The 121896-nt window shown below is 47.7% G+C and overlaps 1 protein-coding gene across 1 annotated transcript; it reads left to right on the top strand.

Annotated features, from left to right (window-relative positions):
- The first annotated feature begins 5474 nt into the window (after positions 1–5474).
- Positions 5475–73009, top strand: LOC147747813 (uncharacterized). The gene is made up of 2 exons (XM_086926240.1): positions 5475–5670; positions 72192–73009. Exons 1-2 carry the CDS (start codon positions 5475–5477, stop codon positions 73007–73009), a joined length of 1014 nt encoding a protein of 337 aa, XP_086782366.1.
- Positions 73010–121896: the final 48887 nt, after the last annotated feature.

The following is a 121896-nucleotide window of genomic DNA, read 5'->3' as shown; positions in this document are numbered from 1 at the left end:
TCTGATTGCTCTGGGCGTGTCGGGTTGAGGTTCTCCTTTACGAACTGGGAATAAGCAAGTTTTCGACCAGTTTACCCTGAGGCCCGATATTTCACCAAAGGAAGTGAGTACGGCGTCGGCACCAGCTAAGGCCCCCTCAGCATCCTCCAGGAAAAGCAGAAGGTCATCAGCATAAAGGGAAATAAACTGTTGCCCTGATAAGGTCCTCAGTCCTCCATAGTGGGCCCCGGTGCGGATCGACAACACCAGGGGCTCCACCGCCAGCGCAAAGAGCAGCGGGGATAGTGAGCAGCCCTGCCTCGTACCTCGTTCCACCGCATATTGCTGGGAGATCAACGGTCCTGATCTTACCCTCGCCATCGCAGAGGCATAGAGCACTGTTGTCCACTGCAAGAATCCCTCTCCTACCCCATAACAACTAAGCACTCTACGGAGGTACTCCCACTCTAGACTATCGAAAGCCTTCTCCAGGTCAATCGAAAGTATCATGGGTTGGGGAGTCCCTTCGTGGCCCTCTTCCAACAGGCGGAGCAGGCGGCGTATGTTCATTGTTGTGTTTCGCTTGGGAATGAACCCCGCTTGGTCCTTGTGCACCAGAGAGCTCATGTGTCCCAGTAGTCTCGACGCTAGGATGCTGCTTAATATTTTGTAATCTACCGTGAGCATCAATAGCGGCCTATAAGACGCCGGGTCGCCACTCTCCCTGTCGAGCTTAAGTAGGGGGACTACCAGGGCCTCCCGCATCGAGCCCGGGAGGCGCCCTAGGCGTTTTGCCTCTTATATACTACCAACAGCCGCGGGGCCAGCAGGTCGACATAGGTGGCATAGAACTCTACTGGAAGCCCGTCTAATCCCGGAGTTTTGTTGCGTGCCATACGTTTTATGGCACTGCGGATCTCCCCTAGTTCTATGTCTTTACCCAAGTCCTTTGCCTGTTCGGGTTCTAGAGTAGGGATGGGCAAATCCCGTAAGAAGTTATCAATGGGGGCAGTGTCTGCTATTATCCTACTTTGATACAGGTCTTCGTAGTAGTTCATAAACAACTGAGGATTTCGGGCTGGGTATAGACCTCCACTCCCTCAGTGTCCCGCATAGAAACCGTGGGAGAGGTACGCCTCGTGGGATTAGCAAGCCAAGCCAGGAGTGCCCCCGATTTGTCATCCTCCACTAGCGATCTGGTCAGGTAAGTTTTATAATCAAAACTGCGTAGTCTTTCAACTTCAACAGCTACAGCTTCTTTCGCCACTGCGGTCTGCTGTTGAAGCTCCTGGCGGCCGGGTCGCAAGAGCTCCAACTCACGAAGTTTCCGATCTGCCTTTCCGAGGTCCTCTAAAAGGACTAGTCGCATCCCCACTTTCTTAGTTATGCAATAGCCTCTCACTACTACCTTAAATGCGTCCCACTCTGTGGCCCTCGCCCCAGTCGTGCTCTCATTCTCCGCAAAGTAGGTGGTGATCATGTCTTCCAGTTCGCTCCGGAACAGTAAATCCTCTAACATTTCGGGGCGCAACCTCCAAGTTGGAACTCAGGGGGTACCCGGGAACCACCTGAAGTCGGCCAGAAGAGGGTTGTGGTTGGAAATAGTCCTCGCTAAGTACTCGGATCTCACAGCCGAGGATACCAATCCCGCCGATCCCAAGAACCCATCCAGTCTCACATGTAGTTCATGCATACCAGAGAAATGAGAGTAGTCCCGGGTATACGGGTGTTGGGCTCGCCAGATGTCCGTCAGTCCCCATTTAGTCTGCCATTCCTGTCTACTCTTGGCTACCCGGCATGTTGGTGAATCCGCCAGGGGAGGGTGTGATCTATCAAGGTCTATGTCCACCACCGAGTTGAAGTCCCCTGCCAGATAGTGGGCCAAGGAACCCGATAGCGCCGCGAAGAAGGCTAGTTGGTCCACGTTAGATGCATAAATGCTGCAAATATTTATGTCTTTCCCCCCAATTTGCCCGCTATGGCCACAAACCTCCCTTCCGGATCTACTGTATGTTTCGTCACCTGTAGGGGGACCCCAGCTCTTATCCAAATCAGCGCGCCTCTAGCATAGGCCGAGTATGTGGTGTTGTATACCTGTCCCCTCCAACTGCGCTGTAAGGCCAGTCCCTCTGCTTTCGTGAGGTGCGTTTCCTGCAATAGCGCAATCTGTACTCCCCTACGCACTATTTTTGTTTATGCTTTTGTACTTGTATAGCGCACAGCTACCCGCAGTGGGTTTCCCGGCGATTGTACGAATACCGCAAGGGAACCCTTCCTGGCTTTCCCTGTGAAGTGTCCACTCCTGGGCACCCCCATGGTGCAGACCAGGCATCCCTCGCATTGTGGGGGCCGTTGTGGAGAATAAGCAAGCTATTGCCTAGAGTTGCAGCGTAGGACCAATGATCAGAATAGGCACTGAGTCGAGAATATCCGGTCAGGGGAATTATTGAGCCCAAGACCTGCCGGGGCAGGAATCGAACCCTGGTCCCTGGCCAGAGCTCTGCATCGAGGTCTGCCTGCTCTAACCATTGAGCCACACTTTTCCACTAGATAAGCATGTATCTTGTGGCGCCTGGACATGGTATGTAGCCCGCGCGCTTTCCAGGTAATGCATTTCAAAGTGGAAAATTCAGCCATTGTCCCATTGCGTCCTGCCACTTCTCCCCCATTCGTGCTCCAGAAAGGTCACACACAGTAGTTGCTTTGCACCAATGGCGTACCCACCCCCAACAATAACAGTTCACCCCCAAACCATACCTCCCCCCCACCCTCCCTAGAACAGGTCCCAAAGATGGCAATCTAGTTCCCATCCAAACTGTCCCCAGAAAAACGAAGACTATCCTGACGGTAGCCACCGCAGGCATGCCTTAAGGGCAATATGGGGGCCGAGCGCCGACAGGGGGCCTCCCCACGTCCGAGCTACCTAATTGCGATCGAGCCATTATTATCTAGGGCAAGCATAGGTCTTATCCCCAACCCATCCATCATCAAATTACCTAACATTCCCCGCGAGGGCTCGCCCCCCTTCCCACCACCCACACCTTTGTTGGAATCGGCTCACCCGAAATCACCCTTGTCCATCAAGTAGCCCTTCTGCTGTCTCTGGGGTGATCACAGGAAGGGGCACACTGTCAGTTTCGGAGTCCTCCATGTCTGTGCGGTCTTCTCCACTGCCAGGTTCCGTTTTGATTATGGGCCCACCTTGAGATCCCGACATACTGGACACCATCTCCAACACACCTCGCCGTTCCGCCGTTGTCTCCATAGTCGAGGGTCGACCAAGCCTGCCCCGCCCATTCCGGAACCTTTTATACCTCCGCCGTAGTCCGACCTCCGAGGTAGCCGAGAAAGAAGACCCAGGGCCATCCTTGCCAGCTCTATACAGTTCCAGCCAGCTGCACACGTCATCCGGGGTATCAAAAAATTTAGTTGTGCCATCCAGTATGATTCGGAGCCTCGCTGGAAATAACAAAAAGAGTACTCAATACTCTCACTTCTCAGTTCACGCTTAATTGCTAAGAAGGAAGCTCTCTTGCGCTGGGTCTCATAGATGTAGTCCGGGAAGATATTTACTTTACTGTTCTCCACCTGGAAGGGTCCATTCACCCTGGCATTATTAAGGAGCAGGTCCCTGTCTCGGAAGTGCAGCAGCCGCGCCACCACAGGACGCGGAGGCCGGCCTTGTTGCGGTGGTCTGGATGGAACCCTGTGCGCCCGTTCCAGGGTGTAAAACGAGGAGAGCCCCTCGGTCGCCACCACCGCCCTGAGCCAGTCCTCCAGATAGGCCACCATGTCCCCACCTTCATTTTTTTCCGGTAGTCCCACTATGCGGATGTTGTTCCTTCTATTGCGTCCTTCCGCGTCCTCTGCCCTTCTCTCCAGTGCGTCGATCCGAATCAGGGCGTCTTTCATGGTGGTGGCCAACGTTTTTTGCGCCGGCTCCAGGGTACTAACCGAGCTCTCCACCTCCTTGACTCTGTCCGAGAGCTTGCCATGGTCAGCCCTGAGCAATCCCAGGCTCGTCGCGACCTGGGCAATGTCTTGTTGGAGTGCCGATCTCGTATCGGTTATCGCCGTCAGGATCTTGTCCAGTTGGTGCTGGAGGTGCGGGTCCCTCGTCGTCTCCGGGTCCAGCTGGTCTCCCTTGTCCGGCGCCTCTGCGTCCGAGGTGGCCTGCGCACCACCTTTAGTGCCCTTCAGCTTCCCCATGGTGGCCGTGGTCCCCGGCGTTGAACCGGGCGATCGCCCAGATGAGGAACGTCAACCAAGCCGCAGCCAGCTCCCGTCACAGCTCGTGTTTCGGTGTGGCCCAACATCCAGCTCGCGGTGTGGCGACGGAGAGAGTCTCGACCGCTCGCGGTCCAGGAGCGTGGAGCCAGGAGCTCGCCCACTCAAGTCGCTCTGCTCGTAGTGAATACCAGAGTCCACTGATACTTGTTGGTAGGCCTGTAGTAGATTCGCCGAGGTTGCTCGGATCAGGCAGCAATGGCGCCCGCTGCAGTCACCACGTGGCGCGGGACCTCTCGAGTCGTCTTTTTGTCGGGGTGCGGTATCAGGGGGCCAAGCGAGGGATGGTAGCCCACTCCCTCGGAGAAAAAGGCGGGGAGGGGGGAGAAGGGCCACCACCAGTTTGTAGTTTACGGCCGGAGGCAGCGATCCTCTCGAGCCACCTCCACCACTGTCCCAAACTGCAGGCCTCCACCATCACCGTCGGTGGACCGCGTAGGCCCCAAGGCTAGGTCGATCACCCTCCATCCACCTTCGGCCTCTAACTCTCTGCACTGGGCTCGGTTTCCCCTCAGCGTGGTCCGGATGGGCACGCGAGTCAGCGTGCTCGAGATCCGAAGCGGCGGAGGCCGATGGCGGCCCGAGTCCGATGGGGTTCTGGTCAGCTCCCCCCTCTCTCCTCAGCTCCGCGCCACGCAGCGTTCCAAGGGTCCAACCGAGCAGCGTTCTCGACGGGCACCACTCGAAGAGTTCACGAGCGCCGTCGTCCGCTCAGGCAGCTGGCACCGGCATCGCTCCACCATTAAGGGGAAAGAGAAAGAAGACTTCGCCGGTTTCTCAAGCTTCCCAGGTCTGCGGGCCGCCTCAGGATCACCAAGACGGAGCAGGCGCCATTTTGAGCTTGGTTCATAGGCACTCAATCGGTCCTCGTTCTCCTCGACCGTGCCTCGCCGCTGCTCTCCGATGTCGACCCCCGGCTCAGCGTCCCACCTCACTCAACAATCGGGGGGGCTGGGGAGCCCTTGACGCCTGGAAAACAGGATTAATGGCGGCTCGATCGCGGAGCCGAGCGCTGAGGCGACCTCCACCATCGGCGCCCTAGCCATGCCCCCTGGCAGCCAACAAAGTACAGACTTCCATGGTGGAAAAAATGGACGCATTGGACAATAAGTTGGACGCAGTGAAATTGGAGTTTAACTTATTACGAGCTGACCATGCCAAGATGAGCGAAAAAGTCAAATCGCTAGACGTCCAGTCTAGTGGACGACATGGCGGAGGTGCAGCGAGAGGTCCGAGCCATGCAAGCGGCCCAAGAGGAAACACGTCGGAAACTTTATGAATATGAAGGGCGTAATAGGGGGAAAAATACCCGAATTCTTGGAATACCGGAGAAATCGGAAGGGCAGGCCTCGGATCTCTTTGTAGAGAACATTGTGCTGAATCACTTACAGCCAAAGGGCCTCAGTAACTTTTTCTCCATTGAGCGGGCTCATAGAGTGCCGAGTGGCCAGCCGAGACCCGGGGCGCCTCCTTGCCCTATGATAGCGAGAGTGCTGAACTACAGGGACAGAGATGTAATTCTCCAGGCAGCGCGTTCAGCAGACCCGCTTCGTTTTGAAAACACGACTTTGTCCTTCTTTCCGGACTTCACCCAGGCGGTACAACGGCAAAGACAGAGCTTTATTCCTGTTAAAAGAAGACTGAGAGAAAAGGGACTACGCTATTCAATGCTTTTTCCTGCTAAGCTTCGGGTGGAGGTGGATGGGAGGGCATGGTTTTTTGATCATCCGGAGGCAGCGTCGGACTGGTTGGACAGCACCACATGGCCGCCAACTGATGAGGGACCGGATGAGACAGCAGAGTAACAGTGAGATGTGATTTAATTGGTTCGCTAACGTTGCGGAGGGAGAAGGGTTTTCAAATGGAACTTAATTATGACTGTGCATAGGGTGGATTATCTGGAGGGGTGGGGTAGTGGCTGGGGTCTGAGTTCCTCCTCGTACTATCTTTAGTTAACTTGTTGGTTATGCTTAGAACGCAATGGTGTGCTGATGGTCTTGAGATGGATGATGAGGACTGGGCGGAGGCACTATCCTCCCCCAAGGTAGGTACTGTTCAGATGAGGCTTTGCCTGGTCCAACTGAAAGTGCTCCACAGAGTCTATATTACCGGGCCACGACTCGTGCGAATGGGTAGAGCGTCTAACGCAGAATGCAGGAGAGAATGTGGGGAAGTGGGCACATTGATGCATATTATTTGGCAATTCACCTTTGTACAAACCTATTGGGAGAAAGTTCACGAGGAGATGAGAGCGCTGCTGGGGTTAGAAGTGCGTATGGAAGTCAGCAGGTGCCTTTTGAATGTATGAGAACCAACAGATCTTAATGATTACCAGAAACAGTGGGTGACACTGGCATATATGGTGGCCAAGCGTAATATTGCACAGTTGTGGGGCGCCCACCAGCTGCCCAGGTCCATAAATGGGAGGAGGACCTCGATTGGTGCATGATGAGAGAGCGTGCTGTCTATGTTGCCAGGGGTTGCCCCCGGAAGTGGAGGGAGGTATGGGGGGCTTGGAACCAATATCGTGGAGGCCTCTGTGAAGCCCCAGGAGGAGATCCGGATATTGAAACGCAGGAATCCCCATGATCCCGAAGCTTATTTATTAACTATTTGATCCTGTACAGTGCCGAATGAACCGAATTGTTGTAAATTGATTGCATTCACCTGAGACTTTAAATGTTCTTTTCTTTTGTTCTGTTCATTTTATAATAAAAAGAGTTAAAAAAAATTAAAAATTACGGGGGAACAATCTAGTAAATGGACAGAATATCAAGTGTCCTAGATATTCGGGAAATTCTCGTCGGAAGTGAAGCGCGCTATCATTCAGCTCGTGGCTGTCGGATCTGGCATAGTTAAGAATGGGGCGGAACATGGATGAATAGCGTTGTTCCTCCTCGTGACAGCAATCAGGCACGACTGGGGTGCCTCCCTGCATGCACCCCCATGCACAGAGCAGACAGGGGGCCCTCTAAGGGCCATCTTAGTTTCCTCACCACCACCGTTTTCATGGCGGGCTCACCGCCATGAAAAGGAGGGCAGTGAGAAAACTCATAATATGCTTGGAGGTGCCACTGCAGCACAGCCAGCATATTACTTCGTCATGCCGCTGCGCCACCACCAACGGGATCAAGAATCCCTGCGGTAGCAGTGGTTCAGTGGTGGTCCAACCACTGTACTTGTAATATGGCGGGTGGACCACCACCACAGGTTTGGCGGTCCCATGGGCTGCCGAACTAGTAATCAGAATATTTACAACAAGGGGTGGTGAGGGACAGAGTCTCTGAATTAAGCAGAAAGCTCTCACCCAGTCAAGAGATCAGGACTCTGTTCATCACCACCCCCTTTTGTAAATCGATTTTGGCCACTTTAGGTGTGGCAGGGTATACTCAGACATGAGTCCCTTTCTCACTGCTCCATCAGGATTCAAGCAAGCCGGGCCGAAGAGGCTGAAATGCCAGAAACCGGTCCCCGGTAGCTTGTCTCCTTTCTGGTAAAGAATTGGCTTGGTAGTCTAGTCTGCCCTGTTCCCATGATGCACTGGGCCAGGGACAGACTGATTTGCATATAGCCAGATTCTGAGCTGGGATGGGGCAGTGAGATAAATAACGGTGATGGATCAAGCCCTGATCTTTGGACTGGGTAAGAGTGGTCTGCTCAATTCAGACACTCTGTTCATCACCACCCCCTTTTGTAAATCGATTTTGGCCACTATAGGTGTGGCAGGGTATACTCAGACATGAGTCCCTTTCTCACTGCTCCATCAGGATTCAAGCAAGCCGGGCCGAAGAGGCTGAAATGCCAGAAACCGGTCCCCGGTAGCTTGTCTCCTTTCTGGTAAAGAATTGGCTTGGTAGTTTAGTCTGCCCTGTTCCCATGATGCACTGGGCCAGGGACAGACTGATTTGCATATAGCCAGATTCTGAGCTGGGATGGGGCAGTGAGATAAATAACGGTGATGGATCAAGCCCTGATCTTTGGACTGGGTAAGAGTGGTCTGCTCAATTCAGACACTCTGTTCATCACCACCCCCTTTTGTAAATCGAACTAGTAATCGGGCCATAAGACTGGATTTACAAGTATAAAGTTAGTAACTATTCACACTGCTGGATGTCTAGTATAGAGAAAATTAATAAAGGTTCTTATTCTTAAAAATGCTGAAAAAATATTTTACTTTAAAATATGAATGTAAAATATGTTAGCCTGTTAAGTAGTTAAATTATATATATGTATATTGAATTTATAAATTATATTTCTTAAAAGTGATTTAAAACGATTCCTACCAACAGTAAGGGGCCGATTCCGATTCGGGAAAAAGCGCTCCGAATAGCCGTTCGGAACGTTTTTCCCGTACGAATCGTACCCTGCAACGTCCCCCGTATGTACGACGAAGTACGTTTCGTACCAGGAGCCGTACTCCGTAAGAGTCGTACAGAGACCGTACGACTCTAATCTCCGTACGATTCTCCCTTTGAACCCGCTGTACGCGACATCTGTACGGTTCGTGGCTGGTTTTTACGACCCAGCAAGTACGATACGGTACGGAACGCCCCCCCGGGTACGGTGCGTACACCCCATGATCGCAGGGTTATGCACGGTACCCCTGCGATCATGGGGTGTACGAGCCATACCCCATGTACGATGGGTAAACCCCTCGTAGATGGGGTATGGCTCGTACACCCATCGTACATGGGGTACGGCTCGTACACCCATCGTACATGGGGTAAGGCTCGTACAGCCCATGATCGCAGGGGTACGGTGCGTACCCCTGCGATCATGGGGTGTACAGACTGTACGGTGTATGTGTTTGTGTACTTTTCCGTACGACTCGCCCTTACCTGACGTGGACCGTACAAATCGCGTCCTCATACCCCGGTCCGGATCGTACTCATCGGGTCATACGACATGTGTACGAGTCGTGCGGCATGTGTACGAGTCATACGGTTCACGGTTTCAGCCTTGCAATACGTATGGATCGTGACGATTTGGATGGATTCACTGAATACGGATCGTACTACGCGACTCGGACGGACGGGTACGATTTGCACGGAGAGGGCTCCGGATACAAATCGTACAGACTTTTTTTTCTCGAATCGTAATCGACCCCTAAATGTTTTTTTAATGTGTATAATATCTAAATATTTCACATTATTGCTTAGAGAGTGCTAATTTAAGTTCTTACCTCGATTATTTTCTATAGGTGTATTTTGCAGTAACTGTGAGTGGACATGTGTGGTGAATTACTTTCTCCAAGTATAGGCTCCAGTACATTTACTACTGTGTTGTCACCCTTAGAACTGTAGTCAATTTAGAATTGCAGTTTGTTAATAATTGTGGGTGCTTGTAGTGCCTCTCCCATCCTAAACCCATCCTTACTTTTCCCTAAACCCCTCACATTTTGTTGTAGATAGTCCTAATTTTCCTACCACAGCCTGGGTTTCTCCCTTATTTACCACTAATTAGTAAACATACATGTGCAGACATCTTCCCATAGAGGAGATAGGAGATGTGGTGGTGGACATCACACCTGAGGGTTTGTGAATTGTTTTTGTAGTAAGTAGGTAATACTACTGTAGTACTACTTTACATACTACAAAATGCAGTTTGTGAATTAGGCTCCATGTTTCAAGTAGGCCCAAAAAATGCCACTTTAAAGAAATTTAGAATTAAATCTAATTCCATAATTCAGTGTGGGAAAACCTATTACCACAGCATCTTGAATACTGACCGAGAAGACATGGTAGAATCCAGGAGAGGAAGATAATAATAATAATAATAAATAAATAATAAAAAATAAATTAAACATATACATATAATACATGATAATTAGTTGTGGTGTTGTGAAGGGAAAAATACGACCTAAGAAATTTCCATGGATCCAGTCCTTCCATTAATTCCTACTACAGATACCAGCCATTTGGGATGTGGAGAGATGATAGATCTCTAATCATGCCAGTTCAAGTGGTCCACAGAATTAATATTGGCAGAAGCTACCTTCTGTTTGTAGGGAGCTCCTCAATCTTTCAGTATCTGATTTATCAGAAGATAATTTTTGTCGGAACAGAACACAGTGGCTACATCAATCATCAGGGGAGCACCCAGGCCAGTTGAGCAGGAACGTTTCTGTCATCTCAGGATCTTGCTCTGTCCAGAATAACTTTTTGGAAGATTTGCAAAAGGTTCGGAACTCCTTGGATTTGCTTGCCTCAAATCAATGCTCATCTGAAAAGATTTTGGACCATTTCCCAGAGGGAGGAATTTGGGGAACAGACATTCTTGTGGTAAAGTGGCCTAAGAGGTTGCCTTATGCTTTCTTATTGTTTCCTCTAAAGCAGAGACTCCTATTCAAGATTTAGGACGAGCGGGCGAAGGTGATGTTAGTTTTTCATTACTGGCCACAGATTTCTTGGTTTAATCTGCTGTGGGCTGTAGCATTTCGCCTCTTTGGGTTTTTTCTCTGTGGACATCTGCTCTCAATTCTCTGGTTCTGCCACGACAAATCAAGTAAGCTCTCTCCTTCTGGGTGTTGAGAGATTGAATATTCTAAATAAAGGTCTTCCTGTGCACATTGTTGAGACAATTCAAAAGTCCTGGAGGCTTTCTAATTTAAAGGCTTAATCAAAACAGTGTGTCCTTAGACAAGTGGTGTTCAAATCATGATCAGTGTCTTCCTACTCTTTGGCTTCTGTGCTACTATATTTCCTAGACTGCTTCTATCTGAATCTGGCTATCTCTACTTTTAAATTTCAGTGGTTTGCCATTAAGGCCTTTAGAAAAATTACAGAAACATCAGAGGGCATGAAATCTCTGTTCTCTAGTTATTTAATTTCCTATAGCCTTATACTCATTCTGTTTCTCCAATTTGGGCCTTTACAGTACTTTAAATAACTTTGCAGTTTCACCACTTGGAAGATCTAGAGTGTGTGGATGTGAACATGTGTTTCCCCATGGATTTATTTTCTTGTAGCAGTTATTTCTGCTCACAGAATTTGAGAGCTAACAGCTTTGTTTTGTCATCTTCCTTTTCTGAGTTGCTACATGGATGAGGCAAACTTAAAATGTAATCCGTCCTGAGCCGAGCGAGCGTCCGATTCAAGATGGCCGCCGCATGAGAGTCTCCGCACGTTTTCGGCCCGTTTTTAATCATTTAACAACGATTTCTTGTCAAAATATATTGCTCAAGGAGGTCGCTGCAGTTCTACACCAATATCCTCAGCTGTGGACCGTTTTCTAAACTTTCTGCGCAGTGGAAGTGGGTTTTTTCGTCCTTTGGTTCCTGCTTCCAGCACAGCTCTCAGGTACAGCCAGGCATTCAGTCAAGGGGACTTGTTAGGAAAGGGCCTGCCTTGGGCCAAGCCACTCCCCCAGCCCATTTAGGCTGCTGCACCAGTCATTTTTTGGCTCTTTCCACAGTTTTTGCTTGTTTTTCTACAATACTTTACAGCTGCAATTATAATCTTGCCTCCTTTCACTTCAAAATGGAAAATAAAAGTCCTATTAATAATAAAAGAAGACAACAAGTTTCTCCTCCTCCTGCTAAATCTAAAGTAGTGGAGTCATCTGAACCCTTATTATATTTAACATTGGAGGAAATTCAGGCTCTTCGAGTCAGTACAGATACTATTGCTTCTTAAATTAAAAATATGCGTAAAGAAATGGCTAGCCTGTCAATGAAAATGTCGGATAACTCCATTAAAATACAGGATAATAAGGTCAAACTTGTCACTTTTTCCCCACTTGTGGCAAAAATTTCACCATTATTGGACTTGGAAAATTGAAACAGACATTATAATTTACGCATATTTAATTTGCCAGAGGATGTTGAGGGAAATAACTGCAGATTATATTTGGAGAACTTATTGCCTAGTCTTTAACAAATTAAATTTTCAGAAAAATTTGAGATTGATAAGGCTCACAGGATTCCATCTCACAGGAACCCTATGCACACCAAACCACGACAAATAATTTTAAAAGTTCTTTGACACCACCATTTAGTTCTAATCAGAAAATCAGCTAGAGAAATACATTCATTGATGGTAAATGGAAACAAAAAATTCATTTATCAAGACTTTGCCAAGGAAACTGTTTCCATTCGCAAAGAATTCCCTGCTATTCGTCCTCAATTGCAGAGTCTAGGCTACAAATATAGGTGTCGATTAGGATGGCGGCCGTCCGCCACCCCCGAGGTGGAGGGACCGTCCGCAGGGGCAGCGGCGTTCCCTCCATAGGAATTAGGATGTGACCGCCACCCTGGCGGTCACCTCCTGTATATTTAACATTGCGGCGGGTGCTGCTTAAAGCAGCACCCGCCGCAAAGTTAAAAATGCATGCTTTGCATGTGCATTCTTTGTGCATGCAGGAGGGTACCATAGGTACCCCCCAAGTGCACCCCCTACCACCCAACATCCTGGGGGCCCGCAAGGGGCCCCCAGAAGCAAAGGTCCACATGCTTTTTCACGGCGGAATATCCACCACGGAAAAGCATGTCTCCGCACCCATCATAATATGGCTGGCGGTGTCTTGCAAACACCGCCATCATATTGTGGTCCACACCCCGTGGATCAGCGGTGGACGGACCTGCCGTCCGCCGCTGATCCCACCGCCATCATAATCTGGCGGTGGGTGTTTTCAAGGACTGTGGCGGTGAATCCACTTCCTCCGGGCCGGCGGTGGCTTCCACCGGCCTGGAGGATGCGATTCACCGCCATCATAATCGACCCCATAGTCTTTTTGATCCGCCGACAATGCGCATTTGGAAGAATAACTTCTCTAAATCTTTTTATCGTCCAGAAGATTTGAGAATTTTTTTTTTGGATCAGCAGTTGCAGCACTCAATGGATACCAATGACTCTGCTACGTGACTTTTACCAGTTATGTATTTTCTGACTCAATTCTGAATTTTATTTAGAAAGGGCTCCAGCGGTTCCGGTCATGCGTTTAAAGCGTGTGCGTGTTTCACATTTCACATTTATGTGTTCTGTTTGTCGTTTTTTCCTTGTTTTTTTCATTTATCCTTTCCTTTTTTCTTCTTTGGAGCTGCCTTTTTCTCATTCTCTTGATCTACCTTTACTTTCCTCTTCTTGATTTCTTTTCTCCTTTCCTCTGTTATGGTTAATTTACATAATATTAAAGTTGTTTCATTAAATGTTAAAGGTTTGCGCCATACAGTTAAACGTACCAGAATTCTTGATTATCTCAATAGTTGCAAAGCGGATGTTTGTTTTATACAAGAGACTCATATAGATGATAACATTTTAGATTATATGAAGAAGAAATGGGTAGATGCTATTGTCTCTCGCGACCGCACATCACCAGTGTAATTGTCAGATGTGCCGCACCCACGTCATCGATTTCTGGGTGCGGTACGCGACTGCACATCACCAGTGTAATTGTCAGACGTGTCGCACCCACGTCATCGATTTCGGGGTGCGGTATGCGACCGCACATCACCAGTGTAATTGTCAGACGTGCCGCACCAACATCATCGATCCCGGGGTACAGTACGCTACCGCATTTCACCAGTGTAATAGTCAGACGTGTGGTACATATGTCTGCAGTCTTAGTGCAAGTGTAAGTTATGTGTACAAAACATACCCAGTAGTGTCCATCATCAGAGTGTGTGTGTGGCTAAGACCCCCACCAGTGCCCAGCAGTGCCCACCATAACAGTGTGTGGCTAAGACCCACACCAGTGCCCAGCAGTGCCCAGCACAACAGTGTGTGTGTGACTAAGACCCCCACCAGTGCCCACCAGTGCCCAGCATAACAGTGTGTGTGTAGCTAAGTCCCCCACCAGTGCCCAGCAGTGCCCAGCACAACAGTGTGTGTGTGGTGTGGCTAAGACCCCCACCAGTGCCCACTAGTGCCCAGCATAACAGTGTGTATGTGGCAAAGAGCCCCACCAGTGCCCAGCATAACAGAGTGTGTGTGGCTAAGACCCCCACCAGTGCCAAGCAGTGCCCAGCATAACAGTGTGTGGCAAAGAGCCCCACCAGTGCCCAGCAGTGCCCAGCACACCAGTGTGTGTGTGGCTAAGACCCCCACCAGTGCCCACCAGTGCCCAGCATAACAGTGTGTGTGTGGCTAAGACCCCCACCAGTGCCCAGCATAACAGTGTGTGTGTGGCAAAGAGCCCCACCAGTGCCCAGCAGTGCCCAGCATAACAGTGTGTGTGTGGCAAAGAGTCCCACCAGTGCCCAGCAGTGCCCAGCATAACAGTGTGTGTGTGGCAAAGAGCCCCACCAGTGCCCAGCAATGCCCAGCATAACAGTGTGTGTGTGTGTGGCTAAGACCCCCATCAGTAAAAGCTGGAACATACCATTGGTAACCTCATTACCATCTGGAAATAGACACATGTTACTATACCCAAATTTGAACATCACACCAGCTCCCAGGCACACAGCAGTCAAAGACATTAACAGACAAACTAAAGTACAGAAACAGAAATAAATAGCTTTATTCAGCTGGATCCAAAAATAAAATGCAAATAAGAGTCCTTGCTCTTTGAAGACCAACGGCCAGTCCAAACAAGTGATCAAAACACATTGTGCCACAATGGATGTTGACACACCCAAACTTGCCTGCACATGGAGTTCAGTGGAAACAGTGGGGGCTTCATCTGTGGAATCCCCCTGCACCGCAGGGACAGGGGAGGGAAGGACAGGTATAGTGGGTGCAGGTGGTGTGGATTCATCCACACTGTCCGGTGCATTGCAGAAAGTAGCAATATAAACTTGGCTGCACACTTCAGCCAGTTCTGTAAAACTTCCACCTGAACCAGAGGACATATTAGGGGTGGAGGTAGAGGGTTGTGAGTCTGTGGTTGTGGTTCTGTGGATGCGTGTGGTATGTCTGTCTCCTCTCCCTGTGGGTGTGCCTACATCCCCTTGAGATTGGGTGCGTGGTGATTTGAGTTTCTTCTGCCGTGTGGGTGTGCTGGGTGTGTCTGTTGTTGTGTCTGACCTGTGGCGTCTGCGTGTACTTTTGGAAGGTATGGGAGAGGCTGAGGTGGATGGGTCAGAAGGAGGCGGGGGGCAGATACTGCAGGGTGGACATAGCTGCCGTCAGTGTTTACTCTATGGCAGCCACACTCCGACGTAGATCAGACATGCCAGATGACATGCCCTCCATGAACGACAACAACTGTGTAATGAGTTGTGTCTGTCCATGGAGGACAGTCAACATGGATGTCTGACCTACTACAAGCTGCCGGAGTAGGTCCACAGACTCAGCACTGAGGGCAGCAGGGGACACAGGGGCAGGTGCTGCGGTGCCGGGACCAAAGGAGACACGGGGGCTAGCACGGACCCTAGGGACCCTTACAACTGGGAGGGTGGAGATGGAAATGGAGGAGGAGAGGCCAGCCAAAGGTGAAGAAGAGGCCATTTCTGCATATTCCCCCTCCTCCTGAGAGTCTGATTCCGAGCCGTCTGCATGGTAGGATGTGTCGGTCACATGGGGTTAGGCTCGCAGTCTCTCCTAAAGCGTGTGCGTGTTTCACATTTCACATTTATGTGTTCTGTTTGTCGTTTTTTCCTTGTTTTTTTCATTTATCCTTTCCTTTTTTCTTCTTTGGAGCTGCCTTTTTCTCATTCTCTTGATCTACCTTTACTTTCCTCTTCTTGATTTCTTTTCTCCTTTCCTCTGTTATGGTTAATTTACATAATATTAAAGTTGTTTCATTAAATGTTAAAGGTTTGCGCCATACAGTTAAACGTACCAGAATTCTTGATTATCTCAATAGTTGCAAAGCGGATGTTTGTTTTATACAAGAGACTCATATAGATGATAACATTTTAGATTATATGAAGAAGAAATGGGTAGATGCTATTGTCTCTCGCGACCGCACATCACCAGTGTAATTGTCAGATGTGCCGCACCCACGTCATCGATTTCTGGGTGCGGTACGCGACTGCACATCACCAGTGTAATTGTCAGACGTGTCGCACCCACGTCATCGATTTCGGGGTGCGGTATGCGACCGCACATCACCAGTGTAATTGTCAGACGTGCCGCACCAACATCATCGATCCCGGGGTACAGTACGCTACCGCATTTCACCAGTGTAATAGTCAGACGTGTGGTACATATGTCTGCAGTCTTAGTGCAAGTGTAAGTTATGTGTACAAAACATACCCAGTAGTGTCCATCATCAGAGTGTGTGTGTGGCTAAGACCCCCACCAGTGCCCAGCAGTGCCCACCATAACAGTGTGTGGCTAAGACCCACACCAGTGCCCAGCAGTGCCCAGCACAACAGTGTGTGTGTGACTAAGACCCCCACCAGTGCCCACCAGTGCCCAGCATAACAGTGTGTGTGTAGCTAAGTCCCCCACCAGTGCCCAGCAGTGCCCAGCACAACAGTGTGTGTGTGGTGTGGCTAAGACCCCCACCAGTGCCCACTAGTGCCCAGCATAACAGTGTGTATGTGGCAAAGAGCCCCACCAGTGCCCAGCATAACAGTGTGTGTGTGGCTAAGACCCCCACCAGTGCCCACCAGTGCCCAGCATAACAGTGTGTGTGTGGCTAAGACCCCCACCAGTGCCCAGCATAACAGTGTGTGTGTGGCAAAGAGCCCCACCAGTGCCCAGCAGTGCCCAGCATAACAGTGTGTGTGTGGCAAAGAGTCCCACCAGTGCCCAGCAGTGCCCAGCATAACAGTGTGTGTGTGGCAAAGAGCCCCACCAGTGCCCAGCAATGCCCAGCATAACAGTGTGTGTGTGTGTGGCTAAGACCCCCATCAGTAAAAGCTGGAACATACCATTGGTAACCTCATTACCATCTGGAAATAGACACATGTTACTATACCCAAATTTGAACATCACACCAGCTCCCAGGCACACAGCAGTCAAAGACATTAACAGACAAACTAAAGTACAGAAACAGAAATAAATAGCTTTATTCAGCTGGATCCAAAAATAAAATGCAAATAAGAGTCCTTGCTCTTTGAAGACCAACGGCCAGTCCAAACAAGTGATCAAAACACATTGTGCCACAATGGATGTTGACACACCCAAACTTGCCTGCACATGGAGTTCAGTGGAAACAGTGGGGGCTTCATCTGTGGAATCCCCCTGCACCGCAGGGACAGGGGAGGGAAGGACAGGTATAGTGGGTGCAGGTGGTGTGGATTCATCCACACTGTCCGGTGCATTGCAGAAAGTAGCAATATAAACTTGGCTGCACACTTCAGCCAGTTCTGTAAAACTTCCACCTGAACCAGAGGACATATTAGGGGTGGAGGTAGAGGGTTGTGAGTCTGTGGTTGTGGTTCTGTGGATGCGTGTGGTATGTCTGTCTCCTCTCCCTGTGGGTGTGCCTACATCCCCTTGAGATTGGGTGCGTGGTGATTTGAGTTTCTTCTGCCGTGTGGGTGTGCTGGGTGTGTCTGTTGTTGTGTCTGACCTGTGGCGTCTGCGTGTACTTTTGGAAGGTATGGGAGAGGCTGAGGTGGATGGGTCAGAAGGAGGCGGGGGGCAGATACTGCAGGGTGGACATAGCTGCCGTCAGTGTTTACTCTATGGCAGCCACACTCCGACGTAGATCAGACATGCCAGATGACATGCCCTCCATGAACGACAACAACTGTGTAATGAGTTGTGTCTGTCCATGGAGGACAGTCAACATGGATGTCTGACCTACTACAAGCTGCCGGAGTAGGTCCACAGACTCAGCACTGAGGGCAGCAGGGGACACAGGGGCAGGTGCTGCGGTGCCGGGACCAAAGGAGACACGGGGGCTAGCACGGACCCTAGGGACCCTTACAACTGGGAGGGTGGAGATGGAAATGGAGGAGGAGAGGCCAGCCAAAGGTGAAGAAGAGGCCATTTCTGCATATTCCCCCTCCTCCTGAGAGTCTGATTCCGAGCCGTCTGCATGGTAGGATGTGTCGGTCACATGGGGTTAGGCTCGCAGTCTCTCCTCAGCCTCCGTGCCACTGGCTCCCTCCGACTCCTCATAGCTGGTGGCTCTGTCTCTGGGTCCCTCTGTGTGGTCCGTGTCTGTGTCTCCTCCAGATTGTGGTGATGATGCTGTTGGCAAGGAGAATAAGAAATACATATCAGTCACCTGTACACATCTGACAAATCAGCTTTAAAAAAATAGCACACATTTCGAAACATGGCCTGCATCATGAGTCCAAATCCACTGAACTATGCACAATGCCAAGCATAGTCTTGGGCATTATGAAGAGAAACTAAGTTCAATGTATGCTAGGGTAGAAATAATAGGCAAGGCAACAACTTGTATGAGAGAGACACATTGATGACCGACTGCCTGACAACCGGATAGATGATGATCAGTCACTGTTCATTTTCCCACCCTGACACACAAAACCAGACCTGGTGTTGGTGGAATTGCTGCGCCCCTGTGCCACATGCTAAAAGTCCTTCATGAACTGCCATGTGAAGCCATCCTGGGAACTGGAGCCAAGTGTACCTTCACCTCACACTGGCATGACAGACGTCTACACACAAAGTCACATTGTCTGGCTGACCATCTATAGGATTTCAAAACAACATGCAAAACATTTTGAGTATATGCACACACACACTGCACAGTGTGAGTATGCACAAGCCAAAATTATTATACATGTACAGTGTGGTCCTGTAGCCAAGACATCACAAATAGAAAGTACACCATGGACCAAGGCCCCTGAGGCTGACTCTTGCAGAAAATACATGTTGATACTCAAGATCAGTGCGAAAATATGTAGAAGGGCAGACCCAGTGCACATGTGGTGCTACATGTAAGGTAACAATAGGTGTCACAGACCTCACTCCAACATGATGATGTGCTAAGGAATTTGCATACTAACACATAGCACCTTAGGAGTACCTGTGAAAGAAAAAGTGTTGGCACAGAGCTGGGCAAATGTGGAGTAGGGCAAGGCATGTAAAAAGCATCTCCTGAAACTTGGCCATTCTTATGCCAATGCATGAAGTGACTGTCTGACAACACCACTCCAACTGCGGGAGTATTAGCATGCCTGGGAGCACTGCAGGTAGCATGTGACACACATGACAACAAACAGACATGTACCTACCTCCTTCTTGCTGGCCTACACACGCACGTACAATTGGGATACGCTCTGCTCGCGTATGTCTACAATGCATTGGGAAACGAGGCCTACACACGCACGTACGATTGGGGTACGCTCTGCTCGCGTATGTCTACAATGCATTGGGAAACGAGGCCTACACACGCACGTACGATTGGGGTACACACTGCTCGCGCATGTCTACAATGCATTGTGGACACGAGGCCTACACACGCACGTACGATTGGGGTACGCTCTGCTCGCGTATGTGTACAATGTATTGGGAAACGAGGCATACCCACGCACGTACGATTGGGGTACGCTCTGCTCGCGTATGTCTACAATGCATTGGGAAACGAGGCCTACACACGCACGTACGATTGGGGTACGCACTGCTCGGGTATGTCTAAAATGCATTGTGGAAACGAGGCCTACACACGCATGTACGATTGGGGTACAGTGCGTCAGACATGCTCAATTGAATGGTTGTGTAGGCTGCGTCCATGACTTCATACATGTCAACATTGGGAGAGTGAACCTAGCAAATCACATGGCAGGGATGTAGTGTACACTCATGCTGACCATGTGGATGTATACATCTGCATGGCATCCTTCCATCAGCGGCCCTAGGTGTGGCAGATAATGATGAAGCACAGGAAATGTCATCTTGTGGGTCAGTTGATGTGTGAAGAGCTTTTGAGACATGTCAATTATCATGTACCACATGTGGTTCACATACATACAACACGTATCACCTGAGTAACGTCTGCAACATATTGTGATGCACATCAACATTGGAAGTGCACACCATTGACTACATGGAACTGTCACATCATGACATTGACATGCCCACTGTCACAGATGTGAAATTGAAGCACAGCACGACCCTGTGTGACCACGTCATGTGTGTGCCACATGCGACATTGTCCATGCTGACAGCATATGAAATGAACAGGTTAATATAATTTTCCTCCCCTTACAATATCCACAAGCGTCAGACTGGATCTGCAAATTTGTGCTTAGCAGTACCCTTGTGCGTCGGTAGGCGACGTCTGTGGCTTAGCATGTGTCGTTGGCGTTGTGTGCGCCATTATGACGATGTCTGAGTACTCAGACCCCGCCTACGTGTGCTGGCGTCAGCTCCGATTTTTTCGCACCAGGAGCGCAGTGCTGGTATAAGTGTCACCTAAGTTATTCAAAATCAAAACCTTGTACAATCACTTTTGATGACTTTAGTTGAATTTTCGACTCTGGACGGTGTCAATGGGGATGTCCGGTGTCAAGCCTGTGAGGATAGCGACCGACTGATGTCGGTGACTGACCCTCACCGTCGGTGTCTCCACTGTCCCCACGTCAACCACGACAACAAGAGCTGCCCCGACTGCCGGGCCCTGACTTTGGAGGCTAGGCGGGAGTGGTCCCGCAAGCGGCTCCGACTCCAGCAGTTGGCCTGCACTGCAAGAGGTCAGGGTCTGGACGGAGGTCGAGGGACCGGGCATGGGGTTTGAGCCATCAGAGCTCCGGGAGTCAACATCACTCCTCTGTGGCTAAGTCGTCAGCAAAACACAAGAAGTCAGAGAGGTCATCGCTATTCCAAATCCCCACGATGCACGTGCAATGTGGCAGGGGGTATGTGTGACACCGCCCACACGGCTCTGTCAGAGTGGCGTGCATCATAGCCTGCCCCACAACCTCCGGTTCCTGGGCAGCATGGAAAACAGGATGAGTTTGGGCGCTTCCTCATGGCCATGATGTCCCTCACTCCTCCGACGGGAAATGCGGCGGCTTTGGGCCCAGCGGACACGTCTGGGGTCCCTAGTGGGTCTGGTGCTTCTGGCCCGATGCCAACAGGTGCTTTGGCTCAGACGGCGCTATTTGGCCCTGCACCGCTGGCCCACACTGGATCCAAAACTTGTTTCTTGTCCTGGCTGGTTGACCTCACGCAGTCACCGTCTACAGTCCCCCAGGTTTCACCCTCGGCGCTGTCCTCGGGTGGTGCCGTCCCCAATACCACACTGTAAACGGCTCTGGCGTGGGAACGGCGCAGTCAAATGCCGTATTTGATGTTGCATGGGGAGTATAAATTAGAGTAGCCGGCCACATCTGTTCACAACCCTGATAAGCATGGAATGGGTGATAAGGAGTATTGGGATTGGTCTGAAGACCCACTGACACGTGAGTGTCAGTCCCAAGACGAATGGACAGGTGGACTGGGGGATATGAGTGGTCTGCACACCTCGTCTGACACTGGTTTTGTCACAAATCCAACCGTGGCTTTTGAGGAGGGGCCAACCTACAGTGTGGTGTTGACATGGGCGGACAAAGCCTTGCCCCTTCGTCTCACTGTCGCAGCCCTGAGGACCGACCTCCTCACTGAGGTCCTTAAAGTGCAATCACGCTCGGCTGAGCCTCTGCAGCCGTGTCATGAGGCATTGACTGACGCTATTTTGTGCACTAGGTCCAGGCCCGATGCAGGTTCGGCTGTAGATATGCACGTGGGCAGATGCCAACACCCGCCACCGGACGACCCATGTGTCCTGTCCTCCCACCCCACCCCAGAGAGCCTGGGCATCCAAGCCTCCAAATCACAGACCGTATTCCCATCTGCTCAGCCGGACAGGGTATTCAAGAGGTATGAGCAGTACGGCAAGATGGTATCATCCTCCCTGAGTCTGGGACTGCAGTCTCCCAATGTCACATGTCTCTTTGTCCGCTACACCCACTCTTTATGGGACACGGTTGCCGAACTGCTTCCCGTTGTCAGTACAGGCAAAACTTGCACAAGCCCTTGTGGAAGGGCAAGCTGCGGCATGGCATTTGATGCGGTGTGGGCTGGATCACATCAACTCACTGGGCAGGGCGATGGCAACCTCGGAGCCAATTTGTAGCAAAGCCTGGTTGGAGTCCAAACCAATTTGTACCCGATGTCCAGAGTACACTCATGGACATGCCGTTTGATGTTAGTTGCCTTTTTTGCATCAAGGCAGACCATGCGCTGTAGCACATTAAGGACTCCAGGGCTATGGGCAGGTCCATGGGCCTGTTGCCCCTGCACCAGCAAACTGGTACCTTTTGCTCTTTTTGTGGCCAAGGAAGTGGCATACACACATGTGCTGGCAGCCACGCAATGCTGACTAACATCCAACGCGGTGGGGCCAGAGGTAACCGCTGTGGCGGCTGTCGGGGACAACGGGGAGGTCAGTCCACACCTCCCCTGCAACATCTGCCTATACACACCCCTACTCTGCACTTTCAGGGCCATGTGACACCAGTGGGGGGCATGGTTCGGCAACACCTCCACCACTGGCGCACTGTCACTTTTGACAGGTGGGTGCACAAAATCATCCCAAGCGGCTATTCCCTCACCCTTGATGCAACCACTTAAGCCATGCCACCGCAATACAAAAGCGTATGTGGAGATCATTGGCAACTGCAGCATGCAGGAGTTACAGCCCTCTTGGCCAAGGGGGCCATCATCCCCGTTCCTGGGCCCAAAATAGGGTGTGTCTGCTACTCCGACTACTTACTGCTACCCAAGAATGCCAATGGGGGCCTACCCACTATCTTGGACACATGTAACAACAATGGCTTCCTCCGGAAGTAGACGCTCAAAATGCTGATAGTGGCTCAGGACCTACCTGCCCTGGACCAAGGAGACCGGATGGTAGCCGTGGACTTGCAGGATGTATATTACTGCATCCCCATCCTGCCGGCCCACCGGCCCTACCTGCGGTTCACGTTAGGCCACAAGCACTTACAGTTTCCCAGCTGCACTTTGGCCTTAGCTGCGCAACACGGATGTACATGTCGGTACTGGTATCCCGAGTTCTCAGTATGTCCGTTGACCAGCCGGTTCACCTGCCTCTCCTGGAGGCCCCTATGTTGCAGCAGCAGAGGACGGTCCACCACCTGTACAGTCTCCACCTCCATGCTTGTAGATTGAGCGGCGACAGTAGAGGCCATTTGACTTTCATCCGCAAGTCTGTAATATCATCCATGCTGCCAGGCTTCACTCCACAAAGTTGGAATACACCTGCAGGTGGACCAGATTTGTGGCATGGTGCACACCAAAGGCTGTGGACTCTCTTTCTGCACCTCTTCATGAATTTCATCTCTTCCTTCTTCCTCATGCCCAGCAGGGCTCTGCTCTGGCCACTGTCAAGGGCTACGTTCCTGGCCTTTCACCCATACTAAGGCTGACTGATCAACCTTCTTTGTACTAGTCCCCTATTGTGACTTGTTTTCTGTAAGGCATCAGACACACGTTTCATCATGTTCCGTATGTGATGACTCAGTGGGACTTCAACATGGTTCTTACATTTCTGATGTGTGCTCCCTTTGAGCAACTGCACAATTTTCTTCTCCACCTTCTTACTCCGAAGACTGCTTTTCTCTTTGCCATCAACTCTGCCAGGAGAGTGAGTGAGCTTCAGGCTCTTTCTACATAACCTCCTAACCTTTCAGTCCATCCGGACAAGTTTGCGTTTCAGAAAACACCCTATTTCCAGCACTAGTTTGACACGGACTTCCACATCAGGCACTCTTTCATCTTCTACACCTTATTCCCGCCTACGCATCCCCCAAAGAAGATGGAGCAGCTACACCGTCTGGACCCAAAATATGTGCTCACATACTATCTGGATCGCACACAACAGTTCCTGGTGGATGAACACCTTTTAGTCTGTCACGTGTTTGCTGAAAAGTGAAGGCCGGTACACGAGCAGACCATCTCTCTGTGTGTTGTCTGGTGTATGAAGGCTTGGTACCCCTTCCCAAATACGTAGACTCATGTTGGGCTGAGGGCCCATTGCACTCGGGACACGGTGGCTACTACTGCCCTGGGTCGGGAAGTCCCTTTGCAGAACATTTGTCAGGCAACTACGTGGGCCTCAATGCACAAGTTTGGAAAACACTACTGCCTGGACAGCCAAGTCCGGAGGGATGTCTTATTTGGCCGCTCCGTCCTCCTGGATTTTCTTGTGTGATTATTTCTTTCAAGACTCACCACAGGCATTGGTCTTGCTGGGGTATGTTTTCCAAGGTAGGAATCTGATGCAGACTACTGTTACTTACAGATGATTCATTACAAAAGGTAAGTAACTTGTTCATACTGTTAAGTATATCTGCTGTAGGAGCATAGATGATGTGTCCTTGCTGTGATGAGAGGGTTTCCCATGTACGCACACCATGCCACTGTGCCAATGATCCGTCCATATGTGTGATGGCATCATACACAAATAGTCAATAAGATAAATTTATGCTGTCTGATGATGCCTATGTTTGACTATTGGAAATGTCACACCGCAAAGAGAATATGTCTGATCAGTGCAAATGATGGAACATGTGTTGTGGGTGTGTGCATTGCTGTCAGCTGTCTGGAGGTGCAGACAACCTCCTAATGCAAATCACGTGACGTGTGTGACTGACCAGATACATTGTCCTGCTCACTCAGACCTTCCCATCAGATCATTTGTATACATGTCATATCTATTCCACAAACCACAGGTCTTGTACTTTACATGCAGGAGTGGCTGGCAGCTGTCATATGTTTCCTGTGTGTGTAGCCCACGCCCCACTCACAATTGTATTGATGTGTTGAGCAGTGTTGCTTGTGCCATGTACATTGTAATTTTCTTTGTCTGACAGTTGTACACAATTTTTCACCGGAAAATGTTTTGCAGGGCACCCGCTCTTGAAAGGCCGTTGCCAGACTTGGATGCTATGAGGGAACGTGATTGCATACGGCGTTACCGCTTCCCAGCACAGTTGATTCAGGACCTGACGGACAGACTGGAAGCACACCTGCAACCACGACACAGGTATCCGACTGTGCTGACACCCAAGGTAAAGGTGATGGCGGCACTACATTTCTTTGCCACAGGTACGTTCCAATTTACCATAGCTGATGTGGGAGGGATGTCACAGACAATGTTCAGCCGGGTATTAAGTGCTGTATTGGATGCAATGTTGCTGCACATTGATGAATTCATCACATTCCCTACTCCTGAACAGTTGACAGATGTCAAGGGGGAATTCTATGCCCTAGGATGCATGCCACATTTAAATGGTGCAATTGATGGTACACATGTTACTCTGGTGCCACCGCAGGCTCAGGAGCAAGCGTACCGCAACAGGAAACACTACCACTCGATAAATGCCCTGGTGGTCTGTCTTGCCAACATGCTTATCTCACATGTTTGTGCTCGCTTTCCAGGATCGTGCCACGATGCTTTCATCATGAGGCGTAGCAGGATACTACAGATGATGCTGCAGCTGCACAACCATCGGGCATGTCTAGTTGGTGGGTGTACCCTGTTAGCCATGTATGTCAGTATGTCATTACTTCATGAACGGCATCATATTACACACTCATTTCCATGATGTCAATTTGCAGAAGACGCAGGATATCCAAATATGCCGTGGCTAATGACTCCCCTACGCAATCCCAGGACAGCTGCAGACCAGCGGTACAACAATGCTCATGGGAAGACCAGGCGGGTTATCGAGCGTACATTTGGACTCCTGAATAGCAGGTTCAGGTGCCTGGACAAGACAGGCGGAGCACTCCAATACACCCCACTCAAGGTGTGTAACATCTTCATTGTGTGCTGCATGCTGCACAACATGGCAGTGGAGAAGGCTGTGCCACTCATCCTAGATCCTGATGAGCTGGAACATCTGCCTGTTGAGGACGAAGGCCTTGGCCAGGATGCGAATGACGAGGAGGTTGAAGATGATATCCGGAGTCACCTCATCCGCAACTTCTTTTCATGATGGTGAGTCATAGGTGAATTTTGTCCAAACCTCAACTTTAGAGTTGCATGGGTAGCATGCTGTGTATGCAGCTGACTGTATGCAATGTCACTTTGATGTTTGATGTGCAGTGTCACACAGGTGCAGATGTAATGCAACACACATATGTGCTATGGTGTACTTGGAATGTACAAGTGTACTACAACATCAGGCTACTTAACATGAGTATGTCAGAATGACATCCTATGGGACTTGAACCCTTGTGTGCCTCTCATCCCCAGCTCGCCCTGCCTGTTGTCCGCTGGCGCCATCTTGGTCATCCTGCTTTTGCTCATTATGATTGCAACGTCAGCCGAATCAAGGGAGCATGCATGGACATGTGGAAAAGTCTATTTGGGTAAGGACTCATATAAGGCTGTTTAGCGTTGATATGTTTTCAATAGTGTGGTACATGTTCTTGCACATGTTCTGTGACCATGCATACATGTAACCACATCATGTTTCCTATTACATGTAGGCCCACTCCCATGACAGGATAGTCACCCCACCTGACAGTCATCTGTAGTTGTTTTAGACTCTGATGGCAGCATCAATGTGTGTTGACATTGACACTGAGACATTGCATATATCATGGTTTGACATTGTGTTGGAGGTCACAACCACAGACTCTGTGGGGGATTGCAGCCTCACTGTGTGCATTACAATGTATCAAGATCATCACCTCCACCTTGTGGACCAGTCCAGTTTGGTACATAACAACCATGTTGTGTAGGTGTGGCCCAGTGAATGTTCCACATGTTAAGACAACTGTCCTGTGATTCTGTTCGCATGGATGCATTACCCCTTGTTGCAGTATGTCATGTCGCTGTTGTGTCGTTACCTCACTGCAGGTTGTGAGTACCGCTACACCAGCCTTCACTGTGAGTATGAGTTCGGTTTACATTGACCTGATGCCATGTCTGTTGGGCTGATGACATCACAATGGTGTGCTGATGCACATGTTAAATATTCTGTGCCAACAGTGGGGTGCGGTCATTCCCATGATTCTCTTGTCCCGTGCAGCATTTCTGTGCGACGGTCGGGTTCTTTATGTGGCTTGGCTCCTCATTGATTGGTGTTGACTATTATTCCACCAGCTTGTCATGTTTATCATGGTGAGGCACAGTTACTATAGCAAAATACTTGCTATAGAGTGCCTGTATTGCAATTTGGTAATTATCTTCCTCATCATATGTGATGCTGACAGCTGTTGTGGGTGATGTACAGTCTGCCCTCATGGCCCTTACGGGTACACATGAACATATACAGATGTTACACTTTGCGTAAGTACCACTTCCATATGTTTACATGTGTTTGCAGGGGACACATCATCATACATTGTGAATGATTATTTTTTAACACAAATATCATTGCATCGTAGCAGACTTGTGACCTTTACACAAGACTGAAATAGGTGACAGGCTGTCCTAGGTTTCATGTGTCCGTGTTACGGCATCTGCTCTTATGTGATAGCATGATGACTGATCTCTAATTGGCTACAGTTGGTACACTTCACAGGTGTGACTGGTACAGTGAATATCATGTGGTATTTGTAGTGTCTGTGACATGAGATTGTACTCCTAATGCTTGTTTGCCTCTGTTTCAGGTCTCCCTCCCTGCAGTTCCCATCCTCTCCTTCCCTCGCCTGATCACCCTTTTGTGTCTGTCATTTGTACTCAGACCAAGGGGCTATTTGGAGGTGGAACCCTTTGAGCATCACACCACTCTGATGGAGTAAGGTACGGCCAGTCCCTGGCAGTCTAGGGGCGAATGTTTCAGCTGCATTCCAGGTGAGATCATTCAATGACTTATTTTGTCTACGGGTCAATGGCACTGACCATGTATGTTGGATTTTGCTCCATGGCCTCACAAGGTAAATCATCATGTTGTGCATGACGTGTCATTCCAAATGAATATTGTGCATCCTTGATGTCAATGCACATGTTCTTCTAATGTGCATGTATAATATATGAACTATTGTAGGATCATTGATGATAGGTGTTTACGTGTACTGTGACAACATGGATGGTGTAGGTTGAGGCTTAAGTAAAGTATTGTGTGTGAGGTAGATGGGTGTGTAGCTCCTGTGTTGCTTTGGACACAGTACATGTAGACTACACTTGCTGATGGTGTGTGTCCTGTGCCCCACTTGTCCCTAAGGGGCCAGATCCTGTGACTGTCATCTTTGCTGATTACTGTGTCATTTAATTTGCAGTGACCCTGAGTGACGCAGACACTCCTGCTTCCACATACACATGTAATTTAGTGGCTTGACAATACCCTTGTGGTATGTGCTTGTTTTGCAAGTTGTCGCACACCTTCAGCCGTAATGTCTTCACTCATTACTGCTGCTGCATAAACAGCCACTATGTTGCGCACACTACCCAGATCCAGGACCACACACGCCTACAGATTACCCCTCCTTCAAGCCATTAGTAGAGCATGCTCCAGCCATCCTACACACAGGGAACCATCCACCTGGTATCGGAAGACCTCAAACTCACCCATGACGGATCATCTGCCTGTGTGTGCAACACATACTGGCAAGACTATGCAGAGACACATGACAGTGTGTCGACGTACAACCAGGTAATGTCCCTCGTAGGGCACACACACACCTTCCTTCCACCAAAATATGGACAGTGTTACCTTGTCAGTACCACAGCAGCACACCTCGCCTTCCTTACAGTAACGTGGCAGAACACTACCTTGGCAGACCTATTCTACATTTCCCTCACAGCCAGTGGATTAGCCACCGGGTACACACACCATAACCACGTCTCTTGGGTGTGGTGTGATGTGGCCGTTCTGGTGAAGATAATTGTCACACTTGGCTAGGTGTTCTGTAGGCATTGCACACATCACATCAGTTGTGTACTTGTAACTCCATAGGGGGAGGTCACATGATCAGGTGAGCTTGTGTAGACTGATACAGCCCATAGGCCACAGTCTGTGCTGCCACCCTTTGCCTGTGCACCATTCATCACATCCACAGTACAGCAGCATCCTGATGATAGTTGCCATACCTGAGGACACAGTTGTAGGTACTCCCAACGTGGCCACCTAGCTTTATAGCCCTGATCTATACACCTCCAAGTGACTCTCCTGTGCCTGTCATTAATAGCAGTTTTGTGAGGCAAACCACCCTCCACCATTTACTAACCATCACAGGTGTGTGTTTCTATCCATGTATCTAGTTGTTGGAATATTGTTACCTATGTGTGTTCTCATCCAGACTCATATCCAAGTGTGTGGATGGCTACAGTTTATTGCGTACTCTTGCATTTCATACATTTGCACACACATATTCTTCATATTGTGGTTACAGGATGACTACACAAATGCGTGTGATGAAATTTGAATTTATTAGGTGATCTTGTGCAGGAAACGTGAGTAGGTGCTGTACAGAAAGGTGGGGAATCCAAAGTTCACTGCTGGAGATGAGATGCCTTGCAGTTAAAGCCAACAGAGTCCAGCACACAGTGCTTGGCATCATTGGGCAGATTGTGCCAAGCAAGTCCATGTGGGAGAGTCTGATGGGTGATGCTGTTGCACCCAAGGGCAATATGCCAGGTCAGGTGTCCTGGGAGTTGTGCATGACCCACTGCCTCTCAATGTCTTAGCTGTGGACGACACTTCTTCCTTGGGGGACCCTCAGGTGCAGACCTGGGCGATGCATGGGACGCTACGTCAGACAGTTCCTCCTCCTCCTCCTCCCTCTCTGTGGCTGGTGTTGCACTTTGCCTTGATGTTTGTGGCCTGGTGACACAGGGAGGGTGCTGCATGTTGCCAGCAATCTGACGTAGTGATTGGCTCATGTCCCGATGCACCGTCAAGAGCGCAGCCAGTGTTGCCTCCACCCGTCCATAATGTTGTTCTTGCCTGGCATGTTGCTCAGCCTGCTGTTGTTTGAGTTCAGTGAGGGCCTCCGCTACCTGGCTAACCTCCCTGGTGTCCCGCCGGTATGCCTCCAGGATGGTAGTCAGTTCAGTCAGACCGGTACCTGCAGCTGACTGGCCAGAATCTAGCCTCCGCCTTGCGCCACTCCCACCACCCTGACCCAAACGAGCACGGCCTGCGCTTGTGGGCACATCCGATCGACGGGACCCCCGAGTGCTGGCAGGGTGGATGTTGTCTGCCACCTCAAGGGTGCCCGTCAACGAATGTCCGTCATTTTCAGACTGGCTGTCTGTTGGATCATGGGCAGGGCTCTGACCTGTCTGCTGGGATGTGGTGGGAATGGGTCCGGTGGTTGGCACAGATGTAGCTGGGACAGTTGCTGCAGGGGTTTGGGATCCAGAGGGGCCAGGTTGGTTGGGGTCACCCACAGTGCGTTGAGTGGCGTTGCTGTCGGTGGGGTCAGGGTCCGGATGAGCCTGGGACTGGGATCCTTCTCCCCCCTGGTTGGGGGTGGTTTCCACACATTGCCCTGTGTGTGTGAGAGACAGACACAGTTAATGCACTATCAGGAAACATATATATCTTTTATCCATTATCAGTATCACAGTTCCACAAGCTTGACATTGTTGTCATTGTTCAGTTGTGTATGTTGTGGTAGCAAATAGACATGTAGTCAAGTATTTTTTCCTTCTTCCATTCTCTTGACAATGAGTGACACAGCCATTGCTGTGTCTTGTCTTGCCAGCACAACACATATGCAGCAATGCACTGTTTCACGCTACATTCAGGATACAGTGTCAATCCTTATGGCTGCGTCAGGCATGCACAGAGTTTAGATGCAGCAGGTTCTTGTAAGAGACAGAGTTTATTTTTTACTGATACATTCCAGTACTTTGGATAGTTGTTGCTGTTCCGTGATGCCAAGCAATGCCAACCCCCCAGGACCTGTACACCCACTTCTGCATCATGGCTTTAGGACGTGGCACTTGTCCTAGAAGCATCACCTTGGCAATACCCATGTCCATGATGGGACTTAAGTGCATGCACAACATTCATATGATGGGCCAAGTGCATTGTTCGAGAGGCACAATGGACTTGAGCATCTGCACTGTGCATGTTATTGTTGTATGTGTATTCATATGTGAAACTGTTTAGTTGTGGTACTTGACCATTGTGACAGTGTAGCACTCCATTGCCTGTCCCCATGGGATTACTTTCTGTACGGGGTGTGTGTGACGGGCCATGCTAGTAGTTGGTATGTGATTTGCAATCTTCCATCTTTTTTGTGGTTTGGCTGTGCCCTCAGGAGACATGCTACCTTGATTGTCGTTGAGGGTTCCTTCACAAGATGTCTGACCTTGTCCTGGAGTTTTTGTTTGCAATGTTTACAGGAGTGCCTTGTTCTGCCTACACCAGGGCCCATTGTCTACTACAGAGCTTTACAGACTGTGTGTCCTGAAACAGTACTGTGTCACCTGCAAATGCTGGGTGTGTCACAGGCAGTTGGCACATTACTGCTGGTAATTGAGTAACATCCCTCGACACTCTGGTGTATGGTCTTTATTGGATCTATGAAGTGCTGGGGTGTGACTGTGTGTGCCCAGGTCACTGGGGTGAGTTGACCGTGGGAGGAAATCTGAAGGCGTAATACAGAGGGAGGAGGGTGACAGGGTGTGTAAGCCAGACCTAGCTAGGGAGACAGACAGAGGGAGAGTGAGTGGGACGGAGTTAGAGGGGGACGGAGACAGAGGGACAGAGACAGAGGTTGCCAGACACAGGGAAACTGTCAGAGGGAGGGAGACAGACAGATGGAAGAGGGCAACAGAGGGATGGAGACAGGTGGTTTGGCCTCACTCGCTTGCTACACTGCCTTACTGTGTCACCAAATGATGCATCTACAAAACATGTCTCAAGAACATGGAAAAAATAGATTTGTGTGGTGTACTGTCTTGTCTGTACTTTCACACTCCCTGTGTGTTCAGCATGGTGCTTGTGTGTGTACCTGGGACATATGGGATGAGAGCAGCCTCCTACCCTATGCCTTCCACCCTTTCTGCCTCTACCTTGCAACTACCCCCATACAGTTTTGCACAGCTGTGACTCATGGCCACCCACCCCCATACTTCTGTGCACTTTGGTAAGTTCCACCATATTACATGTGTTTGTTGTGTACTCACCAGGCTCAATGACTCCTTCTATTCCGTGTACTCCCACCGGTGGCAGCAGGGTCATGACTTTCTCCTCCCAGGGATGGTATACTGGAGGTCTACGGGGACCACCACCGCCAGTGTGGTGTACAGCGGCGTAGTCCAGGTCCATCTTCTTGACCATCCTTCGCAGATCATACCACCTGGACTTGCATTCCACATTGGTGCACCTTATGGGTGCAACAGCATTGACCTTGTCAACGATCCTCTCCCACATGCGAGTTTTGTCAGCTATGCTGGTCTGTCTGACCAATGCACCAAACAGCTGGGGCTCGACTCGGATGACTTCATCTACAAGGATCTCATTTTCCGGGTTGGTGAACTTTGGATTCTTTTGTGTGGTCATGGTGTGGGGTGTGTGTCATTGAGAGGGTGATGGTGTGTGGATGTAAGAGGGTGTGTGTGTCTGATTGTGAAGGGGGTGGTGTGGGTGTATATGTAATAGGTTGTATGTGTGAAGGTTAATGAGTGCAGTTGGTGATGTGCTGGCAGGCTCTTCTTTTTGCAAGTAGGTATGTTGCAAGGGATGTTGGGTTGTATGCGTGTCCATTTTTATTGGTCCATTTTTGGGTGTGGCTTAGTTTGAATTGGTGGTGTGTGTGTTATATGGGGGGGGGGGTGACTTATGCCCTCTATTTGGCTGTGGCCAGAACTTTGTTTGTCAATGGTGTGTACACAGGAGATATGTTTAGTGTTGTTGTACGACTAGTTTGAATAGTCCTTGTGTTGGTTTAGGGGTTTGCGTTGTGTGTGCGTGTGGTGTTTGTGCGTGCGGGTGACTTGTACGGGCTGTTGGGGGTGTTGGGGGTCGCGTTTGCTTGAGGGGGGGTGTGCGTCTGGTGCGCGTGCGTGCGGGTGACTTGTATGGGCTGTTGGGGGTGTTGGGGGTTGCGATCGCTTGAGGGGGGTATGCGTGTGGTGTGCGTGCGTGCGGGTGACTTGTACGGGCCCATTGGGGGGGCTGGGGTTCGCGTTCGCTTGAGGGGGGGTGTTTGTGCATGCGGGTGACTTGTACGGGCCATTGGGGGTGTTGGGGGTCGCGTTCGCTTGAGGGGGGTGTGCGTGTGGTGTGCGTGTGTGCAGGTGACTTGTACGGGCCGTTGGGGGTGTTGGGGTTCGCGTTTGCTTGAGGGGGGGTGTGCATGCGTGCGGGTGACTTGTACTGGCCGTTTGGGGTCTTGGGGGTCGCGTTCGCTTGAGGGGGGTATGCGTGTGGTGGGCGTGCGGTGACTTGTACGGGCCGTTGGGGGTGCTGAGGTTCGCTTCGATTGAGGGGGGGTGTTTGTGCGTGCAGGTGACTTGTTCGGGCCGTTGGGGGTGTTGGGGGTCGCGTTCGCTTGAGGGGGGTGTTTGTGCGTGCGGGTGACTTGTACGGGCCGTTGGGGGTATTGGGGGTCGCGTTCGCTTGAGGGGGGGTGTTTGTGCATGCGGGTGACTTGTACAGGCCGTTGGGGGTGTTGGGGGTCGCGTTCGCTTGAGGGGGGGTGTTTGTGCATGCGGGTGACTTGTACGGGCCGTTGGGGGTGTTAGGGTTCGCGTTCGCTTGAGGTGGGGTGTTTGTGTGTGCGGGTGACTTGTACGGGCTGTTGGGGGTGTTGGGGGTCACGTTCACTTGAGGGGTGTGTGCGTGTGGTGTTCGTGTGTGCGGGTGACTTGTACGGGCCGTTGGGGGTGTTGGGGTTTCCGTTCGCTTGAGGGGGGGTGTACGTGTGGTGTGCGTGCATGCGGGTGACTTGTAAGGGTTGCTGGGGGTGTTGGGGTTCGCGTTCGCTTGAGGGGGGTGTGCGTGTGGTGTGCGTGCGTGCGGGTGGCTTGTACGGGCCGTTGGGGGTGTTGGGGGTCATGTTCGCTTGAGGGGGTATGCGTGTGGTTTGCGTGCGTGCGGGTGACTTGTACGGGCAGTTGGGGGTGGTGGGGTTCGTGTTAGCTTGAGGGGGGTGTGCGTGTGGTGTGCGTGCATGCGGGTGACTTGTACGGGCCGTTGGGTTCGCGTTCGCTTGAGGGGGGTGTTTGTGAGTGCGAGTGACTTGTACGGGCCGTTGGGGGTGTTGGGTGTCGCGTTCGCTTGAGGGGGGGGTGTGCGTGTGGTGTGTGTGCGTGCGGGTAACTTGTACAGGCCATTGGGGGTGTTGGGGTTCGCATTAGCTTGAGGGGGGGTGTGCGTGTGGTGTGCGTGCATGCGGGTGACTTGTACGGGCCATTGGGGGTGTTGGGGTTCGCGTTCTCTTGAGGGGGGTGTTTGTGCGTGCCGGTGACTTGTACGGGACGTTAGGGGTGTTGGGGTTCGCGTTCGCTTGAGGGGGTGTGCGTGTGGTGTGCGTGCGTGTGGGTGGCTTGTACGGGCCATTGGGCTGTTGGGGTTTGCGTTTGCTTGAGGGGGGTGTGCATGTGGTGTGCGTGCGTGTGGGTGACTTGTATGGGCCGTTGGGGGTATTGGGGTTCGTGTTCGCTTGAGGGGGGGTGTTTGTGCGTGCGGGTGACTTGTACGGGCCGTTGGGGGTGTTGGGGGTCGCGTTCGCTTGAGGGGGGGTTTGCGTGTGGTATGCGTGCGTGCGGGTGACTTGTACGGGCCCTTGGGGGTGTTGGGGGTCGCGTTCGCTTGATGGGGGGTGTGCGTGTGGTGTTTGTGCATGCGGGTGACTTGTACGGGCTGTTGGGAGTGTTGGGGGTCGTGTTCGCTTGAGGGGGGTGTGCGTGTGGTGTTTGTGCGTGCGGGTGACTTGTACGGGCCGTTGGGGGTGTTGGGGTTCGCGTTCACTTGAGGAGGGGGTGTTTGTGCGTGCGGGTGACTTGTACAGGCCGTTGGGGGTGTTGGGGGTTGCGTTCACTTGAGGGTGTGTGCGTGTGGTGTGTGTGCGTGCGGGTGACTTGTACGGGCCGTTGGGGGTGTTTGGGTTCGCGTTCGCTTGAAGGGGGTGTGCGTGTGGTGTGCGTGCGTGCGAGTGACTTGTACGGGCCGTTGGGGGTGTTGGGGTTTGCGTTCGCTTGAGGGGGGTGTGCGTGTGGTGTGCGTGCGTGTGACTTGTATGGGCCATTGGGGGTGTTGGGGGTCGCGTTCGCTTGAGGGGGATGTGCGTGTGGTGTGCGTGCATGCAGGTGACTTGTACAGGCAGTTGGGGGTGTTGGGGTTCTCGTTCGCTTCATCGAGTTTTACACGGTTGGTATGTTTCGCTGCCGCTTGCTATTAGGAGATGTTTCTGTACGAATCAGTCTTCATGCGCGACTACTTCGGCCCGTACAAATCGTGTACAGGCTTTCCGCACCGGATCGTACTAGTGTTGTTGTACGGCATGTTTAGTAATCGTACGGAAGGATTTCTGAATCTAATTCGTACGGGTCACCGACTTTGATTCGTACGGTGTGATGATTTTTGTACGGTAATTGACGAAAATTAATCGTACTACGCAGGTCGTACGGTACTTTCCCATTCGTACGGATTCGGCTACGAATACGAATCGTACGGCGGATTTTTTTTCCGGATCGGAATCGACCCCTATATAATAAGCACGATTTTCAGGATGATTCTTTAATTGATTCCTTCTTAACTTAATGTAAGTTGCCCAAGATTTCACAAACAGATAACATTGGTTTGGATGTTCCTATTACAAAACATGAAATACTATCAGCTATAATGTCCCTTAAAAAGAATACATCTCCTGGTCCTGATGGTATTCCAGCAGAATTTTACAAAGAATTTCAGTCACACCGATTACCTTTTTTATACGAACTATTTACGTGTTTTGGTTCCACAGGTACTACCTCTGGATCATTTACAGATTCTTTAAATGATAGTACTTCCAAAACCAGATAAAGATCCACTCTTGTGTCTAATTATCGTCCTATATCTTTAATTAATCAAGATTGCAAGTGTTATGCTAAAATACTTGCTTCTAGACTAGCCCCTATTTTAGATTCCATTATACATCCTGATCAATCTGGGTTTATGAAGAATAGATATTCTGCTAATAATACTAGGACTCTATTGCATATTATTGAACAAAGTTCTACCCTTTCCTTGTACTCTGGAATTTTAGCTTTAGATGCTGAGAAGGCATTTGATAAAATTCATTGGCAATTTTTATTATCTACAATATCATCATTTAATTTTGGAGATACTTTTTTTTTTTTTTTTATTAATTTTTGAAAACCTTTATTGTCAAAAAAGGCAAAACAAATACGGGCCCACAACCATCCGGCCGGCCTCGAAAACACTTGAAGCAAAGTTGCAAATAGACGGATCCCAGCAGTATCACATTACAAGGTAGCAAACAGTTCAAGTTACACTGGACCCAAGGGGACTGCCGGGAAACAGGAGGTATGAAGGTTTATTTTAAAAAGTTTTTTCTATAAAGAATAGTACCCAAGAAGGATCAGGGACCAGATGACCATGCCGAAACAGGCAATTGCAAAAACAACAAGTGATTGACTGAATGTGGATCAATGTCACACACTCCCCCAGTCAAAAGATCTGGGCCCAAATCCATCGTTTTTTTGCACTCCACACCACCCTAGGTTAGACAATGGCGATATGCAAATCAGCTCTGACCCTGTTGCCCCATGGGAACAGTCCAGTCCGAACTACAAAAGCCATGTCCTTCCCAGAACGGAATCAAGCATCCGAGGACCGGACCGGTTTCGAGGTAACACCTCTCATCAGCCCGGCTAGCTTGACTCCAAGTGGTGTGGAGTGCCTGGGACCCACGTCTGGGCATCCCCAGCTCACTTAGGGCGGCAATTGCAAAAACAACAAGTGATGGACTGAATGTGGATCAATGTCACACACTCCCCCAGTCAAAAGATCTGGGCCCAAATCCATCGTTTTTTTGCACTCCACACCACCCTGGGTTAGACAATGGAGATATGCAAATCAGCTCTGACCCTGTTGCCCCATGGGAACAGTCCAGTCCGAACTACAAAAGCCATGTCCTTCCCAGAACGGAATGAAGCATCCGAGGACCGGACCGGTTTCGAGGTAACACCTCTCATCAGCCCGGCTAGCTTCACTCCAAGTGGTGTGGAGTGCCTGGGACCAACGTCTGGGCATCCCCAGCGCACTTAGGGCGGCAATTGCAAAAACAACAAGTGATGGACTGAATGTGGATCAATGTCACACACTCCCCCAGTCAAAAGATCTGGGCCCAAATCCATCGTTTTTTTGCACTCCACACCACCCTGGGTTAGACAATGGCGATATGCAAATCAGCTCTGACCCTGTTGCCCCATGGGAACAGTCCAGTCCGAACTACAAAAGCCACCACAACACTGGAGTCAAGCTAGCCGGGCTGATGAGAGGTGTTACCTCGAAACCGGTCCGGTCCTCGGATGCTTGATTCTGGTCTGGGAAAGATATGGCTGTTGTAGTTCGGACTGGACTGTTCCCATGGGGCACAGGGTCAGAGCTGATTTGCATAAAGCCATTATCTGACCCAGGGTGGTGTGGAGTGCAAAAAACGATGGATTTAGGCCCAGATCCTTGTACTGGGGTGAATGTAAGACATTGATCTACATTCTGTCCATCAAATTGTTTTTTGTAATTTTCATGCAGAAACAGGAGCGGGCAACATCATCAGCAGTAAAGAAGCTAGCAAAAACATAGGCAATATAGCGGCACGAATCAATCCAGAAGGACAAGCAACCATTAATCATTCCACGTGCCGATCGTCACCCCCCCTCCACCTCTCCACCCCACCGATCCAAAGAAAAAGAGTAGTAAAGCAAGAACACAGAAGAAGAAGAAAAATAAGGCCCATAGAACAAAGACCAACGAAAGCCCCCCCCATCCCCCCACCCCACACGCATGCAGAGGCTACGGCCTACCCCCCCCCTTGCAGTGTGTCTGTCGCCCAAAAAAGAGTACCTGAAATTCAGCTAGAAAGAAAGGAGGAAAAGAAGAAAAAAAAAGGGAATCACGAATGAACCGAGAGGAGGGCCAGTTCTATATGCTCCCGGTCAACCCAGCCACCCATACGCCCCCGCCCCAAATATCACAAGCAAAGCAGCAATTAGCAAACACAGGCACAGACGGGGAGAGTCAATTCTTATTGTGCTTCTGATTCATGCAGTCCATATATGTAGCAGTCCCAACCTAATCCCCGCCAGTCAATAAATCAGTACCACGGAGAAACCCGCCTAGCCCTGGCCCGATCTCGGATGCCCCCCTGAACACACCCCTCGAGGAAGGCCAACCCCCTCTGAAACAAAGAGACAAAATGGATGCCAAGAGGAAGGGGGAGACTCGTAAAAATAAAATGGACGTTGCCAAACACCCAAAAGTTCGTTAACCTCAGCAGAAAGAGCCTCCGAAGCATACTGGTAATACAAGCTCCACAGTGAAAAAAGCAGAGGCCATAGTGAAGGAGCTTTCGGGGGGGCCAGAAGTTGCTTAGCCGGCAGTCTCGTTAATGACAATGGTAGCAGATACAAAAAGTCAGTCCCCAGAGGGGGAAACAAAGTATCACGGGCTGAGCTGGTAGACGGCCGTCTACAGGCGCCAATACAGTCATAACCGGTCTCTCCATCGCTGGGGGCACTTGGAAACACAGTAGCCCTTTCAAGCACCAACAAGGGAAAAAGCAATCGTTGCTGGGAACAGACCCTCCGCTCCCGCCCCAAAGCGAAAGCAATGTCATTGAGCTTCTCACCTAACATGCGGGAGCCATGACGCAATGTCGATCGCAGATCACAAAGGGCAGCCAGGATATCCCCACAGGACAATGCAGGCTGCGGTCCCCCTGTCTCAAGATCACAAGAGGGTGCATTCAATTCGGTCCCCAGCCCGGATATGGTGCTACAGTCCCAGGGCGAGGGTGGGCGATCTTCCCCATACTGCAATTCAGCGGGCATATCCATTCTGCCGATAATCCGATGGTAAAAGCAGGGGCGGGTGCGGCACGAATGAGCAATTGCCCTAGCCTCCGATGCTGCCAAGGCCAGCTGCAGTCGAGCGTCGTCAGCAAGGAGCCGCCATTGGCTCAGATAGATAGTCAGGGCTAATCTGGAGATACTTTTTTACGCATGATTTCGGCTTTATATTTTGCCCCTACTGCCCGTTTATTTATTAATGGCCAAGTATCAAATCAATTTTCACTTTTTAGAGGTACAAGACAAGGATGTCCTCTTTCTCCTCTGTTATTTTTGATTGGCATTGAACCTTTTCTTATTTTTATAAGAAATTGTGATAATATTAAAGGGACCAATATTATGGATGTTATTGTAAAAACCCTTGCTTATGCGAATGATGTGCTTTTATTTGTAAGTGATCCTTTAGCTTCATTCCCATCTTTAATGGATAGTATAACAAATTATTCGAAAGTTTCCGGTTACACTTTAAATACCAACAAAACAGATTTTTTCCCCTTAAATGTCTATTGCACTCCTGATATTCTTCCCATGGGTGAAATTATTTGGCAAAAAAGTAAGTTAAAATATCTTGGAATCTTATTTTCTTCATCTATCAAATCAACAATAAATTGAAATTGTGATTTTATTCTAAATTATATTAAAGACAAAACGTCTAAATGGGCGTCATTACATCTTACAAGGTGAGGCAGAATAGATTCCATAAAAATGACTATTGCTCCCAAAATCTTTTATACTCTCGCCATGATCCCTACACAATTTCCATTAACCTCATAGGAGCGTCGAACGTTCAGCGCCCAGTGCTGAACGTTTGAAGAACGAATGCTGGCCCGTCGGCCAACGGTCGTGCGCAGCACTGGCAAGGTAGTGCTCGCGACGACCGTTGGCCGACGGCAGCACTTAAGGGGTTAAAGTTTTATAAAGATATTGATACAGTTTTGTCAAAGTTTTTATGGAACAACAAATCTCCTCGTATTAAAAGTGCCTAAGCGTAATGCTGGTTTTGGTATCCCAAATTTTTTCCTTTATCATAAAGCTTTTATTTTAAAACAAAGTTCCTTATGGTTTAATCACTCTTCTTTAAATAACCCTCCTGCGTGCTTATGTATTGAGAGGTCAATAGTATATCCATTTCCTTTACCTACTTTGGTGTCTATGTCTAATAACGCCTAATTTTCCCAAAAAACAGTTATTATTAAATCCACTAAAATTTTATTTAATGATCTTGATTAAATTTTTCTTGTTCCAATGAATAATACTGATGAATCATCTCTTTGGTATAGTAGCGTTATCAAAATGAATAGACATATTAGTTTCTGGTTTTCAAGGATTAAAGCTGATATTTTCTATCTTAAAGATGTTTATTTCAATAATACCTTTATTTCTTTTGAATCGTTGCAGACAAAATTTAGTTTATCTAAATCTGACTTTATTAAGTACCGATATTTATGTAATTCAATCTTAGATTCCTTTTCCAATGATATCTCTTCTACTGTTAATCTAAAAAATTATCTGATACTGTAGGTAGCAATATAGAAATTATTTCAAATTTTTGGAATAGTGAGCTTTCACTTTCTTTATCTTATGATAGATGGAAGGATATTGGGCTTAACAGTATATCTGGTTGGCTGCCTGTTTCAATACACCAAACCAATTCTTATATCCTATACAATCGTTCATGGACACCATCATGTTTATTTAAGGCAAAACTTCTTCCTTCTGCAGACTGTTGGCATTGTAAATTACATACAGGCCCATTGCAACATATGCTTTTCGATTGCCCTTTAGTTTTTATATTTTGGTCTGAAGTCTGGGACGTCATGAGAAAGATTTTCAACCTCCACCTTGAAGTTTCTTATCAATTAATAATATGTAAATCCACTATTATTTCACTAAATTTACATGATTTAGAATGCAAACTTTTCAATTTTCCAATCTCAGCAGCGTTAAAATCCAGTACTTTTCGTTGGAAAGATGCATCTATATTATCTGTTCATACTTGGTCGTCGTGGGTTATTTTTACCAGAAGAGGTGCTCAATTATCCATGAATAGGATTACTCATAACTCAATTTCTTACCAGTCTTTTTGGTCACCAGTTGATGTATATTTATCCTCTTAAAGTTATATTTATTACTTAATTCTGATTTTTAATCCAAAAAGTTTATTCTTATTGTACACTATAGTAGCTCTATAAATGTATGATGATTATTTGTTATATTTATCCCCTCCTCCCTTCCCTTCCCTCTTTTTTGTTCCACATGTACATATATAATCTAATTACCTATTGTACTTTTTATTGTTGATGATTGATCTATACTTTGTTATATAGGTATTTCTTTACCAAAAGATAATATTTTTGTATTGTCTTTATTAGTTGATCATATCTAAAGAAATTCGATAAAATATTTTGAACTAAAAAAAAAATGTAATCCTTCCTTTATTGCCAAAGTCAACTCTTAAGTTCATGTTTCAGAAGAAGTGGCTCTTCCTTCTTTCTATTCTTCTCTTTGGATAAGGAACAACTTTTTAATACTTTGGATATTAAAAGAACTCTGTCAATGTATCTCAACAGGCCACATGAATACATCAAACCAGATCACTTATTCTTGCCTTTGGGCAATGGAGACAAAGTAAGAAAGCAACTAAAATGACATTGAGAAAATGAATACAATCTACCACCCTGTTAGCGTTTTTGAACTAAGATGAGACAGTTCATGGTTGAATCCAAGAAAGATCCACAAGAGGGGATGTGGCCTCCTGGGTAGTGCTGCAAGTTGGTTCCATTCCTGAGATCTGCAGACATGAAACTTAATCCTCGGATCATACCTTTGGGCAACATCATCATTTGCATATTGTTGTTGAATGGGAGGCCAGTTTTGGTTTTGAGATTGTTAAATTGACTATGGTCTGATGTAGTTCCTTTGGTTTATTTCTTTTTGACCCACTTGAAGTTATGGTCCACTATATGCATTAGACACTACTTAAGCAAGCATTGAAAATGCAATAGGGCTCACATTTAATTGAGTTAGAGCTATTGGCGTTGTAAAGGACTTAGGGCCAGATGTAGGTCGCCCAATACCGGTCAGTAATGGCCTAAATTACCGAATTTTGGCTGTTACCAACCGGTATAGCTATTAGGCATTTGAGATGTAGGGGCCTAATTTAAGGATTTGGTATTTTACCTAATCAGTAATTTAAGGAATCGGTAAATTACCGAATTCTTAAATACTGATTCGGTAAATTACCGAATCGGTAATGTAGGGAGCACTCAAGTGAGTGTATTTGTCATTTAAGGATTTGTTATTTACCACCAACTACAAGTTGGTGGTAAATATCGAAAACCTGTGAAAAAGCAAATTTGTGCTTTTCCAAAAGTGCCATGTGGCAGATATACATGCCCTTAGGGCATGTATGTCTGCCACATGTGCACTCATGCACTATTCAGGGGTGCAACAGGGTGTCAATGTTACACCCTGTCACCTTTGTAAGTCTTCCCCCTATTACCGATTCGGTTTTGACCGAATCGGTAATTCCCATTCATTCCTAAGGGCCTCCAGGCCCATAGGAATGAATGGGAAATACCAAATAGGTATATACCGAATCGGTATTTACCAAATTTTACCAATTCAGTAAAAATTACCAAATCAATACCTCCATACCATTTACCGATTCTAAAATACTGAATCGGTAAAATTCTGTATTTTAGAATCGGTAAATAGTATTTACCTACATATAGCCCAATGTCTTTTATCCATGTGTTATGGATGTATATGGTGTGCAGTGGAATGATGTGGGTTGGGTTGGAATTGTTAGTTGTGGAATTGTGTCGTGTGAAGTGGATTTTTGTATTGTACCATCGGAGACGTACAATTTAAAAGTGTTAGCACTCAACGCTGTTTGGAAGAATAGACACTAGTTGTACAACCTTGTTTCTCGTTTTATTTAAAGTTGCTACTACCCCAAGGTGACTTCTGACCATATCAAATTAGGGGACAGATCGGATAGGAGTTTGTGAATGGCAACAAACTCACGAGTTAAGGGGAGACTTTTTCCTCTGTAAACATCATTGTATGCTATGGTATGGGCTGTTATGGTACACTATGGTATGGTTTGATCTGTCATTAAATAGTATAATATGGCATGGTGTTGGTTGCCATAAAGTGGTATTCCTGCTATTCTGTATTTTGAAATAGTATGGTGTGTTATTGTATAGTGTGTTTTGTTATGTGATGGTATGGCGTGAGTAACAGAGTGAGTCTGGTGGCTCACTCTCAGAAGAGGAAGCTCATAATTACAGGGTCAGTCAGAAGCATACTTCATGGCGTACCCTTTTCTAACTTCTGACTTTTAACAATCATTGGATGACTGACCTTTTTAGCAGGTCTTGCACTTTCATGCTAGGGGATATCCACTGTTCATAACACCTTATTCTCCGATAAAATATCCACAAGCTCCGACGAGACACAGACTTGACAGGTGGACCTGTGAGTCAAACAAATACTTTCTAAAAAAATGGAAAAAAGTCAATGCAAAGCGCTTAGTTAATGTGCTAAGTGCAATGCTTTCTGCAATGCAGGATAGACATCCAAGTTATGTTTGTTGTAGGTATGGAAAAAAGAGGATCCTTGCCATAAACTCAGTAGGAAGCAAAACCTTTTTCTTACAAATGTTTTTTTTTTTATACTGCTCGGTATGTCACTCCTAAAATTATTTTCTTTTCAACTATATTTTGTTGCCCTCTAAATGCACTTCCGAGCGGCTGTGTAATTGAAATGCCCCTTCCCACCCCAGCTTGTACTAAATTCCACTTTTCATGCCAAATTAAGTTGCTTTTAGTCTTAGGCAGCATAGAAAGCCAGACAGCCCTCAGAATAAAAGTGGAAACGCACCTTTAGCTGACTCACACAAAGCAAAAGTATATTAGTATGTGAGCTAGGACTGGGGCAGTCCTGGCAGCGAGTGGGCGGGCAGAAGAGGAGAGAGTGGTGGGTACTTGGGGGCTGGGGGGAGTGGCTTCAGCCTCACAGCACAATGCAGTGTATGTTTACAGCATTCTGCGGGGAATGACCATGTGTCCGTCAGTGATTGCCCTCAGTTCAGGACTTAATGCAATTCTGTGGGGCACGCTGCTGCTCACTACCACCTCCTCGCGTTTTACCACTCACACTGTGGCACACATACACAGGAAACTCGAGTGAGCTTTCAAAGAAGCCACGAGTTCAGGCGGAAGATCTCTGGTGATCTGGTGTCCCAGACTCTGGAATCCACCAAACCCAGGGGGGGTGGCTGATCCGGAACAAGGACTCCTCGAAGATGGAAGTGTTGAGCTACAAGGGAGGTGCTGATGCCTTGATGGTGGTGTGTGGGGGCAGTCAGAGGCTGGCTCTCACTACTCATGACCTTCATGCCTTGATATTCAAGTGCTACGAAGTCGCTGTAAGTTGACGCATGGATCTTGACAAAACCCTTCAACAAATAAGTGAACTTAGGCAGGTATCTGCCAGTGGCGGCTGGTGACCTTTGAAAGAGGTGGCCGCAAAAGTCATCATCGAACTGACAGAGCAAAGCAAATGGCACCAATTGATCCAAGAAGGTTTCATGCTGAAGGTCAATGTGTCCACATCCTATTATGCAGGCAAATGTATGACAAGGTTTTTAAAGTACCATAAACCTACAATATATCTTTGACATTTTGGGACGAGCAATATTGAGAAGTTTAAATAGGAAAACGATGGATAACGTCTACTCCTTTATCATAATTCACCCAGTTACTCCATGTTTAGAGTAGTGTCCTTTCATTTGCATATCCATTGCATACCCGTTTCAAGAATAGTGGGAGCAGCTGGTCCACACTCTAAAAGACGGTGTACTTATTAAAAGAACCAGCGTGTTTTAAATCTCAAGCACATAGACTGTCAGCTACAGCTAGAAACAGTTTGTGACATGCTTATGACGCACACAGCCTCAGACTGAAATGGAAAAAGGCTGTCCTTACCTCTGAAATGAGCACTTTATGTTGACTGTTGCAGAGTTCCACAAGAATCTTGTCTCCTTCAGCAGTGCGCACATTATTTTCTGGCCCCTGGCTCTAAATGCCTTCGGTAAATAAATACGTTCTGACTCTGTGATCTGAAAACAACTGTTTTTAAAGTTGCTCATTATCATTGCTAATTTTCGGACTATATTATTATTACTATGTGATAGGTTTTTTTTCAGCACTGGCTAGTATTTTCAAAGGTTATGAGATATGTGGTTTAAAAAAGTGTGGACATGTTAATTTAAAAGGGATTTCTCACTGTGTCTGTTTTACACGCTGTTTTTTTGTAATTAGGGTAGTCCTTAGTACTATCACTGCAGCCTCCTTGTCAAATGCTGACTTGGGGCTCAAACACCGTTACGCGTCTACAAGAAGCGATGAAACAGAAAGGCAAACCATTCAAGGCAGTATTTTACTTTCAAAGCTTCCCCCGAACTGTGCTTGCTTTCACATTCACATGTGACGTCCTGGGCGTGCAAGAGCTGATAAACACAGGGCCATGAACAGGCACACAATAGTAACACAAACAGCGTTCCTGGTGTTTCTCTGCATTGAAAGGGAACTTCAAATCACACAGGAAAAGGTTCCCAAACTGCAAACCCATAGTAGAACCGAGCTGTAGCGGGTTGTGGAGGAAAGGGCAAGAGGCGGGTTTTCATGACACCGGGTTTTATTTGGGAATACAGAAAGTCTGTACACGTTTTTAGGTCTCGCCTGTCGATGCGCATGCGCATCGAGCTTGCAAGACTATGGGGTCTTAACCACTCTTTAACTAACTTGAAAGGAATCGTGGCGATTCCTTGCAGTGCCCGTGACTTTTAAGCTCAATGCACATGCGCATTGAGCTTAAAAGCGCGTGCACATCAGTTCCCTCAGCCGCACTCCAGGCCCCTGCTGCTTTCACACCCTCTCCCCGCTCCGCCCCCTCCCCTGCCCGCCGTGTCGCATTTCTCCTCCCCCCCTCCCCTTATCTGCCTTCCCTCCGTCTTGTTTGTGTCGCATTTCTCCTCCCCCCTCCTCCTCCTACTCTCCTCCCCCCTCCTCCTCCTACTCTCCTCCCCTGCCTGCCGTGTCGCACCTCTCCCCGCTCCGCCCCCTCCCCGCCGTGTCGCAGAACACAGAAGCTTGTTTTTCCTGTAAGTATTCTCAGTGCTGCTTCATCCGCCTCCTCTTCACACTCGAGCCTTGCCGCCGCCTCCACTCTTCGCCTCGCTCTCCATGCTTGCTACTTACCCTCTCTTTTCCACGCCTTTGCCCCCAACCCTCGTCCTCAAAACCTCCCCTCACTCTCTCTTCCTCAGCCCCCATCTTTATCCCACCCTCTCTCTCCCTCATAGGTCTATTTACCGGCCTCTCTCCTCACTATATCTCCTCCTGTGTCGCCCCCACACGGCCGTTGCCCCTCACCCCCTCCCGCTTGGGCCTTCCTACCTTCCAGGGGGGTCCCGTCTTCCCTGCGGTGCTCCCCCATCACATGAGTGAATAGTGTACAACGCAGTGCCTTCCGCAGGGGCCGCTGGGAGCTGCATTGACTGATGCCTGCTGCAGCCGCAGGGCACACCTCGCTGCACACAGCCACGCGCTGGGCTGAGTTCCCACTTCCAGGCCGGTGGGGTGCTCACTCTCCGCTCCCTCACACTACCCGTCATTCCCTCCAGCACTTAGTGCGCTGTGTATCTCTCCTCTCCCCCAATTCCATATGTTATGGCTGAGATGCTCCCATTACAATACAAATGCACTGCCCACACCCATGCCGCTAACTCTTCTCCGTAGTGAAAGTTACCGCACACTCCACGTTTATTACTACAGTGGAAAGTTCAAATTCCAGTTTATTACCACAGCAGCATAAACATATGATAAGACAATGATTGTGTATGCCTCTTACAACTATTTAACACAGAAACAGCTGTACCACTTAATCATGAGGCCCCTTCAGTCTGAATTTACCTTCGGCATACATTTAACCCCTTACATCCTCGTTTTAGTTACTTTTTTAGAGACAAGTGAAATAGACCATATATGCAGATGCGTGGAATGTTAAATGCTATTTAACCGTTTCTGAGGATGAGGCAGTGCTTAATTTGTAAAATAGTAACTGCCAGAGCCCTGACCAGGAAATCACTGGAGCCTACACCACCCACTGCCCTTGTCATCGCTGCCAAAACAACTACTAACCATCTCTCCCTCCTGCAACTGCAACAGTTCAGATTATTTCCGGTCCCCAAAGCTAAATGAATGGCTGGGGCGGCATGTATTAGTAATTTCCAATGTCTATTGTATTAATTTTTTTTTAGGTCTCTCCTGTCGATGCGCATGCGCATCGAGCTTGCCGCATTTTCGAATTGGAGTAGTGGGTCTCAATTTCGCATATGCACTAAAGGCACAGTGCTCACAAACTCTCAAAGGTTATCACGAACAGTAATAATCCTAATAAATATGAGGTCACAAGGGGAAATAGGAAATGGGGTCCTTTTCGTTCAGTCATTTCTTTCTGGCTGGCTGGCCTGCACTACAACAGTACCCAGTTCTTTTTAAGTCCTGCTAATAATCGTTTCCACGTGCTAACTTTAACTGATGTGCAACTTCACATGAGTAAATGGAACACAGCTGTGCAATTGCTCATTAAACATCCACCACCACCACATCCACCATCAACTCCAAATCCACCTCCACATGCACCACCACATCCACCACCACATTCACCGCCACATCCACCGCCACATCCACCGCCACATCCACCACACCCACCACCACCACACCCACCACCACTACATACACCACCCCATCCACCACCACCCCATCCACCACCACCACCGCATCCACCACCACCGCATCCACCATCACCACATCCACCACCACATCCACCACCACCACATCCACCACCACCACATCCACCACCACCACATCCACCATCAACTCCAAATCCACCTCCACATGCACCACCACATCCACCACCACATCCACCATCACATTCACCGCCACATCCACCGCCACATCCACCGCCACATCCACCACACCCACCACCACCACATCCACCACACCCACCACCACTACATCCACCACCCCATCCACCACCACCCCATCCACCACCACCACTGCATCCACCACCACCACCGCATCCACCACCACCACATCCACCACCACCACATCCACCATCAACTCCAAATCCACCTCCACATGCACCACCACAACCACTGCCACATACACTGCCACATCCACAGCCACATCCACCGCCACCAGATCCACCACACCCACCACCACCCCATCCACCACCACCACCACCGCATCCACCACCACCACATCCACCACCACATCCACCACCACATCCACATCCACCGCCACATCCACCACCACATCCACCGCATGCACCAGCACCACATCCACCACATCCACCGCATCCACCACCACCACATCCACATCCACCACCACACCCACCACCACCACACCCACCACCACCGCATCCACCAACACCACATCCACCACCACATCCACCACCACATCCAACACCACCACATACACCACCACATACACCACCACATACACCACCACATACACCACCACATCCACCACCACTTTCACCACACCCACCACCACCACATCCACCACATCCACCACCACCACATCCACCACACCCACCACCACCACACATCCACCAACACATCCACCAACACTTCCAACACCACCGCATCCACCACCACTGCATCCACCAACACCACATCCATGACCACCACTGCATCCACCACCACATCCACAAACACATCCACCACCACCATATCCCCCAGATCCACCACATCTATATGTGTGTGTGTAGGTGCAAATGCAATGTGCTTGGATTTTCGTCACAATAAAATACACTGAACATAATCTTCACAAAACTTATTTACAAACGTTTAAGGTATTGCCATTATAAATTAAAATAACTTTTAATTAAGTATTAATCATTTACAAAAATAAAAGCCATTGTGATTTGTAATATCAATACATCTAAGTCACGTAAATACAACACACATTGCATTACAAATGCTATAGGTGTCACATTTGCGAAAGTTAAAACTATTGACATTGTAACTGACAAAGCTATTAATTTTGCATTTTTAAAAACCAACACATAAATAAAAAAGTGTCATTTACAATAACAATCGCTCAAACTTTCCTAATGCGAGACCTATTGCATTTCCAATGCTTGTTCTCAAAGAGGGCCTCCGGGGAGATCGGCTTCTTTCCGTTCTCCTCTTCGGCCTGTTACGGTCTTCTTCCTTCTTGATTCGTCTGGGGCTTCTCCGGGAGTGAGATTCTTCCGGCTCCATGATGGTGGTAGGTGAGCCGTGAGGAAGAAAAGGAAGAAAGGACAGATATCAGTCTTAAGTCTGATGTCCTAATTGGTGCAAGGGATAGGGAGTGAGGGAACACCACGTGTGAATATTTACAGTCTCGTGAGAGGGACAGGGGGTGTGCTGGAAAGAGTTACCGGGGAATATAGCAGGGTATGAGGTCACGGGACTGACCTACCCCTTCTCCCCACCCAGCCCGCTATACGGCTCTGTACCTCTGTAAGCCACACACCTCCTGGCGTGCGGCTGGGCGGCTCGTGTTGCCGAATGCCTCCTGGCTCCCGCGCCACCAACGGGTCTCCTCTCCTCTCTGCCGTAGGTGGTAATCCGGTTCCTCCTCTCACTTCTGCTTCTCCAAATTCAATCTCCGACTCCTCGCTCGACTCCGCTCCACACTCGCCTCCAACTCCTCCGGTGAACAAGCACACCTGTGAGCCGTCAGCTGCCGTACTTGACGTCGGTGCAGGCTCCTCCCACTCGCCTAGAGTGTGCCAATAAAAGAGACCGCCATCTTCTTCCACCTCGACCCGGGAGCGGCACTGTTCCATTGAATAATCGTTCGGCTGCGGAGACAAGAGGGGGGGGGGGTCACATAATGAATACCCACATGGGGGAGAAGAGTTCCTGGGCCGTTGGGGTGACGGCCTCTCCGCGCTACATGAGCAAAAACCGTACCTTGCTTCAGCTGCCGGTGCGTCTTATTCCCTCCGCTGTATCAACTGCCAAATACACTGTGGGCCCCTCCTTCAGCATGTCCTCTAAAACCAAAGCATGCCCACGTATGAGGTTGGGGAGTGGCTCTCATGTTTGCTGACACCTAATCAGCTCCGCCTCCTTTGTCTCTGGCGTTATGTGGATCCCACCCAAGGTCGCAGGCATTAACGCCCTGAATCAAGCAAATGCAATGGCATTCAAAAATGTCGCACCCACCACCCAGACGACACAACACTGCTTTGTGTCTCCTGGGCGAGTATTTTCTCGCCCGGAAGCCGGCACAGGCACAGCTGTCTTCACTAATCCAGTTGCTAAAAAAACGATTTCAGGCTCTTTACTTCCTGAAACAAAACACTATGAAGCCTTTTATTAGAACTCCGTGTTTTATTGTTTCTTTGTTAGGGGGCAATGCCCACTTCGTCCCTTAAGACCATCCACCCCTGGTATCTGCCTGAATGCAAGTTTTGACACAAATCTTACAACGCTCTCGAGTTGTTGAGCTCCATGCCTCAGTTGCTTCTCCAGTACAGACTTGCAGATGCATGCTGGGATTTGTAGTCCTGTGTAGCCCATTGCAAAACCAGGAACCCTAGAATTTAAAGAAAATGACTGGACGTGCTACTCATGCGTGGAAATGGAAAACGTGGGAGCTCTAGCAATCTCTTTCTCAACTTTTTCCCCTGCTATCCATATAAAGCGCCTTGCAACCAGTGTAGTTGGCGCTATGTCACCAGTCCTAAAGACACCTGGGTGTATCATCGTCTGGGACGGCAGTGCCAGGATGGAATGCGGGTTATGTGCCAGATTGCGAAGAAAGTATGTCATACAGCCCCCCTCCGACAGCTGTATTACACTGCACGTTACTGTAGTGATAGCTCCTTCCTGCCCTAAAAGTAGTATTTTCACTAGGTTAATTGCCAGCTCTGCTCAGGCTCTTCATTATCAGCCTGTCCCTGGGAAGCACATAAGTACCCAAGCACCAGATTTGATTGTTTGCTCACCCTGACATCCCTCCCAGACTTACAGAAGTAAAACAAACACTACCGACGTCACCTGTGCGTCACAGAAAACACACCACGCCTAAAAGCGCCCTCTGTCTTGTTGGGGAGTCCACGCCCAGCTCCTCGAGTCCCAGTTTATTGGCGCTGAGCTGATCAGCTCTATGCTACACTTTCTTAGGAGCCAAATCCAATTGTAGTCCTGAAGGAGTCCGAACCCCCAGGGCCTATCTTTGAAGACACAGACTTGAAAGCCCTGTTAGACTTGCACTTGGTGCTTTTTATATATTCATATAACCACCAGATCCTTCAGCAGGTCACATGACATAAGGTGCAATAGCTCCAGTGCTGGTGATGAGCATTGTGGTACTTTGAGGCCCATACTTTAATGTGAAACTACAAGTCCAGGGATGCTTTGCTGTGTTTGGCTAAAACGCCAGCACTGGTCGCCGGCCAGTCTAATGACATTGAGCGAGTTAATGCAGGCTTCACATCTACTTGCAGGTACATGTATTCCTCTGGCATTTTTGTAAATCAGCATCCATGCTGCCTACCGAGTGCAAGAGGTAACAAACACTGGCAAAGCCAGCACCTCTTACCTTGGCAACTCAACAACATTTGTAAGCATATACAATAGCCATTAAACTTTAAAGTAATAAGAATGTAAAAAAAAGTCCTATTAACAGGTGGCGAGCATATAATCACAAGAGAAAGTAGTCAAACAACGGACTGCCGCAAAAGCAAATTAGTGGGGAGGGGGGAATGTTGACCACCCTCAGAGATAAAAAACGAAACCAGTGGTGCGCGCACCTCAGAGGAGTGGGGGAGGGAGCGCGGCAGCACAAGCAGCGAGGCGAACACACGCTGCTGAGCGTGCTAGCCACCGACGGGAATGGGCGTTACAAAGGTGGGACATGCGCCCGCCTTTGCCCAATTGTGTGCCTTTTTAAAAAAAAAAGACGCAAAAGCCTATGCCTGAGGGCGAAAGCCTGATCACACGCACAAGCGTGTGCTCAGCTTTCAAAAGCCCAGACAAAAGGGCTCTCGCTCTGCGCGAGCAGTGCTGCACATGGCAACGCAGGCGCGAGCCCTAAAAAGTAGCCACTAAATAGAAGAGGTAGACATGCCTCCACCTCAGATTGGATGCAATAGTGTTTCTGCCTTCTTAGGCGGTGGATGGGTGGGGGTTTTACCCCCAGCTGCCCTCATGAGGGTGGGCAGAAAGCCCCACAGACACCTGGACAAAACCAGCCAAAAAAAGGAATGGTGTTACTCCAATGAGACATCAGGCTGTGCCACCAACCCACAACAAGCCCCACTACATTTCTGCCCCCCCCACCCTGCAGAGGCGGACTGGGGGTGTTTATCCAAATCTGCCACACCAGTTAGACATAACGCTTATCAGACACCAGGGAAAGAATAATCCCAAAAAAAAAAGAGGGAGAAAAAAGGAAATTGGGCCATGCCCCGCCACCAGAATGGCAAGCAGTTTTTCTGACCACCCTCAGGTCAGCACTGGGCACTTTCTTGAAAAAGATGAAGTGACCCATCTTAAGTAGCCAACTTCTGTTGAGATCATTGTATACCCACGTGAGGGAAGCAGCTTAGCGAAGAAGACCACCAAGCTTATATCCCATGGTTGTTTAGGAGTAGGAAGAGGTTGCAGACTCCAACTGGAGGAGACTTTGCTTGTGCAAAAAATACACAATTCTTTATGTAGCCTGTGACCGAGGTCTGAAGATTAGACCACTAAAAGATTCCAACCATGGTTTCAAACATTGTGCATTGTCCTGGATGCCCGCTTTTGCAGAATCAAGATACCATGATTCTCCAATCATGTTTTGTATGAATTGACCAGCAAGGAATAAGGCATCATCATAATACAATACTCCTTATTGCATGCTCCATTACTTACTGGAGATTATAAGATGAGATCCCTTTACCAATTCCAGTAAGCATTTAGATGAATAACGGGAACTTTTTAACATCTTAGGGGCCGTACCTTGTGCATCTTCCTTTTTAGCAACATCTGTCTGTTGAGATAAATCATCTGCTTCTCCATGTCTCAAACAAAATCTATAGGTTATTTAATAGTCACAGCTGGAGACAAATCTAATCATGCTTGTTTTATGTTGGCACAATTCAGAGTTTTCAGATAAAACATATTTTATGGTCCATCCAGACTGTGTTCAACTGTTAAACGCCTTTCAGATCATGTCTTCAATATGCAAACGCCTCTTTGATGGCCAATAATTCCAGACCATAACTTGTGTAGTTCTTCTCAGGTTCAGTCAAGGGTCTGGAATAATACGCTATTGGATGTAGGTCTTGAGAGTCAACATCCTGCTGAAAAAGTACAGCACCAGAAGCAAATGAGAAAGCATTGATTCGCACAACAAAAGGAAACGATTCATCAGTAAACACTCAAAGCAGCGCCTATAGCACTCCCATTATTTCTGCAGCCCAGTAGGAGGAACACTCTGTGGATAGCCTACTGACCACGTCCCAAGCCCTTGCAGATGAATCACTAGCACCCCTATCGTTGCGGGACCCCTTAAAGAGTGCACACCTACTCCCCTCACTCTCTTCTGCCAGCAGCTACTGGAGCACGAAGACGCCACAGCAGCGCCGACCTGACATCTTGCGCGGCGGAGGATCAATACCCCGTAAAGGTGCCTCCGCTTTCGACGCCACTACAGCCAGCGCAGTCATGGCGTGCCGGCAACTCAGCAGACCAGTAGACATGCCACGGAGCCACATGTTTAATTGCTGACCCACTTGGGCGCTGCCCCCTCAGTGAGCACCCGCCCAGGTGGACTTGACGTCAGGTCTCCAGGTGTCAAGGAGCCGACTGTCCCGACGTCCTCTAAGGAGAGTCTAACTTGCCAGCGCTTGCCCCAGGTGCGCGGCGACTAGTCAAGAACTTACACCTGTGCTGCACACTGTATGCTGCACTGGCAAGGTCGCGAAATACCGTGCGCCCTGACGCTCATCCATTGGCAACCAGTGGGCACTGCAGGTGCCTCCAGCCGAGTGCTAGAACCGCAACTTACACAGATATATACCCACTATATGCTAGAGGTCAAATGTACCTGTGAGTCGCACTCTTGATCACCCTGTACATTGCCCAAGCGTGAACAGTAAATATGCTATATGATTATGCTGTGCCTTATATGCCTGGTGTAATGCCCAACATCGCTTGCTTTTTTCATATGACTTGCATTGTATCAATCTTAAAACCCAATAATAATAGATTCACAAAAGGAAACGATTCATTTGAATGTCAGAGTGTCATGATTTAGGGAAGGATTTGGTGAGTAACTGGCAATAAGAGATAATCACCGAAATGGAAACTGTGGAGACATGGTCATAAATGGTAGGGGGTGAGATTCAGAAGCCGGGGAATCCAACAAATCAGGTCAGAAGAAGGACTGTTTCCCGACTAATTTAAGCAGCATGAAGGCTGCAACAAGTTGCCTTAACATGCTTTTTGTAGGGCTCTTGTTCACTCTGATTGTTCCTTTGCTTTTCCATGCACTGTTGTTTTGTTCTGTCTTTTTCCTCATGTTTCCTTGTCTTTAGATTCATATTTCTACAGATCTATTCCCATCTGGATCTGCATTCTCCCTTGATTATACACATCTTCCATTCTTCAGCAACTCCTGGTGCTCCCAAACAAAGGGAAGGTTTGCGGTTACTTCCTTAGCTCGTTACCCACCTTGTCTATGGAGCATCAGGTAATAAGGATTACATTCTGTTAAATGTTACACCATTTCAAGAGTACTACATTGACTCAGATAGAAGAAATCATGGGTTGGGCAGTCCCTTTAATATAGCGTTAGGAGAGAATCTTAAGACAGAGATATAGCATCGGCCCTCTTAGAGACGTGCCATCTGCTCCAGGTTGTTTCTCTCTTCCCTTTCCCTACTTTCACCTATTATAAGATAGTAGGGGTGAGATTATCTATTCTTTCCTTATGGTTCTTTCTGAGTGGAGTTTGGTGGATAAGCATCTAAGACCTGTTCTTCCACACAGCTCTCTGCAGAATTTTGACAAAGAAGAGGGGTGCTGAAGTGAACTGTATTTTGAAAGTTCAAAAAGATTGCTCTTGTTCCTTTCTGGTGAGTTGCACTAGGAGTAGAATTATTGAGCAGAACATCTGAATGAACTGTCTGTAAATGTTTGTGAAATGAAGAAATCCCTGTACTTCATTTACAGTCTTAGACATAAGCTATTCCAAAACTGCTTTGACCTCCTTTGACAAATTTATACTAAGAGACACATCAAGAGAGAACATACTGGTTAGTTGTCTCTCACACCCTGGCATATGTCTGGGGAGAGTTTCAATTTTTTTTACGTCTCATAATTGCAATGAGAGTAGAGAGAGCCCACTTAAAACTTCTCCCCGCACAATTTGTATTAAGATCTTCTACTGAGATCCCAAAACCCAGAAAGGTCCTACTGGGCACCTCAAAAAGACACTTTCTAATTTTGCATAAGGAGAGTGCTTTTGTAGCCTGTGCGGGACTTCACATACTTGTTTCTGACTTTCTTGGATCGCACTGGAATCAATCAGTATGTAATCCAAGTATACAACCATGAATACATCTAGTAAGTCTCTTAAGATGTTATTGACAAAGGTTTGAAGATGGTGGCTGTGTTACAACGGCCAAACAGCATGACTAAATACTCAAAGTGACCGTAGCAAGTCTTAAATATTGATTTCCCCCATGGGGTTTGCCACATACAATAAGGGTGACCACACCGGTAATGTCCAGTATTAAATGTCGATTTCGTTCATCACCTTCATGTACTCTGAATGATTTATACGCTCCGTGTAGATCTACCTTTGTGAAGATAGTTGCAAACTTTACTTGATGCAACAATACTGACATAATAGGAAGGAGGTATTGATTCCAGACTGTGATTGCATTCAGTTCCTAGTAATCCAGGCAAGGGGGAAATTCTGTCACAAGAATATGGGTGACTTTGCAGGGGATGTTGAGTGGATAATCGATCACATGTCTAAGGGCTTGATTTAGATTATGTTGGATGGGTATTCACTGTGTTCGGGCGGCGATTAAAGTACTCCAACGCCCGGAGGGAGTACCTGCCAGACAAAGGTTGAGATGTTCGCCAGCTTAACAGACATTTCTTGCAGTAACAGGAAATGCATTGAGAGTTTGATGGACAGCTCCGTCAACATGATGGAGCCATGCAGCAATTATAAAAAAACTTTTACTTTCATAAAGAAAATACAAAAGCGGGATTTTCTTTTTCAAAATAACAAAACAATGACCCACTTGCCCAATTAGTTTTTCCGCTACGGCCTGGGGTCATTTTACAGTTTTCGCTGTCCGTTACTGCCAGGTTTCATTGGATAGTGATGGACAGTGAAAACTGTCCATTTGTCTACCTACTCTAAATAGGGTGGGCAGATAAATGGCCAAATCTCCAAAGTCCCTTACTCTGTCGGCCCATCGAGGTGTATGTCGGCAGCAGAGACGAAGTAGTCTCCGTGCGGCAAAGATTTATTTATTTTTATTTTATTTATTTATAAAGTTTTATATAGCGCAAACTTGATCCCGAAGGATATCAGAGCGCTTCACAAATTGAGGGAATGAGGTAACATCAGTACAAGAGGCGCATGTGTGCGAGTGGAGTCTGTGAGACTACTGTCTAGCTCAGCCCTGTACCTGTGTAACGTAGCTTGTCGCAGAACAAACCCTTTAGAGACCTGTGATGACATTTTGTAGGCCTTATAATGTGTATGGGCATTGACAGTGTGAGAAGGTACACCTGTAGTGATTACTGAAGTGTGTTTGCTTCTATGTATTATGGACTATGAGAAAAATCAGCAGCAAACGACAGTTTCAGTATTGTGAGGCCTTGTGACTAGTGTGACACATTAAAATGAACCCTGCGTGCAGATTCAATGACACTGTTGTCATATCTGCGTTCCTTCTGGTGCTTGAGGGTTCTAATCCTCATGGAATTCAAACCTAAACCTCACGGAAGCCAAACTGGAAGAGGAGTATTGAAGTGAAAGCATTGTCAGTATGTGCCTTACTTGAAGATATTAACCTTTGCTGCAATCACTCCGATGACAGCAACCATTTTGTGACATCATTTTTACTGACATCATTATTACTGAAACAGAATATAATGAAAAGATGTAGCCAGCTGTCGTAAAAAATATGCACCATTGTAAGTCTGCTATTGCGGAGCAGTGATTGACTCAAAGGTTAGTAACATTTGCAAAGTGGAATTGCTCTTGGTAGCTGGGATGGGCGGAAATTGATCAAGAGTGTGCTGAGGTGGAGAAGATGCTACATACACAGATAGAAACTCTTCCAGACTTTACTAGGGCTGTGGAGTAGGCCGGTTCATCACCAAGTGACATCTTGCGATGACAGAACAATATAAGCAACCAGTAAGGTGTAACCTCCAGGTAACTGCTGGTGCCCGCAAGGTACTTGAACAATAAAACTCCGCAAATTTGAAGATTAAAAAACGTCAAACATCTGACTTTTTAACATATCTATGGACCGTACATGAAATAACAACACAGTGGGTTAGAAGCAATAGCCCCTTACATAATATTTGCATGAGAAACATTCAAAGTTACAGACAAGCATTCAGGCTATTTTCAGTCTCTTTAGGAAAATTATGTTCTCGGCCAGTGCTCTGAATTCTATACCTTATCCGCATCGCTGCGGCGGTCATTTTTGCGCTGCTCGGCTTTTTTACAAAAGCCGCGTTACATGACGAGCTCAGATCGTCATCAGCACACGCCCCCCGTGGCTGATGACGAGCTGAGCTCGTCATCAGCATCGAAGGGGTTATTATACACGTTGAAAACAACAACTGATTATCTTTTATATTCAAATGCATATTTTATAAATAAATTCATAAAGCACGAAAAACATAGTGTGAACACTACATCAATTCAATGAACAACGCGATACATCTGGTTCTAACAGAGAGACCTGCCGAGTTCCTATAGTTAACATTTAAATCGCGCGAAGCGAGTGCCATCTGCACCGGCTGACTGCTGCGAGTGGAACAGTTGGTTTGCCGTAGGAAGCCCCTTAACAGAACTCAATGAGGTTTCTAGTCATCAAATGGAAGAAACGTCCTCTAACAATGTTCACATTACGTCCGTCACAAGAGGACATTTTTGCCAGCTTGCCCCTATATCCCAAGTTTTGATGGCGCCATTCTTTGTGCCATAGTGTCACATATACAAGTCCAAAGGGCTTTCAAGCAGCCACAACTGCACTCCTGCATCAAATGGAGATAGTGCTCCAAAAGAAGCGCTTGGGCTATTAAAAAAAAGCTCACTAATATTATACAAATTTACTTGAGTCTTGAACAAGCTCTTGGTGTCTAAGAGGGTGTCTGGAACCATCCATGCTGCCATGCGGTCTAGACTTGCCCCTTCAGATGTCAAGGGTCATCATACCACAGCAGACCTCCTAGCTCCACCCTTATGAGACTTCCTTGATGCATAGCTGACTCCAGCACCCAGTCCGGATTAGGACTAGGGCAGCAAGTTGCTGAGCAGAGTATACAGTGTGGTCAGAGGGACCAGAAGAAATCACAAAAATCCCTTGCCAGGCCTTGAGGCTCTTTTAGTTACGACTTTCATGTGGCAGCACTATCTAAAGCAACCATTCCAAACTACCCTCTCCACTGCACATGTTAAACCAGCCTAAGAAAAAAGAGAAACACTAGCAAACTTATAGACACTGGAACATCTCTAGATCCAGGATCACCTAAAAACGAGGATTGCTAGGTACCAGAACTTTTCAATGCTTATTATAAGGCTACAAAATGTTTATATTATTTCTCGGGATAAGCTTGGATCTGTTGTGCTACAAATGTACAGTTTTGGTAGGACAGTGTGTTTCATGTTGTTCTGTTATTGTGTACTGCTACTTACACATGCTCCTCCCTTCCCTCCAGACCGGTGTGGTTCCTCTACAACACAGCTTTCCAAACTTTTCAAGTTGGGGACACACCTTTCAGACAATCTTCATTTTGCGACACAGTAATGCAAGCGAGCATAGCCAGCGAGCCCGAACCCCCTAAGGGGGGCACGGGGGCTGGGAGAGGGCATCGCCACGAGAAAATTCTGAAAAAATAGTGGGCAAATGGTGCATTTTCAAGGAAATGTGGGAAAGCTGGAAGGTTAATAAAGCAATTGTGAATCTGTTCTAACAAAGACAGTGACTGGCAAAACTAGGTGTAAGCAAGGTTAGGTTTATGCCTGAAACAAGAATATAATCATGCACACATTGACACATTCCCCAGTGATTTACAGCACAAAAAGGGCGGGTGCACGCACTGCCAAACCTTTCGACCATGCACAAAGTCCACCTGCTGCCTTGCTGAAAACGAGTTCTACAAAAATGTGTTCAGGCATGGGGAATTGTGAGTGGTAAAACAATCATGCAACTTATCAGCCAGTCTCTGCGCATTGAATTCCGGTGGGTCCGCTTTCCTCAGCGCATTACCATCACTTCCTATCTCCCTACATTGCTACACTACCACCCTCGGTGCCACTCTACCTCTCTAGATAGCATAGCAGGCACCCTAATATGCTTCATTAGCATCGCATACCACTACCAGACAGCGCTGTACTTTCACCACAGTGCTGCACTTACACTGTCTTCACAATTATTTTTATGGGTGGTTTAAAGCGTGGCATGTATTCTGAGGGTTTTGTTAGCTTTCTAGAAAGGTCCTGGTTATTTTTTTTTTTAAAGAAAGGTGGTGGTGTTAGGTTTTTTCATGCAAGCAGCAAAAGATTTATTTGATGAGTTGTGTATTCAATTTCTTTCTGTTTAGCGGACAGATTAATTGAGATCTCAAAGTCAGGTACAAGTTGATACGCATGGCGACCTTCCTTCGTGCCTCTTTCTTTTGAACCTAAGATCGGGTGAAGCTTTGCTGGTTCTCACTTACTACCCATTTCCTATACAAGGACTTGTGTGGCGGGAGGCACAGCCCAGTGCTGTGAAATAAAAAGAAGGCTATCCAGACGTCAATTTTTACAGCAAACGCAAAACCGACTAAATACCATTCTCAGTGTTTGTATTCTTCTATACCGCCCCGCTAAACTGAGTTCAAGATCGAACATCAAAATGTTTCCAGTATTCTATAATTGATTTCTGCACCCCCAGGTTTCCTTCAGTACAGCAAAGAAGGAAGCTTCCGGCAGTCCTTGCATGAGCGAGCATAAGTTTGCTCAACAGACGACTCATTAATCTTTTCTACAACTATTCACAAGGACCAATGTACCTCGCAGGATCTGTTTACCATTCAGTAGTTAAAAGCAACAAGTGCTAATTCAAAACTGTTCTTCAATAACAACATTGTAATTTGCAGAAATGCAGGTACATAAACATGAACACCGCCTGTGTTCCGGAACCAACAAAGTTAGAAAAGGGTATTTATAGGTTCAAGTTTGTATGTGATTTTTACAGGGTTTTTATAGATGATTTTTATAGTCTGTGAAATGGCGTAAGTCGTGAGGTGCTTGACTGAACGATGCACAAAACAAGAAGATAATGGAGTGACCTGCTCCCTAAGATTCCAGTTGTGGCTCTGTACTTCCCTTCTATGTGATGTTAGTAAGTTTTTTTTCCTCAAGGTGCTTCAGTTAGAAGCACTGTAAATTGCGTGTGCAGTTGACTTGTCACTGCTTCTTTGCTTAAGTGGTTACCGTTCCTGTTGCCGAGATCTGTATATAACCTACGAGGGGGCCAGATAAAATTGGGGGCGCAAAGGAGAGAAAAGGGAAAGCGATAGAAAAGGATTGGAAGTCTAAAGGAAATAAGGAGAGCGAGAAAATAAACACTGCAGTGCTATAGAGATGTGCAAACCTTTACACAGAAAGAATAAATTTACTTTTACAGATTTAATAACCACCTACACGGCTCCTAATGAATTGATACGGAGTCTGTCTTTGCAGAATTCAAATCCGTGATTCTGCAGCCGGCATGCAAACCATTGCGCACTCTTGGACAGGATGCTGACAAATGCTCCGTCTCTCACAATGTTAACACAAGAGCTTTGTTCCTCAAACCCCAGGGCAGAAAACAACAAACTGTTATGAGCGCACAACAGAAAACGAAGTTACAGGCCGACAAACTTACCGAGCATCTGGGATGGAGAGCGGAGGTGGTCACTGCGTCGCAAAAGGGAACAAGACCGCACGCTCAGCTCGCGCTCGCCTAACGCTTCTCCTTCATTGGCTTACTGCATCACTGAATGCAAACATCCAAGAGAGCAAGTGCCCTGATCTAGCCAGGGCCGGTCCTAGGCCTTCTGATGCCCCGGGCGAAAGGGAAGATGCGAGGCCCCCCTAATTGCATATTGCGTCACAAGAAGTGACATCACAGAAAGCGACATCGCAGTACTATTGATCTTATTTGGCATCACGGAAGCTAACTAATGTGGATATCAGTAACATTGACAAAAAGTAGAGGGGGTTGAAAACAGGTGAGCAAATATCAATTTATTATAAAAAGTAGATAAAATGAAATATTGCAATCAAACAACGTTGAGAGAATGAACACATAAAAACACAATTCCAGTGAAACATAAATAGAGTAACTCCAACTTTTTAGATTATTCCTGTTGAGTGGCTCCCTGTTATTGATTCATTCAGGAAAGGTCATGTATCTGTGTATCATGCATAACGCAAACATGCATGCCCAGTTAAAGCTTAGGAGTTGATATACGGCTCGCAGAGGTGTGCTCTGATAGCCAGAAACCGGTCCTAGGATGCTTGATTCCGGTCCAGAGAAGACATGGCTTGGTAGTTCGGGCTGGACTGTTCTCATGAGGCACAGGGTCAAGACTGATTTGCATATGGCCATGTTTGAACTGGGGTGGCTTGGTGAGCAAAATAACGATGGACTAAACCCAGATCTGTGACTGGGGGTGAATGTTTTGCCATGGTGCATCATTCCGTCCATCATCTTGTGTGTTTTGCTCTACCACACATAATACAGGTTACAGGTACAACCCCTGTAGGGTAACTAGCCTGGTTCGTGTACCTGCTGCAGAGATCTGTGTGTAAACTTTCGGTCACAAGTTCCGATACAAGTTAGAAAGCCCACCGCCATAAAACACTTGTTACAGTGATCTGTTTGTAACTACACACTACTCATCTGAATGCCAGCAGGACCACATCAGCCATTTTAACCTCTGAAAATAAACAAGAATAGTCCATTTGGACTGAGTAACAGCATTAGCTGATATAAATTGCTTGGTTGAGCTTTTATTATCTTATAAACAAAAGCAAATTTGTAACACCATTTCGTACCCAAAATTGCCTATTTTTTTTTTTTGAATTGGGATGTAACATACCAAGCATATTTAACCTATTCCCCATTCCGTCTCTACGTGCCCTCCAAACTCAAAGTCTCAAATACGTCTTTAAGCGTTAAATATAAACAAGCATTTACAATGCAATGGTGGGAGCCCTATATAAGACCTCACAAAAAAAAAAAAAGTTAGAGCTATTGGCATTGTAAATGACAAAATTTGTATTTATGTGTTGGTTTTGAAAACAGATAAATAAATGGCATTGTCATTTACATTGCCATTAGCTTAATATCTGCAGTCACTCTGCAGTCCCTAGCACTCCATAGCACTCCCTAGTCACTCTGCACTCCCTAGTCACTCTGCACTCCCTAGCCCTCCCTTGCACTATGCACTCCCTTGCACTCTGCACTCCCTAGCACTCCCTAGTCCCTCTGCACTCCCTAGCACTCCCTAGCCACTCTGCACTCCCTAGTCACTCTGCAGTCACTCTGCCCTCCCTAGCACTCCCTAGTCACTCTGCACTCCCTAGCACTCCCTAGTCACTCTGCACTCCCTAGTACTCCCTAGTCACTCTGCACTCCCTAGTACTCCCTAGTCACTCTGCACTCCCTAGTACTCCCTAGTCACTCTGCACTGCCTAGCACTCCCTAGCTCCCCCTAGCACTCTGCAGTCACTCTGCACTCCCTAGCACTCCCTAGTCACTCTGTACTCCCTAGCACTCCGTAGTTATCCTGTGAGTTTTAGCCCTTCCAATGAACAATGGACCAGGAAAGGCAGGGTGAGGGTTAAAAAAAACAGAGCTTGCTATGACAAACACTTGGCAGAGGTGAATGTGTTCCAGAGGCATGCTTGGTACCTTTCTCCAATCTACACAAAGTATCTTACGGTCTCCTACTTCCACAAAACCAGTCCTTACCACTCCTTGTTTTAGTTATATAGCATAGCCATGCTAGCTTTACGTTTAAGAGGTCAACATCAATAGTTATGGCACTTGTCACTGTTGGGGCTTTTTTTTGCTCAATCTTGTGATGTATTGTAAGAACTGCCTGATTTGCAATAAGCAGCTATTCCTGATCCACATTTTAGGGCGATTCCTCTCTGGTTGTGAAAGACTTATTGTGAGATTACAAGGAGCATAGAAGGACTTGCAGCCCACCCATTAATTTCCATTGGCCAGCTTTACTGTCACTCTTGTTTACCTGCTTCCGTTTGAATGGCTTGCCTTGCCCATCTTATGTCTATCACTCCCCTGGAACATATGCAATTTACTTTTACCCTTCCACTTCTACTTTTAGGGAATTTCTTTCTTCTTTTTTCTCAAGCCCACCAAAAGAATGCATGTGTTTTCAAGCGGTCTCCCTAGTGTGCTTCTCTTCCCCTGTCATGCTCGATGTTGCTCTTTCAATCCCAATTGCTTCTCTCCCTCATCCTTTTGTGATGCACTCACAATTGTGCTCTTCTCCTCCCTTGTTGCTTTTCAGCCGTGTGCTTCTCTCCCCCTCTCGCTGTTCCTCTCTCTCTCTCTCGCATGTTTGCTTTCCTCCTTCCATTACCCATGCCCTCCCTGTTCCAACTCGGATTGCAAAATAAAAGTATTAAAAAAATGTTCTTGAGTCATTTTGTAGGTGTGCAAATGCATGGTGCACCTACATTCAAAATGACGGAGCCGTCATAGGAATTTTCTTATTAATATTCTTTAGCTATGCTGCACAGCAACCTGGATGCTGTAGAGCCGAGCTAAAAGCCATTGGCAATAACAAATAAGTCACAAAATGCAAGACCTGTTGGCTTTGCCATTAAATCGGTAATACCGAGCACAAATCTGGAGTGGATGGGATACTTAACGCATGGACTAGGGAAACTTGAGGGCTTTGCGGAAAACCGTGGGACAGCGAGCAGATGCGAGCAGTAAAGTGTGTATGAACTTTGGGAGGGGGGAGTGGCAACTATTCAGAGACCATCTCCACATTCTGAAGTGAAGCCCTCACAAATAAAGTAACATTTTTTTCAAATTCATGGGGTAGAAAGAGGTTTAAGTCTCGCCCTATGAAACGTAAGCGCTTTGCCCGACCCGTATGGACTCCTTAAACCAGACATTTCTCTATAAATTAAAGCTTTTTGCTTGCCAGAATTTGTTGGCACACATACAAAAACAAAACACACGTTTCAGAATGCAAACGTTGATATCTACAACATAAACGTTTTTATGGTGGGGCTACTGGGTAAACAGGGTGCCACCTTCTTGACTTGTTAAATATGTCAGGCATTTATTCCACATGCGCGGAAACAAACTGCAAGATGAGACCTTTCTTCCTTTTGTACAAAAGGAAATTACAGCCATGCCTGCTGTCAAGGATAACAAATGACTTAACGCCAGTTGATCTGGCTGCTCCCTCCTCCCTTCACCCACCTCCTCTTACCTGTGTCCGGCTGGTGCTCACAAGAAACAAAGGGGCCTCCGTTGCCTGGAAACAAAATGCAGAAACAGAGCCTAGAATGGCCGGTACTTATCCGAGGCGCTGCCCCGCCCCTGACATTGTGAGCCAACATAATTGCTGGCCCAGCTGTTATGCCGACCCCAATCCGTTTGCACCTTCCCCCACCTGCAATGTGATCAGGTGAGGCAGGGGGCCCTGTAGTGAGCTGTGAATGTGTGCCTTTCACGGGGGCGTGATCAGGCGAGGCAGGGGGCCCTGTAGTGAGCTGTGAATGTGTGCCTTTCACGGGGGCGCGATCAGGCGAGGCAGGGGGCCCTGTAGTGAGCTGTGAATGTGTGCCTTTCACGGGGGCGCGATCAGGTGAGGCAGGGGGCCCTGTAGTGAGCTGTGAACGTGTGACCTTTCACGGGGGCGCGAGGCCCCCTGAGCGCGAGGCCCTGGGCGGCTGCCCACACTGCCCATGCCTAGCGCCGGCCCTGGATCTAGCCACAGACGTCATCGTGCAACACACCCACACTGTGTCGCGACACAGTTTAGTAAGCTCTGTTGTACAACATACATACAGTGGTGGCTGCCAGCAGGGACAAGTGGTGATGCGGAACTATAAAACAAATTGAAAAGAAAACTTACCAGCTGCCTCGCCGTTTCGGTGCTCTTCTGCTCCTGATCACAGGTTCCCAGACTCTTCTGGGCCAATCCAGACAATGCTCTCATGCTGGTAATACTAATACCGCGATACAAAAGGGGATCATGGACGGAGCGTTTGAGCAAATCAAACACTCACCCCCAGTCAACTGATCTGGGTTTAATCCATCACCATTCTTTAGCCCACTCTGCCACCCCAGTTCAGACATGGCCATATGCAAATCAGTTTGACCCTGTGCCTCATGGGAACAGTCCAGCCCGAACTGCCAAGCCAGGTCTTCCCTGGACCGGAAACAAGCATCCTTGGACCGGTTTCAAATTCATAATCCTCATCAGCCAGGCTATCTTGAATCCAGTGGCCAAGTGAGCAAGGTACTCACGTCTGAGCATACCCCGCCAACTTAGGGCGAACAAAGCAATACTAATACCAGCATGAAAGCAGCGCTGGGATTGAACGGAGAGGGCTGGTTTTACACTCCCAGAGGTACTGGGAGCCTGTGTCTTGAGCACAGAGCCTGTGCCTGATGTATCTCTATCCAACAGCTTGGAGATATCTAAGTCCACATGAGGGTTTGGCTGTGATAAGACAGCTGGCCAAACCATCATGCGCACTTGCAGTACCCTGTGCCCACTACACTTCCTGCTGCTGCTGTCAGAGGATGGCCTCGCCTTCAAGACTGGGCTGCGGCTCCGCCACATAAAAGGAAATGATAATAAAACTGCTTTATTACCATTTTATTTTACATGCTATTATCTGCTGGATGAGGCAGTGGGGTGACGCTCCTCCACCATAACAGAGGAGCCACAGCTGCCTACATAGTAAAGTGTTACAGTCGTGTCTATTAGGAGCCTACATATCATAGAACAATGCCTCACCTGACCCTAAGCGAGGCGATGACACAAAGAATACAAGTTAGTTTTGCTGCCTTCTTTGCAAGAAAGATGCAGTGAGAATTTCACAGTGAAGAAAGACTCTTTTTTGTATAGGTACTGACCATTATGCCTTAACAAACCAATGGTCAAAGGAAAGAAACAGTAAACATTTCCCCAAAATATCTGATAAACCTTGGCAATGTTTTCACATTTCTGTACAATCTATAGGAACGTTGAGGAAATCTCAGGATACCCCAGAGAAGATGCTGATCAAATTCAATCAAAATAGATTATTTCGGTCAATGACTAACAAAAACTGAGGAACAAGGTCTCAACATAAAAGTTAACACAATATTGCGAATGCAATTTACAAAATGTGCCAACATTAATTTTACACAATGAAACAAGAAATAAAGGATTAAGATATGCCGCGTCCTAGATAGCCTTGCACTATATACCCATCTGAAAATAAAATGATATTGCCTTGAGTTTTTAAAACTGGCAGCTAAATCTATTCTTCAAGGGCAACTATTACTAAGAGATGCTCTAATAAATCCAGATAACCCAGAAACTAATTTAAAAAAAAAAAGTATTATTAAAAGATTTCGAAAAGCAGGTTTTCAGTTTCGGTGATGATGTAGAAGATTCATATTTTTCGATTCAGTGCAAGCAAGAATTACATTATCAACACATGGCATGCACTGTATTCATTATTGGCTACACGGAGAATCTGGTTTACAGAAATATATAAGGAGTCAACCATGCGCCGCCCTCTGCAGAAAGGCCCTTAGTGGGTGCAAATATCAAGGTCTCTGCTCACAAACGCTTCTCACTGGCTGCCTGTGGTCTGATGGGCTGGTCTGTGCCCCCCTTGTCATCCTAGCACACACATGTTCTCCACATTCATTCATAGGTACAAAAAGAGAGCCTTTAGAGGGTTAGTATGCTGGGATAAGCAAACAGGTCTCACCGCTTGGCTGCAGTGATTTAGGCCCTCGGTAAGTGCAAACACCGCTGCTAGGCCGAGGTGGCATCTGCTGCTATGTGCCCTTGGCCACAGACTTCTTCCTCTATCTCTCTGATGCTTCTGCATGCTTTCACTATAGAAAACATATGTGTAATTGCCAATATTTCCAAAATCTGGGTATTAGAAATTTTAAAATGATGAAGTAAGTCTCTGCGTCAACATACTGAAGGTCTGTCCAACTCAAAAGTAGGAGTGTGGACCTTCAATTTGGCAGAGAGGGTTCTTAGTTGCCGTAACGATGGAGTACCCACTCTGTCAATCTATAAATCAGGCCTTATGTTTTCAAGAGCTATTGTTGCAGAATCTCATCTTTTTTGACAGCGAGGGGATAGATTATACCAAGCAAATTTGTTTATCAGAAATTAAGTGTATTCTGCAGTTATTCTACAGATGAGGCTGCAACAAATCTGTTCCTATTATACTAAATACATCTGTGAAGTCCTGCTAAGGAGTTGATATGCCGCTTTAGTCTCCCAGAGATTTTTCTATGGGTGTAAGAATATTCTTCACTACAAAACAGAATAAGGATTGTGAGTTGCTGGAGGCAATGGGCCAGATTCACAAACTACACTTTGTAGTACATTTTGGGGCCGATTCCGATTCGGGAGAAAATACCGTCGTACGACTCGTATTCGTAGCGGTCTCCGTACGAATGGTAAAAGACCATCCGAACTGCGTAGTACGATCCGTATCCCGAAAATACGTCCGAATATCAGCGAACCGTACGAACCATAATGGAAGACCCGTACAAAATCATAACCCAAACCGTACGATTTGTAAACATGCCGTACAAACTAACAAGTACGATCCAGACCGGGACCAAGTACGCGATTTGTACGGGCAAACGTAGTCGCGCATGAATCATGATTCGTACGGAAAACATCGCGTATAAACGAGCGGTACCAACATATACGACCCGCACACCCTTCAATCAAGCGTACACAAACCCCCCCCGAAAACAGACCGTAACAGCCAGCCGCATGAGCAAATACAACCCGCACACTTCTCAATCAAGCGTACACGAACCCTCACCCGGAAAACGGACCGTAAGAGCCAGCCGCACCAGTAAATATGACCCGCACACCCCTCAATGAAGCGTACACGAACCCTCACCCGGAAAACGGACCGCAACAGCCAGCCGCACCAACAAATATGACACGCACACCTCTCAATCAAGCGTACACGAACCCCCACCCGGAAAACAGACCGTAACAGCCAGCCGCACCAGTAAGTATGACCTGCACACCCCTCCATGATGCGTACACAAACCCCCACCCGGAAAACGGACCGTAACAGCCAGCCGCACCATCAAATACGACCCGCACACCCCTCAATGAAGCGTACACGGACCCCCTCCCCCCAAAACGGACCATAACAGCCAGCCTCACCAGTAAATACGACCCGCACACCCCTCAATGAAGCGTACACAAACCTCCACCTGGAAAACGGACCGTAACAGCTAGCTACACCATCAAATACGACCCGCACACCCCTCAATGAAGCATACGCGAACACCCCAAAAACGTCCCTTATGAGCCAGCAACAACAACAAAAACGAACTGCACACCTCCCACTAATAAAGCGCACACAAACCCCGAACCCAGCACAAGGAGGGTGCAAAGGAGTCGCACAACCCCACAAAACATGTCTCCTGTGCACACACCATAGGAAAACAATGTCCTGGCAACATGCAAATAGAGGGCCCAAGTCACACCCACCCCTTATAACACACCCACTAAACTTTCTAAAAAAGCCATACCCACAAATGGACCAATAAAAGGGCCCACACATACAACCCATCATCCTTTGCAACACACCTATTTGCGCAAAGACACTGATAGCACACCAACAACTGCAGCCATACACCTTCACACATACACCCTATTTCATTCACACACACACCACCCCCTTCACAATCAGACCCACACACCCTCATCTATACACACCATCACCCCCCCCAATCACACATACCCCACACCATGACCACACCAAAGAATCCAAAGTTAACTAACCCAGAGATGGAGATTCTTACAGATGAAATCATCAGAGTTGAGCCACAGCTGTTTGGCGCATTGGTCAGACAGACCAGCATAGCGGACAAAACACGCCTGTGGGTGAGGATAGTTGATAAGGTCAATGCTGTTGCACCCATCAAGTGCAACAGGCAGGAATGCCAGGTCAGGTGGGACGATCTGCGGAGGATGGTCAAGAAGAAGATGGACCAAGACTACGCCAATGCACACCACACTGGAGGTGGTGTTCCCCGCAGACCTCCACAATACCATCCTTGGGAGGAGAAAGTCATGGCCCTGCTACCAACGGTGGGAGTTCACGGAATCGAAGGAGCCGTGGAGCCTGGTGAGTATTCAAACAACTCATGTAACATGTGGGGACTCCCAGCAGTGCCTAACAGTATGGGGGGTGTGACCATGACTCCCAGCAGTGCCTAACAGTATGGGGGTGGTGTGGGGGTGTGTGGCCATGACTCCCAGCAATGCCTAACAGTATGGGGGTGGTATGGCCATGACTCCCAGCAGTGCCTAACAGTATGGGGTGGTGTCTGGGTGTGTGGCCATGACTCCCAGCAGTGCCTAACAGGATGTGGGTGGTGTGGCCATGACTCCCAGCAGTGCCTAACAGTATGGGGGTGGTGTGGGGGTGTGTGGCCATGACTCCCAGCAGTGCCTAACAGTATGGGGTGGTGTGGGGGGGTGGCAATGACTTCCAGCAGTGCCTAACAGTACGTGGGTGGTGTGGGGGGGTAGCCATGACTCCCAGCAGTGCCTAACAGTATGGGGGTGTATGGCCATGACTCCCAGCAGTGCCTAACAGTATGGGGGTGGTGTGGGGGGGTGTGGCAATGACTCCAGCAGTGCCTAACAGTATGGGTGTGGTGTGGCCATGACTCCCAGCAGTGCCTAACAGTATGGGGGTGGTATGGGGGGTGTGGCCATGACTCCCAGCAGTGCCTAGCAGTATGGGGGTGGTGTGGGGGTATGTGGCCATGACTCCCAGCAGTGCCTAACAGTATGGGGGTGGTGTGGGGGGGTGGCAATGACTCCCAGCAGTGCCTAACAGTATGGGGGTGGTGTTGGGGTGTGGGGGTGTGTGGCCATGACTCCCGGCAGTGCCTAACAGTATGTGGGTGGTGTGGGGGGGTAGCCATGACTCCCAGCAGTGCCTAACAGTATGGGGGTGGTGTGGTGGTGTGTGGCCATGACTCCAGCAGTGCCGAACAGTATGGGTGTGGTGTGGCCATGACTCCCAGCAGTGCCTAACAGTATGGGGGTGGTATGGGGGTGTGGCCATGACTCCCAGCAGTGCCTAACAGTATGGGGGTGGTGTGGGGGTGTGTGGCCATGACTCCCAGCAGTGCCTAACAGTATGGGGGTGGTGTGGCCATGACTCCCAGCAGTGCCTAACAGTATGGGGTGGTGTAGGGGTGTGTGGCCATGACTCCCAGCAGTGCCTAACAGTCTGTGGGGTGTGGCCATGACTCCCAGCAGTGCCTAACAGTATGGGGGTGGTGTGGGGGGTGTGGCCATGACTCCCAGCAGTGCCTAACAGTATGGGGGTGGTGTGGGGGGTGTGGCCATGACTCCCAGCAGTGCCTAACAGTATAGGGTGGTGTGAAGGTGTGTGGCCTTGACTCCCAGCAGTGCCTAACAGTATGGGGTGGGTGCAAGGGGAGTGCCAGAAGCCTGCAAGGGGGAGGGTGAGAGGGTGCAAGGTGTAGGGTAGGAGTCTGCACTCAACCCATATGGCCCAAGTACACACCCATGCACCATGCTCAATGCACATGGAGTGTGAAAGTACTGACAAGATATCGGACACTGGGCCCTGGTGTAGGCAGCACAAGGGCCTCCTGTGACCAGTGCAAACACTAACACCAGGACAAGGTCAGGTATCCTGCACAGGAACTCACAACCATTATCATGGCAGCATGCTTCATGGGGGACAGACACATCACGAGGGACGCCCACTTGCAGATCACACTCAAACTACTAGCATGGGGTGTGACACACACCCCTTACAGGAACTGATCCCCTGGGGACAGGCAATGGAGTGCACCACTGTCACAATCGTCATGTAATACAACATAAAAAATACTGATCTGATGACACATCCAAGCAAAAAAGCACAGTGCTGAATCACAAGTCCATTGTGCCACACACAATGCTGTTGCCACAGTTTTGTGACGCTGTGGATGCACTCAAGTAGCACCATGTACCTTGGTATTGACATGGTAATGCATCTTGGAGAAGTGCCACATTCTAAAGCCCTCTGCCAGAAGTAGGTGTACTGGTCCTGGGGGGTTGGCAGTGGGTGGCAGTCACGGCACAGCTACACCTCTCAAAAGTTGCTGAATGAAATCAGCAAAATTCCACTCAGTCTACATCATAAACATGCTGCATTACAACCCTGTGCATGCTTGAACCAGGCATTAGGATTGACGCTGCATTGTGCAGATTGGCCAACACAGAGCACAGCTGGATCTGTGTGGTGGTTGTGACACAAGCCACAGCAATGGCTCTGCCAGTCACCGTAAACAGTACCCAACATGTCAAGCACCCCTGAGCTCATGTCAATCTCATCCCACAACATACCCAAACACAAGTGAACAATTACAACAATCCAAAGCAGGTGGAACAGTGCTAACGGCAATGGATTTTAAAATTGGATGTTGCAGGATAGTGCATTAACAGTGTTTGTCTCTCACACCCACAGGTGAATGTGTGGAAACTACCCCCAATCAGGGGGGAGATGGATCCCAGTCCCAGGCTCAGCAGGACCCTGACCCCACCGACAGCGATGCCTCTCAACACACCGTGGTTGACCCCAACCAACACGGCCCCTCTGGATCCCAAACCCATGCAGCAGCTGGATCAGATAGATCTGTGCCAACCACCACACCCATTCCCGCCACATCCCAGCAGACATCTGGGAGCCCTGACCATAATCCACAACAGAGCCAGTCTGACAATGAGGGACAAGGTTCGCCGGGCACCCACGAGGTGGCAGATGACACCAACACTGCCAGCACTCATGGGTCCCGTCGACCTGATGTGCCCACAAATGCAGGCCGTGCTCGTGTGGCCAGGGGTGGTGGGAGTGGCGTAAGGTGGAGGCGAGAACCTGACCAGCCAGCTGCAGGGCCCGGTATGTCAGAACTCAGAGACATCATAGATGTATACCGGCGGGACACCAGGGAGTTCAGCCTGGTAGTGGAGGCCCTCAACAAAATGACAGATCAGCAGGCCCAGCTACATGCCAGTCAAGAACAACACCAGGGACGGATGGAGGCAAGACTGGATGAGCTCATGACGGTGCATAGGGAAATTAACCAATCACTCCATCTGATCGCTGCCAACATGCAGCACCCTCCCTGTGTCACAAGGACAGAAACATCTAGGCAAAGACCAACAACAGGCACAGGGAGGGAGGAGGAGGAGGAGGATTTGTCAGACGGAGCATCCCACGCATCGTCAAGGCCTGCACATGAGGGTCCCCGAAGGAAGGTGGGTCGACCACGGACAAGACGTTGAGATGCATAGGGCCATGCACAACTCCCAGATCACCTGGTCTGGCATCTTGCCTTTGTGTGCAACAGCATCACCTTATTGACTTTCTGGCTTGCGCACATGGACTTGCTGGTTGCATTGTGCCCAGTGATGCCAAGCACTGTGGCCTGGACTCTGTTGACTCAACCTGTAAGGCATCAAATCTCCAGCTGTGAACTTTGGATTCCCCCCCTTTTTGTACAGCACCTACTCACTTCTCAAGCACAAGATCTGAAAATAAATGTAAATAACATAATACGCAGTGGTGGAGATGTTTTGTACCCAGATGCAAAAACATATGTGTGGGGACATGGAAATATTACAAGAGTTTTGAACAAACTGCAGCCATCCACACACTGGGATCTGAGCCCGGTTGAGGACACACATAGGTCACAATATTCCAACAACTACACGGATAGCAATACACACCTGTGATGGTTACAAAATGCAGAAGGGGGGGTTGGCTTGCAATACTGCAATTACAGACCGGTACAGAAGAGTCACTTGGAGGTGTACAGATCATGGGTATTATGTAGGTGTCCACGGAGGGAGTACCAGGATCTGTGTACAGAGGTATGAGAACTATCAGCCGCATGCAGTTGTACTGTGGATTTCATGAATGGTGTCCAGGCCAAGGGTGGCAGGACGGACTGCGGGCAACGGGGTGTTGGATGATAGACGTCCATATTAGTGTATTGGCCTGGGCCTGTGGAGTGCCTACTGAGTGTGGCTGAGGATTATGAAGGAGAACCTGTAGTTGACTGTGGGACTATTGTAGGTATCTCAGGTAGACGGTCATGTGGCAGTAGCAGGGGATGTTGAGGATGAGGTGTGTGCATGCACCCTGTAGTTACACAAGTACTCCTGGAGTCTGGTACTTGTACCTGTGTAGAGGTTCTTGCTGTAGTTGGGCTGGCTGGTGTCGTTGACGGCGACCAGGCTGAAGACCACCGCGTTAACAGACATCGCCATAGCCATCCCAGAAGACCATAAGATCTCCCGCAGACAACGCACCAACAGAGTGGGAGGGGGATTCACCATCATCCACATGAACACTCCCAGAGTCACTACCAACACCAACGACACACTCCACACCACCTAGCACATGCACTTACAGATGCACACTGACGCCAACAACACCCTCAGAGGAACACTCATCGACAGACCACCTGGACCACGACCACGAACCATCAACCCCATCCCTGACCTCATCAGCACGCACAGCCTTGGCTACAAGGATTCCATACTCCTTGTGGACATGAACTTCCAGCTTGAGAACAACAACACAGCAAGCTCCGCTGCCATGATGGACAACCTCGTCAACCTCTGATTTAAACTACTCATGACAACACCCACCCACACTGCTGGACACACACAGGACCCCATCTTCTTTGCAACTCAACATGTCTCCTTCAACCACACCACCTTATACCACTGGACAGACCACAGATGCCTCAACTTCATTTCGGTAAACCCACCACACCACCCCGCACACAGTACATGCCACGCCGCTGTTGGTGCAAGGCTACCGTGGACTAAGTGACCGCCACCCTTGCCCTGGGACCACCCGCCGACCACACCTACCCCGACTCTGCTGCCATCAACCTCAAACAGGGGATCAACAACTGCGCCGACATCCCCGTCACACTCAAGGCCTCCGCCACCTATCACAACAACAAGATAGCCGCATGGTTCACCAAAGACCTCAGGACCTACAAGTGCACCTGTTGGAAGCTGTAGAGGAGCTGGCTTCGCAACCAAACACCATACAGCTACACTGCACACAAGAGCGCCACATGCATACACCACCAACTCATCAGGACCGCCAACAGGACAGCCTAGACGGCATCGCACATAATAGCAAACACCTACAACACCAATGACATAGCACCATCACAAGACCTGTGTGACTCACTGTCCACCTTCTGACCCTGTAAGATCATCAACATTCAAAACAGCTTCCTCTCCGCTACCCCCCCACAAAGGAGTACACCCCCCCTTAGACCAACATCCACAAAAATAATTTGACCGCCCGGTACTACGTCAGCAATGAAGACACCATCAGGACCATGGACTCCATCCACTCCGGATCCTCATCTGACACATGGCTTCTCAACATTTTCAACAAATCCAGCTAAGCCAGCGCACCTCTTCTCCCAAAAACAATCCACTTCACCTTCCAGACAGCTATCTTCAGTGGGAGCTGGGAGAATGTTGAGCTCAACGTCTTAGTGAATACACAAAATGCGGACTACAAATACCTGAAGAATTTGTGGGCCATCTCCCCTTCACAGAAAAGGTCACATAGAAGATCGTCAACAGACTGCTGACCCGCTACCTCGAAGACAACGACATCATGGGACCATCCCAGCCTGGATTCCGCTGCTGCCACAGCACGGACCCCGCCCTCATCACCGCCAACAACGACATCAGCATCCTCATGGACAAAGGAGAAACAGCCGCCCTCATCCTTCTGGGCCTATCACCAGCCTTCCACACGGTCTGCCAAGACACCCTTACAGCACGCATCCATGATGCCAGAATCCTAGAGATTGCCCTGGCCTGGGCCACATCCTTCCTCTCCCGCAGGGCCCAGAGCGTCTGCCTCCCACACTTCCATTCCAAGACCACTGAGACCATCCGCAACGTCCCACAGGGATCATCCCTCTGCCCGACGTTGATCAAAATCCACATGGCAACACTCACCCAGGCTGCACTACAACATATCCTCAAAGAAAAAGGTGTAGAGTCCCTGTTTAGTGCCTAGCGGATTAAATTCGCTGAGGTTGTCATTACTAGAAAGAGCTATGGCTTGCAATAGGGTCAAAATTTGATACCAATCTAAATTAGAGACACATTCAGGGCAAAGTGGACAACTGAAGCAACAAATAAAACCTTAAGTAAATATACCAAACAACCAAATTTTATATAAAAAAGATTACAAAATTTATTTGTACCTCCCAACTGGGTTACAATCTAAAACAAAACTAATGACAAGAATAAAACGGTTTAAAACAACCACCAGCAGTGGTAGTGCAGTAAGTATCATGGACAGTCAAAGTTAAAAACAGTCGACGCGGCGTTTCAGTGCTTTTTGATTCTGGACACCTTCTTCAGGACATTAAAACATTTGACTCCGAATCTGTAAATCAAGAGAATATTTTCAGTGTCTTATACAATATTTCATCAGAAAGTCACACTTGCCTAACTAATACTATTCATGATTAGGATATTGAGCGTGTCGAGCTCCATTACCAACGGTTCTTCACGTTCACCCTAAGCTGAAACAGTTTAATAATGAAGACTTAATTGTGCAAATATATTTTGAGATAGTCATAAGTTATTTCTATGGCGTGTCGTTTCAGATATACCATTTACCTAAAAGTCGTCTTTCTCAGTTCAGTCGCATGATAGGATCCATATAGCTTATTTCTATGGCGTGTCATTTTAAATACAATATCTACCTGATAGTCGCCTTTAACCTTTAGGTCACATGATAGGACACATACCTGTGATTCCGACAGGAATTTGTCTGTAAACGTTTCAAAATAATTTCCAATCTGTTAAGAATATCTTTGGAATTTCATGTTTCCATTCGTCTAAATGAGCAAAAAGGTACAGGAGTGCTCAGTATCGTAATTTTGAGCTCTAGAGCTTATCTATAGCACATGTTATAAAACGGAATTTACCTATGGTCATAGAGCTAGATATTTCTGAGTGCACGGAGGGGCCACCGATAGTTGTAGGGGAGAAGTAAATTTCTTAGGATCTGAGTAAAAAGTAACAATTGTATGTATTACTCTTAACTGTTATGTAGATATCTCACTAATTCACTTATCATCATATATTTAATAGTGCACTAACCTGGTTTGATGTATTGTAGGTCGTTTTAAACTCTGGGCTTCAATGGCTTAGAATAAATAATTGTCCAGAACCTCTTTTCAATAGTTAGAGGAAGAAATCTGTAAAAATATGGTGTAAAAATATCATATGGTGGTCTAAGTTGGAGGTTGGAATACAAGATTTTTAAGTAGGTTATGGATAGCAACACGACAAATGCCCGTTTTAGTGACAAGATATAAAGTAAGAAATATGCACTCGAATATCTGTTTACTCTAGGTATAGTGCAGTTATGATTGGTTGCACTTTTTGTTAGTATTATAGGGGGTATCAGAAGTAATAGTTTAAACTAGACTCCATAGTAGAGCCAAGAAAATCCCAAGTTATTAAGATTCAAGGTTGCAATTGAGCAACCGAGTAAGGGTTACAAATAATGTCTGTCCTCCGCTACGTGGAGAGTTGCTCACCCCACGATAAGACTGCGGCCTCCCTGCTCCTCCGTGCTCGTGTCTTCCTGGCGATTCGAAGAGTAACTCGTATGTTATCGGCGTCTATTTTTATGCTGGCGATTCCCGTTGTGACCCGGAAACAGTTGATTCCGATTTGGGAATCATGCTATATAAATCGACAAACTATATAGCTAAATGTAGTTTTCTATTACCACTATGTTAATTTTAGCGTCAGGCGACTGTATTACAGCCCGAATTGCTTTTTTGTCAGAGTCATATCGCCGTGTTTTAGACTGATGACCCGGAAGTTAATCCCGGTTTCGTAAACTTCAAATGATTATTTAGTTATAATTTTACTGCTATTTTTTGACAGATTTCAACGATGAGAGCCCACAGTGTACAACGACTATTTTCGCTAACTGTACCTATCGTTTATCTGAGAAAGCGGAAATATGTATAGGTCGACCATTTTGGAACGGGCAGTGATAATGAGAAACCTGCTATACTCTATGTGTTCTCTAACTACTGAGGTCATACAGTTGGCTCCCGATTTTAAATTTCTCTTAACTTATATTTATGGTTATATCAGATTAACCAATCCTCCTATATCCTTTGATAAGACATCATCTAATCTGATTTCTAATATGTAGGCAGGTATAATAATAATGATATCGACAATAGACATTGATATGCATAAATAAGTATATCCATTCCATGATATCAGACATCCTCATATTTTCACTTATACTTATACACATTTCATTAATTTTATTCCACGACTTGTCTGTATCCCTCATTATATGTGGTCGATAAACACATTTTTCTCTAATACAGATTTGCAAAGTTAAACAGTATTTCGTTTTAGGTACTTAATATACACCAGTGCCATTCATGTCGCTTTAATCATCAAAGTCACAACAAATCAATATAAGCAAAAATTATACATCAACATCTAGTGCACAGTGCATAGTTCAGATAGGTACACATTTCAGAAATATTGATAATGTACAACCTAAATCGAAGATAATGCATATTTACTTTTTTTGGTTTTTTTGGGTCTATGTTTTTACTCTATACCACCCAATGAATATGAAAAAAAGAAGGTCATAAGGGGAGTATTTATTTATAAAGTCTAGCTAATTGTACTCGGCTTGACGGAATGCCTGTAATCCACAAACCAAATTCTCATCGCTTATATATATTTTATCATTACAGAATTAATCTCTCCCACTCCTCTCTGTTGTTTAATCCAGTGCGGAAAGTGTTAAATAAGGACATATAAAACTGTTCTCTCTTCTTTCTCTTATTGTCCATATTGCCACCTCTGGTATTATTTGACATAGCTTCAACAACACACCATTTTAGATCTTCTATTTTATGGTTGTGTGTTAACCAGTGTTCTACTAGTGGGGCAGATCTTTTTTTCGTTCTAATAGCCGATTTGTGTTCCGTAATCCTGGTTTTAATTTCCCTAGCTGTTTCACCGATGTAGGCTTTGTTACACGGACACTTGATCATGTAGATCAAGTTTTTTGTTCTGCAATTCACAAAGTTTTTTAACCTATGTTGCACTCCATTATACAGTATTAAGTTGCCTTTGATCAATGAAGTGCAATTTAGGCACATGTTACAAGTGAAATTGCCAACTGGTAAGGGAGTATTATTGATTGTACTTTGGGTGACACGTGTATTCTCTTTAAAAGTGTGTACCAGGCAATTTTTGATAGTTCTATTTCTACGGAAACTGAACATTGGTTTAGGAATTTTTTCTCCTGGTTTGTCGTTCAGTAATGACCAGTTGCGGTTTATTATGTTTTTGATTTTGTTACTTGCTGCACTGAAGTTGGTGACAAAGATTAATCTGTCTTTGGTCTTATCGTTTGTATTCGTGATGTGATCCTTATCCTTATTTTTATCAAAGAGGGTCTCTCTATTATAGTATTTTGCGCGTTTGTACGCACGTTTGATTAGACTCTTGGGGTACCCTCTATTTCTATGTTTGGCAGACAGGACATCAGCATGTTTGTAATAATCTTGTATGTTAGTACAATTACGTTTTATCCGTAAGTATTGACCAAATGGTATGTTGTTCTTTTGGCTGCTCGGGTGATTGCTATTGTAATGTAATAGGGTGTTGCGGTCGGTTGGTTTCGTATAGAGATCGACACCAAGGATTGCGTTTTGAACTCTGATTTTGATGTCCAAAAATTCTATTGTATCTTTATTAAAATTGGACGTGAATTTCAAATTTTTATCGCCCAAGTTTAGCCAATCAATGAAAACATTAAGTGAATCCAGGGTACCGGTCCATATAAAGAAAATATCGTCAATATATCTCGACCAGCACCCGATATTTTCACTAAATGGAGCTAAATCATTAAAAATATGTTTCTCTTCGAATGCCGCTACGTATAAACAGGCCAGACTTGGCGCACAGGTGGCCCCCATGCTGGTCCCCTTTATTTGCTTAAAAAAATTATTTTTGAAAAGAAAAATATTATTTTTCAAAATGATCTCTGCACATTCCAAGATAAACATTGCATGTTGATCTAAATCTTCCGCCTCATTTTTGAGAAGACCCTCTAACATCTTGATAGTATCATCCTGTGGGATGTTTGTATAGAGGGCCTCTATGTCCAGGGTTACCAGCCATTGTGTATTATAATCATATGGTAAACCTTCAATTTTTTCGATCATCGATGTTGTATCCTTTACATATGCCTTCTGCTAGGTAACTATAGGTTGAAGAAACTTATCTATATATTTACTCAAGGGTTCTGTGATGGAATTAATGGATGACACAATGGGTCTCATAGGTGGGTTAACTATACTTTTGTGGACTTTTGGAAAGCCGTTAAGGGCTGGGATGATTGGTGCCTCGTTCCTCAGGAATTTATATTCGTCTAGACAGATCACTTCGTCTTCTTTGGCAAAATCTAAGAGCGTATTCACTTTCTGGATCAAGGCGTTCCATTCTGATCTATTGGAAGGACAGTAGTGTTCAGTGTTATTGAGAAGTGTCATTATTCTATTTTCGTAGTCTTCAGTATTCATTACTACGATACTGCCCCCCTTGTCTCCGGGTTTGATAGTTAACAGGTCATTATTTTCAAGATTTTTTAACGCCACTCTTTCATCTAGACTAAGGTGATTTCTACCTGCTAATGGGTGCGTAAGTAGGTCTGAGATGTTACTTTCCACCACTTTCTCAAATAAATCTACTTGTTTACTGACCATCCCAAGGTTGGGTGTCCAGGTGGATCTCGGTTTAAGACCCGATTTGTTGGTGGGACCCTCTTTGGCAGGTTTGTCTTTAAAAAAGTCTTGCAGTCTAATCTTTCTAAAAAAAACCTTGAAGGTCTCTTTCTAAATTGTATTTATTGACATGGGAACTGATGGCGAAACCTAAACCTTTTTCAAGGACTTGTTTTTCTGTTTTAGTTAAAGATACATCAGAGAGGTTTATAATTGGTGCTTTCTGATTTAATACCATTTGGGTTGACTCCTCGTATAGTACCTTCTCTGTTGTTGAGGTTGAGGGAAAAACTTCCCTCTCCCGTTGCCTCTTGGGTGATTGTGGTGGTTTTGATGATTCCCCCGACCACGTTGTCCTAAAAAAGGTAGCGACTCTCTGTTAGGAGTTGAGGTGGATTCTCCTGTTCTATTTTTATCTGTTGTATTTTCTTGTTCGGAGTCAGTACTAGTGTATGACGAGTACGAAAAGGTCACTCTTTTTTTAGGGTATGTTCTCCATGGTTGTTGCCATTGATTTCTAGTGGAAAAATTCTCTCTGGGGCGATCGAAAAAGTCTTTTTGAGTATAGGGATAAACTATCTCAGTGTTGTAATTAGAGACATCTTTATTAAATTAATTAGTTTTTTTACCGAATAAGTAATCCCTGTAACCTGAGACGTCCTATTGAATATCCTCAAGTTTTTTCTTAGCATCTTCTAGTATTGAGGTATCTAATTTTGCTTCTAACTCAGCTATCTCTTTTCTTTCGATTATCAATATGGAATTGGCCGTCTCAATTATTAGCAACATCCAATCCCTGCTACACCTGTTGGCAATCAGGGTCCAATTTTCTATAAATCCCGCATGGCGAATGAAAACCCCTGGTTCATTCTTGACCTGGAGGCCACTGGGAATTATGCCCTTCTTCAGATAATCGATTAAGAAATCCGCGTGTAGTTCTGTGCGAACTAGTTTATTTTTGTTGTTCCACAATTCACGCCATTTCTCCTCATCATTATTAGAATTTGCTATGGAAGTATAATTTTTAGATGTACCATTGACAATTTTATTAAATTCTTCTTCTGAGAATCCTTTAGTTTTTAAAGTGTCCATATTTGAAATTTTTGGAGCACTATGCGGGTCAATGCCCTTGAATGTTATCACTACAACATATCCTCACCATCATCTCCTACGCTAATTACACATAGCTGATCACATCCCTCGCCAAAGAACCACAGACTGCCAAAGGAAACCTCCACAGAGGAATGAAGGCCGTTGCCAAAAGGATGAAGGACCGCAGGCTGAAGCACAATTCTGACTAAATGGTGGACCTCATATACGGCCCCTCTACCTCAGCCTGTGACGACTCGTGTTGGCCAACATCGCTAGGAACTGCCCCAGAACCCACCAACCACGCACGCAACCTGTGGGTCATCCTCAAATCCTTGAGATGGATCACCTCAAACTCTTGAGAAACAGTCATCTGGGCCCTCTCCACGAGCTCACTGGATTACGGGAACGCCCCCTATGCAGCTACACTAACCAAAAACATGAGACTGCTGCAACGCATACAGAACGCCTCGTCACGTATGATCGTTGATTTCCCCAACACTTCCATATCACACCACACCTGAGAGGCCTGCATTGGCTCCCTGTCAACAACAGGATCACCTCCAGACTCATCATCCACGCACACAAAGCTCCTAACCACGTGGGACCAGCATACCATTACAACCGACTCAGCTTCTACAAACCCACCCGCAGCCTCCGCTCTGCAAACCTCGCACTTGCCACAGTCCCTCACTTCCAGAAAACCACCGTCAGTGACAGATCCTCCTCCTACCTTACCTCAAAGACCTGGAAAACACTCCCTACAAGGCTACAACTGACCCAGGACCTGCTGGCCTTCAGAAGACTTCACCAGACTGGGATTTTCGATCTGTAGCAGCCCCCCCCAGTACATTGAGACCCTCACGGGTAGGTAGGGCGCTTACAAATTGAATAGATTGATTGTTTGATAGATGGCTTAGCCAAATTGTGCGTGTAGGATTGGAGAGCTGTAGATGATAGTTACAATGATGGTGGACAGGCAGTGGGTGTGATCCCGGATGTGCAGATGTTTGACAATGCGGAGTGTGTCCTTGGTGTTGTATGTGACTCTGAGGGTGTACCTCCTTAAGTTGGACCAATCATAATCCTGGTTTTGGTCTGCGGTCCCTGTGGGTTTTGGACTATCCATCTGTGATGGCTATGTAGAAGTGGTGTTCTGATGTTGCGTACTACCACATTACAGTAATGAAGGCGATGTGTGGTGCAGTTGTGTTGACGAGGTAACACAGTACAATGTGGTGCTGCTTGTGTGTGTGCTGTACGAGGCCCATATCCTGGTTGCACGTAGACGCGCTGTTAGGTGGGGCTGCATCGTGTTGCCAGTATGAGATGCACACACAGGCTGAGAAGCTGTCATGGGTGTGTTTGTGGTAGCATGATACCAGGTGGATGATTGTCTGGTGTTCACTGTGTGGAGGGTGGCTGGAGCAAGAGTGTGTTGTGTCACATGAGTCATGAAAAGAGGTGAGCGTCTTGCAGTGTGCTTGTTGCCGGTGCTGACAGACCTGCCTTTCTCATGGAGGTTGTGCAACAGTGGCACAGACAAGCTGCGGCATGCTTTAAGAATAGATGGATGGAGGAGTGTCTTGTATGTGTGTGTGGTGCAGGATCTGGCCACTCGGTGCTGCGTTGTGGCTGGGGATGCAGCAGCACGAATGAGTGAACACATGATAACAGAAGGGGTGTGACAACATGCTAAACAAGCACACAAATCCAAGGATTCTAGCAGGGCACAAAGTGACATGTGTATGTGAAGCCTGGAGTGTCTGGTCACCCATGGCTCAACGCGGCCTAAATGTCTGAACAGTCGCCAAAGATCATGGGCACAGGATAAGGCAGCCTAAGGCCAAGCGGGGCAGAGGACACACAGCGTCAGCAGGTGTAGCCTGCACGTCGTGTGTAGCAAGCTAAACAACACATACACAACCATGTACGTCATGCACTATATGGTACATTTTCCATTCCCAACAGCATGCATGTTGTGACTGTACACGTAATCACATATGAATAAAAAAATTTAAACAATGCCATATTGAACGCATGCAGACCGGCAAGAGATGTGCGTTGACAGCAATGAGGCACAATGTACTGTGTTAAACACACTTACTACACAATAGGATAACGTTGTTTGTGAGGCCATGCTGCATTAGCCATTGTACATGCCCAGTGGCATTGCTCTGGAGACAATAACAGTCGTGCAATGATGTCACCTGTAATGCGGCTGAAAGATTCTCCACACGACTGCCAGGGACTGGCCGTACCTTTGATCATCAGAGTGGTGCGATGCTGAAAGGGTTCCAGCTCCAAATAGCCCCTTGTTCTGAGTACAAATTACAGACACAAAAGGGAGATCAGGCGAGTGAAGGAGAGGATGGGGACTGCATGGAGGGACATCTGAAACAAAGTTAAACATGCATAAGGAGTCAATACGTTTGTCACAGAATCACAGAATACTTTTGGACCTACACTGTACCAGTCACACCTGTGAAGTGTAACTACTGGCACTGTACCCTATGTGTGATCACATATTTAGCAATGAGACTAGATCAGATGCTTCAACACCAACAGATAAATAGGTAGTACAGTTTCTCACCTGAACAAAGCAAGTGTAATGCTCACAAGGCTGCTACTATGCAATCAGATCCATGCGGCCATCAAATATTTCACAGTGTATGATTGAGGGTCCTAATCTTAGAAAATGTAATGTATAGCAGTGCTACTGACACAAGGCCAACAATCCGTATGTAGCCCTGTGAATCTATAAGGGCCATGACAGGAAAGTAGACATCACCCGCAAGAGCCGTTAGCAGCTCCTCAAATGAGGAAAGGAATGACCTAAACACAAGAAAGCCCCACAGGAGCCAGTCATTGGCTCTTGCAACTGTGCCCCACTATGCTAAACATGACAAGCAGGTGTGACCAAACTCAACAGCGAGTAATGAGGAACAAAGCCACAAAAATAAGCCTACCGTGACCATGAGATGCTGCACGGCACAAGATAATCCTGTGAATTACCTCGCTCGACTGGTGCCATGGAGATTTAACATTTGCTACAGCCTAACGTAGTGATGACATCAGCGCAACATACCTGGCATCAAGGGAAATGGAAAGTGAACATCAACTCACCGAGAAGGCTAGCGAAGCAGTGTTCTCCACCGGCACTGAGGTGACGACATGACAGTGACATGACATACTGCCACTAGGGGCAATGCATCCATGAAAACAGACTCACAGGATAGTTGACAGAACATGTGGGACATAAACTGGCCCACACCGACACAACATTGTTTTCTGGAAATCAAACTGTACTGGCCCACAAGGTTGAGTGGATGATTCGGACACATCCTGCTGCACACAGTGAGGCTGCAATTCTCCACAAAGCCTGAGTTTGTGATGTCACACACAATGGCAAACCGTGTTATCCGCAATGTGTCAGGGTCAATGTTACCACACATTGATGCATTCACCAAAGTCAATACTCAACTACAGATGACTGTCAAGAAATGTGAGTGTCTTGTCATGGGAGTGGCGCAACATGAAATTGATACATGGTAACGTGACAATGTAAGTATGGGCCTACAACATGCGCATGAACAGTTTCCACACATTTATGAACCATACCAACAATAAACTGCCTGTTTGTAATCCTTACCCAAACTGACATTTCCACATGTCCATGCAGGGAACGCAGATTCATCCGACGTTGCTATCATCAAGAGGAATTGCAGGAGGACCAAGATGACACAAACAGACAACAGGCAGGGTGACCTGGAAAGGACAGGCACACAAGGGGTCACATACTGGATATATTAATTCTGACATGGTTATGTACAGAACACTAACAATATAGTACACTTTACATTCAAAGTTCACTCATTGCGCTCATGTGCGTGGCATCAAATCAGCACTTGTGTGACACTGCACCACAAACATCAAAGTGACATTGTAGACAGTCTGCTGGACACACAGTATGCTACACATGTCACTCCATGGTAGTAGCATGAACACTATTTTACAGGTACTCACCGTTATGAGAAGAAGTAGCATATGAGCTGACTCCGGATATCATCATCATCCTCCTCATCGCTAGCATCCTGGCCAAGGCCTTCATCCTCAACGGGGGGATGTTCCTCATCATCAGGATCCAGGATGAGTGGCACGTCATTCTCCACTGCCATGTTGTGCAGCATGCAGCACACAATGAAGATGTTACACACTTTGAGCGGGGTGTATGGTAGGGATCCGCCTGTCTTGTCGAGACACCTGAACCGGCTCTTCAGGAGTCCAAACGTACGCTCTATCACACGCCTGGTCTGCCCGTGTGCATTATTGTACCGCTGGTCTGCAGCTGTTCTGGGGTTGTGTAGTTGAGTCATGAGCCACGGCATGTTTGGATATCCGGCGTCTCCTACAACAATACATCATGGCAATGAGTGTGTAAAGAGAAGCAGTGAGAGAGACAAATTACATTAGGACATACATGAGAAACAGTGTTTACCCACCAACAAGACATGCACGATGGTTGCGCAGCTGCAGCATCATCTGTGGTACCCTGCTCCGCCTCATGATGAATGCATCGTGGCACGATCCTGGAAAACGTGCACAAACATGGGAAATCATCATGTTAGCAAGACACACCACCAGGGCATTTATGGAGTGGTAATATTTCCTGTTGCGGTAGGCCTGCTCCAGAGCCTGTGGTGGCACCAGTCCAACATGTGTCCCATCAATGGACCCAATTACATGTGGCATGTGTCCCAGGGCATAGAATTCACCCTTGACATTGGTCAACTTTTCTGGAGTAGGGAACTTAATGAATTCATCAATGTGCTCCAACATAGCAGCTAAGACATCACGTAGTACACGGCTGAAGATGGTCTGGGACATCCCCCCCACATCAGCTATGGTGAATTGGAACGTACCTGTGGCAAATAAATGTAGGGCTGCCATCACCTTTACCTTGGGTGTCAGCGCAGTTGGATACCTGTGTCGCGGTTGGAGATGTGGTTACAGCCTGTCTGTCAACTTCTGAATCAACTGGCGAGTGAATCTGTAGCGGCGTACCCTCATGGCATCCAAGTCAGGCAACGGCCTTAGCAGAGGGGGTGCCCTGCACAACATGTTTGGGGAGAAAGGTGTACACCTATCAGCAAACAATAATTACAATGTACATAGCACAATCAACACTGCTTCAACACATAAAATCACAAATGATTTTGCTGTGGGCTATACATCATGGACACTTATGCCAGCTAGTTGGCACTCCTACAACAAAACTGATTCACCTGTTGTCAGTGAAATGGACATGACATGCATTGAAATGTTCAGCTGGGCTGGTCTGAGTTACAAGAACAATGTATCACGTCAGTGACACACGTCATATGACCTGCATGAGAAGGTTGTTAACACATCCAGACAGCTGACTGCAAGGAACACACCCACATCACATGTGCTATATTTTTTACATTTCGGTGATATTGTACCTGAGTTGTGCATTTGACTAAACTACACCACACCCATCCTCAGAATGCAGATCTGTAAGTCTGTGGACAAATGCTCTATGATGCCATCACACACATGAGCTGTAGAAATGCCCCTGTGGCATGGTGTGCGTACATGTGAGACACTTGCAATCACGACAGAGACCCATCACAGATGCCCCTAAAAAGGATTACGTTTACCGGATACAAACAGCATGTCCAATCTGTTACATGGCACACACAGTACATTGTCACACAGGGTAATGCTGAGCGTCAATTGGTCAAGTGAGACAGTGCCCCTGTCCCTGGCATCATGTGACAGATGCCCGTACTGAAGAGTGTGACATCCCAGTGTTCATGTGAATAACAACATGTTCATGATGTTACTCATGTGACAAGTGTGAAGGTAATGTGAACGACATAGTGGCCCATCACAAATGTCTTGTCTCCACAGCCCATCACACATCAACTGTGCCACTAGATCACATGCCCTCTGCTATAGAACTGTGTGCCACACCTAGGGCATGCTCATGTAAGTATGCCATGCCAACACATACATGGACATCCTCATGATGACCTCACATGCACATCCCTGCCATGTGTTCTGTTCTCACTATAGTAATGGTGCCATGCGTGAGCTTGTTGAATGCACTGTACACATGCATTCACTAGAGCGTGTGAAACGCCGAGTACCCGAATAGTACGTGCGTGTGTACGGGTTGTTTCCCTATTGCATTGTAGACATACGTGAGAAGAGCGTACCCCAATAGTATGTGCGTGTGTACGGGTCGTTTCCCTATTGCATTGTAGACATACGCGAGCAGAGTGTACCCCAATAGTACATGCATGTGTATGGGTCGTTTCCCTATTGCATTGTAGACATACGCGAGCAGAGCGTACCCCAATAGTACGTGCGTGTGCATGGGTCGTTTCCCTATTGCATTGTAGACATACGCAAGCAGAGCGTACCCTAATAGTACGTGCGTATGGGAGACCAGGGGAGCGGGTGAGTGATGACTGCACTACCTTGGACTGTGCACCTTTTGTGTGTGTGACACTACAGCCATTGTGTATTAATGGAACTGAGATGCAATGGTGTTTTGAGTGAGTGCCGGGTGTGTACATTGTGGTATCTCCCATGCAGTGAATGATGTGGTGAAATAGTGTTTACTGCTCACTCCCCAGAGTGACAGATGAATGTACTCACTGTTGATGATTGTTATTCATCTCCTGTGTGGATGTTGGACAAATGCATGCTTTGAAGTCATGGACATTGAAGAGTGTGAATGTTCTTTGTCACCTGGCTAATTGTGTATGTGCTGTTTAGCAACACTGATGCATGACGTATGCCACAGCTGTACCCATCTGATGTGACAAGTATGCAGTGCCGTGTGCATGAATTGGACAGTTAGCATGAGGCCTGTGTCACATCTTCCTAAAGTGTGACATGTGCAAAGAGAGGTTGTATACACTGTTGACAATGTCAAGCAAATGATCTGTGCCAGGGTGTGCATGTGTGGTCTGCTGAGGGTATTTAGGTGTAGGGGGATATGTGACAGCATGTCACGTGCTGTCCAACACCCTGAAGTAGCATATCTTGTTCAGTGTGTGCCATGCTCAGTGAGTGGTTTGCAGCCCTTATGGCATCTGTAGCCTTTCAAAGACATGTAGTGCATTGCTGTTTGCTCACAGGCCACATTCACATGGACAATGATGCAAGTCCGGTCAGCATCCTATGCCCTGTTGTCATCGTCAATGTGCTGCAAGTGTGTGTCTTTGGGACTTGGACCAGATGTACTGGTGTTGTTTCACTTTATCTTCCTGACAGGTATCTGCCTATGAGAAGGGGGAGATCTGGCTGGACATAGCCAGGGCTGTCAGGAGTGAGGGGCGCCCTCGCCGGAGGATCCGTAACATCAGGAAGAGGTGGCAGGACATCCGGTGCTGGACCCGCCATATCACCGGGTCCAGCTGAAGCTTGAAGCTCCACGCTGGCATGGTGGCACCCGTCACCTCACCCCCCACATGCTCCGGGTCCTGGAAGTGGTTTTCCCAGACCTCCATAGGCAGTTGCAGGAGGGACAGCAGCAAGGAGGGGGTAGATACATGTCTGTTTGTTGTCATGTGTGTCACATGCTACCTGCAGTGCTCCGAAGCCTGGTAACACTCCCACAGTTGGGGTGGTGTGGTCAGACAGGCACTTTATGCATTGTCATTTAAATGCCCCATATTCAGCAGATGCTCTTTTACATCCCTTCCCCTCCTCCACATTTGTCCCCTGCTTTGGGTCTTTCATTTTTGCGCATGTCCTCCTAGGGTGCAATGTATTAGTATGCATATTGCTTATCACATCATCATGTTGGAGGGAGGTCTGTGACACGTGTTGGTACCTTAACTGTTGCACGACATGTGCCCTGTGTTTGCCCTTCATGATATTTTGGCACCGATCATGAGTCTCTACATGGAGTTCTGCAGGGTTCTGCCTCAGTGGCCTTTGTCCCTGGTATACTTTGTACTTCTCATGTGTTAGCTACATGTGCACACTGTCCATGTATACAAAATTTGGCTGGTGCATACTCCCACTGGGCAGTGCATGTGTGCATATTCACAAGAAATGTTGCAGGTTGTTTGTAAGTAATATTGATGGGCAGCCACACAATGTGACCTTGGCTTACTTGATATAGCTGCCCAGTTATTGATACCCAGATTATGAGTTCTCACTACTTGAGCTGTATCACTCACATTGACGGGGTGAATGGGGTGTTGTGCATGGGAGGTGTGATGGGCCTGCCTGTTTGGCTTTGTCAGTGGTGTGCTGTGTATGTTATTTCTGATGTGAAATTGTCACTGTGCACTTAGCCTGTGCTGATGGACAATGCAGTCATTGTTGGATTTACAGGCGATGTTATTGGCTTCCAGAGATGATTGTTCCACATCTTTTATTGCTACATGTATGGATTGGTGGTGTAACACAGTATTTTCTTGGTTTGCAAACTACAGTATTCAGATTTCCCATGTGGTTGCGGGTGTGTCAAGAATGCATCAATGTTTTCACATTCACAATTGCAGGCACATTAGCTTTGTCATTTTCAGAATTTTGGACATGTGTGCCACTTCAATTGACAGCCAGTGTGTGTTCTGTGTTATTAACTGTATGGTGTGGTGATAGTTGCCCCTGTGAGGAGTGTAACTACAGTGTGTGGGGATGGAGGGAGCCTCTGTACCAATCATATACTCACACACAGTCAACAGGTCAGGGTTTTATCCATCACCTCTCTGTTGCCCACTCTGCCCCCCAAGTTCAAACATGGTCATCTGCAAATCTGTCTGTCCATGTGCCTCATGGGAACAGTCCAGCCATAATTGTCAAGCCATGCCTTCCCTGGACTGGGAACAAGGTTCCTGGAACCACTTTCTGGCATTACAGCGGTCTTCAGCCATGCTTGTTTGTATACACATCTGTGTTTCACACAGGCCTGGCTGTAGACAGCTGTGATGCCAGTGAGAGGTGAGTGAAAACTTGTTTCAGGTCCAGGGATGGCATCACATGGAGGTTCGGCCAGGACTGTTCCCATGTGGCACAGGGTCAGACAGATTTGAACATGACCATGTCTGGACTTGGGTGGCAGAGTGGGCAACTGAACGGTGATTGATCCACACCTATCCTGTTGACAGGCAGTGGCTCATCATTGTGACTCTCCTACAAGTTGTGGCCTTGTCTGTTACTTGTATCTTTGTATACAATGAGCTTTGTGTCTATTACAATTGCGCATTACTAGACTTATACATGTGCTGAGTTATGTGGCATGTGACTCATGATGCATGCCATGAATCGAAATGTCCCCAAATGATTTGTTACTGATATGTCTGATGTGTACAGGTGACTGATATATTTTTCATTTTCTCCTTGCCAACAGCATCAACACCACAATCTGGAAGAGACACAGGCACGGACCGGACAGAGGGACCCAGCAGCACTGCCACCAGCTTTGAGGAGTCGGAGGGCGGCAGTGGCACAGAGGGTGAGGGGAGTCAGGCGGCCGGACCTCATGTGCACGACACCTCATACCATGCGGACGGCTCTGATTCTGACTCCCAGGAGGAGGGGGAGTATGCAGCTATGCCATGGTATACAGTCAAAATATCGAGTTTTTATTATCGATTTGCATTAATATTGATTAAAAAATATAGAATGGACACAATATCGACTGGACAGAATATAGACTACAAAAATATCGAATAGGATAGCATTAATATCGAATTAAAAAATATAGAATGGACATAATATCGAATGGACAGAATATAGACTACAAAAATATAGAATGGACAGAATATAGACTACAAAAATATCGAATTTGAGGTAAGTAAGTTAATATCAATTTTTAAAGTGTTTTTTATGTTAGTATATGTTTGAAAAGTGTATATTTATTTTATTATTTATACTAGCAGCCCGCCCCCGCGTTGCCTGGGGCAGAAGGGGCGGGGGGCAGCATTTCAGGTTTGCGTGCACTCATGGCAACCGCCCGTCCCTCTGTGCGCACCCGCGGCTCTTGGCTGCTTCACTTACCTCACCCGCCGGCGTTGCCCGGGGCAGAAGGGGCCTGGGGGCAGCATTTTGGGCTTGTGTGCACTCATTCCTCCCGCGCGTCCCTCGGTGCGCACCCGCGGCGCTTGGCTGCTTCACTTACCTCACCCGCCACTCCTCCCCGCGCTGCTGATTTTACTGCTCCACTGCTCCTCCGCTTCTCGCTGCTCCTCACCGCTTGACCGCCGGTCGCCGCTCCTCCCCGCGCTCATGTCCTCCGCTCTTCCTGTTGCTCCTGAACGCCGCTCCTCCCCGCGCTCCCGATGTCATCACGCAGACGTCGCGGCCGGCGCTACTTGCAAGGCACTACTTTATTTTCATTTCAAAATTTTTTAAACAACGTATATTTTTTATTTTTATATAGCCTATGTCCTTCTGCTTGCCCTGAGGTTTTCAAATATGTCCTGGCTCAAAAGACACAGTTCTCTCTTTATAATAGTAGTAAAGATTAATTAATTATTTTTATGGTACTTATTTTTGCGTAATATAATTCTGTAGCGGGTTGTGGGTTTATAGGTGAGTAGGGTGGGAAGTAATTTCATTATAATCAATTAAATATGTTAATTTATTTATTGGTTTATTTTGAATTATTTGTTAATTAATTATTAATTGGTAATTAATTAAAATATAATGGGTCATTAATTTTAATTAATTCATTAATTGATAATTATGTAATTTTAATAATTTAGTTTCTGTAGGGGGTCACGGGCTTATAGGGGAATAGAGTGGGGAGTAATTTAATTGTAAGCAATTCTATTTCTAAATTCTTTTTTTTATTTTATCAAATTTTTAATTATTTTCTAATTGTTAATTAAATTATTGTTAATTGGTAAATAATTTGTATTAGTAGGTAATTATGTTTATTAAATCATTTTTATTTGTGTTTGTAATTGATTAATAATATATTATATAAAAGTGTTAAGTATTATTTATTTTATTTTTATTTATATATGAAGTATTTACTTTCCCTTTATTTACTTTATAGTAATTTTTACCCCTACGCTATCCAACGCTTTCCCTACTGTTGCACTCTCTGGAGTGGGAATAGTAATTTTTACCCCTACGCTATCCAATGCTTTCCCTTCTGTTGCACTCTCTGGAGTGGGAATAGTAATTTTTACCCCTACGCTATCCAGCGATTTCCCTACTGTTGCACTCTCTGGAGTTGTAATAGTAATTTTTACACCTACGCTATCCAACGCTTTCCCTACTGTTGCACTCTCTGGAGTGGGAATAGTCATTTTTACCTCTACGCTATCCAACGCTTTCCCTACTGTTGCCCTCTCTGGAGTGGGAATAGAAATTTTTACCCCTACGCTATCCAGCGCTTTCCCTACTGTTGCACTCTCTGGAGATGGAATAGTAATTTTTACCCCTACGCTATCCAACGCTTTCCCTACTATTTCACTCCCTGGAGTTGGAATAGTAATTTTTACCCCTACGCTATCCAACGCTTTCCCTACTGTTGCACTCTCTGGAGTGGGAATAGTAATTTGTATCTCTAGGCTATCCAACGCTTTCCCTACTGTTGCACTCTCGGAGTGGGAATAGTAATTTTTATCTCTAGGCTATCCAACGCGTTCCCTACTGTTGCACTCTCTGGAGTGGGAATAGTAATTTTTACCCCTACGCTATCCAGCGCTTTCCCTACTGTTGCACTCTCTGGAGTTGGAATAGTAATTTTTACACCTACGCTATCCAACGCTTTCCCTACTGTTGCACTCTCTGGAGTGGGAATAGTAATTTTTACCTCTACGCTATCCAACGCTTTCCCTACTGTTGCACTCTCTGGAGTGGGAATAGTAATTTTTACCCCTACGCTATCCAACGCTTTCCCTACTGTTGCACTCTCTGGAGTGGGAATAGTAATTTTTACCCCTACGCTATCCAGCGATTTCTCTACTGTTGCACTCTCTGGAGTTGGAATAGTATTTTTTACCCCTACGCTATCCAACGCAAATCAATTTGTATGTTTTTTTTACTTACATTAATTATTTATTATTTTAAGGTTATTTAAGTATTTAAGTATGTTTAAGTTAATTATATTTATTATTTCATTAATTTTTAATTAATTTAAAGCATTTTAAAAAATTCGATATTTTGACTAACTATATTTTTTACATCGATATTTTTGATTCGATATTTTTGTACTTACCTGTTTGGAGATAGCAGGTCGATATTTTGGCATTCTATATTTTTACCTCGATATTTTGGTAGGTCAATATTTTGGCATTCTATAATATGTCAGTGATGCCTATGCCATCTACAAAAACTGTGCCTGTACCCTCCTCCGGAACCATCTCCACCCTCCCAGTTGTTAGGGTCCCCAGGTTCCGTGCTACCCCCGGTGTCTCCTTTGTCCCGGGCACCGCAGCCCCTACCCCTGTCTCCCCTGCTGCCCTCAGTGCTGAGTCTGTGGACCTGCTCCGGCAGATCCAAGTTGGTCAGGCATCAATGCTGACTGTCCTCCATGGCCAAACACACATCATAACGCAGTTGTTGTCATACATGGAGGGCATGTCATCAGGCATGTCTGGCCAAAGTCGGAGTTTGGCAGCCATAGAGTCTTCACTGATGGCAGCACTGTCCATCCTGCAGCGTCAGCCCCACCCCACTCCTTCAGACCCATCCACATCACCCTCTCCCATACCTGTCCAACTTACACTCAGACGCCACAGGTCAGACACCACAACAGACGCACCCAGCACACCCACACAGCAGTCGAAACGCAAATCTCCACGCACCCAATCTCAAGGGTATGTAGGCACACCCACAGGGAGAGGGGACAGATGTCACACACGCATCCACAGACACACGACACCTGACTCACAGCCCTCTACCTCCACCCCCATTGTGTCCCCGGGTTCAGGTGGTAGTTTGTCTGAACTGGCAGCAGTGTGCAGCGCTGAATATTAGTCATCATTTGGCGCTGCACCGGACACTGTGGAGGAATCCACCCCACCTGCACTCACTACACCTGCCCTTCCCTCTCCTGTCCCTGCGGTGCCGGACAATTACCCCGATAATGCCCCCCATGTGTCCACAGACAGTTGATCTCCAAGTGTAGGCAAGTTTGGGTGTGACAACATCCACAACGCCACCACTGTTGGGGACATGTATTTGGACTGGCCATTGGCCTTCTGTGAACCTGGACTCATTATTTTCGTATTTTTGATTTGGCGCTGAATAAAGCTTTTCTTTTTTCATTCTGAACTTTTGCATTTCAGGAAATTGCTTTGACTGCTGTGTGCCTACAGGTTGGTGTAATGTTCATATTTGGGTATTGTAACATATGTCTAATTCCTGATGGTAATGAGGTGGACCATGGTATGTTTGTGCTATCCCCATGTTGCAGCAAACCATCTAGATTGGTGTGTCTGCAGTTTGCATGCAGACATTGTCCCAAAGAGTGTCCCTTCCTCAGTGACACATGTGATGTTCACTACTGACAGTTACACAATGGTTGTGATGACGTTTCTGTTGATTCCCTATAGATTTGTAGCTACCATTCGGCAATGGCCTTGCCTGCTCACAAATGAATTCAGATAATTGGTCAGTGGCATCCATGCTACTCACTGTGCTTGGGTTTGTAGTATGTAGTAATGCCTTCAGGGAGATCATCATACTTTATCAGACTATGCATGACAATGTTATCAGCCTTGACGTTATGTTTCAGATTGCACATGTTTAATATTTGGACACACAAAATACATTTTGATTCTTTGTATCTAGGGGATTTCTACCCTGCCACATCCATGAGGGAGTACATGTTGCACCACCTGGACAATCACATCATGTCCGGGATGTACATGAAACTTTATTAGTCCATTTGTGCTTCATTTCTTTGGTGGTCTGTTACATCACTACACACTATTGAGTCATGATGGAGGGGTGTGTGCCAGCAAACTAGACGGGTGTATGTACATGTGGGATCTGACAATACACCCACATGTGGTGTGTCACCCAGTGTGTGACAGGATACCATTCTCCGTGGAGTAGGTCACTGCTGTGTGTGATGTGTTGATATGCAACTATCATGAGTGTTCCCAGTTCCCAGTTGATGTATGATGTTGGACATGCACACCCCTATGACTGAGTAGTGCTGGCAGTCATGTGCACCCACCCCCTATACTGTTGGGCACTGCTGGGCACTACTGGGAGTCTTGTGCACCCACCCCCTATACTGTTGGGCACTCCTGGACACTGCTGGGCACTACTGGGAGTCCTGTGCACCCACCCCCTATACTGTTGGGCACTGCTGGACACTGCTGGGCACTACTGCGAGTCCTGTGCACCCACCCCCTATACTGTTGGGCATTGCTGGGCACTACTGGGAGTCCTGTGCACCCACCCCCTATACTGTTGGGCCCTGCTGGGCACTACTGGGAGTCCTGTGCACCCACCCCCTATACTGTTGGGCACTGCTGGGAGTCCTGTACACCCACCCCCTATAATGCTGGGCACTGCTGGGCACTACTGGGAGTCCTGTGCACCCACCCCCTACACTATTGGGTACTGCTGGACACTGCTGGGCACTACTGGGAGTCCTGTGCACCCAGCCCCTATACTGTTGGGCACTGCTGGACATGAGTGTTCCCAGTTCCCATTTGATGTATGATGTTGGACATGCACACCCCTATGACTGAGTAGTGCTGGCAGTCATGTGCACCCACCCCCTATACTGTTGGGCACTGCTGGGCACTACTGGGAGTCTTGTGCACCCACCCCCTATACTGTTGGGCACTGCTGGACACTGCTGGGCACTACTGCGAGTCCTGTGCACCCACCCCCTATACTGTTGGGCATTGCTGGGCACTACTGGGAGTCTTGTGCACCCACCCCCTATACTGTTGGGCACTGCTGGGCACTACTGGGAGTCCTGTGCACCCACCCCCTATAATGCTGGGCACTGCTGGGCACTACTGGGAGTCCTGTGCACCCACCCCCTACACTATCGGGTACTGCTGGACACTGCTGGGCACTACTGGGAGTCCTGTGCACCCAGCCCCTATACTGTTGGGCACTGCTGGACACTACTGGGAGTCCTGTGCACCCACCCCCTATACTGTTGGGCACTACTGGGAGTCCTGTGCACCCACCCCCTACACTGTTGGGCACTGCTGGACACTGCTGGGAGTCCTGTGCACCCACCCCCTATACTGTTGGGCACTGTTGGGCACTACTGGGCACTACTGGGAGTCCTGTGCACCCATCCCCTATACTGTTGGGCACTGCTGGGAGTCCTGTGCACCCACCCGCTATACTGTTGGGCACTGCTGGGAGTCCTGTACACCCACCCCCTATACTGCTGGGCACTACTGGGAGTCCTGTGCACCCACCCCCTATACTGTTGGGCACTGCTGGGCACTACTGGGAGTCCTGTGCCCCCACCCCTATACTGTTGGGCACAGCTAGGCACTACTGGAAGTCCTGTGCACCCACCCCCAATACTGTTGGGCACTGCTGGACACTACTGGGAGTCCTGTGCACCCACCCCCTATACTGTTGGGCACTGCTGGGAGTCCTGTGCACCCACCCTCTATACTGCTGGCAGTCTTTACCACCCACCACTCAGATGTGACGCACCGTACTCGACATTTCTGACGTGTGTGCGGCACGTATCACTATTGCAATGGTGATATGCGCTAGCGTGTGGCATACCTTACCCGAAATTTCTGACGTTTGTGCGGCACGTATCACTATTGAAATAGTGATGTGCCCCAGCGTTTGGCGTACCTTACCCCGATATTTCTGACGTGTGTGCGGCACGTATCACTATTGCAATTGTGATATGTGCTAGCGTGTGGCGTACCGTACCCCGGCATTTCTGACGTGTGTGCGGCACATATCACTATTGCAATCGTGATATGCGCTAGCGTGTGGCGTACCATACCCTGACATTTCTGACGTGTGTGTGGCACGTATCACTATTGCAATTGTGATATGCGCTAGCATGTTGCGTAACGTACCCCGACATTTCTTTTTTTTTTAAAACCTTTATTTTTGGTGCAGATAATGATAGCAGATAACAGTTGCGTCAACAGTCACAGGAGACCAACCACATTACGTCATAGTACATTTTTCTGTATACACGGCCCATCAGCCCACAACCCGAGGGCCGGGCGGCGGTATCTGGTAGCATAGAAGCCAGGTGCTGAACCCAGCCCTGCGACTGCACGGCAGGATATTCTGATCTGCTTTTTCTTTCGAGCATCTGCAATACAGTTTACCCCCCAACTCCCCTAAGGCACCCCTCCCCCCAAAACTTCGGCATTCATGGCTAAAACATGTGTACCCAGGTCGTCCACCTCATTATAGCACTCCTATAGGCAGGCATAGCAGCGATCGGTGCATACATTAGAACTGACTCCTTGAGATACAAGACATAAGATTCCCCAGTTGTGACTTACATGTGTGTGTGCGATCAGACACTCCCCCAACTCACCAGTTTCCCCCTCCCTCCCTACCGCCCTCCCCGTCCTCCTCCTCAGACTCCGTATCCCCAGGGGTGAACAACTCCGCACTCGTGCCATCCGAATCCTCGGCCGCCTCACCCAGCACTCGCATCATTCTCCACGCAAGCAGGTCGTCCTGCAGTTTCACATCCCTACGCACAGTCTGCATAAAGGTTTCCTCCGCCAGGGACCATTCCCCCACATCCCTAAGCCAGTGTGACATCTCCGGGGCCCTCTGCCCCATCCACGTGATGGCCACCCTCCTCCTCGCCAGTACTAAAAGTAGCTGTAACATCTTGTAGGGTAGATTACATTTCCTGGGCTTGGGGACTAAGGCTAACAAGCAGTGAAGGGGGGTCAGTTCCATCTGGAGTGCAGTAGTTCTGCAAATGTGCGCCACCACCGACTGCCAGAAGGCGTACACCAGTGGGCAGTCCCATGCTAGGTGAAGAAAGGAGGCCCCCGGCGCGCCACATCTTGGGCAGTTATCGCGCTTGTCCGGGGCTATACGCTTCAAAGCAACCGGAGTCACATACGTTCGGTGTAAGAAGTTAAAGTGTGTCAATTTGAACCGTGCGTTGCACGACACCTTCCGGGTGAGTGTACCAATGCGTTTGCGTTGTGTTGGGTCTAATGCGACCCCCAGGTCAGCCTCCCAGGCCGCCCATGCCGGGGGGACCGGTGGCGTGGAGTCCTGCCGCATGGCTGAGTACAATAGTGTCACCAGCCTCCTGCCCCTACCACAGGACAGGATAATATTGAGGGTATGGGACACAGGGGGCGCCTCAGGGAATTGCGGCCAAGTGTCACGTGCCAGTGCATGTAGGCCCCTGTAGTGTAGGAACTGTCCCTCCCCGAGTCCGAATGTCTCTGTCGCCCGTTCGAAAGACAGGAACGTATCGTCTGGGTAGAGATCTGCCAACAGCTCGCACCCACCCGCTCTCCAGTCATGGAAAGGCATGTGTACCTCCATGTCCACCACCGGGGCCATGATCCATATCGGCAGCTCTCTGTGAAAGGGGGCCCTCCGTAGGATTTTTTCCACAACACGCTGCCAAATGGCTGCGGTGTGGCGCACTACATATGGCAGCGTCGCATCCGCGCCCCTGCCGCGCATCAGGGCCATCTGTACCGCTCTCTCATCTGCACTACCCGCAAGGAGCCGAAGTTCCCAGGTGTCCGCATCCGCGAACCACCTGGCAGCTGGCAACAGCTGAGCTGCATAGTAGTAGAGGTCGAATCTCGGCGCCTCCAACCCCCCCTCCTCCCAGCTGCGGACCACCGTGTGCAAGGCAACTCTACTACGCCTGCCCGCCCAGAGTAAAGACGTAAGGAGAGTGTTAAGAGTGCGGAACATCCGCGGGGGAAGTGGGCACAGCGAATTCTGCAACACGTACAGTACCCGCGGCAGCATCACCATTTTCGCCACTGCCAGACGTCCCATCAGGGAGAGAGGCAACGTGTTCCAGAATGCCACTGATTGTTGTAGGGAGTGCACTACCCTGTCCGCATTGCGGGCCAGCAATTGTTCATCCGACGACGCCACCTGTATCCCCAAATAGCGGAAGGCCTCCAGTTCCCACCGCAGACCCAGGTGTGGCAAGTCCCCGCGCGCGTCCACATTGTAACCCGCTAGGGGGAAGATCAGGGACTTTCCTGCATTGATACGCAGGCCCGAAGCTGCGCCAAAACGGTCCAGCAGCTGTAGTAAAGCTGGTAACGCGTCCTGCGGAGACGTTAAATAAAACAGTGCGTCGTCCGCATACAAGGACACCGTGTGGATGTTACTCCCCACTTTGATCCCCCAATGGTCCATCGTGGTGCGGACCTCCACCGCCAATGGCTCAATCGCCAGGGCGAACAGGAGCGGCGAGAGGGGGCATCCCTGACGGGTGCCTCTCCCCAACGCCCAGTCCCCTGAGCGTGCGGCCCCAAGTCTGACTCTGGCCCGAGGCGCCCTATACAGTATCTGTATCCATTTGCGAAACACTGGCCCCAATCCCACTTGCCGAAGGACCTCTGATAGGTATCCCCAGCAGACCGTGTCAAATGCCTTGGCCAAGTCTATCGACACCAGGACCTGGGGATCCTCTCTGCCGCGAACCTCATGCATAATATGGGTTAATCGTCGCAGATTCATCGCGGTGTTGCGCCCGGGGATAAACCCACACTGGTCCTGGTGGACCAACTGGGCCATGTGCGGTGCCAATCGAGCGGCTAAGAGTTTAGTTAGGACCTTGACATCCGTATTAATCATTGTGATAGGGCGGTACGCCGCGGGGTCGCAACCATCACCACCCGGCTTTAGGATCATGCAGATCTCGCCTTGGTACATCGTGGGCGGGAGAGCTCCATCCTCCAGCGCTGTAAGAAAGACCTGGAGGAGGAGGGGGCCAAGGATGTCTCCGAATGCGTGGTAGAACTCGGAGGGAAACCCATCTCCTCCTGGGGATTTCGCCGTCGGTAGGCTGGCCATAGCCACCCGCACTTCGCGGAGGGTCAAAGCCCCATCTAATTCTTCCGCTGCTTCACTCGGGAGGGCCGGGAGGGCCACTCCACGGAGGTAAGATTGATAGGATGCTTCGGTGACCAGCGGATCCGCCGTGTACACCTGCTGCAGGTGGGATTGGAGAATCCGCAATATACCGGACTCTGAATGCACCATGGTCCCGTCGGGCCCCCTCAGGGCCAGTATCCGAACCGGTGCCGATTCTCTCCTCAATATCCAGGCCAACAATCGGCCAGATTTGTCCCCTTCCCTGTGGAGTCGCTGTCTAAATTGCCCCAGCGTGTATCTGTCGAGGCGCGTAAGGATATCATGGACTTTCTCCTGGGCTTCCCGCTCCAGGGCCAGTTCCGGTTCCCCAGGATCTGGCGAGGCCTGGCGAGTCCGCAGGGTGTCTTCGGCCTCCCTCAGTTCACGGGCCAGCTGTCGGCGGACCCCATAAGTAAGAGCCATGCATTCCCCTCGCACCACCGCCTTCAGTGCGTCCCACCTCGTTGACAGAGGCACGTCGTCCCCCCCCCAGTTGAGGTCTACGTAGTTAGTGAGTGTAGTCTGCACATGATCTCTACCCAATGGGTCCTGCAGTAAGTCCGCAGGCATCCGCCATGTACGGGGGCGGCTGGGCTGGTCGGTGTCCTGCATAACGCACAACACCGGGGAGTGATCAGACAGGAAGCGGGCCAGATGGGTGACCTTCAGAGAATACGACGCGTCTATATTCGCGGCGAGGACCCTGTCTAGTCTGCTATGGGTGTCGTGTGTAGGAGTGTAGCAGGTGTACAGTTTCTGCGACGGGTGGCTCTGACTTCACACATCTACCGCTCCCAAGTTCGTCATGACCTCGCGCAGTCTTGCCGTCATGCGAGGTTTCGTCCCCGCACGGGGAGGATGTCTGTCTAGGACCGGGTCCAAGACACAATTAAAGTCCCCGAACCACAGAAGAGGGCTGTCCACGTCCGACACTAAGACGTCTTGCATTTGTGGGTAGAAGGTCGTATCGTCTACATTGGGTGCGTAAGTATTAAGGAGTGTAAGGTCCCTGCCATTCAACTTCACTCTCAGCAGCAGGTACCTGCCCTCGATGTCTGCCTCTGCATACTGTACTGCAAGGGGGACCCCTGGTGCCACCCAAATCAAGACCCCACGCGCATATGTCGAAAAGGAAGAGTGAAAGACCTGACCCCGCCATTTTTTAGCGAGCTTTTGCGCCCCCTCCTCATTCAGATGTGTTTCTTGTAAACACGCAATTGAGATGGCATGCCTCCGGAGGAAGGACAGGACCCTATAACGCTTGGTACAAGTGCCCAACCCACGCACATTCCACGTTAAGAACTTGTATCCCATTTTTCCAGTAAGTGCCCCATCGGGCCATGTGATCTGCCGCCAAAACACCGCCTCCTAGGGGCCTGAACAGTGATACACATGATGCCTATACCAACAATAATAAACAGTACCCCCCCATCCACCCCCCCCTTCAACGTTGCAACATTTGCAGAACACTTCCCCCCCCCCCCGCCCACGAGCAGGATAAAGACAACAACCCAACCTGTCAACCCACCCTTCCCCCGCTGGTGCCAGGACGTGCACAGCCTCCCCACACACCCCTCACAACCCATCACACACCCACACAACAACAAACTGCATACCCCCCCCCCCCAGCTCCCCGCAAGACCCAATGCTCACATGATGTACACCCGGCTCCGGCCCTGCCGTAGTCGACCATGCAGGCTCAGGCCCGACAATAACGCCCCCGCCTCCCAAAAAATAATCAGTACCCACATTGCAAATCTACTGGGCTCCGTTGCTCCCCAATAAGTATAGTCTGATGGCTCCGGATACAATGTCTCACCAGTGTCCACTCATACCCCTCTCCACCCCGAGAGCCGCCGCCGCCATCCAATGACAAAGTACATAGGGCTTCTACATCACCTCAGGGTGGGCCATTCACCTCCGGGGCCCCAGCTCCCCCAGTCTCCTGAATCACCAGGTCCGACGGTGCCACATCCCTCACCGCTGCTGGTATTGTGTCCGGGACCAGGAGTTCCGCAGGATCCAGCGGATTTTGAGAGTCCGCCTCGGCCCCCTGCAGCAGGGGTTCCAGGAGCATTCCGCCATCCGGTCCCACCGTGATTCTAGGTTCTTCCGTGTGCTCCGACGTGGAGCGCCGTCTCCGTCCACCTCGAGGCCTCCGCTGCCGCTGGGGACGGCTCCCCCAAGTCTCCTTGGACCCACCACGGGCCCCCGGTGGAACCCCATCTCCCCTGACCTCCAGCCATTCCCAAACTTCCTCCGGCGATTCAAAGAAGTGCGCCTTGCCCTGAGCCAGCACCTTAAGTTTGGCGGGATATAGTAACATATATTGTAACTCCATCGCCCGGAGCTTCTGCTTAACCCCCAGAAAGGATTTCCTCATCTCCTGAACCTGGTGGGTATAGTCCGGGTATATTGAAATCCGGCTATTCTCAATGGCCAGGTCCGGGTTCTCCCTTGCTGCTCGCAGGATGCAGTCCCGATCCCGATAATTCAATATCTTGGCAATCAGAGCTCGCGGCGGGGCCCCCGGTTGTGGCGGGGGAACCAGGGCTCGGTGAGCTCTCTCGATAACAAACACTTCCGAGAGACCCTGTGGGCACAACTTCGCCCTGATCCATGCTTCCAGGAAGCGTTCAGGGTCTCCAGCCTCCAGCCTCTCGGGAACTCCCAGGACTCTAATGTTGCTGCGACGCGCCCTCCCTTCTGCGTCCTCAGCTCTCCGTTCCAGAGCACCAGTCGTCGCCGAGAGTTGTGTGACCGTCTTCCGGAGAGAGGCCACCTCCCCCTGTAGCTGCTCGATGTTAGCCTCCGCGTCTGTAACTTTGTCCGCTACCTTACGGAGGTCCGTTCGCAGGAGATTGACGTCGATGGAGACTGTTTCAATTTGCCTCTCCAGCGCCGAGTGGGAGCCCTGAATAGCCTTTAGGAGTTCCGCACGGGAGGGCTCACCGGAGTCCCCGGGTACCTCATCCTGGCCCGATTGGCGTGTAATCCTCTGGGGCGGCAGCCTTTGCGTGGTGTACTGGGTGATCGTATTGGCCTGCGACGAGCGGGACGCCCTGTCCTTACGCATCCTCAGGATGATCCTGATGCGGGGTTGGCCCGCCTGTAGAGTAGCAACAAGTCCACCTCCGCCTCCACCCAGCCGGTGGCAAATTCCGCAGTGGGTCGCGCTCGAGCCCTCACCCTTGTGTAGTCAGCTGGGCGACCTCACTCTCCCAACACTCCCGTCACAGTCAGGTCGGCGGGACCGCAGGCACCGTCAGGAAGCCTCCCGCACCGGCAAGGGGGTTTCCGGCAACTGCACCCCACCAGCGGGGCGGCACGATCACTACGTGGTTCCCTGTGGCCCCCAGCGGGGGCGGCTCCGCGCCCCTGCGTCCAGCCGAGCCCCACAGGAAGCAGGCCCTTCTATACTCCGCACCCGGCCCGTGCGGGTGGCTCAGCTCTCATGCCCCGATCACTCAGCCAGTGGACAGGTAGGAGGGGGGGCCCCCCAAGGCGCTCTGCTGCGGCGCTGCAATCAGGAGTCCAGCTTGCGCCCGATATGACCTCCAGCGGTCCGGGGTTTCTACCAAGAGTCAATGTGGTGCCCCCTCCTCCCCGCACTCCAGGAGGCAGGAAAGCCCGGAGGAAGCCGGCCGGCCCCACACAGAGCGTCAGGGGCTTAATGTAAGTGCTTGCCCCGTCTGCGCCGCTCGCCTGTGCCTTCCTGGGCCCCCAGCCCGCTCCTATCCCACCGGCACACAGTTCAGCAGTCCCAGCCGGTCACTCGCCGTCTCCCCAGCCCGGCGGCCGACCTCAAGATGGCGGCCTGGTGGGGGGAGGGGCACGCACTGGTCCTCGGCTCTCTCTTCGCCCCTCCGGTCCAGGAGAACCGATCGCGCCCCAGGTGGGCAGCTGCACCGCCAGGCAAGCGCACTTCAGGGCTCTCACACGGGTCCGGGGCCCCCTAACCTGTGCTGTGGTGTCGCGGCCCGTCCCTCCGGGGGTGAGTCCTCTCCCGGGGCGTCCCCCGGTCCAGCGCCTCTCAGCATGCCCTCGTTCACGGCGTCGTCCCCTGGGTCAAGGTCCAGACGCGGGACAAGCACTAAGATTGCTCTGCAGGTCTCCCGCCGTGCGTCAGGAAGCGGACACCCCTGACCGACCAGGCCCCATCCGCGGCCTCGCGTAGGCTCGGCGGCCGCACTGGAGCACTGGAGTTGCTCCGCTGTCACTGCGTCACCCCCGCCGGCCGGAAATCGGCAGATGCGTTCCCCGCAGCGTCAGGGATTCCTCCGGACTGTCAGGGCCATTCACCGGAGCCTGGGCAGGATCACCCACAGGATTTTACGGGTCCGCAGGACGGGAGCTGGCAGAGCTCACGTCCTGTCGGCCATGCTGCTTGGCCACGCCCCGTACCCCGACATTTCTGACATGTGTGCGGCACATATCACTATTGCAATTGTGATATGCGCTAGCGTGTGGCGGACCGTATCCCAACATTTCTGACGTGTGTGCGGCACGTATCACTATTGCAATTGTGATATGCGCTAGCGTGTGGCGGAACGTACCTCGACATTTCTGATGTGTGTGCGGCACGTATCACTATTGCAATTGTGATATGCGCTAGCGTGTGGCGGACCGTACAGGTATACTTCCCTTGTTGCGGGACGTTGTACTCACCGTCAGCGCCGTTGTCGGTTTCTATATACGAGGTCGCAGGCGTACTGGGCTGGGATGACACGCTCGAGGGGGTTCATGTTGTGTGTGTCACGTACCGGGGTGCAGTTCGGGCCAGACTCTGGTTTTACGGCTGTTTATAGCTCTCATAGCAAAAGGGTTGTACGGAGTGTCGTCAACACGGATCGTACTTCCTGGTCCTGAAATGGCTGCCTATTTACATACGGATGTAGCGTACAGCGTCACCCGGAGACAATCCGTATGTACTTTGAAGTTGTACGGTGTTTGGTACGAGTCGTACGGAGTGGCGCTTTGGGTTGGAATCGTACTTGCTCGTACGTACTGGGACGTTGTAGGTGTACGATTCATACGCGAAATACGCTCCGTACAGCTAATCAGAGCGCTTTTTCCCAAATCGGATTCGACCCCTTAGTATTGCTTTAAAACGCACTACAAAATTTAGGTTTTGCTTATACTCCTGTGGGAAGTTCTCCACCTCAACTGCGGAGTCTCCGCACATGCAAGTATAGGTTTTAGTAGTATATATGGGAGGGACACAGATGGGAGGGAGGTAAAAGGGGCAGAAATACTCCTAAAGGGGATTGGATTAGGGAGACGGAGGGATTTATGGAGTGTTTTAGGGAGGAACGTCACCCAAACACACTAGAGTAAGCCAGTTGCTTTACTCTGGGAGTGGTGACCTGTAGCTTTCACTTGAAGTTTGAGAATTCCAAAAGTAGTAAACTTACTCCAAAGGTAAACGTTTTTCAAAGTGCTTGGGAATTAGGCTCAAAGTCCTTTGCAGAATCTTGAATTCTGCAATGCAAATCTTGTGATCTTCCCAATTAATTTGAGTGTTGTAATGTCGCAGCCCTGTTGTTCAAATATAATTGAGAAGGAAAGGGCATTTGTGAGGTCAACTGTATTATCTCTACATGCCCTTTTTAGGTAGCCATTAATAGAGGAACGCTTTCTTGACTCACTGCCCCAGAGGTGAGTGCTGTTCCACCTATTCCCTGTATTTTGTCTTGCTCTGGCTTTTTTGGAATGGGAATCTGACCTCAAATTTGGAAACCATTATCCATGAAACCTTCTGAAGTCCCAAAATCTACTAGAGCCTATACAGTAGTGGGTCCTATCAGTATAGTGAGCAGAACTACCTGGAAGTAATGGGCTCTGTTAAGAACGGACAATTCTATGATATGCATGCTCCTTCCTGGTCTTTTATTCAGGGCCGAGCTACCGCGAGGACATTTTCACACAATGTGTCCTGACTGACCTCAATATAAGCAAAGACTAACTTCACGTTCTGTGCTCTTTTTTGCCCGTAGTCAAAATCTTGTAAGTTTCTCCAATTTTCATAGGTTCATCTTGTGAAATAGTAATCTCAATGGTATCTAGTCCTTTGGGGACCCGGCTATTTCAGTAAACATTTTTCTCCTCAGCCTGTCTGGATCTTAAATGAGCACCTACTTGTAAAGTTAGATCAATTAATGCAGAGGATGTGGTTAGTTGGTTAACAACGGGAGCTAGGGCATCTTTTAAAACTAGCAAGACTAATGTTGACACAGTAAAGATTTTTTTTAACAATTGTATGTTTGTATGATGGACAAGAGTTTTACGTAGTATGTATGGTTGTGGATGAGAGGACATGTAATGTTATTTTATTCATTTCAATCCTGTTTTCATTGGAACCTGTGTTGAAGACGTGAGGATGTACTGTGTTGTTAAAGAACAATATCATTTTACAAAAGAAAGAAGATACATAAAAAAATTGATTTTTGTATAGAAGAATAAAGGATTGAAATGAAAATTCACATTTCTCGAAGCTGATCATCTGTATTTGTGTGAGATGTGCCCATGAAATTTAAATTGAAAGGTTGTCGGGGTTGTAGTTTCTATTGAGTAGGATGGTTAAGAATAGGTGCTAGGACGTCTTTTAAATCTTCCCTCATGCCTTGATAGGGTACGTCAGCAGGTTCATCTGTCCATATGAGTAGGCTCATATGATCCGTTTGGGTGGAATGTCAGTGTTATACTTGTCCCTGCTGCTCAGCATAGAATGTGTGATACAAGAGCATGTTGGAATGTTCGGGTGGATGTCTGGCAGTTGAATGAGGGCTGAGTGGCAGGAGGCCGCTCCTGGTGGGGTTCCTCCTTTATATACTTGACTTACCAACTAACATGAATAAAGGAGCATCAAGAAACTACATGGACTACGTGGCATTTATTTACAACACTCAGTTTCCCAATCATGCAGTAAACTGAGGTAAGAACTAACCCAGTGTCTTAACCACTACCTTGGTTTCAAAATTAAAGTTAGATTCCACATAAGACATTCCTTACTGAAATAGGACAAAATAAAAGTAATCTTTACTGCGTCTGTAATAAATTGTGCGGCTAAACCAGAAGGTGTAATTGACATTGAGTCACAAAATTCTGGAATTTATCGGGGTCGCCACAGAATTTCTCCGGTGATACCAAACTCAGAAAAACGGTAGTTTTAGATTTGGCGACAACTTGTGTTTCAAATAAAACATTACTACGGACTGGAATTTTGCCAAGATGTACATGTGGAAGATGAGGCATTATCTGATTGATGCTAGTGAGTAGAAATGCTTGTTCCTGTCTAGCGATTTCCAGTCCCTTTAAATTCTTGGTAATGGCATTTGCCTTTTCTGCAATGGGGTTTTCTAATGGGTCCATTTGGATGACTCGCCAAACTGGCATGCTGGAAGTTTGTCCGGGCGCAGAAAACCTATGCTGCCCCTGATTCTCTATGCCAACAGAAAACAGAACTTGCTGTCTGCAATAGGAACAGGGAAGGGGAAACAGCTAGCGATATAAGCACCAGAAGAGATTTTGTAACCTAACTAATTCTGTAAGGAGTACCTCACAGACAGATGTTAATGGGGTTTGTACAGGTGCCACAGTTGTAGGAGAGGAGGGATAGATAAATGTAATGGAATAGATACGAATAGATACAAACACGGTACTTACAAACATTATGCTTACTGGTCTTAACAGCTGGTGTGGCTCTAACAAGGATGAGCTGACTTAGAAACCAGTTGACAGCGCGAGGATACTGCTGACAACTCACCAATCCAACTGGGATGAGTAAATTAGGAGAAACAAGGCACAGCACAGCAGAGCAACACACTAATAGTCAAGGGACTGGGAACCCTGAGGAAACTGAACAGGAGGAAGACTACAGATGTGAAGAACTGAGGCACGAGTGCAAACTAAGCATACATGAAAAGATAATGCAATTAACGACTCATTACTAGGCAGGGTGCACAATTTATCGTAGGTCTTATAAAAAGGCTTTGCCACAAATGAAACAAACTGACCTCAAACCCAGAAGTGAGTAGGGAAAGTATCTGCAGTTAGAGGTCTAGTTTTCTGAATCTTCTAAGTTAACACTGACCTGTCTAACACCTCCTCCAGTCCCCCAGATCGAGTGGTGTCCCAAGCCTTAATTCTGACAAGGAATTCCCTTTTATAAATAGTAGAGTAACTATGCACGTAAGTATCCACTCTTGTGCCCTGGCTGTTCTTTTCACCCCTTGTGCCCTGTGTGATCCTTTAATTGAGAGTGTGTTTTGGTCCAATTAGTACCCATGCTGATTCTCTAAAGGCCAAAATCTTTACAAGTTTTCAGTCTGCACTCAGTTGGCGTCCGAGCTGTGGGGGTACAGAGATCCACCAGAGATGGTGTGCTTGTATGCAAGATAAACTTGCTGCTGGTCGTGATGGCTTAGTAATCATGACGGTATACTTGCCCTGGTTTCTTGAAGAAGCCAGGTGAGGATATTTCTGAAGAAAAGTCAACGGCCTTACTCACAAAGGTAAATTTACATGTATAAATGTATTCATGTGTAAATCTACTCTTGTACCTAGAAGCAAATCTACACTTTTGTGTTATTCACTAATTCCAGGTGTAGATGTACACATAAGTGTAGACTTGTATTCTCCACTTCTCCAGTTTAAGTGGATGAGACATCTAAGGGCCTGATTCAGACTTTGTCAGTCTTGCAGCGAGCCTCCAAGCGAGCACCCCACTGCGAGACCGCCAAACCCGTAGACTAACCGCCCGCCATATTCCGACGGTGTGCATCTAAGGCACAAAGGTGTGCTTTAGACATGCACCGCTGTGAGACAGCTGCAGTCCATTCCTGCACGGAAAGAAATGCACAATACATTTCTTTCTGTGCAGGAATAGGGTGTGCAAAAATACAGGGGGGACAACATGTGCCTCCCTGTATGCATCCCCATGCACAGAGGAGACAGGGCGCCCTCTAAGGGCCATCTCAGTTTCCTCACCACCACCTTTTTCATGGCGGACTCACAGCCATGAAAAGGAGGGCAGTGAGAAAACTCATAATATGCTCGGTGGTGCCACTGCAGCACAGCCAGCATATTACTTCCTCAGGCCACTGCGCCACCACCACGGGGTCAAGAATCCCTGCAGTAGCAGTGGTTCAGTGGTGGTCCAACCACTGTACTTGTAATATGGTGGGTGGACCGCCAGTCTGGTGATCCAAGGACCACCACCACAGGTTTGGCGGTTCCATGGACTGCCGAACTAGTAATCGGGCCGGACTGGATTTACAAGTATAAAGTTAGTAACTATTCACACATAGCTGGAGGTCTCCGCCACCGTCAGAGATTTCTCTATGGTTCAGTATAGGGAAAATGAATAAAGGTTCTTATTCTTAAAAATGCTGAAAAAATATTTTACTATAAAATATAAATGTAAAATATGTTAGCCTGTTAAGTAGTTAAATTAAATATATGTATATTGAATTTATAAATAATATTTCTTAAAAGTCATAAAAAACTATTCCTACCAACAGTAGATGTTTATTTAATGTGTATTATATTTTAATATTCCACATTATTGCTTAGAGAGTGTTAATTTAGTTCTAGCCTCGATTATTTTCTGTAGGTCTATTTTGCAGTAACTGCGAGTGGACATGTGTGGTAAATTACTTTCCCCAAGTATAGGCTCCAGTACATTTACTTCTGTGTTGTCACCATTAGGACTGTAGTACATTTAGAAGTGCAGTTTGTTAATAATTGTGGGTGCTTGTAGTGCCTCTCCCATCCTAAACCCATCCTTACTTTTCCCTAAACCCCTCACATTTTGTTGTAGATAGTCCTAATTTTCCTACCACTGCCTGGGTCTCTCCCTTATTTACCACGAATTAGTAAACATACATATGCAGAGAACTTCCCATAGAGGAGATAGGAGATGTGGCGGAAGTCAACACTCCTGTGGGTTTGTGAATTGTTTTTTGCAGTAAGTAGGTAATACTACTGTAGTACTACTTTACATACTACAAAATGCAGTTTGTGAATAAGGCTCCAAGTTTCAAGTAGGGCCAAAAAATGACATTTTAAAGAAATGTAGAATTAAATCAAATTCCATAATTCTGTGTGTGAAAACCTATTACCACAGCATCGTGAACACTAACCAAGAAGACATGGTAGAATCCAGGAGAGGAAGATACCATTTTCATAGGAAACACCCTGCAGCAGAGACTGATCAGAGGACATACTATGGACGAAAAACAATAAAATATTGACCAATCACTAAATTGACAAAAGGGCCACGAACGCTACTTTGACCTTTCTCAGCATTTGCCTGAACCTCAAACACCGCCATCCTGATCTCAGGGTGTCGGGACTTTATTGCCCTCTGCCAGTGACTGGCATACATGTGAGAAAACATAAGTTAACAACAGGGTCTAAGTCTGAATACTACATTGTGCAATGGTCACAACCTTAAAAACACACAGTTTAGTTTCCCTTTAGACCCAGACCTGTGCCAAAGTTTTCACCCAGCAAATAATGGCTTTGATACTTAAATGTTTTTCAACCATCGTAGATGGTAATTGGGCCTGAAACAGCCTTCAAATCTAGAAACCTAACATGCAAATCCCCTGCTGATGGCAAAGTTGGTTGCAAAGGTGCTTATCCAGTTTTGGTATGAGTGTTTTTCCTTGACAACTATTAATTTCCTGTACATACAGTTTCGCAATATTTGTCATGAGGACATTATGCCCTTTACCTTCCCATCAGTTATTTCATGGTTGCGCCTTGACTTAGACACACTACCAACCAGTGAACCCAAGGTGTATTTGCAAGACTTTGGTTTATTTCCATTTGTTGAATGTTGAGCTGTGGTGCTGTGGAAGCTCAAGCATAGCACACCAGACCTTTACTCTCACTTCTAAATTTGCCAGGCCAGTGGTATCTCATAGATATATATCTGAAGATTTTTCTAACGCCATAGAATTTAAAGCCCACCAGAATAACCTGTTATTGAAGCCTGCTGCAATTGCATTGATAGCTGTATTTTGTTGTATTTATGTGAGCACCCACTGCAAATTTATTCCAAATATGTCATACATTAAACTCTTTTAGGAGCCAATATCAGAAGAGCCTAAACTTTGTTTTCTACTAAACCCCACAATTGTTACTGGCGTACACTTCACCAAGGCAGGTTACACTCAAATTGAGAAACATTTTCCACGCACTTATAACTTACGATTAGTTCAATGGTTTTGATTGCCTTAGCCATTAATCCTCCATTTTCTTAACTTTTTATTAGAAAATTTACAAAAGCAGCAAATGCTTTAGTAATGCCCCACCCAGTCAAAATGGTGACTTCATTCTAGGAGAAGCATGACCAGGCCTTGGAGTCATGGGGCCCACCTGCAAAATAAATATCAAGCAAAGACGCTGGTGCCAAATGACAGATTAAAGTGCAGAAAAAACGAAATTTAAAAATGGAGGGAATTCCGCATAAATCATGCACAAAATAAGACACCTGTGCTAAATTGCTGCTTAAGTATATTTAGCAGATATGGAAACCCTAAAGATAAAAATGTTCCCAGAAATTCTCAGTAGTCAACACATTGAAGAGCAGAGAGCAAAACAACGTTATCCTATCACATCATTTTGTAGTTAACCTATCCATCTTATTTTCCAACAAAGCTGAGGTAATCAGTGAAGAATTATTTTCTAAGCAAGCCACAGAACCCCATCCTCTTAGTCGCTGTCTCGTTCTACTCACTTATTCGAGTTTAAAAGTCTGCTTTCTCAGTACATCTAAAACAACCACACAGAATATTATAAAAGCAGCAAGAAGACTTGTTGTTAATAACAAGAATAACATGAATATTTCTAATATGGTTAAAATGCCATCTTGCACCTAACACCTTAGCGTCTATATATATGCGCTACACTAAGAGAGCATGGAAGGCAGAGCAACTTGCAGACTAGAATTTCTTAGTGAGAAGAGATGTACTGCATACCTTGTTGACAGCAAGGCTGTCTTTATCAGCTGAAGTGTGAAGATACGCTGTGAAGGGAAAACACACACTGCCTTTGCGGATTTCATCCGTGACTTGCCTTACTGAGATGTAGCATCTGTGAAATGTGCTGGCGGTAGGTGACACCATCTCTGTGGTCAAGTGACAGTTCCTATATATTAAATCTCATCAGAAATTGGAATTTCTGACATAAGTTTAGAATGTCTGACATATTATGTGCATCAAAGTGTGCGTCCCAGTTGTTTCTTTATGGAAATAAAAGAAAAAAGGACATCATTTCAAACAACACTATTTCAGCTATATGTCTGTATCATATCGCTCCTTCCTTTCCCGGCCAAAGTCATCGAGAAAGCTGTCAACAACCAACTCGCCGCTTTCCTCGAAGCCAACAAATCCCTCGACTCCTCACAATCTGGCTTCCGAGCAAAACACAGCACTGAGACCGCCCTCATCGCAGCAACAGACGACATCCGAACTCTACTGGACAATGGAGACACAGTCGCCCTCATCCTCCTCGACCTCCCTGCAGCCTTCGACACAGTCTGCCACAGCACCCTTTTACAACGCCTTAGAAACATCGGAATACAAGGAAAAGCACTTGAATGGATCACCTCGTTCCTCACCGGAAGAACCCAGAGAGTCCGCCTTCCACCATTCAAGTCCGAGGCCACCGAAGTCATCTGCGGCGTACCACAAGGATCCTCACTCAGTCCCACCCTCTTCAACGTATACATGAGCCCCCTTGCGGCCATCGCTCGCCAACACAATCTCAACATCATCTCCTACGCGGATGACACTCAACTGATCCTTTCTCTCACCAATGACCCCAGCAACGCCAAAACCAACCTACACGAAGGTATGAAAGAAGTTGCCGAATGGATGAAACACAGCCGTCTGAAACTGAACTCAGATAAAACAGAAGTCCTCATCTTAGGTACATCCCCCTCTGCATGGGACGACTCTTGGTGGCCAGAAGCCCTTGGAAAAGCACCCATCCCGACAGACCACGCACGGAACCTAGGCGTTATCCTGGATTCTTCACTTTCAATGAACAGACAAGTCAGCGCCGTATCCTCATCCTGCTTCAACATTCTTCGCATGCTCAAAAAAATATTTCGCTGGATCCCCACCGAAACCAGAAAAACAGTCACCCACGCTCTGGTCACGAGCCGACTGGACTACGGAAACACCCTCTACGCAGGTACTACCGCTAAAATCCAGAAGAAACTCCAACGAATCCAAAACGCCTCAGCCAGGATCATATTAGACATCCCGCGTAACGAACACATCTCTGGCCACCTGAAAGACCTCCACTGGCTGCCCGTCGATAAGAGGATCACTTTCCGACTGCTGACCCACGCACACAAATCACTCTACGACATCGGACCAGAATGCCTCAACTCACGACTGTCCTTCTACACCCCCTCCCGCCAACTACGTTCTTCCAGCCAAGCCCTCGCCACTGTACCCCGCATCAACAAGACCACCATGGGAGGAAGATCCTTCTCATACCTGGCAGCTAAAACTTGGAACTCACTCCCCACTTACCTTCGCCTTACCCAGAACCACCTAGCATTCAGAAAGCAACTTAAAACATGGATATTTGACAAGTAATCCTCCTCCCCTCCCTAAGCGCCTTGAGACCCTCTGGGTATGTAGTGCGCTATATAAATTCTTTGACTTGACTTGACTTGACTTGACTGTTCTTAGTTAACCTTGACATGGTGAAAAGTAGACACTTGTCCCAGACTAATGCCGCATCAGGTGTTGTATCAATATCATTAGTCAAATGACTTGACACTTTCACAGTTCTTAGAAAGATATGGTCAGATGACATCTGCGTCAAAAGGCAGACATGACAACGATTCTGTATAAATCAGGGAAGTTGGAGGCTTCCATTGTCTAAGATAAAAAAGATAGAGACCTAAATTATCTAACATGGAGTCAGGGCCTACATAATATGAAGCCAGACCTTAGGGGCTTTATTTCATCCCAGTCTAGTACTTTTGAATGTGAAGTCATAGTGGTGTATCTAATAAGTGTGGGAGGGGGGGGGGTTCTAATGTGTAGGGAAATCCATGCTCTCAAGTTACTGGGATCTAAAATACCTAGTATAAATTATAAAAATGATCAAACTATACGTGTAAAATAAAACAATGGCAGTCAACATAGCTTATATGTAATTAGCAAAAACTATATATATATAGTAAGTATAGTGAAACATGAATACTTTTAAGGCTTACACAATTTAAAAAAAATAATATATATTGTAATCTATCCAAACTATTTCTAGTGTGTTGGCGATCAAGCATACCAGTGATGAAATGAAATAGACCAGATTAAGAAATATAAGATATAAAAAGCAAAATTAAAGAAAGAATTAAAAAGAGTCTATAAAAAAGAAAAGATGTTCTTCTTTTAATAGTTCATACAGACTTTTGTGGTATATATGATGAATACATGTTGTTGGCCAAACCACATCTTGGAGTTCATTCCTCATCAGTGGAAATCATCAAGTGTGATCTTTACGAAAACCATACATAGCGTTTTCATAGTTAACAATCTGTGTATCCGATGGAGCACCAGTTGGTTGCTCGTCTGAGGCACTCAGTGGTAATTGCAGCTCCTCTCCAAGGGGCTCGAAAAATAACAGCAAGTCAAGCACTTCTGTCAAGAGCTGCTTTGAAAAGTGCCACCGGTGACACTGATCTGCCATATGTAGCATCTTGTAGAAGGGACAGATGCAGTGCTTGGCATTGTCTCTGGTGCTTATTTAGAGGTTAAACAATTGTTTCCATAGCCAGATAAGCTACAGGGGCTGTTCCAGATGTAAGTCCAAGATGATTTCGGTTGGACAGTTTATGCACCAGAACACAGGTTTTACTTGTTTAGCATCCATTGTTCGAAATGTGAGCATCCAGTGCACACTGAGTCCAGATAGCCAAGCATGTCCAATGTAGTGTGCTATAGTCTCTCGGCAGCTTTGTTCAGCTGGATATGTGTACTCTGTGTTGTTGATTTCCTTGTTGGAACAGGAGAAAGATGATGATACCACAGCCGATAAGCATTATGATGATTGGAAATCCTCCTAAAAGGCTGTAGAATAAAGAGTGAACAAATTATGGATTCACGCCAAATACTGCTCTAAATCCAGTCACCAGACCAGATCCAATGCACAACACCAATTCTCAAAGACGAATTACAAATTGTTTGTGCGGTATCTGCAAACTGTGTCAGATATTGTGCGTGTAACAGCCTCTGTATTTCTGAAGCAGTTCTTGCTGTCTGCAGGTTATACATTTTAACCGCTGAAGTCAAAGGGACTTCATTTTGTAATAGAACAGACAATGTCTTGCTTAAATCGTCAAAATGCATAGATTTCATGTTTATTCTAGGCCAAGAGATGTTCTTAATGAGATTTCAAGGTGGTGGATACAAGGTACTTCCATAACACTGTATTGTTTCTGAAACCGTTACCAGGTATGGCTGGTCGGGTTCCAACCCACAGCAAGTAACATTTGTTGGGAATAAATGAGAACCATTATTCATGAGTTCATAATGTGTATGTATGGATGGATGCAATGGAGGAAACAGAGAAAACACAACTTAACCATGGCATCACAGCATTACACATTCTCCATAAAGATATAGTGTAACACAGAAGAGAATGTCTAAGGGGATTTCTGCAATTTGCTGTACTAATATACACAGGGCCATCTTCATTTTCATTTAAACAGATGAGGGAAAAAGGAAATTTCCATGAATGGAACAATTGTGAACTGTGCACAGTTTCTTAAGAGCCAATTGATTTACATTTTTGACAGTCATGAAAACAAAATGTTGTGATGGGCAAGGATATAATACTGTGTATTAACCAGGTCATAGGCGGAGTGTCACTGAATATAAATGATGCATCTTTAACCTCTTCTTTTTTTTTAAATTAATTTTTATTTGATTTTACCAAGAGTCAGAACAGACAGTCAATACCGTCACTTACATAAGCAGAATATAACAAAACAAAAAGATGAAATAAAGAATGGGGGGAGAGAGGGGACTACAAACAAGCTGGAATATCCCAAAATGAAGCAACATAATTGTTAGACCTGGGATCCCTGGTTGGCTGAGTTAGGTACCTTAGGCCAAGTAGGGACCTGCGTTCAAACTTCAGGGAAAGGAAGGTCACCTTCTTAGATATCCCCGCTCACCCCCTCAGTAGGTTGGCAAGAGCAGCCAGGCTTATCCTCAAGGCAAATGTGTAAAGTATTCGTAACCACGCTCACAATAATCCAATGATGACACCACAAATAGACTCCATACAAGTTTTATAAAATGAGTATAAACGTTATGTAAAAAAATATACGATAAGACCACACAATATAAAACCAACATATGCGGTTGTGTAATATTTCTCCTGGCCGGTTGTTAAGCCAGCCAGCCCTTGTAAGTTCTCGCGATGTCAATGAGCACTACTAAACATTCTCCTGTACTCCTAACCACATGTCATACAGTTCGTAATGCTTGAATCAGGTACTTTTGCAATGTAAAAATACTGAAATGCGTAACATAGCAATCAGACACTCTGCAATGAAAAGAATGCAATGAGTATGGCAATAATCAGCCACTTTGCAAGGTAAAAAAATGCAATGCGTAATCCAACCACCAGATATGCCGTTCTGCAATAATAAGGCAATGCGTATACACCAATCAGGTAATTTGTTAAGCAGGAATAATGCAAGGGGAATACACTAATCAGGTAGTTTGTTATGCAGGAATAAGGCAATACGTCATACAACAATCAAGTAGTTCGTTATACAGAAATGTTGCAATGTGTAATACATCAGTCAGGTACTCCGCTCTCAGAAATGTAATACAACGCAGTACACCCAGGCCCCGATCACCGGGCCTTAGGCGGTCTCTCCGCTTCCTCTTATGACCTTCAGTCAGCCTCTTTCAGTTGCCCCCAACACAGTACGATGTAATTCCAAAGTGCAGCTTCGCACTCCGGCCCCTGTACCTCCACTCCCTTTGGCAATACGGGCCGCAACATGAGCCGAAGCAGAGGCTCGCGCTGCTAACACGAGAGAGAGGCCGAGAGCGCCTCCCTCCGAGCCTGCGCCCCATCCCAGGAGTCGACACACGTTACATAAGGGGCGCAAAACCACTCTCCTCTCCTCGTTCAGCGGCTGGGCCTCCAAGCAGTTTTGTGAAATAGCAACCGTGGTTCGGACTGGCAACACAGCTCCTCTGGGACTGCCGGTCCGGGCGCTTCACTTACGAAAATATCAGGCTGCCACAATGCACACGCAAACAGCGTAGCTGATTCTGCCTTTACTCCGGGTGCACGATCACTGGGCACTAAGCATGGGCGAATTTTGCGAATCTCGCGTTCGCGAATTTTGCGGATTTGCGAACTCGCAATTCGCAAAATCCGCGAATTCTCGCGAATTTGCGGATTTTTTTTTTGTGTTCGCGCGTGTTTCTGTCAGTTCGCGAGGGTTTTGTACAATTTCGCAAAACGCGAACTTACCTGTCGGGTCGCAAGTTTTGCGAACTTGTTGTTTCTACGCGTCCAGCCTGTTTGGGACACTCTTCTTCATCACTGCCACTCTCTGTCACCACTGCCACTCTCTGACTACTCATGCCACCCTCTGGCCCACCCATGCCACCCTCTGTTTCATCACAGCACCCTCTGGTTGTCCAGTCAGTGTACATTATTGTGGCAAAGCAAAGCACACCTTCCCTGCCTCAAGTGACCTGAATTAATTTGGGGCTGATTAATGTGTCACAGAATATTTTTTTAGCTGGCACCTGCTTCCTTAGTGCTTCCTGATTAGTGATCTTTTGCACTTGCTAAGTGCTTTCATTGTTGCAAAATTAGTTACAACACCTGCCCTGCCCCAACTGACAATAATGAATTAGGGGCTGATTAATGGATTTGAACTTCCAGCCTGGCTCCTGCTTGTCTCCCTTAGCTGTAATTCAGGACCTTTGTGGCATATGTGTAACTATTCTGAGGTTCAGAGCTGGGTCACATAATAGTTGCAAGTAGGCAACTGAACTCTGGAGGGGCCCCTCAGGAAGCACTACAGGAAATGGCTACTAATGATGAGCCTGAACTTTTGAACCTGGTAAGTAGTTTCAGTTTTGCTAAGATCGTATTTCTGCAATTTAGCGCTTATTCGCGGGGCGCGAAGTTGTACTGGGAAGCCGCGAACTCACGCGAACAGTGCGAGCAAAATCCGCTGCTCGCGGATTTGCAGATTTTGCGGGAGATTCGCGAATCTCGCGGATTGCGAATTTACCGAAAATCCGCAAAATCCGCGAGCGAAACGGATTTTCCGCCCATGCTTACTGGGCACTCCACACACAGGTCTCAGGCTGCACAAGATCACACGCAGAGCGTCGCTGAGACTCCCTTTACTCCGATGCACACGATAACACGGCGAATCCTCACGAAAGTCTCCCGGTGCGCAGCACACCCGCACACAGCGGCGATAAGACTCACGTGGATTCCGGTGCACACGATAACAAGGCAAATCCTCACGAAGGTCTCACAGTGCACAACGCACACACTTACAGCGTCAATGAGACTCACTTGGATTCCAGTAAACACGGTAACAAGGCAAATCCTCACAAAGGTCTCACAGTGCCCACCGCACACACACACAGCGTCGATGAGACTCACTTGGATTCCGGTGCACCCGATTACTGGACAATCCTCACAACGGGTTGCACAAAGTACCCGCACACAACGCCGCTGATCCTTGCTTGGATTCCAGGTGCCCCCGATCACAGGCCAATCCCCCTGAAGGTCTCAGTGCTGCACAAAGCACACGTACACAGCGCCACTGAGAGTCACTTGGACACCAGGCGCCCACGATCACAGGCAGTTCCTATGAGGGTCTCAGACTGCAACAGGCACGCTCCCACAGTGCCGCTGAAACTCTCCTCGAAACGTTTATGTTCCTGTGTTTCCAAACAGGGAGCCAGCTCACCTCAGGCCCTTGGGGATAGTTACTTCAGGACACAGCCCACAGCAAAGTCCTTCAAGCAGGGGGACACAGCACACAGCAAGTCCCTTTAGCCTTTCCTTGGTTGAAGCAGCAAACAGCAGGCCAGCCCCAGGGTCAGTCGTCCTATCCTTCAGTCTCTTCAGTTGTTTCTTCCTTGGCAAAGGTCCTCTTGACCACGAAGTAGCTCCAGTCTTGTTCACACTTGATCAAGCCATTCTCCAAAGTTCAGGGGCTTCAGCTCTCATAGTTATATCCCTCAAGGGCTTTGAAGCCTTTGTGCTTCAGTGGTGCTGACCCCTGTTCAAATCAGTTCTGGGTGCCTCCCTGCCAGTGACACCTCTCTCCCTTTGATTAGTGGGGGTCTGGATTCTCAACCACTCAGCAGGAGATGAGCAAATTGTTTTATAGCAGCAACCCAGGCCTCTTCACCTCTAAGGGCTTCTCCTCCCCCTACACTCCAGATGCAGGTCAGCCTGTTGCTGTCTCACCTCCTCCCTGGTTCAAGACATTCCCCAGATCCTATCGCTTTCAAATCCAGACAGTCAATCCACAGCCAGGCAGAGGCACACAGAAATGTTAGAGCACAAAACTCATCCACTTCTTAAAGAGTGGCTTCAGAACACACAATGCAAAAACCACCTTCATAAAAAGATGTGTTATTACATTGTGAGTTTGGGCATACTAAACTTCACCTTTCCATCTTAAGCCCTTGTGAAGATAGGCTGGAAAACATATTACACAGCCTTCCCATTCTATCCTAGATGGCCTTTCAACAGAGAAAAAAGAAAGTGGAGACTATTTCACTGTCAGAACATGACACACATCTTAGTACTTGTCCTACCTTTCGCATGGATTACACCCTGTCCAGGGGGTACCCTAGACCTACCATAGGGGTGTCTAATGTGCATAGAAAGGGGAGGGTTAGGTCTGGCAAGTGAATGCACTTGACAGACCAACATGGCAGTTTAACAAACTGCGCGCAGGCCCTGCAATGGCAGGCCTGAGTTCACTTTTTAAGGCTACTTGTGTGGGTGGCACAATCAGTGCTGCAGGTAAACTAGTAGCAGTTGCATTACTAGCCCTGGCACACATAGTGCACATTACTAGGGACTTTACTTAGTAAGGCAAACATACCAATTATGACATCCAATTACCATTACTTTATACAGGGAACACTTACACTTTGATACTGTTTAGAAGTGGCAAAGGGATGTATGACGTTACCACGCATACTTTTACCACGCATACCATTACCACGCAATTTTTACAATGCAGGATCCTTTACAACGAATGCCTTTACAACGCATGTCATTACATCGCAGATACTATTACAACGCATACCATTACAACGTAAGTATAGGTAAGTATATATATTTTTTTAAAAATGTAAGTAAAAAATAGTTAATTATTTTATTTAATTTATTAATTTTTTTAAAGAATTTGTAAATACATATATATATGTTAAAAATACCCCTATACCCCAAAACCCAAACCTACCCCTGAACCCTAAAAATACACCTGTACCCCATAACCCAAACCTAGCCCTGAACCCTAAAAATACCCCTATACCCCAAACCCCAAACATAGCCCTGAACCCTAAAAATACCCCTGTACCCCATAACCCAAACCTAGCCCTGAACCCTAAAAATACCCCTGTACCTCAAAACCCAAACCTACCCCTGAACCCTAGAAATACCCCTATACCCCAAAACCCAAACCTACCCCTGAACCCTAAAAATACCCCTGCACCTCAAAACACAAACCTAGCCCTGAACCCTAAAAATACCCCTGTACCCCAAAACCCAAACCTAACCCTGAACCCTAAAAATACCCCTGTACCCCAAAACCCAAACCTAGCCCTGAACCCTAAAAATACCCCTATACCCCAAAACCCATACCTATCCCTAAGCCCTAATTTATTTAATTTAATTTAAATATTTATTAAAATAATGAAATAAAAGTAATTTATTTTAAATTAAATTAATTTTTATTTTAAAGATAAACTTACCAATACTTACGTTGTAATGGCATGCGTTGTAATAGCATCTGCGATGTAATGTCATTCGTTGTAAAAACATGCGTTGTAAATACACTTGCGTTGTAAAGGTTTCGTGGTAATAGTATTTCGTGGTAAAAGATGCGTGGTAACGGTTGTATACCGTGGC

This window comes from Lissotriton vulgaris, chromosome 1_1 (assembly GCF_964263255.1).
Source record: "Lissotriton vulgaris chromosome 1_1, aLisVul1.2, whole genome shotgun sequence".
Lineage (NCBI taxonomy): Eukaryota > Metazoa > Chordata > Amphibia > Caudata > Salamandridae > Lissotriton > Lissotriton vulgaris.
Note: the sequence above shows the minus strand (reverse complement) of the source record. Positions and strands in the feature narration are given on the sequence as shown.

Excerpts from the sequence above, each read along its gene's own strand:
- LOC147747813 (XM_086926240.1), top strand. The coding sequence starts at position 5,475 with ATGGCGGAGGTGCAGCGAGAGGTCCGAGCCATGCAAGCGGCCCAAGAG. Across the intron at positions 5,671-72,191 it reads CTTACAGCCAAAGGGCCTCA|GTGAATGTGTGGAAACTACC; the intron begins GTAACTTTTTCT and ends TCACACCCACAG.